The sequence below is a fragment of the Haliotis asinina genome, chromosome 10, assembly GCF_037392515.1.
Source record: "Haliotis asinina isolate JCU_RB_2024 chromosome 10, JCU_Hal_asi_v2, whole genome shotgun sequence".
Taxonomy (NCBI): Eukaryota; Metazoa; Mollusca; class Gastropoda; order Lepetellida; family Haliotidae; genus Haliotis; species Haliotis asinina.
In genome coordinates, this window is record NC_090289.1 from 51018031 (window position 1) to 51126949 (window position 108919).

The window sequence follows — 108919 nt, forward strand, 5'->3', positions numbered from 1 at the left end:
CCTGACAAAAATATATATACAAGGCACACACTATTTTTTTCAGATATTTAAAACGGACCGCGAGTGTCTAAGTGGCCAAGAAAAAGCCGAAATGGGCTGACAGTGTCGCATCGATTTACTCTCTCACAGTACCTGAACCGTATTAATTCACCTTCCACCCAGTCATTACTGTAATGCAAACGCCCTTGATGAAGCAAGTCTAGATTTACCTCAGACATTTCCGTCGCCGCTGGGGCTTCCTTACTCTTTAAATAAAGCACATTCCTTCCTGGAGTGGCATTTTAGAAGCTTGAAAGTACAAAATTGACAAACTTTATGGAAAAAACTTCATTATTATGAGAGTGTGACGTTTCGACACAGGTTCTTGTATCGTTGTCAAAGGATATTCCGTATAAGTCACATTGGGCTTTCTTTCCCCGTGATCCAACCACGTCGTGATGTAGCCTTCAATATTACTTACTAGGCATTCGTGCGGGAGGCAATTTGTCTATTTTCCTGCCTACTTCCAAGGCATGCGAATGTTCTTACAATAGCACATCTCTTCATTTCATTTCAAAATCTAAATTCCTTGATGATCTAACACCGCCTGTGCAAGATTATCTCTAATTGTCGCCAACTGGGGAAAGCAACGGAAGCGTATCAGGGCCACGGTGAAAATTGCTTTCAGTCTCATCATCTCCTACGTAGGACTTAGCATCTCGTACGTAGGAATTACTACTTAGTGTCTCCTACGTAGGACTTAATAACTCCTACATAATAATAACTCCTACAAAATAACTCCTACGTAGGGCATAGTATCTCCTTCGTAGGGTTTACTATCTCCTACGAAGGACTTAGTATCTCCTACGTAGGAATTACTACTTATTATCTCCTACTTAGAATCTCCTACGTAGGACTTGGTACTTAATAACTCCTACATAATAACTCCTACGTAGGGCATAGTATCTCCTTCGTAGGACTTACTATCTCCTCCGAAGGACTTAGTATCTCCTATGCGTAGGAGATAGTTATGAACTTGTGATAGGCGGTAATAAATTATTGGAAATGATGTTGTAAAGGTGTTTAAGATACGGGTGTCTAAGTTTTGTGTGGTTACCGCGATCACTCTTGGAGAGCTCATAAACGGGTCAAACTGACCTGCCTTCACTCATGATATGTTTTATATGCTTGCACATCGGCTGTTGAAACACGTTTTTATTTATTCTTCTGAAATGAATTATGCCCAAACCCTCTAGCATCTTTTGAATCATTCCCACCATTACTGACATCGTCCCCGATGATTATGCCAATCATCACCGATATGGCCACAAATATCATCACCGGCATCATCACCTATGTCATCACCAGCATCATTTCCACAAGTGTTTGTGTAATTCTACAACACTGTATATTATATACACATCTGAATACATTCCTCATGATATAGCAGCTCTGAGTCAAGTTATGATGAACTGTATGGTAATCACCAGCCTTACGGTAATATCTGGCTATAATGCATAGTATGGGATATGCTGCGCAACAGATGTTCATCCAATTAATGGCAAGTTCATCCCCATACCCTGTCATCGCTTATGTATATGCATGCACTCCCACGTGATCAAACATTTGGCAGGGACAGGTATCCCGGATACCTGGGTCGGGTGGGTAATGAGTTGGACCCGAGTACCGTCCCAGTACCCGAACCCGCTATGATCATGCAACTAACAGATAAAACTGTGTAATATGCTATTCTGTCGGTTTGTCTCTGAAGATTTAGACATAATTGTACGGTCACCTGGTTTGAGTATAACACATAATTAAGATAATGAGAAAAACGAAAGTGTACCCTCCGGGCTGAAGAATATATTGTCATTTCATGCAACTTTTTATGTAATGAATTAACATGACAGGTAATAGGTAGTGGGGTGGACCCGTCCCAGCCCTAGACATCCAACATAGAAACACGAGAACCCCCGTGTAATTAGATACCTAACTTATAGAGCGCATGCATGAAGATCAAGTGACTTTCACTGTAACTTAAACATAAGTGGTTATTCGACCTTGCTGTCATCAAACAGAATGCCAAACTCACACGAACGCGTCAATAAAGAAAATCATTACATGCTGATATTATTTCATGAACATTTTATACAAAACGCATTACCTCGATACTGAAAATACAACACAGGGACAAATATATAAATGCTCACAAATTTGCTTTCTAATCTCGTTAACATTTAATACATACATATATACTGGTTTTAGGCATTTTGACATTTCATAACATATTCATATAACAATATAACATTATGAGAAGAAGCATCCAAAATAGGTTTATACTCTAGCTGCGCGTATGCCAGGACCTCAGTAGCTGTAAGCCTGCCGTGTATTGGTTTCCATGGAAACTCACAACGTATACGTTTTTCCTCATTCTCGGAGTTGGGGCGGTGGGGTAGCCTAGTGGTTAAACCGTTCATTCGTCCCTCGTCATGTTCTGTGCGCATGCCAGGACCTCTGCAGACGTCTTTGTCTCTGAATAGATAGAAGTTTGTTAGTAGCAAACAAACCTATTATAAACTGACAACGGATCCCCAGGGAGACCAGAAATTCAGAACCTGGTGAAATCTAGACTTGCTTCAATTAGGGCTTTAGTAGTGCAAAGAGGGCTAAGGTGTATGGAAGGCAATGTAACTGAGGGACTGTGAGACAGACTAGGACCTCTGTGACTGCAAACTGGTGTATTTGTTTTCAAGGAAACTCACTACGTGCCTGTCATTCCTCATGCTCGGAGTTGGGGCGGTGGGGCAGCCTTGTGGTTAAACTGTTCACTCGATCGATCAAGCCGAAGCCCCGGGTTCGATTCCCCACACAGACACAATTGTTAGTGAAGCCCATTTCCGGTGTCCCCAACCGAGATATTGCCGGAATATTGCTAATGCTGCGTAAAACAATACCCACCCACTCACCCATTGTCTGGGAACGAGTTAAAATAGGCCCGCAGCAGTTGTTTTCTATTTCATCATCTAGAAGTAAACTGGATCGGTTAGTTAGGCTCAGTGACCTCACTCATCTCACATCGCTTTCTATAGGAATTTAAGAGACGATATATCTTCAGTATCGGTTGCTAAATAACACCAAGCAGGCGACGTTCATCAGACTGCCATTGAGTCCAGGAAACAGGAAACAGAGTGATCATATTTAAAACGTTTACTTACAAGCATAAATAAATGATGGATAGACGCACATATGCGTACACTTGCGTCAGGAAGAACCGTGTCAATGTGGAGGCTCGGATCTTAGTCGCATTGAGTCCAGGAAACTGGAAACAGAGTGATCATATTTAAAACGTTTACTTACAAACATAAATAAATGATGGATAGACGCACATATGCGTACACTTGCGTCAGGAAGAACCGTGTCAATGTGGAGGCTCGGATCTTAGTCGCATTGAGTTGATATTGAAAATACAGATATTGAAAGGCTGCCCGAGACTCCAGAAACAAAGCCCTTTCCGGTTTCCATGGAAACGCCAATGTAACTAAACTATTAAAAGTATACACCCGTATTTGACAGGAGCTAAAATGAAATCTGCATTAGATATCATTCGATAGTGAACACATGATATGGTTTCACAGTTCGTTTTACACCCAAGGTTTGTAGTATGTCTTCAGCCTTGTGCCGTTTTCGTATCGCGTTTTACTTTCTGCTCGGTACGTTTACACATAGCAAAATCATGTTTTCGAAAAAAAAATTCAGGTCGTTTGATACAACTTTCAGGAAATTAACTAGAATTACAGTCTCTTCTTAGTCTGAATACGATTTGATGAAGAAAAGATAACTGTAGACTTCCTCCAAGTATGACTGAATCGTGAATCCGTAGACCTACAGTTATTCTACCTTTAAACACAATAAAATGCACAGTACGTAACTCTTTTATAGAGACACTCTGCTTTTCGTGTGATCCTGGAATTATGATTTGCAGGCATAATAATTTCCTTTAAGACCTGTACAAGTTTAAGGCAAGTAGAGCCTCCGCAGATGAGGCCCGGGGTCATTATCACACTGACGCGTCACGTCTCTATGACAATGAAAGGCGATGAATGACGGGGCTACAAACACTGATAGTTCTGTTTGCTGATGGTGATATGCTTTGTGGTGTCACCTAACACCTGGGACCTTCACCTGGTGTCTTATCACATTGTTGTCTGTGGGAGATGGATGGATTATCGTAATCTAATCACGAGAGCAAAACGCTGTTGTGCATAGTAAGAAACTTTCCACACAAAGGTAGACTTATTTTGAACAGGTACTGGTTCTCGTCACCCTCTCGTCTTTACCGTCTTTAGGGGTAACATAAAAGCAAGAGTTCGAAATTGATAAAGAGGATGAGGGTGTTGGGGTGAGAGAGACAGCGAAAGGGGAGAGTGAGGGAAGGAGAGAGGGAGAGAAAGAAAAAAGGAGGGGGACGTAGGTGTGTGTGTGTGTGGTGGTGTGTGTGTGTGTGGGGGGGGGGGGGGGGGGGGGAGGTGGTTAGAAGAGGAAGGGCAGTAGTGGGTCAGTTCGTCCGGCGTCATGTCTTGGAACTTTTGACTAGGACAGACCAAGTTATTTTATCATGTTACAAAGTGGTAAATTACCGTTGCGTCTGAATAGCAGTACTTTGTAACATGCGATATATACGGGTTACAGTTTCTCGGTACAGGTTCTTGTACTTTCGTTGCTGGAGTCCCACTTGGTATTCAAACCCTTATTCTCAGACCAAGGCACCTCGTCGCCAGCTGAAAAATCAGCGATCTAGTCCACTCAGCCTCTGCGGCCTTGACCACTTTCAAAATGGAATTATATACATGTATTCAATAATACTTGTTAGATTATTGCTCAACCGAACGCCCCGCCTCATTGTTGCGTCCTTAAGCATGTAACCTTCACATGAAGACGCTCGCAACGCGTCGTCTCTTTCTTCCTTCTTGATGAAATGCTCCGCATACAGGAAGACCAGCAGGATATTCAAAGAATTAAAAACCGTGCAATTTACGCTCGTATAAAGCTCTTTGAAAATATAAACTTCTGTAAGAAATATAATTTATTTTTATCTTCTCAACATACTTTCTTCTACGGACATTGTATTTTATTAACAAATGCCTTTCTTCCACTTTTTGTAAAATTGTGCACAATCTGTAAAGCCCATTTCGTATATTCCTTGAATCCAACGTAAAGTCATGAACATCTAGCCCACTGTGATACCATGCGGCAAAGATACCCTACTACTTAACTCGGACACATACCGAAGGGTGGTCCTAATCGTCTGTCCCTAACCAGGATGGATCGCTTTCACGAAAGTGATTTCTAATATTTTTTTATCAACCCCTCTTAGGCCAGCACACACACTGAGCGCCTGGATTCCACAGATTCCACTGCTTCTCACTCGTCAGGTGTGGGTAGAGGTGGACGTCTGACGGTCGCACATCTAGAGAACAGGATGTTTACTGAAACAACGGCCATGGTCATGCTCTGCATCCATGGCAACAACAGGCTTGTGCAAGGTGTTTGCCCTTTCGGAACAACACGACCTAGCAGTTTTCCACGAGTTTTTATAGTATCTCTACCAAGAAAGCAGAAATCAGATAAACATAGTATTCATCATAGTAGCATGTTGTCTTTGAATGATCAGCCCGTCTGTAGGATTCCTCCATGAATCACCGAAAAACGAAACACACGTTAGATGTTTCCTTTGTGCTTACGGTTGTTTAATCTCTGGGTGATAGTTGTGAATCAAAGATTACCACTTGCTTAACATATAGTTGATCCTTCATCATCTCCAGTGCTGTCTGCACATGTGAACTCTTCTGTCCATCTCCTAGCAGTGGCCAGGGAAAGATCATCATTCCCCAAAGTTGACACCCTGTCTGTCCATAAGGCAAGTTCGACTCAAGCCAGCTAATCTTCATTAGTCTTCCCTAACATGAATGAAGTATGAATATACCCTTTACTATACCATTCAAATATAGAGGGGATATTCCATTTAGAGAGCATACCACTAACCAGCACCAATGTATTGGAGAAAAAGTAATACAAATCTTTACATAAGAAACATTTGCTATGGAATGGAATAAACTAGCACATTTCCCTTAATTTCTCTTCATCATCTGTTTCCTCCCAGGCTTCATCATTTGTATTTTATCAGTCTTGTAAATCCAACATTTCCTACTTTTTCTAAACGGTATAGAATGTTTACAAACAGTTTGAACAAGATTCTAAAACAAAAGTGTTTATTTACAAAAACAGACAAATTTCTTTTGATACAAACAAAACAGTACCATCAATTGATAAATAGCACATTTTCTAGTAAGAAAATTCCAATATTGCATAAAATATTGCGATGTGAAAAAAAGCCAAACAAAGGACATTGTATAAAGCAAACCAAACAATAGTATAACAACAGGATAACAACAAAATTAGGTCAAAACTGACCAAAATATTATTCATTGTAGTTTCAACTTCTTTTCATTAAAAGATCTAATGATCAAGCGAGTGAGTGACTGAGTATGGTGTAATGCAATTATTTCGGCATTTACCACACAGTGGACACAATCAATGAGGGCCACACACTGTACAAACATGGGAGATCTAAGCCAGGCCTATGATAATGAAAGACTACCAGACTACCCAACCAAACATCAAAGCTATTATATACCAATCAGTTATTATGGTCATTAACTTGTAAAAATTCTAAATCTCCAAGAATCTTAAAGAGCTAAGCCTTCTTTACATGTTGTCTCAGCACAAATAGAACAACTCTTAAACAGTTTTCTTGTTAATATCATGTTTGGAAAGTATACGCTTCAAGCAAAAAGAGCAAAAATTGCATGGTATAGTTATTAGATAAAAATGGTGAATCTAACAAAGTGAGAATCAAGAAAACTTAGATGACAGTATCTGAAGGTGTGAGGTAGAAGAGGAATCTAGAGGCAAAATAATGATCAGGTATAAGATGGCATTTGGAATAAGGCCTATATTGTTGGATCTCAATATAATTTCAGTGAATAATCACAACATCTTGTACCAGTATGAATAGCGGGGGGAAAAGAAAATAATTAAAACAAGGTGTGGCTTGGAGAGTTCTTTGGATGACAAGAGTTACTTCCCCTCCCATCTCAGTTCATACTGAACTTCATAAGTCTTCACTACCCACAAGATTCCATAGACAAGTAACTCCTCAAATTAGGTGCTCAGCATGTAAGCACTTGGCCCATGTTGTCTTGTGCTGTTCATAGGAATTGGTTCACACTACAGGCAGACATTACCTACAGAAATCAACTGATAGTGGTGTGTTTCGGTGGCCTTGGATATGTGTGTCTGTGAATCTGTGTCTGACTGTGTCCCTGTGGCTACGTGTTTGTCTTTGCATGTGTATGTGTATGTGTACGTGTCTGTCTGTACATGTGTGTTTATGTATGTCTGTGCATGTGCATTTATTAACCCCAAAATGTGCATTTGTGTATGTGTCAGTCTGTGTCCCTGTGTATGTCTGTGGATGTGTGTGCCTATGCATCTATGGGTATCTGTGCATATGTGTGTCAATGCATCTGTGTGTGAGTCTGTGCATGTGTCTTTCTGAGCATCTGTGTCTATGCATCTGCGTGTGTCTGTGCATCAGTGTGTGAGTCTGTGCATCTGTGTGTGAGTCTGCGCATCAGTGTGTGAGTCTGTGCATCAGTGTGTGAGTCTGTGCATCAGTGTGTGAGTCTGTGCATCTGTGTGTGAGTCTGTGCATTTGTGCTTTAAACCACTAGGGTATGCCTGTCTCATGTATGGCCATGAATCTGTGTGTGTGCTCAAGTGCTATCTTGCGTAAAGAGACACTGTGCAAACATTTCAGACACCTAATATAATCGTTAAAGTGAATCATCTCACGACTTAGTTGGCGACTTATTCCTGTTTTGGTATATCAAACAGTATACCTAAACAAGGCCTCTGAAGAAGCATAGCAACCTGCTGAGGATGTTAAAACACAAAATCATATGGCAAACAGTGCATCAACCATCAGTTAATTGTTCAGGTCTAGTGTAGCTAATCCCTGTAAACCAATCAGGAATGAATCTACTTGCTGGTACTACGTGTCAAAAACTACACATATCTTCATGAAACATCCATTCAGCACGAACACGAATATTCGATTTGACTAAAATCACAATAGAGCGCATTGTTACAATTAAAATTAAATATTTACAAGAATATCACTTTCATGTCTGACTGATAAACAGATTCTGAGAGGTAGAAATATAATAATGTTTTGTGTGGAAAAGTCCTGACAATCTGCAAAAATAGATCATTGTCAATCATTATAAAACCCTTTGCAATGCATCTCTGACAAACTGGTGTTAAGATGTAAAAGTAGAAACGTAGAGATCAACATTTCATTGAACATAAAACCCTGTTATCCTATGTATACAAGGTATACACTAGATTTAGTCCCTGTCAAAAATATATGTGCTACTAGCTATTTGCTGGTCATCAACTGATCAAGTAACTTGTTTACGTTTACCAGTAAACACAGCAAATTAACACATTTGGCATAGAATAATGAGACCATTATACAAGTATTCTATAACAGTGCTGAAGGTCATCCCATGTAATGATAAACCGCAACCAAGGTCTGACCACAGACCACACGTGTTTATACGATACACTTGAGCATACCCACTACCTGATGTGTACTGGTGTGGGTATGTCAATCATGAATCATCGGTAGTACATCTAATGTATTTTCAACAATCTTCAAACAGCTTCGTTGAGTCCCACATGACATTTAATAAGATTCCTGGAAGGTGGTTTAAACTGGTATTTTTTTTAACTGTTCTTTCAGTTGGGATTTTTCTTATGAAAACCAATCAAAATATTTTCATAATACTATGAATGTTGGGCTTAAAACTGGGCATAAAAAAGCCACCACCCACAAAACAGATATTTTCTAACATTTGGCAGTCTTAGTAAATTTAGTCTCAGTGTTATTTGTTACACTGAGTCAAACAAATCCTAATAGGAGATCGCAGACTGACCAATCACAACACAGCTTACCAAATTCAGAAAGACATTTGCACATACCTTTTGAACTTTTACCCTTGAAAAGGTTTGTATCAGAAGAATTCCAAACACTATTTTCCACTGAATCCCTTCTAGGCAATGCACATTGTAGCACGCCACAACAGTGAGTAAACAGGCATTTTTGGCAATATTCAAGGATGTCAGTTTGCAGAAATATTATCTATTGTAACTTTGGAAATAGAAAAAAATCAACTGCTTTTTAACATTTATCTCTATGATTTCTGAAGTTGATATGTGAAAGTGTGAAATATCTGATACAATAAGTTCTGCATAACTACAATTCCAGTGGTAGGGAGATAGGAAATGTGAAAAAAGAACTTTACTGAGGAGATATTAGTGAACGTAAACATTAAACATTTTCAAGCTGAAACTATTAAAGATGTAGAGTACCATGGAGTCTCACTATCACCATAAAAAGTAACAGGTAAGAGGGTCCCTCTCGAAAGCAAAACCAGGACGAATGAAGAAGTCGATGACTGCAGTTGGCTTGGGGATTGAGAGATCAGCTAAGATTAAAGTAGGGAAGTACGCGCCATGTCCTAACATATACCACTAACTGAAAAATCATGACAATATTTCTTGAAGACTCCACGACATTTATCTTCATAATATATTAGTCATCACTTTAAAGTAGCAAGTTGCATCATTTTACATATACATGTATCTGCAATAACAACCTGGATTGGAAAATCTGAAAAATGACACTTACCAATTTTCATGAATGATGAAAAGAAGCAATCAACAATTGTGAAATTTCAACCAATTCTTAACACTACAGTATGACACCCTGAAATCAGTTTTTTTACTATTTCTGACAGTACTTTAGCAGTAGATAAGTCAGAAATATGTGTGTTATATGCAGAATTTCATTTGTTGAGAGATTAGTGTCTGTGACCGGGGTATGTTGTAAGTCCCGCTGAACCCTAATTAGTAGCTGTTATCTGATTGGTTAAATCCATTTAGCCATCTTGCCTTTGATTGGACAGTCATATAGAATGCTCAAAGGTTACCTGATGTAACCATCTACTAGAGTGTTACAAGTAACACTGACTAGGTTTACTTCAGCTGCTATATTTAGCACCCTTTTGTTTAGCTTCTTGACCACTCTGTTAACATAGTTACTGTCCATCTTTATCTGATTTAGGTTAAAGACATAACAGCATAGCAGGATATATGACTGCCTGTAACTAATTAAAAACATAAAAGACAAACCTTCTAACAATAACGCAAGTATAAATTAATAAAGAAATAAGCAATGAATTGATACATAATTGTGTGTATCATGTATCATAATCACAGTGTATCAATACATCAGTACATCAGTGAATCATGACAAACACCAGTAACTCGCTATTCCACATGACCAACAGTCTGGAACAGTCTGGTACAGAGTATGACCTTGAACTTGACCTTGACCTTGAAGATGCTGTGTTAGATAACTTTTGTGCTTGTTTACATGCGAAGACTTAATGCAACATCAGCAATTTCACTTTGCCAGAGGCCATGTGTCTCAAAACATCAGCAACAAGATCTATCTCTTTCATACTCTCCACTGCAATACCATTGTTACAAATTACATATACTGAGTCATGCCAAACTCAGAACTGTACCTGATAAATGACTGTGATGAAACACTACGCAAATGACACATGGTTGAAATAATATATGATGTATGATAAAAAATCACTGTTAAAATATAACAAAACATTTCTTACAAAACATGTAGTAACTTAATTTGATCTTAAACGCCAACCCTGAATAATGAATTGTTTACAAGATTGTGAAACTTTCCTACATGACATATAGTTTATGGTGTCTAAAAATGGATCATAAATTGCTAGTGATTCTGAGGCTTCTCAGTGGCTCAACATGCAGTTATTTTCACATGAGTTATTTTTTCCAAGGGCTGAAAAAAAATCAGGCCACACCCACTACCAGTTAACAATGTTACGCTTTGTTTCATGTTGCAGTAAGTCTTCACATATTTTGTTAGTAAGTTGTTTCACAGATTTAAAAACATCAAATATATATACATGTATATTTTTATATAAACAACACTGAAATAAAATAGACTAAGGCAACCATATTTCATAACAAGCAAACAACAATTGAGTATTTCAAGGTTACAAAATGGCCACCACTTTATGTTGATGAGCTGTTTTTCTTTTGCATAGCCTGAGCTGCCTCCGTCTGCCGAAACCTGTCCTCCTTGCCTGGGATTTCACCTAGCTTGCCTGCACGGTAGTCCTCGATGGCCTGAACAAACATGTAAAGACTGAGTAAAGTAGTCCTCGATGGCCTGAACAAACATGTAAAGACTGAGTAAAGAAGGCAAAACATTGTTTGTTTGTTTGTTTGTTTGTTTGTTTGTTTGTTTGTTAGTGCCACACACAGCAGTATTCCAGCCATGCAGGAAGGGAGGCAACAGAGAAAGTCGGTAACACATAGACTCTGAATACAGATAATGCTGATAGTAACAAACAAATCCATATACACTCAAGAGGAGCCCCAGGGAGACCAGAGATTCAGAGTCTTGGGAAATCTAAGTTTGTTTTATTTGGGGCTTTACCGTTACAGAGTGGTCTTGACAATAGGGAAAATAATGTGGTTCAGAGACAGTGAGACTACAGAGGAACAAGTCCAATTCTATGCTGATACAGACAAGGGCAGATAACTCTGAGACCTGTGAGAGATCATTCATAAATATTGAAGGTTTTACTTATAAATAAGTTTCAGTACAACACTTTTCATTACAAAATAAATGTCTATACACTCCTTCATTTCCAGTTTTGCTTCCATCAAAAAGATATTACAGAAACAATATGAACAGAAGAGTCAGACAGGTAGAATGTTCCCTTTCAGTTCCTTCGTAACATCTAGTAACTTTGCTCTAGTACTTATAGGTAAACATACCTGGTCTATTTCTGCCTGTGTATTCATCACAAATGGCCCATACTGGACAACAGGTTCATTGATTGGCTGACCACACACGAGGAGCACATGGCAGTCTGAAACAAGGTACATTCTACCTAAACATGGTAAACACGAAACCAGATGATACGAAGAAAATTTTGACAACAGGTTCATTGATTGGCTGACCATACATGAGGAGCACTTGGCAGTCTGAAACAAGGTACATTCTACCTAAAAATGGTAGAGACGAAATTAGACCATAAGAACAAAATCTGGACAACAGATTCATTGATTGGCTGAAAACACAAAGAGGAGCACTTGGCAGTCTGAAACAAGGTACAAAATCATACTACACATACAAAATCTGTAGCATCTCTTCACAAAGACACATGTTCTTTCTCGAGACTACATCTAAATTATAATATTTATTTATTCCAACTGTAATGATGGTCCCTGATACAAGGACAGGGACTCACTTGTTGAGTTCAAGGTTAAGGCTGAACTGAAGCCACCTACCACAGCAACACCATGTGAAGGTCAGAAATGTGGTGGCATGTGGTCCTGTGCATAGAGTTCAGGTCACAACCAGGAGAAGTTAAGCAGCAATGGGCATGGAAAGTGCTTGGATGGGTGACCGACTGCTTGACTTCTGTGTGTTTCTAGGACTTCAGTCCTGCCCCACAGCGTAGCACATATAATACATGTGGTCTCACCTTAGGCATGTGAGTGTGTTCAAAATTGCCTCAGTTCACTCAGCAGAAAATGGGTACCTGGTGGGACCAATGGGATAAGTGAACATAGTCTTCTAGCCCCTAACAGGCAGCTTGGGTTATCCAGTGTAATGATATTCCTTGCTTTGACTGTTAGGGCTATGAGCATTCACCTTGCGAATGAAGTTTAGACAATATAGACACACATATAATTTATTATCATTATCCCATTAGTCTTCTTACCTTGTGTCCCTGCCTTTAACAGCACCTCAGACCCTGTCTCCCCTAGCACCCCGATCTGACCCATGTGGGCTGGGAGAAGGTTGTGCCCCACAAATCCTGCACAGAAAACCAGGTACATTCATTCAGTGTCCCATAATATACATATATCATTGAATATTGTCTTGTCTATATGACTCTAATTTTGCATAATCTCATAGTTTCCCTTTTGGTATTTTTATCAAATTTGGAAATTTTAACTATAACTTGTATATGTATATACTTATCCTATCTCACATTATGCATCTCTCTTCCTCACTTCGACCATGTGTGGAAACATGCTGTCAACTAAGTTGAATCAAATCTTCCTGGCCTCTGACCACCTGACCTCTGACCCCGCCATAGACACCTGTCAATCATCTTGCTTGTGCAGCCGTCTCAGCTGATCACATGACGACTTGTACTTGTCATTCTCGTCTTGGAGCTACTCGTAATCTGTGAAGTGGGGCAAGTTCCATCACGTGAGATAGGATAAGTATATAAATATACAATATATAGTTAAAATTTCCAAATTTTTAAACTTATCCTATCTCACGTTATGCATTATCCCACACTTGGCAGGAGGGCCGCAGATTCCCTTCTGACACACTCCACATGCGAGGATGCATTCCACAAGGAGGCCAGGAGAAGCACCAACTCCCGATATGCTTCTCCATACTTGTGATGGGTTGCTTCAATAAACCCCTTGCCTTACACGGCACAAAAACTCTAGGGAGTGGGTGTTCCCGAATTAATGTGTCTTTCACCCGCAACTTTTGCCAGAACCAAAGGAAGCAGTTTGGCAAGTAGGCCTCGCTGCCTCATGATTTAGCCAGTGATCTGGCACGTCTCTGCTTTGGTACTACCCCTACAGACACCCGCCCGGAGGGCCGTGAAAGAAGGAGTAGCCTGGCTGCTCAACTAGTTTAACGTTCAATACCAATCTCCCCTACTTACCAAAGGTGAGAAAAAACTTAGGAGCGGAACGCTTCGAAAACCATTACGTAATCAGAATTTCAATACTTCACTGATGTAATTGCTCAGAGAGTAGAGGTCAGTAACCGGAGTGTCGATCATCTCTGCCTGCTCACAAGACTGGCCGTTCAGTCTATCTAACCATCAGTATGACAGTGCAATAGGCCCTAGTTCCCTAAGTGAGAATGATCTCGTCCATATGAAAAAATAGATAAGATATGGATAACATCTATATCTTTATTATGTACACAGCAAAACCGAACACAAGGAATTGCTTTATCTGCGTAGACGGGTTGACGACACCTGCTGCGCCAAGACCAAAGGACCAAACTGATGGAGACCCTCCACATCCGTGAGTGATATATCCCAAAGGTGCAAACATGGTATCCTTCCATTATGGCTTGAAGCAGACAATTCCTATGGAGCGCCATGGTGGAAGAGAGCGCCCGTGTCTCACGAGGCCTTGGCAATGACGGTGGTGGAAGATTCGCAAAGCTATACACCCGTACGAGACACTTCTGCAGTCGAAGTGAAATAAACAGTCTCTTACGCAGCCTGCACCGGTTCTTAGAGGCAGCTAAATAGATCCTAAATTCCCACACTAGGCACAAGGGTAGATCTTCAGTGTCTTCTCGACCTAATATGGATGACAGCAGAAGAATATGGAAGGTGCCACACGACCACACTGGGGGTGGAAGTACCCAGTCTTCCTGTTGGAGGACTGCTTGGAAATGCCTGATGACCTCGGAGCGCCAGAGGAGCAACGCTGATGATTGGCACAGCCTCTACTTCCTCTCCCCCGAAACGAGGATCCAGTCCCTTGGCGCAAGTCTGGGTTAGTGGGCTCATAATGGGCCGGCACCTCATAATGGGCCGGCTCATAATGGGAGCTCAACCAAAACTTGTTGATGCGCATCTTGACTGACCTTGTTAGCAACTTCTCTAATAGTCCCATTGAAAAGTGAACTAAAAAACCAAGGTTGGCGAAATAAATCTGGAATCTGGAACCTATCCTCCCAGGAAGATAGCTGTAGAGGTCCCCTCTGATGTAGGAGAAAAAATGCGAAATCAAATCCAGGATGATGTTAAACTGTTCCTGCACCAAGGGGGAGAAATAGAACCGAAATCCCCCGTCTTTATAGAGAACGTTGATAACATGTCTGCTGGCAAAACGCTTCGCTGTAGTTGCAAATGTCAGCAATCCACACCAGTTAAGATGCTGTGTCTACCGCATCGATGCTGACATCTGAACTCGCCGAGCCATCAGATGAGGGAGACGGGGTTTTACAGACCGAAGAACGCCTACCGAGTTGTAAATCGGAGAGTAATGTAACAGAAGCGTCAGGCGCTTGCTGCCGTATCGCCGCAGCTACACACACCACAAATGCATCAAAATCCATGGGTTGCGATGTTACCGTCTCCAGTACCGGCACCCAAGATACCATCAAAAAAGCAGGTCTTGATAAAGGCATCGATGCAAACTGCGGAGCGCTATGTAACCCACCCTTCGCGCCTGAGTAACCCTTAGAGCAAGTTACTAACAGTGACAGCTGCAGTCAATACATGAGGAGTAGCCATTGACACAAGAGGCACACTCCTAATCACCACACTGCCAACTGTATGTGCACTAAGCGCTGCACTCGAACCAACATGGGAAATAACCACATCGAACCGAAGTCACCCTGAATAAGCGCCACATCAAACCCATAGTGCTGTCAAGAGAGAGGCGCTTCAGAATACAGCGCCGCACTGGAGCAATATGGTTGAGCAATATGGCTCTCAATAACAGCTTCGTTTGGATGCGACGCTCACTCAACCACTTGTCGGTGATTCGGCGATTCACTCTAAAGCGGTGCTTCCACTATGACAGGACAGTTTCGGTTCAGTGCTTCCTCAACCATATTGCTCCAACCATATTGCGCCAAGGGACTGTTTGTGGTTGTGATAAAACCATCATACGTGGTGGTGATGACGATTCGCCCACGTCCTGCGAGGCCTCCAAATTACTAGGACAAAACAATTGCCTCAAATTCTCAATAAGGTATGAGTCCGAGGCCTCATTAAAAAAAGCTTCATCTGCTGATTTCAAAGATGACCGTCTAGCAACTAATTTGTGTCATTCTTTCCTTAGCTTTTTAGGAGCAGATTGCCCATCTTCTACTCGCCGACGATCTCAATCACACGACTAGCTACCTCCTGATACAGAGAAAACTCCTCCTCGTCTAACCCTTCGCAATACATACATCTGTAAGACCTATCACAAATGCCTATGGAATCCTCACATAAGTTGTGAGGGTTTCTATTACACTGACCGCAACGTTTACGCTTCTTAGATACCTTAGATACAACACGCGTCCACACTGTAGTGCAACAAGTAAGAGAATGACAAGTACAAGTCGTCACGTAATCAGCTGAGACGGCTGCATGAGCAAGATGATTGACAGGTGTCAGTGGGGTCAGAGGTCGGGTGGTCAGAGGCCAGGAAGATTTGATTCAACTTGGTTGACAGCATGTTTCCACACATGGTCGAAGTGAGGAAGAGAGATGCATAACGTGAGATAGGATAAGTTTAAAAACTTACTCCATTAGGTCCTGTCTTGTGGGTAATATTATACATTTTAAAAAATGTTCTTGAATTGCTGCTTTAGGTAACTTCTGATCTGGATCTGTCCCCATTAACTCGAAACAATGAAGCATGTCAAATTAACATGCAGACATTCCCTAAAAGAAACATTAGTATGACTACTCAGTCATACACCTACAGAATATGGGACACCTGCCATCCATTCTTTAGTGCCACTTGCACTTCCTATCACAGGGAAACACGAGATATGAAATTCTAAAAATTAACCGGAGCATAAATATGTAAAAAATATACATAACCATAATCTTTGAAAAAATGGAGTCAGGGAATTTCTGTGAGTTTGAGCGAATGAGCATGAGAAAGTTACCTAACTCAAACTTAGCCCTAGCCCTAACCACATTTGTTAAACTAACCCTAACATAGTAACGGATATCCAAGAGCTGAAAATGTAAGTAGACTGAGAGAACAAAGTACCAAAAACTACAGTCATGTTGTGCACATATTTTGCATGGTTGTAAAGTTTTCAAAGATGAAGGAAGGCATCCGGTATTCAGTAGTCTTTCCCGCTGAGTTTCTTGACTAACAAGATTTCACTCGAAACACATGTGCAAGAATATAAGACTGATCCTTTGTTAATACCATCATGAACTTGTATGCAACATCATGTTACACTGATACATCTATTGTTAACTGATACATTTGCATTTAGACAACTGCCAGATATCTAACCGACTTACCAGCCCCTCTCCAGACATAGACAAAGCCATTGCAGGACTCTGGTATTGTCTGTGAAAACTGAGATTCTGCCTTCAGGTGGATGTCCAGAAACATAATCGGGATGAGTGTCTCGATGGCCGACTTGGCTCCTGCATAGATTATAGTAACTGTAACCATTACTGACTTTTCAGTGACAGAAAATGTCTACATCACATAACTCTCAGAGAGTTATCCGATATTCCACATTCAAATTTGATAAGAAAAATTGTTATTTCAGTCAATTTGGTCATTGAAATAGAAACCACTAGAGTTTGTAATTCCACTTTTGGTATTTCCTAATAACAGAAACAGACTTGGTGCCAGATATCTGCCTAGGTGCAGGTCAAGGTACATCACAAGAAACATCACTGGAAAAGACATAATCAAATATTTTGTAATTATGTACTTTCAAATACCCAGAACAGTGCGACATCCTTTTTAATGGCACATTCTACCAAATATTACAACATGAAAAGAATGTGAGTAAATATGGTTAAGTGACAGACAATATTTCATATGGTAAAGACCAACATCAGAGAAGCATGTGAAATCAAGGACTGATACACAAGCTAGACAGCTGAACTATTTAATATTTGGAATGCAGGTAAATTACTACTACTAATAATAATAGAAATAACTATAGATTTGTATAGTGCATTTACCAACTGAGCACAGCTGCTGAAAAGCGGAGCTAGACTCTGACAATGTATGAATATACACAATGCTAGGAATGTCTTGGAACAAGTGAGTCTTGATGACATTCTTGAAAGCATCCAGATACCAAATACATTGTTTGCTTTCTGGAAGTCAGTTCCACAGTGCTGGGCCTGCTGTTGCAAATCAACGGTTGCCATAGGTTGCTGATCATGAAGATGGAGGATCAAGCAGATTCAGGCTAGATGACTCTGGTTGGTTGATAAACTGTGATGGGATCCTGAAGATAAGGTGGAGCTTTGACTTAAACACAAGCATCAGTACTTTGTAATGCACCCTTTGCTCCACTTTCAACCAATGAAGGCACTTCAGAACATTTGTTATGCTGTCAGGATTCCGCGTTCTCGTCGCCACTCTGGCTGCTGAGTTCTGTACTCGCTGCATCTTGTTGATGTAGGTCTTGGGTAGTGCATACAACAGATCATTGCAATATTCCAGTGCGGGAGCACACATGACTGGATAAGTAAAACAGCAGCTTTGGTAGTGATAAACTTCCTCATTTGGCCGATATTGCAGATATTGGCATATGCTGTGAGACATATTTTGTTGATGTGTGATTCAGCTAACAGAGTCAATAGAGTTTACAAGTCTAAGATTCCTTGCCTCGTGCTGGTTTATAACATGGTCTCCAACGTGAAATGATTTAAGAATCAAAGAATCATGCAGATCTGGGAGCAAATATCATTAGTTCATTAGTTTTCTTGCTCTTCAGCCTTCAGAAGTGGCAATTCATCCACTGTTTAACGTCACAGTTAATAGCCCTTTTGGAAATTTCATAGTCCTTGACTGCTAGGTTTGTCTCCAGGACAGATACAAAGGAAGGACTTGCTTCTGGAGTGGACACATGTTAGGAACAGATACTATCTTATGTGAGCAGAATACTTACAATCCTTTCCCATTTGTCTGCCATGACACCAAGTCTGTCATACTGGCTTGTCACATCTGATGATAATGCCGTATACTAAAGACCAGCTTACAGATTCCCCTAAGATAACTGAAGTCCTACCTAGAGATTCCCCTGCAATGACTTTGACAACGACGTTGCCATCGGGTGTTTTCACGGACGGGATAGTTTCTGCTGGAACCTCTTGGTAACGTGGCTCCATCATCTTGTTCTATGAACAGACACAAAATACACTAGTTTCTTCATCACACAGAACCTTCTGATATTTCAACATGACAAATCCAAATGTGCAAGCATATCACAGAGTGTATGTTTCCAAATATAAAAGTGATTCCCTTTGTGTTAATGCATGTTACGTCCTCAGTTATTTTCTAGTATCCTTTAAAAACAGGGGTTTCCATTATCCAGACTTGTCACACTCAGTTTCTGACAATGTGGGAGGATCAAAGCAATGACAGGACAGACAAAGATAGCCATTTTCTTCATTTAAATAGAAAACTGATATCTCTTTATACTGAATGCTGTCTAGAAGAAAAGCAGTAGTCATACCTTGGATGGTAAATTAACCCAGAGTTGGAACCCTTCTTGTTTACCCCCATTCTTCAGCAAGTCATCTGTGGGCATCTCAGAGTGGACCACTCCACTGCCGGCTGTCATCCACTGCACCCAGCCAGCCTTCAGGACACCTACACACAACACAAAGACATCAGGTAGACATACCTGTCATGTGCAGAGATGGACTACATTGACAAACATTGACCTTTATAACCCATCACTGCCGCTGTTACAGGTCATTAGCTTCCTCCCCCTGCAAGCAGTCTGTGTTCTGCTGTTCATTTTGTTGACAGTTACATAGACAGACTCTTTCATACAAATGCATAAAATTGGTGATTTACAATGTGATTAGGTTGTCTGACAAAACATCCACTTGCAAAGATTGAGATCGACTGGATCATTGGATGAAGAGATGTTTACAAAAAACGGGTCCACATGTATTTCATGCCTAACTATAACTGTAATTCACTGTGTTGTTAATACACGTTCAGCCAATCTACAGAAGAGCCAAGATAGTGGATGTCGGTTTTGTGAGCATTAACTACTGTGCAAACAGTCAGTTGTGTGGTCTTTATTCTGCCAAAATATGGAGTAAGCTGACACTGGATTAGAGAGCATGCAAATGATCAGAAATTAACTACCTTTGGTCAGGACATATTTCTAATGTCGACACTGAGAGCATGCCGGATTGGAGGGATGCCAGTTTTGAGGTCTTCCACTACATCTATAACATCCTTAGAACTGACAGTGATGACAAGTCAACATGTCATACCTTTGTTGCCTACAGAATCTTGGTGCTTGACTCCGCCATCGATGACATATGTGACCGTCTCAAACCCCCTGTGTGGGTGGTCAGGGGCACCCAGAGCCTCGCCTGGTTTGTGCTCTGTTGGACCTGTGTCAAAGACATGACAACTAATGGTACCAAGGACAGCTTGCCCTGTCATGTAATCAACATAACAATTCACTGTGAACTTTCCATTGTTTTCATGTACAGGAAAGTCACAGTGAGCAACTAAAAATGAAAGGGATCATTTAGATGTAACAGGAAGTGATGTCAATTGAGACATACCAGATTTTATTGTTGTCAGGTGAAGGTGTTTCATGTAGTTATAAAATCATGCAAATAAAAAGTATAAACTGCTAAATTCCAAAAATATGTTTAAAAGTTTCTTTGGTGAAGGGTTATTTAATAAACACTGCGGTTATCTGAAATTTGATGTTCAAAACTTATAGGAGGTTTTGTTGAGGGTTTGGTAGAAAATTCTATGTGGTTGAGGTGCATTTAAATTATGCCCTTTTGAGGAATATTTATATCACTAAGGAAGTGAGGTGGTTCATTCTGGCCTCAGTTTCATATTGTGTGTAATGTGACCAAAGATTAAGTCTCTGATTGGGTAAAAGTTCTTTTGGGGGGGGATATTAATACACTGAGTGTCCAAGCACATTGCACTTAGTATTCAGCACTCAAACAGGACAGAACAGCACTGCAACAACATTGTTACTTGCCACAGGTAAGTCTTAATTTGATGTTCTTTTATTTAAATACACTTAAGATAGACATTGTCATTTACACTGTTTAAATAGAATTTAGGAAACATTACAAATAACTAGCAATTTATTTTCAACATAACAAGTACCTGAAGTATTTGCATTAGTGTATGCTTTACAGTGGGATGAATTTGGCAAATGTTATTTGCAGGTGCCAAAAAGGGTAAAATCCTAACTGCCATTCCTTTCCACAGATGGGCAAGGTTTATTTGTTTACTTTCTTAAATATACAATTTATTTTTCTCAGTGCACTGTGTGAATGTTGTAACCGAGTGTATTGCAATACATGACTATCTTAATACAATTTATGCAACCTGTAGTTTAACCCATGTTATGCAACATTTTCAAGAATGACATATTTTTTATGTTTACATGTATATTGATTATATCATATTATCAAATGTTACAGGATGGGTTTTGTTGGTGGAATCCATGTGGTTTCACAACTGAAAAGTCTACTGAGAAATAAACGTCCTAACCCTTGCCAGCGTTGGTTGTGATATAAAGAGCTGGTCACACAGACATGAGCTGTTGCTGTTCCTGATGTCACACATATATCATCCTCATCAACTTCAACAAATGGTCTTACCTATGACCTAAGCATGTAACACTTTGATTGTAACAGATAAACATAACTGGCAGATATTCGTACATGATATTCTATCAGTGAATGGGTGAGTAAGTTGAGTTTTACGCCGCACTCAAACAAACATAAGTGGCAGATACATGATATTCTATCAGTGAATGAGTGAGTGAGTTGAGTTTTACGCCACACTCAGCAATATTCCAGCTATATGGCGATGATTACACAATGCCATTTAGAAAGTGGTCAAAATGCAACATATGTCATATTTGGGATTACACTTTCTTAGTAAAGTCCAAATTCTAATACTATTTTGGTTGAGTCCCATTCGGGATTCGAACCCACACCCTCAGAGTCAGGCACCTAATCGCCAGCACACAAACTCTGCCACCTAGCCTATTAAACATGGCAGTGGTCTGTAAATAATCGAGTCTGGACCAGACAATCCAGTGATCAACAACATGAGCATTGATCTGCGCAACTGGGAACCGACGACATGTGCCAACTATGTTTGTAACATAGAACAAACATTCTCACCCCATAACCACCTAAACCCGTAATCCATGCACAAGTGAGTTAGTATGGTTTTAGGCTGCTTTTAGCAATATCACACCGGGGGAACACCAGAATTGAGCATCACACACTGTACCAGTGTGGTGAATAATCTGGGTCTTAAGAGTAACGAGTTGATACTTTAACCATTAGGCTACCTCACTGCCCCATATCTTGTTTCACTTATCTGGTTACACATGCACAGTACATCAGGAATAAAATCTTTCTTTTGTAATACATGTACATGTTAAATGATGAGTTCAAACAACTAAACATTCTTTCACAGACTGCCAACACTTGAAGTGATGAAATAAGTTAGATTCTTCACAGTATTAATTTCATTGTATTTAAGAGACTGAGTATCTTTTCATATTTCCAAATGTCAAAAAGTGGTAAGTGGACAGATTGATCATTATTATATTCATTTGCCATCTTATGCTCTGCTCACCAATGTGATCCAACATCAGGAATGGATCACATCTTGGCACTACTCCTCCAATCACACGTCGCACCAGGAAGCCGCCACCTTCTCTCTGAAGTTTGGGTGTGGCAATTTTCACAACCGTCCTTTGAGCCATGTAGAACAGGAGGAACAAACTTCAAATACAATAACCTAGAAGCAAAATTAAATTCCTTATTAGCTAACACAGTCACTGTAACTTAACTGCTGCCTAAAATAGATTATTACACCAAATAAATACCTTATCACACATCACAAAGATGTACATGGTACAATGGATCTACTCAACTTCTCTTTAAAAAATGTGTAGGTAAATATTAGTACTTGCACTTGTACTGTACTGTACTTAACAGTTTACCACCAATGAGCAGAAATCTGGAAAGAAGCCTATGTCTAATCATATGCTAGTCAATCAACATTTTTTTCATTGCCTTTACATATGTTATTTTTAACTTTTGAAAATATCAGGGTGAACACATCTGTAGTATGTTGAAGAGTTCTAAATTATGGCTGAAACTTGAAGTATCTTTGTCATACAAATCTAATGATAAGGATGTGGGAGTCTTGCACATTAAATCAATATATGGGAACAAACCTCAAGAAACATGACAGGACCATTAGAATAATGAATAAAAACATTTTGCCACGAGCTTAAATAGTTGTTTACTAAACTGTAGCAATATGACATTTTTACAACAAACACATACACAAATATATTAGTGTATACATATAACGGTTGGTGTATTACACAGAGAGAAAAGAATAATGCTGATACGATTATCACACGTTACATACTACAGAACTAAAATCACGCTTTTAATAAATAGATAATAAACATAACATTTGGTCAATAATAATGTGTGAGACACTACTAGGAATTATAATACCTACAGAAAATAATGTGTACAGGCACATGGGCATTACACAGACCATGTTTACATAGTAGATACACAATATACACTAAAACCTTCCTCTTTGACAAACTACTAAGTCACTTGCACAGACACGAGTCACTGCCACTATTGGAGGAACCATAATCATCTGTACTTCGAGTATCTCACACATACACACAGCCTAGAGAGACAGCTCTACTTGGTGATATTCCCATACAAACATCATAAACGGATTACCATAATCAAGTTATCAATCGTGGTGACAGTTACCCTTTCAGACTGACCATGAGACACTGATAACTAGGCCCAGAGATAGAACAAGCCAGCTTGACAAGACTGTTAGTCTTAGCACTGTGAGCCTACAAATGTATAGCCATCTTGTTTCTAATTTCATTGATGTATCATACGGCACGAGATCATATGGAAAGACAATTTCTTACCAATAGTAACAAACAACCGATCAACTGACAGAAGGGAGCAATGTCCTTGGACAATGTTTACATGATTAGAATAGCCTCCCTTTTCACAAGGACGCTACATCACGCACAATGCACAAAAATAGATTGATTACTGTTTTGAAGAAAAATTATAATAAAAAGATTAAAATATCCAAAATTTTTTTTGAGAAACCAATAAACTATTCTAAATAGGATCTGAGTTTGTAATAGCGATTATTTTTTTTGTCTAATGTTGTAAGTGGCGTTTTTAACTTTGACCCGGTGTTATATTGAACTATTCCCTACAAATAAATAATCCAGTTAACGACTCAAAGTCACGTTACAACAGGAAACATAATGACAAGAAGCAGAAAATACCGAGAAAAGAGAGAGCAATTAGTAGCAATATTAACTGTTACGCAGCCATCAAAAGAAACATTTATGGTCATGTGATAGCATTTTTAAAACATAGATAAATATTAGCGTAACACCGGTCGCGTCGTCTGCAGCTTGTTATCAGTTGGTGTCGAAGTTAGTTTGATCAGACAGGATATGACATTTGCTTTATGTCCAACCTAGACATAAAACAAAGTGGCAGTTATTCCTTTGTTCCAGGAAAACACAACGATGGATTCGATGTGGAAAGATCCTCTAATAAGTGGCTTTAGGCGAATGTTTTATTTCGTAACACCAAATGAAACCTCGTTTGAGAAAGCTGAAGATGTACCTCAGTACATTAAAGAAGTAAGTATACCAAAGAACGGGTCAAAGTATGGATATGTCTAGCTTTATTTCACCACTAAAAGTAAATCTGTTTTCTTCTGGTATGTCAACACGTACACTTACATGTCCAATAGTATGATCTGGGGCTGGATGAAAATTAATCAAGAATCAATCACAGGAAGTAAAATTTCATCAAACTTTAAATTCTGGTAGACTTATTATGGATTTTAGCATAATATCTTAAAGATATGGGTATTTTCATGTTATAGCAAGTAACATCCAATGTTTTTAATTGTGTAACATGTAATATGATAAAGCTTCACAGATATGTTGTTACTGCAGCACATCACTTGTATTTACAAAGTAAATATTTCAGACAAATAATTTTCTTCATTTGTATTTTGCAGAAACTAATAATTTTCATTTAAAGGCAATATAGTAACATTCAGGTAGCATATGATGTACAGTATTAGTCAGTAACATTTGTATTTTGTTAACTTTTGTTGTTAAAGACAGTAGTATAGGGAATGGGGGTTCTAAAACACTTTCAAAAAAAGTCTCTACAAAGCCTTATTTACTAAATAAGGCTTTGGTTGGGTCCTTAGCTCTTGCTACTATTACCCCTACTACTTAACGTGTGTTGGAGGTAACACTGTGCCTATGTCACGTTTATATCGATGAAACAGTTTAACGTGAACCGCCTATGATCTCTTTGGTGTTCATAATAAAGGCTTGTTGGGCTTTTTGTATCCCCTGTTCTATGTACTTTTTTTTCTCGTCCTCACTGATAGCAGACTTACGAGATTTGGACCGAATATCTTGTTTCATTCCGTTATATTTTGTGAGTTCAGAGAGGATTGAACGAAACTCCTCTTCTGAGATCTTACTATCAGAGAGTGCCGTGGAAATACGCCCACTTACTGTGTTGAGCTTTGCTTCGGCCAAAACCTTGATCTCGTCGTGTTTCAATGCCTTACGATGAAGTCTGCGTGATACTAACTTAAGCGCCAACCCTGCCAACCCTGCCACCCCAGCTGTTATTTCAATACCTAGCACTATAGGTGCGGCCACGATGGTAGCTAACAACCCAACGCCTGCCGCCCCTAGTCCCATGCTGGTTACCATAAGGGTAGTGTCAGCCCCGTCCACGATATTGAAAGCTCTATAGTACTTTTTACATAGTGCTTTCCGCGTGTCACGGTCTTGTTCTAGTTGGCGTTTCACATCACATAACTGCCTCAAGCGGAACCCATCTACGGTTTCCAGCGTCTTCGCTACTTCCTCTACGACTGGGTACAGACCCATCCTATAATATATATTATGAAAGATATTTTAATTGGGTTTCAGTTAAAAGTCTATTAATGAATTTGAAGTCTACAAGATCTAGATTATTAGTCAGGGTAATAGGTGAGAGTCTAATAGAATTTCCTGTTGTAATAAAAACCCCACTGAGGCTTATTAAGCGGTTTATAGGACCCGCGGGGGTATCCTGTTGTATAACAATACGACAATATTGGTCTCGGTGTTCGTCAAACCAGTGTATTGACACCCCGGGTAAAATTTGGTGTGCTCTTGAGGTGTTTTCATTGTCTAAATAGGAAAAGAAGACTTCTATGATGAGTGTGAAAGGGACTAATATTCTATCAAGATATATACTATAAGCATTATTGCTAAATGTTAATTTATTTTTTGCTACAGACTTTAACCTATGTTTTTCGGTATCAATAGTTATCATGCGTAATTCCCTCTCCGGAATGAAATCCCCGACCCAGATACCGTTGTTCCTAATCTTAGAGATCAATATATCTGCGCCTAATGTGATATAAGGTGAGGCGAATGTTAAGTTGATCAGCCATTTGGGCTCTTTAAAATCTGATAACGACACCCGTCTGTACACGTTGTCTTTGAAGTGCAGGATATATAAGGTGTCTTCCTCACCAGGCTGATCGAATCCCTCCGTATCTCCTAGGTCGTTAAGCGTAGTGTTGGGATGACTGGTCATTATTATACTATTACGATATAATTTCCAACTGGTTTTCTGATAATAGTTCAGGGGTGAACTTCATACCCATGAAGTGTATGTTGTCAGGCAGGAAGATCTTGGTTAGTGATATCTTGTTTTCCACGATCACGTTGACCCCCTGCAGACTGGTGTTGGAGCCGACACCCACCCGCACGTAAACGTTGCAAACTTGATACTGGTGTCGTTTCCCCCACCCGAGTTTGATTCCCTTCACGATCTCGACATCATTCCCCGATGGTTCCCCTAGGTAGACTTTGATGATCAGTGTTGAGTTTGCCGGTAGACTCTCTAGTATACTGACCACGCCTTCGAATTCAGACACCAACTGCAATGTCACGTTTTGTATGGCCGGTTTACTCGATAGCATGTGGGCTGCCATAGTGTCGAGTGGGCTGACGACTACGCTACGTCTCTGAGTTGGGACGTAAGCCACGAGCAGGGTTCCATTGTTCACGACTTTGTTTAGGTGGTTGTCTTTGTTATCCGTGAACACGTAGGGGGAGCCGAGCCTAATATTGAGAAACCAGTCGTTATCGGGTAACAACACCCACTTGTCATCTTCGGTGAAGACGAGCATATATGGCTTGTTTCGGGCGACGGTAGTGCTCTCAACATCGTCTAAGTCGAACAGTTTACCCCCGAACGATGGGTATATTATCCAGTTATTACCGGTGTTGACAAGGGCGTACTTAGTGTTGACTGTTGCTCTTGTGGTATCTACTATATCACTTAGGGTTCCACCAGAGGTGACTTCAACGCGTTTGTAAATGTTGTTTTTCAGTTGCAAGGCGTACGATTTACCATCTACTCCGGGAGCGTCGAAACCGCGCGTGTCTCCGAGGTCGGAGATCCCGATATTGACGCATTTTTTCACTCCGGGCCCTTGTGCGCTGGTCATTTTACGTGAAGCGTTAAGCTGAGGTATCCTATATTTACAGGATTATGATTTATATCTAACACCGATATTATCAGCTCAGGTATGTTGCCCTGGGTTAATCTCTTATACTGCCGTGGTGAAAACGACTCGGTTCTACCGTCGTTGTATTTCTCAGTTTTCACCGGCACTGCTCTCAGTATAGTGGAAGGGTGACCTCCTTGAATGTTGTACGTTGTGCTCACCTGACCGAGATGAATGTACAGCTCTCGGTACGGTACTAGATCGGATAACTTCGTGCCTGTGACGGTTGTTGTTGGTTTTATCTCGTCAGGAGACATACCGAGTATCCTCGCTAATGGTCGGCCGAGCCTCAAGGGGTTTCTTCCGTTGTTGATTAACACCACTGTACCGTTTGAGTCGTTCATCTTGAGTTCGGCTCCCAGGGGTTTGAAGACCTCGTCGTTTAGAGAGCACACGCTGTAGTAGCCGTCAGTTATCTGGCTGCGAGTTCCACTGACGAACAGCTTATTGTTGCTGGCGTTGATGTTAGTCCATTGCGGTAGGTAGGTGATATCGCAGAGTGCGACTTCTAGTTGGCCTGACGTATTATCGATCGTGTGCGTCAGCTGAACGGCCTCACCGCTCGTTATTCCTGGAAGTGTTATGTACATATTATAATATATAATTTATATATTATAATATGGACTTAGCACACTTGAAAATCGTGGTGGTAGGTAGTACGGGGTTTAAAACAACCTTTATTAATATCTTTGAAAACTATATCGTGACCGTTTATAACGCGCAGGCGGTGGTAAACTGGAATCAAAACCCAATGCAGTTTTGGCAGAACCAACTCAACTTTGCTGTGTGGTGTGCGACGACAGGGTCGGGTGTGACACTAGACTACGGTATAGACGAACTGAGTAAGGCAGTCATTTTGTTTCATATTTATTATCAAACGAGACGAATATTGAAGGAAATAAGTGCTCCTCTTCCCCAAGATAAAGCGTGGAGTATGACGAATAACCCCTATGATAAACGCGCTTATGAACGTGTTTGTGGGGAGTTTGAGATTCCAACGAATAAAGACTTTCGCCTTCCTGGTGTGAACCATGGTCTCGGTATAGTTTACGTGTACTTCTACAGGTCCGGAACATATATGGCCGGTTCTGCAGATGGTACATACAACCCAAACCGTCATACATTTACAGGTCCCACAACGAATGAAAAGATCCATGTCAGCTACATAAAGCAAACCAATCCTGATGCAGCCACAGCCTGGACTAAAATGATCTCAAAAACATCGAAAGAATTCACTCGTGCTGGTACAATACGCTTGAACGACTCAATTCGAACGTACGTGTGGGCGCTGTTGGGTGCGCAGTCGATGACGCGTTCCAACATCCTCGGTAAGGGAACTGCTTACGACGCTCAGAAACAGTTCGTTGCCAACGTTGAGGATGCTATCAATTCTCCAGTTGATCTCCCGCGGGCCATCGAACGCTACCAAAACGTGTTAGAATACGCCAGATCGAAAGTCAACTACGTGTTCGGCGTGGGGCTGTACATGGCTCCGAGTGATATGCAACTGAGAGTAAAAAAAGTGGTGGGTTATAACAACAAAATAGTCATAGCCACGGCGGATCAAAAGTTGGGTATCAACCCCGATATTAACACCCCCTATATCCCACACATCCCACCACGTGAAACGGGTATAGTGGCGCCACCCCCGGAGTCTAAAGTTCAACCAACACCACAGGAGGTGGCCCCTCATATTCAGGCCTCCAATCAGCAGCACATCGATAGTAAAACGGCCCTGGTGGTTGGTGGGGTAGCTTTGGGACTTATTTGGTTAAAAATTTCTTAGCCGCTACGTACACCAGACCCGCCACGGCGACGATGGCTGCCCACAGGTTTTGACTGAGCCACGTGGCAGTTTTAGCCAGAGCGCCCAACAACCACGAGACGATACTACCCAGGATGCCGGGAAGGGCTTCGGCGGCTTTACCAGCCAGTTTAGCTAGGCCTTCCCCGAGTTTTTTTATCCAGTCTTTAACACCACTTGAGGTTCCGCCACTTGGGGTTCCGCCGCCGGCAGGCCCCACAGTACCCCCTGTCAGTGACACCACCAGGGTTGATATGATGAAACCCAATGCAGTCAGAATGCTGGCGATGGTGATCCCTTGCTCCCGGAACAATATCCGAATCCTGTCTGCTAATGTGGTGTCTCGGTAGAGGACTTGATTGATGGTTTCCCGTATACGGCTGACCTTGGATCGAAGCTTTTCTTTGAAGGAGGATGCTGTCTCCAGCCAGGTCTGCCTTTCCTCTTCCAAATTACGTATTCGTTTCTTGATGGTGGCTTTCAGAGCCTCGTCCTCAGTTTCACCGAGTTTGTCCTTTTCATGGGCGATGTGGTCGTCTATCACGCTAATTTTGGCCGTGCTTTTCGCGAGATGTCCGCTATTGGTTTGCATCGTCAGATCCAACCCCCGCAGTTCCCGAAAGGTAAATTCGAGACCCGGGAAGGGCTTGTTCTCGTAGTCGGCCAACACCTTTTTAATATCATAAGTCATGTTTTGATCTGATGTGGCGTCCCTGATGTCTTGCAGACCTTGACGGACCTTCGGAGGAAGCTTAGGTCGCGCGCCACCGTAATCTATGAAACCTAGTTCATCGCGGATCAAGTCACTCCCATGTTTACTGCCCAATGTTGATAAAGCAAGCGGTTCTCTCGTGCGTTTATTCACGAGATCGATCTCCGGGCGAGCCTTCAAACGCAGCTTGCCATTGCTATCGATGGTAAACTTGGAATAGTCTCGCCACAGCGGCTTGAGTTTGGATTTATTTTCAACTGCGTTGTAATAATCGTCGACGGCCTGCCACGTGAGTGCGCCACCTTGCGAGAATGAGGTCTCCTGGTCATCATCGAATGCCTGGGCACTATCGCCCCGCATATCATCCATAGGTATGTCTTCATCCATTAGTATTAAAAATATATTTCCTTTATATAACAATGTACGGTAGAAAATTAGATCCTTTCAGAAGATTGAGAGAGCCATTAGGAGCCAGAGCCGTGCGCCAGTCGGTGACCATCACCAACAATCCCAGCAAGATAGACCAGAATCAAACTCTGCTGGTTAGATTTCCAAACCTTGGTGAGAATGACCTCATTGTACCAGGCACTGTTCGACTGGCGTTCAATATCACGTTGACCTCCGACAACGACAAACGCGAGCTAGTGCGGAACGTGGGTCGAGCTATCATCAAGAAAACGACCGTCAAGATCAGCGGTAACGAGGTGCTGAGTATCGACGACAGCGACGTGTTTCACTGCTACGGGGATCTCTGGAAAAGCGAGGGAGAACGAGTCAATGATGTGTACCAGGGTATCAGCAAATCAACCCGGTCGCGCATAGGGTATGCCTTCACGCCAGACAAGCTATCGGACGGTGAAAAGGCCATCGCTCGAGCATACGGGAATCGATTCTGCGTGCCGCTCGACTTCGAGTTGCTCACGGGACACGCGCCGTTTTACCAGGCCGCGCTGGGTGATAGGCTCGAATACGAGCTCACGTTTAACGACTATAGCAAAGTAGTGCGTACGCCGAACGGTGATGAGGCCAGTTATGCCATAGACATCTCTCTGGAGTTCGACATGGTCACTAGCCCGGAGCTGGCCAGGCAGGTTCGAAGCCAGTACTCTGGGAAGATGGCTATCCTGTACGATCGCGTACTGAGGCATAGATCAGTCGTGCGAGATAAGAGCGACACTGTGTGGAATATCAACCTGAACGTGCCGGCGCGATCGATGAAAGGTATCCTGGTCGTCCCTGTGGAGGATTACGAGCCATTCCAGAGGGACAGCGAGAAGTTTTTCAACCCCGAGATTGAAAAGGTGGAAGTGACCATCGAGGGCGTGCCCAACCAGCTGTTCAGTCATGGTATGAGACCACACCAGCAGTGGGATGAGATAAAAAAGCTACCAGTGGGGACCCCACATTATATAACAAAGGACCTGGACCTCGGCTCCGTGCAGATCGGTGAATACCTGACCACCAAGTACGCCCTATGGTTGGACATGCGATCCACGGATGATGATAAACTGCACGGTAGCGGGCGCCGTATAGATAACGGCAGCGAAGGGATAACCATCCAGATTACTAAGAAGGCTCAACCCGCTGGTAAGTTGAAATTATATCTGTACGTTATTATGGACGCGCAACTTAATATAGACAATGGGAGATTCGTGCAAGCCATCTACTGATGGGGGGTACCCCCCACTGCCCACTGACCCACACTGCGCCATAGTGTGCGGGCAGACTGGCTGTGGGAAGACCGTTTTCGTGTTGGATATGTTGGAGGGTTACTACAAGGATGTGTTCGATAACATCGTTATCATGTGCCCTACTCTGAGCATGAATAAAACGTACGCGCGACTTTGGGTGATGACGGACCCGGACGTACACAAAATCGACCCTGGAACACGCCTGCAGGACTGGTTGAAAGCTCTTCACGAGAAATTTAAAGGGGAACCGACGCTGTTTATACTGGACGACTGCAGCGCTAATCGCGAGATAACAAAAAAGAGAGACATGCTATCGTACCTGGCCTTCTCCGGCCGGCATGCAAATCACAGCGTCTGGGTGCTAACGCAGAAGTTCAACTCGGTGTTGAAAGACCTCAGGGAGCAGACGCGATGGGTGGCCTTATTCGAGGAGTGTTTGAGAGAGAACGATGTGATGAGCAAATTAGAATGGGAAAGGGTGAAGAAACAGCTCACTGAAACTAAACACGCTAAGCTCGTGCTCAAGACCGACCAACCAGTAGCATATAGAGTGTGCTAAAGCTTAGCAAAGCTAAGCAAAGCTAAGCTAAAGCTAAGCAAATGCTAAGTATAGCTATGATATTTGAAGTGTTTGTCGTGTGCAACTTAACCTTCATTTCTCTGTGTTTTGTCTGCATCGGGTATTATATAGTTAAAACTAAATCTTACTTGTTATATTATAAGATGGAGTGTGAGGAATTGCTCGAACAATTGTTGGTACCTGAGGGTGTGGGGGTCTCCCCCACTGATGACAAGCGAGAGAAACTGGTGGCGTTGGCTGTTGGCGGCAAAGCCAAACATTACTTTGGAGACTACACTCCGGATAAAATTCACAAAATGTCAGCCGAAGAAATCGATAAGCTGTACGCTAGATACGAGTCCCGGCTCGGAGCAGAAATGACAAAGACAATAGAATCGGCTATGACCCAGATATACACCGGTATTGTGTCATACTTCCTTCCCATTCCACCAGAGCGCCGACTTTACCTGTGGGAGGACCTCGAGAAACGCCGTGAGCTCTATCAGCTGCGAGCTGTACCACAAATATGGCATGTTGTTGGCTCCAGTGACGGCGGCGATTATCACGGCAAAGCATTGTCAATTTGAGAGAAAGAATAATAATAATAGTATAGATGGATGCTGCTCCCGAGGTGACGGTGGGGGTACCCCCCACAGTGAGGGAAACCCCTCCCGAGGTGACGGTGGAGACCAGGGAACCAGTGGGGGAAGTGACCCCTTCACAGGAACCCCCAACAGTAACCAGGCAGAAGAATCCTAAGAGAGTAGCTGCCGGTTAAAAACGGTGGTGTAACCAACATAAAATTATCAACCCCCGACTGTTGTTGGCCGTAGGTGCTGCCGTGGTTATAACATGGTTATACGTGGGGGTACCCCCCAACAGTGAGGTGGTACCCCCCAACAGTGAGGTAACCCCCACTGTCGACCCGCATATCATGTTATAATTTTAATATTTTTATATCATATACATAATGTCTGAGGGGAAAACGTTCGTCAACGACGCATACCACGCCACAGTGGTCGCCAGTCTAGCCGTAGGGTACGCTCGGTTGACTAAAATGGTGCTTAAACAACCAACTATCAAGCTAGATTTCAACCTGCAGGATATGGGTATGCTCATAATGAACCTTGGTATGGCGATGGCTACAAAAGACATCCTAGTAAAACAAGGGATAATACCTGAAAATATAATGAAATAAATATAGGATGGCCACGATAGCTATGATGGTCGGTGGGGCGTTAGTGAATGCCCTGGCATTTTCCGGGAGTAATTTCCTCTTCTCGAAACTACGAGATGACCACGCGGCTGAAATACAGGAAGAAAGGAAGCGGCACGATCTCGCTACTGAGAACTTACAAAAGGCACAGGCCGAGTACGCTAAAAAACGCCTCCAGAGGATCGATTTCATTAACGAACAACTCCAGCGTGAAAACCATGCCGTTCAAACATTCAACGATGTCGATGAAGCAATGAAAGAATACTACCTACTAACTGGTAAACGATTGGAACCGCTCAATAAACCCACACTCGCTCAGTACTACACACCATCCAAGGGACAAATGAATCGTGAACTGGGCTTCATAGTGTTGGGTATAGCAGCTACTGCGTTGGTTGCGAAGCAATTAAACTAAATACCCATATAAGTAAACATGAGACCCGCTCCATACCGATGCGAATACATACTTATGGGGAAGACCGAGGCCTGTGGTAGGAAATGCAGGAATCAGGGGTTCTGTTGTTTCCATATGGGAAGTCCTAACTACACGTGTTCTGTGTGTGGTATCGGGGTTAAAGGGCACTACTGTCTATGTAAAGCTCACGGAGCGAACGTAGTCAGACATCAACTCATCTACGAGAATAAAAAGGGCTACATAAAAGAACGTAGGCGACTGTTCAAGATAGACTCCAATTAGGTGTAAACTATGACTACTGTACGCGAGCTTAAGCATATCGCAAAACACCGGGTATTCTCGAATACGGAAGTTGAGATTACTAGGTTTAGAAGCTCAAGCGAACACGGGTACACATGATACCTCGCTGAAAGAAGACTTACGAGAATTGGTGACGAAAATCCTCACCTAGTTTTGATTGGCGGCTCTCTTAATACCAAATAAAATATTTACAATACTATATCCAACAGTGCGAGTACTGGATTCACTATATTTTTTATCAATGTGACCCAATTAGACATTGGTTCTCTTAGGTGTAAACACTATGACTACTGTACGCGAGCTTAAGCGGGTCGCAAAACAGAGAGGTGTGATCGGGTATTCTCGAATGCGCAAGTCAGCATTGTTGAGATTACTAGGTTTAGAAGCCCCTACGGTAAAACAATTAAAAGCTCAAGCAAAACAGCTTGGATACACGGGTTATTCAAACCTGGGGAGAGCCGGGTTAACCGCATTGTTATCACATGCCCCCGTAGCAAAACCTCCCACTGTAAAACAACTGAAAGCCGAGGCACACGATTTGGGTTTAGGCGGGTATTCCCGTATGAGGAAACCACAACTTTTAGAATTATTACGACAGAATAGAGCTATTGACCTACAGTTCGTGCGCACTGAGCGCGCTGTAGGCAACTATTTGAGAGGTTGGCACATGCACGTTGATAGAAACATAGACATTACAGATATCAAGCCTCTGATAGCTGATAAGGTCAACCAGGAACTAAATAACCTAGGAAGTATCAAGTTTCAGATCACAGTGAAAATGTCGCTCGATAAGCAGGTTGGGAGTACCACTGAGTATGTTCAGCCTTACTTCTGAGGTAAACAAGAGGTTGTCACACATACAGAGACCATTGACGCATCAATCGATACCAGTTTTCAGCAGATACGAGAATACCTAGAACGCTACACACACTTGGGGTCTGGGTGGGCTGTAGATAAAATCGATAATGTCTATCTAGACATAGCTAACTACATACCATTCAGAGGCGGATCATACCTAGCCTTGCCCCCCTACTATAGGAACAAAAATGCCATAGTAAACGTTAAGAATAGAGGAAACGATTGCCTGAGGTTAGCTATCAGGTCAGCCTTATTTCCAGCTGACACTAATCCGAACAGGTCTTCTAATTATCCTCAGGATGATGGGCTCAACTGGGATGGTATAGATGAACCCACCCCCATATCCCAGATCACTAAAGTAGAAAAACAGAATAATCTGGCTATAAATATCTTTGGACACGAAGGTAACACAACAATAGTACACAGGGTCAGCGAAGTGAAGGATCGCCAAGTTATCAATATATTCATGATCCAGCGAGGTGACAAGTATCACTACACATGGATAAAACACTTTAGCAGGCTGTTGTATGACCAGTCGGCACACAGAGAAAAGACCCACTTCTGTGAACGATGCCTACATGGCTGATTTATTAGAATCCCACCGGGAGGATTGCCAAGGTGTGGGGCAGACGGCCATACGAGTCGACATGCCTAAGGAAGGTGATAATATCCTAAAATTCGGTAACCACAAGAACCAAATGTCTGTGCCTTATATCATATACGCCGACTTCGAAGCCTTGGTGGTGAGGGATTCCCCCAGTGGTGCCGCCGGCGAGGTTCCCAGTGGTAGCTTTACCCACAAAACACAAGAGCATAAAGCCTGTGGGTTTGGATACATTGTCGTCCGTTGTGACGGGGAAACGAAAGCTCCGGTAGTGTATAGGGGCCCTGACGCGGCTGAAAGGTTTCTAAAGTGTTTGCAGGAGGAAGAAAAAATTATTAGGAATGCATTGTATAGAATCGCTCCCATGCGTATGACCCGAGTCGACAGGCTAGCTCACGCTAGTAGCACTAACTGTCACGTGTGTGACTCACCACTTAACGGTGATTCGGTGAGAGATCACTGCCACATAACTGGTAAGTATAGAGGCGCCGCTCACAGCGCGTGCAACCTCAAGCTTAAAATCAACCCTAAGACAATAAACATCCCCGTTGTCTTTCACAACTTGAGAGGGTACGACTCACACTTGATCATGCAGGCCATCGCGAAAATCGATGGTAATATAACGTGCATCCCCAACAACATGGAGAGATACATCTCCTTCAGCTTAAACGGACTTAGGTTCATTGACTCGTTTCAGTTCCTCCTGTCGTCACTCGACAGTCTGGTCAAGGCCAACAATACCTTCCCTATCACCGATCGATACACAGACGCCGAGACTAGACCCCTGCTTATGAGGAAGGGTGTGTACCCCTATGAGTACATGGATAGTTGAGTCAAGTTCACCGAGACCAGACTACCCCCTATTGACTGCTTTTATAGCAAGCTGAATGAGGCGTCCGTCTCACGAGATGATTACTCGCACGCGACTAACGTATGGAATAAACTGGGTTGTAAGAACCTGGGTGATTATCACGACCTGTACTTGAGGACAGATGTACTGCTGTTAGCCGACGTGTTTGAGACGTTTAGGCGAACGTGTTTCAAGCAGTATAAACTCGACCCCGCATGGTATTACACCAGCCCAGGTCTGTCGTGGGACGCCTTGCTTAAAAAGACCGGAGTTAATTTGGAATTGCTCACAGATTACGACATACACCTATTCATTGAGAAAGGCTTGCGAGGTGGGATTTCCATGGCATCCAAACGATACGCGAAAGCAAATAATCAATACGTGAAAGGTTACGATCCTAACAAGCCAACCAATCACATTCTCTACCTCGACGCATACAACCTGTATGGCTGGGCCATGAGCCAGTATCTACCTACAGGGGGATTCGAATGGGTACCCCACGTTGATGTTATGGAGGTTGCACCAGATTCGAACAAAGGTTATATCCTCGAGGTTGACTTAGGGTATACCAAGGAATTACACACATCGCACAACAGCTACCCCCTGGCCCCCGAACGTATGAGGGTTAACCCAGACTGGATGTCTGAGTACCAACATAACTTGTTAGGTGGGCGTGTGACAGACGTTGAAAAACTCGTGCCTAACTTAATGAATAAGACCAAGTACATCGTTCACTATCGCAACCTACAGCTGTACCTGTCATTGGGTATGAGGCTGACCAAAATACACAGGGTGCTCATGTTCGACCAGAGCCCATGGATGGAGCCCTACATCAGAATGAACACAGACCTACGAAAAAAAGCCACCAGTGATTTTGAGAAAAATCTCTACAAGCTCATGAACAACTCGGTGTTTGGTAAGACTATGGAGAACCTGAAGAAACGCGTGACCGTGAAGCTGGTTCGGTCGAGTGAGGAAGACAAGCTCAGGAGATTGATAGCCAGTCCGGCATTCAACCGTAGTAAGATATTCACAGACAACCTGGTTGCCCTACACATGAAGAAAAGCCACATAAAATTCAACCGGCCTGTTTACGTGGGGATGAGCATCCTCGATTTATCCAAACACCTGATGTACGACTTTTACTACAACGAGCTCAAGAAACAGTACGGTGACAGGTGTGAAGTGCTGTACACTGACACGGATTCCCTGCTGATGGAGATTCGAACCGAGGACGTGTACGAGGACATGAAAAAACACCTCGATTTATACGACACCAGCGACTACCCTAAGACCCATACCATACACAGTACGGTAAATAAAAAGGTCCTAGGTAAGATGAAGGACGAGTGTGCTGGCACGCCCATAGCCGAGTACATAGGTTTGAGACCTAAGATGTACTCCATACTGAAAGCCGACAATAGTGAGATCCGGAAGGCTAAGGGGGTTAAGAAGTATGTGGTGAAACAACACATCAAACACGCCAGATTCAAGGAAGCCCTGTTCAAGACCCGTACCTTTAGGCATAAAATGAACACACTTAGAAGTGATGGACATAAGATATACGGACTGACTATAAACAAGACGTCCCTGTCGCCTATGGACACGAAACGTTGGATAGCTATTGATGGGATAAACACATACGCGTATGGACATGAAAAAATTTGAGGCTATTTACTACAGCCCGCGTGGATACTGGAAAGGAGCTAGCGCAGTAGATAAGCTAGCTAAAATAGCGCGAGTACCCCCGGAGGAAGCCAAAGCATGGCTTGAAAAACAAGCCCTGTGGCAGATCTATTTGCCGGCACCACGCTACGTGCCTAGAAGGAGGTTCGGTATTAACATACCTAATAGCGTTCACCAGGCAGACCTACTGTTCCTACCCCATGACAAGAGGTACAAGTATGCCTTAACCGTAGTGGACGTAGCCAGTCGTTACAAGGAAGCCGAACCCTTGACCACGAAAGATTCGGCCCAGGTAGCCAGAGGATTCGAACGCATATACAAACGCAGTCCGCTGACGTGGCCAACAGAGCTGCAAGTTGACCCCGGACGGGAGTTCATGGGTGCCGTGTCACAACTGCTAGCCAAACACGATACAAAGGTCAGGCGTGGCACGGCCGGAGCCCATCGCAGCCAAGCCATAGTTGAGAGATTTAATAGGACTTTGGCTGAGCGCTTGTTCGGCCATCAGTATGCTAGGGAGATGGTCACCCCTGGAAAACGATCGACTGAATGGGTCACGAGGTTACCCAAGGTGGTGTCGGCAATCAACCATTAAGTCACCCGTCTCACCGGTAAGAAACCGGCAGACGCTATCAAACTAAAATCAATAGTTGCAGAGTCGGCCGCTCCATTGCGTGGGAAGGAGAAACAGATACCAGATAGGGCCCTAGTGAGGTATCTATACCAGCCGGGGGAACACGAGGGTGATAGCCGTAAGCGGGCCACCGATCCTATATGGTCAGTCAAAACTTACAACATAGATAAAGTGGATATGAAAGCCGACGAACCTAACTTATACTACTTGAGGGATGGGCCGGGTAGGGGGTTTGTAAGAGAAGAATTATTGATCATACCGTACGGCACAGTGTTACCTCCAACATGCGTTAAGTAGTAGGGGTAATAGTAGCAAGAGCTAAGGACCCAACCAAAGCCTTATTTAGTAAATAAGGCTTTGTAGAGACTTTTTTTGAAAGTGTTTTAGAACCCCCATTCCCTATACTACTAAGACTTAACATCAAAGATTAAAAATAAATAATATAGTTTACAGAATCACAGTGAATGAAATATAGTTTTATACCTTCTTAAAGCTGCATAGATTTCCTAGAATATGTGTTAATCAGATGATTAAAGGTCACACACACCCAAGCCACCCCTTTGACCTGAAAGTATAATAAATGACTATTGAAAACAGGTGAAAATGAAGTGTGCACTCCCTCTTACTCAAGAGTGTGCACAGACACCCATCTCCTTTCTCAGAAAGCTTTATAGTCTCTGTAGAGATAATCTGGTAATTGGCACTTTAGAAGTATGGTGAGTTAAAGGAAAGTAACATTCTTTAAACAACTCTTGAAACCAACATTTTTTATTGTATATGATGCGACACTTCAGTATGAATTCATATCCCAGTGTCAGGCAACAGTACAAGAATGAATACCAAAACGTTGCTTCATATACAACAGAAGAAGTTGTTATCCACAAAGAATATATATAGAGATGTTGACTTTTGTAAATACATACTCTCTGCATTTGCAGTCGATCCAGTCAACAAATACTGAGATGAATGAATATTCCTACTTTTTGTGAACACCAATACCCACAGTATGGACTGTGGTAATACGATTTATGCATAACCATTATATTATGTATGTAAAATCATTGTAATTTGTAGAATGACTGTACTTTTGTGAATAAAAATAATGGGATAAAAGCAAAAAAACAAATACTGAGATGGTGAACTACTATGTGACTGGAAACTGTTGTTCATCCAAGTACAAAGCAGGTTTTAAAACTGACAATCTGAGCTTTCATTTTTGATCATTTGTTTCTGTAAGTCCATATCAAAAGGTCTCAGAATCTGCAAAGTTGTGTTTTGCCTTGAGAAAACAATATGAATCAGCATCCATTGTGACTGCAACTTGTGCAAGAAAAGGACTGCAGTAAATTCCTCAGATGTCTTTATTTTTGTAAACTAGTGTTTATGAAATATCTTACTACTTTTTAAAAGTATGACGTTGTGTAAGTGAAATATATATTAGCTGTATAGATCTTTTATGTAGACATGATTTAGAGTTTGACAATGATTTGTATGAAATGTTTGAATATTTTTGCATTATCTGATCAACTGTGATATTTCTTAAATGATTCAAGGCATGGATGGCTTAGTCATATGAGGTACCTCAGTTTGCTGATTTGTTCGATGTGTGTTCTATCTATTAAGCACTCCAGAAGGCATAAAGTGTAGGTTTGATTCTCATTAGCCGAGGTAATGCGTCTACTGGCAAACAAGGATAAGTTGAGCACCTATCTGACAACAGACCTCCACTACGGTAATAACATGTATTAGTGCTGCCCAATGGCACTTGCCATTGAAAGCAAAGGTGCCCCTAAGGTTGTCCTCAATCAAGCATAGTGTGATGGGTGAAGCATGTGGCGTAATCAGTTTCATTATCATGCACTACCATGAATTCCATGAAAATCACCTCTGCTTAAATTCGAAAATGCACAGTATTTTTATTCAGAATTTTTTATAAATCTTTAGCAGGAAACTGGCCTATAAGTCCAAATTGACAAATCCAAAAATGTTTACTCGAGTGACAAAATGTGATCAAGAATGATAAAGTTGACAGTCTGATTATTGCAAAACGAGAACTTCAGATTCCAAGAAATATAACCATGTTTGTACATGCATGGTCATTATCAGCCCAATATGTCATTTCTTATATCTAGGACTCATGTTGGACTGAATTCACATATTTGTTTAACTAGTTAAAATGTACATTTGCTCTGTTTTTCAATCAGAATTTATCATCATCTTATTACAGGCAGCCCCTTTCTTTATGGGCTTTATAGTGGTTGAGTTCATTGTAATGCTTCTTCGAGGTGATGGCAAAAGAAGTCTCAATGATGGACTCACTTCAGTTGGAGCAGGAATGTTTTCAAGGCTTCCTTTGTGAGTATGTGCACATAGTATTATAAATTCATCACTAAATTACCTTGCCATTTCTTTTGTGGTGTAAGTTTTCCTGCCTAATAGCTGAAATGCTTATCTAGCTAACTCAGAATGTTGTGTTGTTTGTTTTCAGACTCCTCTTCCGATCAATCCATATTGCAGCATACATATGGGTACATGAGAACTTTCAAATTTATGTGTTACCATGGGACTCTCCATACACCTGGTGGTTGTGCTTCCTGGCCGTGGACCTAGGCTATTACTGGTTCCATCGTATGGCACATGGTTTGCAACTTTGTTTTACCTTGCATGCGTTTCTTTTTCTGATATATCCTTGTTTGAAAAATCTGTACATATTTATTTCGGCATTTATGGTATGGTCAAGATAGGTTTTTCTTCCTTGACTTAGAAATGATATGTTTTTATTCAAAATACCTTGGGCTAATGTTTATTAAAAGAACATGTACTCATGTGAAAAGAAATTTATTGAAGATAAACCTGGGGATTCAGGAATTGCAAAGTGTTAGGAGGCGGCATATCTGAGTAAGGATAAATTGTATGGAACGCAAACTTCTTATTTACAAAGAAGAGGTTTCATTTCTATAAAATATGTATCTGTAAATTGGTATAATGAATATAGGGGATAGTTCTCTAGGTGTGCTATGTCTTTGTAATGATAATTGTAATTTGTGGGTAAATGAGATGTATCAATGTAAATTCTAAGTCTAGGCAGGTGATATGACAGACCTATCTTTCTTGTTCACGGAAGAGGCAAACAAGGCGCATAGTGAAATGGCAGATTGGTTGAAACACACTTTTAGTCCATGTGTGTCCACTAAAAAGAAATTGTATTTCAGTATCTTTTAGTCTCAGTACAAGATGAACTGAGTGGATCGGGAGAAATTTTACAAGACTTGCTCATAGCAATAAAGAAGTTGTTCATCCATATACTGTCATCCTTCCAGTGGCTTCTTAGCAAGGGATAAATTCACAGATGACATGTAACTCCAAAGGATACACACAAACATCTTTCTCAGCATTGTGGCTCATTTGTATGCATCAACATCATGATATATTAATCAGTTCAGTACTGATTAATATCAGATTAATATTAATACCTGTATACCTGTAAACAGCTAAGAAATCTTTGTGTTTCAGAGGTGAATTTTATGTGGGCTGCTCACCAGGTCCATCACAGCTCAGAATACTACAATTTTACAACAGCTTTGAGGCAGTCGATATTACAAATATATACATCATGGGTGAGAGACACTAGTATAGTATTTATATACACTACATAAAAAAGTATGGGAACACCCTAAGATTTGATAGGCATACAGTGAAACAACTGATTCAAGATTTGTTGAGTCTGAGTGAAATGAATCATTGTCAATAACGAGGAAAAACAAGGGTATTGAAACACACTAGCACCATGTTTGATTCACACTCCCAACACAATATTTCACTCAAACTTGAATACTGAATCACTTACATTACATTTAGAGTATAAATGACCTCAAATGATTAAGTTTAAATATGACTATCAAATTTTAGGGCATTCCCATACTTTTTGTTTGTAGTATATATTTAGGTTTTTCTACACATCTGTTTCCAAGTGGAAGGATATGAAACCCTGTACTTAAAACATTTCAGTGTGAAAATAGGAAAAAAAACAAATATTGTACAATCAAAAATTGTATTCTAAAACTAACTAGGTTTACAAGTCAATACTTATATAAAAATACTGCAGAGTAATTACTAAATAGAGTGGTGTTTCAATATTCAGTGACACATTTAATAAGATAGCAGTGGAAATAACAGTTAAGTCATTGATGGAAAGAGACACATGGCAGCAACAGTGTTTTAGCCTCCAGTATACTCTGAGGCAGGATATCGAGGGTGACAGAATGATCTTCAGTCAGCTGCTGGTCTAGATGTAAAAATGGGATGATACAGCCCTGGGTGCCTTTTCTCGAAAGGGTCGCAGCTAAGACAGATCCTAACTAGTTAGGACAGGAGTTATGACATCCTACTGTTAAGATAAGACCCATTCTTGAAACGATCTCATCCTTGTCCTAAGTTGAGGAACAGATCCTAATTAGGATAGTGAGCTCTTCAGTAGGTGAGATAGAAAAAAACCTTTATCAAGTTCACCTAAATATTATCTACAATTCATTGCTTGAAAAACGCATGTGTAAGGGCAGCTACGATCTCGTTTACAAGACAAATGGTGAGACTAGAAACCTAAGTGAAAGGTTTGAAAGTGGTGAAATTAAGCTTTTGGTGGACTTACTTGATCTAGAAGAAATTGTAATTAATTATATTTATAATAAAAATTCATACCTTGTATCGAGAAAAATAGAGTGAACTTGTACTTGAATATATCTAACTATTTTATCAGATCTAAGTATTATTAACATATTCAATAATTTCATCACATCAAATTCATTTATTAAACTAGGACATAACATTTGTCATCAGATTTTGAAAGTCTGCCAAAAAGAGAATTAAGACATGCAAAAAATAGTTTCATTTGATTTTTTTAATGATTATTATGACTTGAACTTTCATTATGCATCATCTCACAAAGTGAAAATTCACTTAGGAAATAAACAGAAGTTACTTCCCTTATCGGGTTCGCCTTGACATTGACATTTCAGAGGAATGTGACAGAAAAGAGCGTTTGTGAATAAAAAAAGGGATAGAATAGGTAAGAATAAAAATACATATCGGTTGTAGATCTAAAGAATATGTGTATTGCAACATGTAAGTCTTATTCACAACTGATAAATTGATGATATAAACTCAAAAAATCTTCTTAACTCATAAAAACTGTGTGTTGTAAATTCAGCTGTAATTAAGTTTTCACAATGTCAAAATTGGTGAAGAAACAAGTATGTACACCACACCATGTTGATTTCCACTGAGATGGACTAAGGACAAGTTAGAACCTATCCTAGTATTTGTCCTAAGTTAGGATATCCTAGCGCTAGGATACTTTTCGAGTATAAGGTAGGACACCTATCCTAGACCCTAGGATCAAGTTAGGATATCTTAGGGCTAGGATCCTTTCGAGAATAGGGGCCCTGAACACTTGACCCATGTATAGTCTTAAAAATCGTCCTGATTTCTATATTATACCAGATTAATCTATGCTGTTCAGCGATATTCAAGACCACCTTTGCACCCAATCACACCACTGCATTGTAAAGAATCTTATCAGAAACCATGTAATACAACTACAACCTTGTTTCTAAATGAACATGATGACATCAGTGGTCAGGCTTGCTGGCTGGGTTGATGCATGTCATCATATCCCAACTGAATAGATCAACGCTTATGATGTCAGACACTGGATGGTCAGGTCCAGACTCAAATAGCTAAGGTCACCGTCATATAGACTAACAGCTAGTCTCTGAAATGAACATATTTTACTGAAAAAACGTTCTTAGTGAAAAAAAATAATATAATGAAATGGAGCCCTGAGACTTTCTTCATTTTCAGAAGCTATGGAAATCTAGACTTGCCACATTTTCCAGACTTGTGTGGGCTTTCTTGGATATTTATACTTCAGGGTCTGTACGACAGACTAACCGTCATATGCCTGGAATATGCTCAGATGATGGCATCATATAACAATCAGACAAAAGTGATATACTGTCAAGTCTTGTTAATCCGACCTCCGTTTATCCGAAAGTCGGCTTTATCTTACGGTTTTGTTGGTAACAAATTGGATATACATTACTTAGTCTCCATGCTAGCGTTGGGAATTCGTTGAAATGTCACTGTTGATGATTGCTTCATTACCAGTGAACAATCATCGAAAAAAATTGGTTGAAGACATTTTTCAGCTTTTCCTATTCAGGTTGTTATTGCGGATAAGTATACATGATGCAACTTGCTACTTTAAAGTTATGAGTAATAAAGCATGAACATAAACGTCCTGGAGTCTGTATGAAATGTTCAGTCATGACTTTCCTGTAAGTGAAGAATGTTTTCTAAAAATAAACTTGGCAACTTTGAAGAAATGTGCCTTGGTCAAATGTTCCAAAGACTAAATCAGTATTTGTAAAACCATATTTGTTCAATTATCAGAAAATAAGATTGATTGTTTGGTCATTTGGTCACTGCAACCAGTTTTAGATCATTTCAGTTAGTCAGACCACCACTAAAACCTGATGTTTTCCCCAGGTGTTCTACCTCCCATTGGCTCTCTTCATCCCTTCCCCGATGTTCATCCTTCATCATGAGCTCAACATCCTGTACCAGTTCTGGATCCATACAGAGGTCAGTAAGATCACGATCATCATGGTCAGTTAGGAAAGGCACAGGTAACCATGGTGACAGGTGTTTAGAGGTTAGGGCACAGGTTGTGTCTTGGAGGCTGGTATCACTGTCTGACATTCTGAATGCACACAATCTATTCTCTTAAAAAAACGTAGGGGATCTTCATTTTTTTTTAAGATTTAAAATGTTTAGGAGATTTCTCAGAGTCAATCAATGTTGATATGATATTATTGAATGTTTTGAGAGTGCATCACCATTTGCACTTCCTTACAACCATAGTTATTTGGAATGTAGTCGCTTTTGGAAGATGATTGGTGTATGGCATGTAATTTGCATGTGTACAATTTTCATTTTAAAACAAACAACTAGAAACAAACACTGACAAATGTGCGATGCAAGATGAGTGTCAAAATTAATGTTCTAAGTGATTTCTCGACCTTCTTGGAAAAACATCAAATTCAAGAATGGGTCATCATGCATGTGTATGGGGCTGCTGTGTTGTGCACGTGCATATCATGCATTGTGTTTAGTGGTTGAAATAGAGGGAAATGGTGGTGCATTCATAAGATGTCTGTCCTTGAAATGTTTGTTAATGTTTACACTTCCTATCCAAATTGAAAGTTCATTATCCCGTACTTTTTTTTAAGAGTATATATCTGTACAGCCATAAATAAGTTGATCATGTCCCACAGGTACTTATTGTGCAATTTTACTAGTCATCCTGATCTTGAAGTAAGCAACTAGACCTTGTAACCAAGAGAAGACCCTGGTTAGAATTGTTCTTCTGCAACACGTTTGTCATCAGTGAGACCTGTTGACAACAGGCTGTCATGTTCAAGGACCTGGTTGATACATGTCATTGTATCCTTGTTGTAGGGGTAAATCACTTGTTTGTCTGGTACAGACTTGTTTGTTTACAGACAGCAATCATGTGGCTGGAATATTTTTGACTGTGACATAGAGCAAGAAACTGTAGCAGTGGTTGATGCATTGTTCCAGTATGTGAGACCTCCGAATCATGTTTCATATGACAATTAATGTTCCCATCTATTAAACAAAACAGATTCTATCCTGCAGTACACCGAATAGCTGTTGATGCACTGTTTCCGTATGTGAGACCTCCGAATCATGTTTCATATGAAAATTAATGTTCCCATCAATTAAAAGGATTCTATCCTGTAGTACACTGAACAGCTGTTGATGCACTGTTTCAGTATGTGAGACCTCCGAATCATGTTTCATATGACAATTAATGTTCCCATCTATTAAACAAAACGGATTCTATCCTGCAGTACACCGAATAGCTGTTGATGCACTGTTTCCGTATGTGAGACCTCCGAATCATGTTTCATATGAAAATTAATGTTCCCATCAATTAAAAGGATTCTATCCTGTAGTACACTGAACAGCTGTTGATGCACTGTTTCAGTATGTGAGATCTCTAGGCCCACTGGAGTACATCCTGAACACTCCTAGCCACCACAGAGTGCATCATGGGAGGAACAGATACTGTATAGACAAGAACTATGCTGGAACTCTCATCATCTGGGACAGAATATTTGGTGAGTCATTATGACAGGTGGTTCTGGGGACATTACAGAAGCAAGATACAGTTGGACAAAACAACAAAGTACATAATAATTTATAGGGCACATTTTCACTTTTCTGCGATGTTTCAGATTAGGTGTAATCTTTCATGAAGAACCATTATGTTCAATTACATAGTATGGCTTTCTTTGAGGAGATAAGTTGAAATGTCTCATTTAGTTTCCTCCAGTAGAATTTTCTCTAATGTCTTCAGCAATGTTGCTTATAAGTGATGGCTAGTGGAATGGGGTGATCAGATTGGTGGCTGTTATCATATACCAGTTGTGTAGATTGATGGTGATGATGTCAGTCACTCGATTTTCTGGTCCAGACTTGATTACTTAGAGACAGAGTGAATGGACATATTATCAGTCATACACTCTTTTAATGTTAAATACAGCTGATATTTTGTGTTGATCATCATAAGACAGGTTATATTTTGTTCATATTTTTTTAAGGTACCTTCGAACCTGAGGCCGAAGAGGTTGTGTATGGCCTTACCCATCCAGTAAACACATTTGACCAGTTCTGGGTTCAGGTACGTGGTCACTTCCCTGTGAATGAACATTGAAACATTGACTTTCTTTCTGTTCAAAAATTTAGTATTTGCCATTTTTGCCTTCAGTGTGTGTCACTTGCTCGGTTTGGGATAGACTTTTGTAACATTGATGATCACACGTTACGCTTGCCTTTCGTGTTTTGCATGTAGGATATTAGTATTGTGGTGTGCCTGTTCGCACAGTTCAGTTGTCTCCCCTTTCTCTGAGTCATTGTCTTTGTGGCAAGTTTGTTACTCTGACCTGGTAGTAATCAGAACCTTTTCTTTATCTTTTGTCTGTATGCTTACAGAAAACACTTACCGAAAACTCAAATTGTTGAAAAGAATAGTAGTTATTGAAACAAGCATACATATGTGCCCTGTCATTTTCTGATGATGGCAGCAGAATGAACTACTCAAACTTTTCATCACTGTTGTAGAATGAATATGTTGTCAAGTCGGTCATCATTAAGTACTCATTATTCATGACACAGTAGTCGTCAATATCTCCAGGGTAAATGTTCCAATAAATCTCCACTATACCCCGGATGCATCTGCTTCTCTGCGTGATAATTTTATTTCCTCCCTTGGCTGGCTTTTTATCCAATCATGGGTTTGTGCTGGGAAGTTGACCATACAGGTCACTAACTCACTCTCACTATTTAAATTGTCTAACTGATTTCACTTGGCAACACAAATCATGCCAAGGTACTCTGAAAGAGGTAGCAGGAGTTCTTGCATATTTTTCATAAAGTTTCTGACCTGTCAATTTGTCTGTATTGATTTCCCCCAAATCTGAGTCGCGCTGCAAACAAACATTCAGAGTTACAATCGCTGTCTTTGTTGATACTAGCAAGCTTGATTATAAGCGCAGCTTAGCTGATTGGTTGCTGTGAAAATGCGGAGCCAGCAAAGTGAGGTAATAAAATTATCGGGGTGAGCTGTAGATGCATCCAGAGTATAGTGGAGATTTAGCAGAATGTATACCCTTGACGGGTATGTGGACATATGGCTTCGATGTTGTTTGTACCTATGTTCCAGTTTGGATTCCTTAAGTACATGCTTGAGAGGTTCAGTGAAATGGAAGGAGTAGCCAATAAAATGTGCACTTTGTTTTTTGGCCCCGGATGGGCACCTGGAAAACCAAGAACTGGAGAACTCTGTGATATTCCTGATGTAAGTGTAATGTTTATATGCTACTCATTGTTCATGCAGTACAATCCCCAAGTCACACTGTAATTAACCATGTGGGTTCATGCACTCTAAGTCCCCATGGTCCCAAGTATGGTGATCTACTCTCAGTTGCTGGCAACCCATTTTTACATTTTATTGTCCAAAATAGTTTTGTACTTTTAAAGATACAAGCTAGCAAGTGTTAAGTCTTTTTGTGATACTCTGGTTATTTTACTGTCGTTTGATGACTGGTATTTAACAACTTGTATCTGTTGTGTATTTGCAAACTTTCTCATCATTTTATAGCTGAAATATTGATAAAGTGACATTTAATTTTAACTCACTCACACATGTTACAGGTTCATGCCCCAGAGAAGCAATACAATCCCTCAGTCCCACTGTGGCTCAAAGTCTATGTTGTTGTGCACTTCATACTCACCTTATTGGGATATGAAATTCTGTTTGAAAAGAAAGAGGTAAGACAGAATGGCAAATCATTTTAGTCTGCAGTTTACCAGCATGATTCATATCCTTTGGTATTGCAGTCAGTAGTTTAATATTAATGTGTGTGCATAATATTTGCATCAAGTATGCCCTCTTCTGTGTAGATGACTCACGAAAGATGCTGATGTTAACTCTCAGGAACTGACAGTTTGGGCTCATTGTGATGGTATTACTCAAATATTTATCATGTTTCATAAGCATTACAGTGAACCTGGCATACCTGGCATCTGAAGATATTTTAAATATGGCTTGCAGGAAATTAATTTATGATGGTCGTGATATTATTCAGTGATACATTGTTAATACTGATGTCCTAACATTTTCTAGTGAATTTTCTTAAAGCTGATTAAACTTGGGTGAATTATCAGTGTGATACTGTAGATGAAAAAATAGGCTTAGATGTGTCAAGAACCTGAATCTGCTAACTTCTCTAAAGCTTTTCATCTTCTTATAGAAATGTGTATTTGCCTTGTATCTGGCGAATATAGCTGATTGTGTTATGATAGCATTTTAGTCAAAGGCTCTGACAATTTTAGAATTAATACATTATAACAAAAATTTCAAAGAAATACATGAAACGAATGACATTTTATTCTCCATGACATGTGAGATAATTGTCGGCTGTTTGTGTTCCAGATGTTCTGCCAGACCTACCTGTTGATGTTCGTTATGTTCATAGGCTACTCACTCTCAACATATGGACGGCTCTTCGATCGGAAGTAAGGAAACAATATATTGCACAGTCTTTACAATGTACAGTCTTCACAATTAGTGTCATCAGTTGGTACACATCTGAAACATTTACCTGTTTAATATCAAGTCTATGCATTACTGGAACAGATTCTCGGCACTCCCTGTCACATATTTATGCATTTGATGTGGCTACCGATCTTAGCATTACCTGAAATTTCTTGTTTGTCAATAAAAATGTGATAACATAAACACCAACATAAATGAGATTAGTCAGTGTACTTAAAAACATCAACGTTATGTATGTTGAGACATATTGTATATATGGTGCATGAGCACTAATTAAGCTCCTCAGAATCCCAGCACAATATAAAATATTTCTGCCCACAGAGGTGATCATACCTAGTATACTGAAATACACATGCAATCACATGCTTAACACAATATATCTAAAAATATATAGGCAGCATGTTTATGAGCTATGGCATTGGAGTGGATTCCATAATTGCTGTATGTACTCAACAGTTTTGTGAACTGATTTAAGACAAAAAAATTTGGCAAGATTTTACTGGAAGTTTTTGGCATGCATGATGCAGGGATTTCCTGTCAGAACACCAATGCCAACATGAACATTAGCCAGATGGGTATTAGTTGACTTGTGAGGAAGCATGTGGAAACTGGTGAATTAAAGGACTGTAAAGAACCTGGAAGAGCAAGGAGTACCAATGAACATGATGACTCAGTCCTAATTTGTCTGGCAATACTGAAGAGCTGCACCAGCAATGGAGAGTGAGAGTCAGATTCTCCTCCAGTACCATCATAAGGAGGCTAGGGACAGCAGGTGACTTGGTACATGGTACATGGTGTAGGGTACATAGTGTAGGGGTCTTTGAGTCTGATGAACGTTGCCATCTTCCGAGTTCAGCGTAAACCTAAACTCACTCACTGCTGTCTTCTACACATTACCAATGGCCACTGTTGCATTTATAAAGAGGCATATTACCAGGAGGTGATCCAAGCAGCTGAACCCTTTGGCTCAGTGATGGATTGGGGTTGTGTTTCATATGACCACGTGCTGGAGCTCATTGGAGTTCTCGAGCTGTCACCACCCACTTGCAGAACAGAGTCATCAAAACCCTATCATGGTATGCAAGGAGCCCTGATATAAAAATATCAGACATCTTTGGTATTATCTTACACGTCAAATTTGAATCTGAGATCCTCCTATTCAAAATCTGCAAGTATTGATGCAGGGCTCCAGGAGGAATGGCAGAGGATTCAGATGCTGAGAATTTGACAGATGATTGCCAGTACTAGGAGACCAGCAGATGTTTATCTGTGCAAAGGTGGAGCTACATACAATCACAACAATCAATATTTAAGAAGAGTGTGACTATCAAATTGGTCATGGTGACCTTACTTTGCAGCATCGTTGATATTCACACTTTTGTGTATTTCTCAAAGAGTGAATTGTTACCAAATTTCAGTTTCAGTTTTGTTTTTGTTTGAATCAAAGTAAAATATGTTAAAGTACCATTATTATTCACAGACTTTGGTTTTCAAAGCATGTTTCACAGTATGAAGTGTTCTTGTACTTATAAAAAATGTTGTTAGAGTTAAAGGTGAGATCTTGTGTGACTTATGTATTGCTACAGACAACATTAGTTTGCAGTCATGGCAGAATAGTTAGCAAGCAAGTTTAATTTTTTAATATTCCAGCTATATGGTGGCAGTGTGCAAATAATGGAGTCTGGATCAGGCAATCCAGTGATCAACAGCATGAAAACTCGATCCTGTTAGTCACATTTGGCAGAATAATGAAATAGTATAGTGATTTCTGTGGCAGGTACATATGTGAAAATGTGACAGTGTATTGAAACACAGATCATATCTTATACTAGCCACATAAAGAAACTGTGCATTGTCAAAATATTATCCCAGTTGACAAGTACGATAGCAATGTCAAAGGTCCACATAAACTTTAATGGAGGGATCATGAGAACAAAACAAGTCGGGAGAATTTCAATTGAAAAGTCAATCACAATGACATCACGAGTCCACAAGCGGGACAGGGGTCAAGCTATGTCTACCATCGGCATTGAGAACAGCAGTGTATTGATGATGCAAAGAGCTTAAGAAACATGCAAAGAAGGCTTGTGGGATGTCGCGCCAGATTCTCTGAAGTTCAGTTGCAAGGTCAAGGACATCTGGCAAATGAGGAAGATGGTGTAGACGTTGATCCATCTTGTCCCAAACTCTATCGGGGAGAGATCCGGTCAATTTGAAGGCCAAAGCAGTAAGTCAACGTTGTGGTGTTGCAAGAAATCCATAGCAACCCTTGCTGTATGAGGAGGCATTGTCCTGCTGGAATGTTAACCCAGGGCCATGACATTGCAGAAAAGTAATTGCCACAGGCTGAAGAAACTGATCACTAACTCACACCAGTTAAGTTGCCCTGAACAATCACCAAAGGAGTTCATTGGTGTGCTGGTATTCCACTACCAAAGTTGACATCCATCACTATGGGAAATGTTAAACCTGGAGTACAAACAAGACAAGGGTCTGCGAACATTATTTCGACACCACATTCGATGAGCTTGTCAGTGACTTTGTGTCGAGGTAGGTCAAATGGCGGGATGTTGTGGTCTGATCCACTGATGATGTAAACGTTATTGAACTGTGAATATGGCGAAGTCCTGGCAGTCATCACTGCAGTCTGAAACCTGTGGCGAAGATGCGTCACCCTTATCCATCTCTCCTGTCATGGCATCGTTACACACGGGGGTTGTTGAGACATTCCCCTCGGACCATCCCAATGGCCTTATGATGTGCAGGCATTAGCCTTGGCATGCATTTCAATAGCAATTTTATTTTTTGAACAATCACAAGGGCAGGGATTGAGATTTCCAATGTGACAGTTTTGTGTGGCATTCATTTGCTCTGTTTCTCCTTCCCAAAATGCATGTGAAAACCCAAGTTATCTCAATGAATTTTTTTCACAGGAGTGTTTTGCAGGAATTTGTGGCATATTTATCAAAGTAGCATATACAGAAAGTATATAATCATGTCAGGCAGGATAATTATCAGCTATATTAAGGCTTTCATCATGGTCAAAACATATTAAAGAATATATTTTGTTAGTTTCCCTGAATATAATAAAGTATACATCAACTGCTGACATGTTATTCATTTATTCATATTTGTGATGTGTGTGATATTCATCTCAAAGTGTATTTGTTGCAGCCCTACTCAATATACTACTTATGTCCAAAGCAGAGTCAGCAAGGATTCACTGTTTACATACTTGATAATAAAGATTGATCTCAGCAATACTGGCAAACAAGGATAAGCTGGGCACTGTTCTGACAATTGACCCATATTAGCATGTATGACTGCTGCCACTGAGGTTTGCCATTTTGAAAAAGGCCCCAGGTTGTCTACGGTCAAGTGCGATGGGTACAGGGTTGACAGAATCAATTTTATTGTCAAGTACTGCATGTGCACTAGCCTACATCTCCTCCCCCTTTCACAAGCCAAATGGGTTTGTTCTTTGCCATATACCATCTACTTCTCATAAACACGTTATCTATGCCAGACCAACTTAACCTTATTTGCCAGTCCACTGAAAGTAAGTGGCTGAAAATGTTATTTTTGTTTCAGTAACTTGGGCATTGTGATGGAAGTGTGCCGCTGTGTGGTTTTCCTTGTGGGGGACATCATGCTGGTAAAGCTGGACTTCTACACCCAACCTGTTGCATCAACAGTCATGCCCATCCTCCGTCTCCTCTATGTTGCATCTTTAGGACTATGGCTGATCCTGTATCAGAAAGTATTTCATGCCCAAGTCACTCCTATGAACAAGAAACAGTGACATTCCACTTGATAGACTTCGATATTTGACTCATCCATGCAACATTATCATGGAGAGATTCAGGTTAACATGTGCCTTCACCAACCAATGCTGGTGGTAAGACTGGACAAAAGGGATTTGGCATGAAGCTTGCTGACTTGATTATATGCAAGTCATCATATCCCACTGATTGATGCTCATGATGTTATTTACTGACAGGTAATCAGGTATGGTACAGACGTGATTAATTACAGGCTGCTGTCATGTATCTGATATTTCTGAATGTGATATTATCAAAGAAACAAAGGTTAATGTAGAAATATAATGTACATAATTATTTACCTATTTACCAAGAAGACTGTGATCTACTGTTGACTTCAGTTCAACCAGGCACTGTCAGTATCCTTTACATTCATGTATGTTAATGTAATGTGTAACCAGACATGCACAGGTATATGGAATTCATTCAACAAAATATGCTTTTCAAGGTTTTGTACTTGATATCTACAAATAGTACTTGATATTTCACATACACATGTGTAATTATGGGTCATTATGTCACTTAATCTTTACATCACATCTGAAAATAGTACTTGACATTTCACATACATGTGTTTAAGTATGAATCAATATGTCACTTAATCTTGCATCATATCTGAAAATAGTACTTGACATTTCACATACACATGTATAAATATGGATCATTATGTCAATTAATCTTGCATCATATCTGAAAATAGTACTTGACATTTCACATACATGTGTTTAAGTATGAATCAATATGTCACTTAATCTTGCATCATATCTGAAAATAGTACTTGACATTTCACATACATAAGTTTAAGTATGAATCAATATGTCACTTAATCTTGCATCATATCTGAAAATAGTACTTGACATTTCACATACACATGTATAAATATGGATCATTATGTCACTTAATCTTTACATGACATCTGAAAATAGTACTTGACATTTCACATACACATGTGTAAGTATGGATCAATATGGCACTTAATCTTACCTGAAAATAGTACTTGACATTTCACATACACATTACATTAATGCAGTATGGCACCAATATATTGCATTATCTTTGCTGGAAACTATCAGTAACAACAACAATAAAACTATCCTTTATTTTGGGAGAAGTGGTGAGCTGAATTATTCTGTAGGTATTCATCTTCAGAGAATATTCAGTTCAGGATGTTTTGTCTGTTGTTTACTTGAACAGCAGTACTTGATGTTAAGTGCCGCTGCCTCTTCGTATTAGCTGATCCGTTGTTTATTGACTTTATATCGTTATGTGTATATGGCTGACATTTATTTTCTATTTTTGATTTTGAAAATGAAAGTATTTTCTGAATAGTATTTTTTTTATATTTATTGATGAAATATGCTGAGAAATTTTAACCAAAATGATCACTTTTGCTTATGAAATTTTTCATTTAAAATCAAACATTCAGGCTGTTGAATCAAAGATCATCAGACACATCAGTGTGCACATGGCTGTTTTATCTGCCTTGTTATTGCAGAACTGTACATGTGATTACATTTATGTGAAATGAGATGTTTATCTGTCATCTAATACTCATTTTGTTGGATAATATACAAAGACATACTAGTATATCCACACTTTTGTTTGGAAACAATATACACAAGATGTAGCACATTCATGTGTTGCAAGAGAATTTTGCTATTTGCCAATCACTGTTTATGAAATATGGTATTATTGTATTGTTATTTTAGTGTGTAGATGTGTTTTCATGAAATTTTGAAGTTATTATGGATTCATACAAGTGTACGCTCTAGTTTGTTGATCATTCCTCGAAAGGTTTTCAATATGCTTTGTACATTGTGGAGCGTTGTTGTTTTGATATTTGGGGGGATTATGTTCTTGTGGCTGTGTCTGTACATAAGGCAACTAGTTTGATAGAACCATGCTGACCTGGAGGATAATTGATCATGTTATGGTGATGAATGCATTCGCCCATTTGTCATTCAAGAAAGCGTTGTCAGTAACTTTAGCTTTGATAAATTTTCATTCATTGGTGACTAAATTGACAATTAAATATTTCAAGAATTTATTTTGGGTTTGGGTGTAAATTAGAGAGGTATGATGCCTGTAGCATGTACAGCGTACAGTGAACATACACATGCAGATCCATCACACTGTGATGTCTATCATTCTTGGTGTGCATCACACTCAAGCATCCACAGAGGCACACCCAGGTTCATTTGCACAAATGGCATCAATGCGTCAAGCCTATTTCTGGTGTGACAAGCAGTGGTGGTGCTGGCATATTGCTGAAAGCTGCATAAAATCTCACTCACTCACTCACAAACATGTTTGCATCTTGGTCTCACCCTTGCCCCCGTTTTTCAAAGCTACCGTAGGGCTACGACTGTCTTAACCCTATAAGAGTTACTACAGCCATAACTCTAAGATAACATAAACTTTTTGTCCCGAAAGGGAAGTTTGTCTTGCATTCAAAGAGCTAGAACAAAGCACGTCACTCGTGCTTTATCGCAGATTTCTCTGTTACAAGTTTTTAGGAAGATTTAAAAGTTTAATACTGTATGGGACATATGATTTTGAAGTTCTATTAGTCTTGTAATATATTATTTTGAAACGGCGGTCAGAAGGTAGAACTTCATAACATTCATTTAAAAAGTGTAATGGATGCGTTTGAATGGCCAGAGCTTTCTTCTTAACTTTTCACTGATACTGAAGAGGTATAGAGGTTCGAAATTGAAGCCGCAAATTTTGCTGGATATCTTCACAATTTTTTCTAGTTTGTTTTTCGGCGTGAGAAGAAGATTGCCATACCAGGCATGAAAGCAGAAAGTTAAAATACTATTCATGAATGTTTGGTAGAATAATATCAGAATGATATCAGTGTCTATATTAAATGATCGCAATTTTCGCAGAAAGAAAAGCCTCTGTTCTACCAGGGATACTCAACAACAAGGATAGGTCACTCGCTTGCTTTCTTTACCATTTGTACTAATTAACGTTTGCCTCGTCATGCTCCAACGCACACAGTGACTAGGCTCGTTCCCAGTGCAACTTCAGTTGTGTTTAAAGGGGCACTGATGCGGAGCAATTTCCATGGACTGGTGTAAACTTTTGTTATTGTTTTTCTCCAGTGAGTACCCGGATGATATCCCAGAATTCGTGACTGGTTCGTGACCTCTGCTGCGCAGTCCGTATGCGCAACTGAGAGTTTAATTATAGACAGATCAACTAAGGTCAAGTAATTTTACTTCATTACAAAGGTATTATGAAAACAAATGAAACACTTTGAAGGTTAATCATCTGCCAGTGGTAGAAATGGTAAAAAAACTATTAGGACGGGAAAATAACGAAGCCAATTTACGTCTCTATATTTTGTCTCATAACCCTAATTAGTTTATTGTCATATTTGTATGATTTTGAAATTTAACGAAAGAACACACAGTCTGCTTATACAGACTTATATATAAATTTCTAACATGACAGCAACATTTATACGTTGTATAGAGTGCCAATGTGGATCCTATTTCACACACATACGCGATCTAGTGTGTGTTTTCTGTCAAATAGATTCTGCTGAATGCTACAACAAATAAACTAAAACAAAATGCAAATGACGAATGTAAAACAGACTAATTTTATGGAACAATGTCAGGCTACTACCTTGTTCAGGAATATATCCATCAATATCCACATAAAAGAACGATATTCCATTTATCTGCAGCTGGTAAAAAATCCTGCTCTGTGTCATGTGTCTTACAACAGTCTAATTTGCGAAAAAGTAACACATTGGTGAAAACCTGATAAACCTCTCATTGGTCACCCAAGATAGCACACCTGGCAACTAATTGTATGATGTCCGCCATTCTAAGTAATTTAGTTAACCAATAATGAGCAATCAGTCAACGCAATGGTGGTTAATTCTTTGAAGGGAGGATGTTGTTTTTACACTTGCACTTTACGACAGGGTGTAGTCAGTATAGATTTGTACATCTACACACACTGCCTTTTGACAAATCCGCTGTGGAAGATAAAAGTAATTAATCAGTCAGTGTGCTATCGGTTAATCCTTTGATCGATGTTTGTTTTTGTAACTCAGCTGATTAACCCTCTTACATCACTTACATGCACATATTACATAACATACAATACATTTTCCACTACAGACCTTAATTTATAATGTTGAGTATTTACTCCGGACAGGAGAAGTGCCAAATGGGAACCTTTGATGAGTAACCAAAGTGGTGTTACTACTAATTATACCTGCTATAAAGTCATTAACTGACCATCCAGTGAATGATGACAAATAACACATGTAGGTTTACACCATCAAACACGAGTTACAGCAAGGAAGATGTAATCTCTGTGTCGCATGCAGACTGAAAACACTTATGGGCCGAAACTGTTTTGAGGATACCAACGGAAATTCCTTATATAAGGAATACATACAGGCATTTGCTGTGTACTTGGGTAAATAGGTGTAATAAGTTTGGTTTTTTACGTAAGATAATTTTCAGATTTCTCTACCAAAGGCAAAGTCATCGTTTGTAGTTTACGAATTCATATAAATTAACTGTGTGTTTTTATTATCATAAATAATAAACCGGGGTAGCAACCACAGCTACCAAAATTTACGTATGATATTTACTATCACAGCTGAACCAACAAAAAAAACCCATCAAAACTATCTAAATGTAAAGCTTTGCAATCTTTTGGACTGAAACAAATGGCTTACTACGTGCATGTAGATATCATATTTTCACATAGCATGATTAAATATCGAGGTTAAAAACACAGAAATAGGATCAAATTGGATCAGTCACTATAGTATCCAAGCATCCGAAAAAAAACTACACTGCTGGGATATTTTGTTACGATCAGACAAGGAATACCATGGATATTTTTAAATAACGTCATGTGATGAGCATCCGGCCTCCTCACTTTTTAGGGTGAAGAAATTCTGCTAATGTGGACAGGAGCCCAGTCCCTTTGTCCGTCACGGTCGAGGGAGCGGGTGCTGACCAATTTGCAGCTTGGTTTCGTAATTAGACCGTTGGCGAGAAACATTATTCGCTCCGCATCAGTGCCCCTTTAACCACGGAGACTATAAAGAGTATATACGTTGTCGATTATCCCTGATTTTACAGAACTTCAGCCAGTTTATTGTATCAGTCGAATTTTACAATGAATGAATGAATTATAGTAAGAATTAAGAGCAGAATTATGTGAATGAATTTACGAAATTAAGAAAATGAATAAAAGAAAGTACATATGTGAATGAATGGAAGAATAAATGATACACCGCGGCCTTCCCTCCCAAAACATGTTAAAGAACGCAAAAGTATCACCAGAACACGTGTTAACATCAGCTGTCCTTTTAATAAATCTACTTTAAAAACTGTGTAAAACTATCACAAAGCGTTCTAGAACACCTTTCCAGTTTTGTCCAATAATAAGATCAACAAGAAAGAAAGAAGTTATGGAACTATAACCCTCAAGCAATCAATGGCGAATCAGATCAGATCGGCAATATGTCATATTTTTCACACACCTCAAATACACCCCACCATTTTGTTTTAGATTATGGAGCTATCACTATTACTTTCAAACACATTTCACCTGCTATTATATTCCCCTCATATGAATTAAAGGTGTATGTGAAAGATGTTTTTGAGGAAGTAACTAGGAATACTCAAACAACAGCGTATAGCATTTCAATGGCGAAATGTCATATTTTTCACACACCTCAATTACACCCTAACAATTTTTGAAGTTATAAAACTGTCACTACTACTTGCAAATACCTTTCAACTAAAGGTATGTTCTCCTTCTAAAAATTAAACGAATATGTGAAAGAAGTTTTTATCGGCACAATTTAGTCTATCTTCGCGGTGAATCGAGAACAGAAGCCAGTGAGCTGTAACTTACCGACTTGAAACTTTACTACAAACCTTCTGTCCTAATACGGACGCTAATACCAATTATTTGACTTAAACTGAAGTGACAAAATAGTTAACCTATCTTATACTTGTAGGATTTCAGTTATAACATTCAGCGAACTTAATCAGCTGTTGAAAATACACCGGGCTCAATCTTAAATACTACGCTGCCACCATATTGGCTACACTGGTTATACGTAACGACCCGAGACAGCGGCTTTTCGAGGAGTTTTTTCTCCGCCTCTATATAGGCTCCCTGGTTATACTTTCCCATGTACACGATGTGAATTTGATTTCCATGAACGTTTATTATCAATGATAGTACCTAAGTATTTATACTCTTCTACTGCTTGTCCATCAACACAAGAGGTTACAGTTTGTTTTGTTTTGCTTCGCTTCAGAAGTCAATTGTCATTTCCTTTGTATTGTTTAAATTATATCTGCACCATGATGTAAACGCATCAGTGTTTCTCCTATACTCGGAACGACTAATAAACCCAACCAAAGCGGCATCATCAGCAAATCTGAAATTCAAACAGGTGGATAAATGAGATATACAGACATTTGTATTAATGAAGACCGGGGACAGGACACAGTCTTATGGAGGACTGGTGCTCACGAGATTTGTCTGAAAGCGTTTAGGCTTTATGTCCCGAACACGTTGAGATCGAACAGTTAAGAAGGCCTCTACACATTTAATAATGTTACTATTTACGTTCATGTTGAATAATTTTCTTATCATGAAACGTGGCTGCATTTTGTTGAAAGCAGAAGAAAAGCCTGCAAAGAGGATCCTTACATAACATTTTGAATTCTCCAGATGAAAATAGATCTTCGGCAACAGTGAAATGAGAGCATCTTCATGCATAAAGATATCTTTGTGAAACGGAACCTGTATTGGAATCCCAGGCTTACCCAGACGGTATCCGGATTATATAAACACGATCGGTGGCGGTGAACAGTCTGGACACATAGCTGAAGACCTATAAAAATTCTGTTTCATTAATTTAACGAACGGCGGATTAATTTGGGAACTGATAAAACATGTCATAACTATTCGGAAGCCAGTACATAACGTTACATTCACTCATTTACCTGTGGTTTCATGTTATCCCTGTACCTAGTGTATATTCCCCAAATGGAAATCTGATTGCACCGTTATTTACTGTTAATAACATTTTGTTCGATCATAAAGGTAACGGGAACGCGAGCAGGTGTGGAAGCCAAGAATCAAACAATACATTTTGACTGAACAGTCATGACTATAGGAACATGTGTTTCCTCGTGCAGAGTCAGGCATTGATCAGGCCTACCTGAATGTGAACGCATATCGACGAGCCAACACAACACAAGCTGTGCAGACCGACATGTTTGTCTGCCCAGTGCATTGACGGGAGGCATGGCGTGCTGTAAGGTATGTTTTACTAACTCATTCTTATTATAAGAAAGGCATTGAGAAGAATCTCAATAACATATCTGAAGCAGTTAAGTCACGTGGTATAATCATGTGATGGCTGTGTACCCTTGATGACCCGGATGGAATTGGTCTTCAGCAAGCACTGGATGGTCAAACTCGGTTGATGTCTATCATTGTACCCAAGTAACGTAGATCGATGCTCATGAGATCAATCAATAGTTCGGTTTGACCAGCCTGCATTATATTCAGATCGGCGCCATATTGGGAACTGATCATATAAGAGCTAAGAGCGCATAGGGGGAGAGCCACCCAAATGTGTGACACTCTAGTTGGAGGATCCTGAAAACATAACATGTATACATAATTAGGATAGGGTCGGTAACGCGGACATTTCATATCTAAAATATGAAGTGCTTTTGCACATGCTTCTATTGGGAGGGTCATGAAAAAATGTACAAAGACATTGGTAGCGTCATCGTCATTAATAACCAGTCACATGTGTTAGCGCAAGTAGAATCAAAATGCGATTTTCTTTGAAGCATTATATAGTTCATGCAGTGCTGATCTGATTGTTCATGTAGACTTACACAAAGTGTTCATTCACTGAATTTCGCATGTCTGACACATGTATTCTCCATATATCGACTGCTGGCCATTGTTATACATAACAGATGGTACTCCATAAGCCTCAGTAACATTACACAGTAATATATAGAATATGCTGTCCGAAATGCACCATTATGAGCAATTTATATCAATAATTGGTACAAGTAAATGTCTGCTTAAAGTTGACAACGCGACATGTTTTATCAAATAATACATGGACAAGACAATTGTGTTTCTTTGTTACTCAAACCCTATTCTGAGATCAGGAGATAATCCCATCTGTATCAGATCGTGGTGGCGTTTGACTCCTGACTTCTAGGACTTCGGTCCTGCCCCACAACGAAGCACACGAGAGAATCACGTGGTCTCACTTTAGGCCAGTGAGTTAGGTCCAAATCTACCTCTGTTCACCCAGCAGAAAATGAGCACCCGGTAAGATAAACATTCTAGCAGCTTGGGTTATCCGGGGTAATGATAATCAGATTCTGATTACAGCGTCAGAGCAACTAGTTAGATGGATACTAGGCGCTATCTAACTGAATATTCTCTATCTAACTGAATATTATTATTTTATTATCAGTATTATCAGTATCAACCAGCGAATGATATCGTGAGCATCATTTCATGCTGTAGGATCATACGGTAGGACAATGACACGATCAACTCATTCACCAATCCAGCGGAATGTTACGACAAACCCAGTTTAGCATAACTAAGGCATTTTCTGTCTGCCATGTTAACGTGTTATTCACAGCAAATGTTTATCACATGCTACTCAAACGAACATAAAAATTCATTCACAGTACTATAGTTGATCTGTCATGCTAGGAATATGGCATCCATTAACTACTTTTGAGTTGTGTTAAAAGGAATTTAACTTCCGTTCCATGATGGTAGCTACGCCCCTGCGAGTATTGATACCAGTGATGTTATATGTCATACACGTATTCATACCAGTGATTTTGTATGTCATACGCGTATTCATATCAGTGATGGTATGTCATACATGTGTTCATATCAGTGATGTTATATGTCATACACGTATTGTTATGCCATACACGTATTGATATCAGTGGTGTTATACGCCATACACGTATTGATATCAGCGATGTTATGTCATACACGCATTGATATCAGTGGTGTTATGTCATACACGTATTGATATCAGTGGTGTTATACGTCATATAAGTATTTATATCAGTGAAGTTTTATGTTTTGATAATATATGTCTTGAACGGATTTGATAATAGCTGCCAGTGACCACCAGGTGTCACAGGTTGCACACCAGTGACTATATATGATAAGCTACATCATCATCAGACACAACATTATCCACAATGTATGTGGCATCTGTGGCATATCAACTCATTGATTGATATTAATATGCTGCGTATGACTGGATAATTCGATAAGGGCATGTAAGCGGACGAAATGTTACTCCTTGTAGGCAGGACGGAGAGGTCAGTTTACTATACTTCAAATCAGCTATACACAAGCACCAAGGTACTGTTTTTAAGTGAGTGGGTGGATATGTTTTTACGCCGCTTTTAGCAATATTCCAGCAATACTTCATGCCGGGGGCAGAAATGAGCTTCACACATTGTATACATGAGGGAATCGAACCGGGGTCTTCGGCGGGTTGAGTGAAGGCTTTAACCACTAAGGTTTAACGCACGCACGCACGCACGCACGCACGCACACACGCACGCACACACTCTCACACCCCACACACTCCACACATTCGTCACCCATTAAGTATAGCGGTCCTCTTTTGTGGTTACATTTCCCGCCTATTCTGAAGCACACACCTGTGTGTCCTGTAAGAAAATATCTTTACTCTTGCTTACGGAAATGATGTGCTAAATTCAATTATAATTGTTACAAAGAACAAATTCATATATATCTGCATATGCCTAAAACGATATCAGCATATACACGCCACTGGCCTAATATCAGACTTGACAGATACATGCCATGTTAGTAAACTGTTGCTCTACACACAATGCAGATGTGATAAATTCCCCCCATTCTGGCCCTCATGCCATAGCGTTTTCCCAGTATATGATAAAATATGTATGATACCCTCAAAAAAGAAATAAGGTGATAAAAAACAAACATTGAACACATCTCGATTTGATTTCGTCCTTCTAAACTATTTGATTTAGTTTAAATGGGTTTGATTATGCGTTGTAGTTTCTAAGACCGGTTTAAAATGAGATCCCCTTTCATTATCCAAACTCATCTACATAATACCAGGATGATATTTCTTTGCTAATCAAGCCAACTACGGGTTTTCCTTTCAAAATGCGACGTGGTGGTCGCACCATAGAGCTAACTGCCCTTTTCAATTCCAGTTTTCATCAGGTGACTCGATTAAAGGCATTTGATATAGGTGCATATACTTGATACGGCTCGTGATGCTATGACCTACCTATATGATAAATTCTAGAATCTGAGATCGATACCATGCGATGAACGTGAAACTGAAGAGGGGCTGCCCGGTCCCAACAAGACACTTTAAAAGAATGATTCGGGTCAACCATTGTTTGACGACATGGTTTTGATGCATATGTGTCAAACAGTGCTATATCAGCAAATGCCTCAGTTTAACACACGCCTAATGTCAGTGAAGAAATATAGGTCGCAAACCTTAGAGACGTTGACTTGAAACAGTAAAATAGACATAACACTGAAACGGTAATGTAGAGACATGGATCGGACACAGTAACATAGAGACAATGACCGGAGACTCTAAAGTAGGGACAGAGAGCGGAAACGGTAACGTAGAGACATAGACCGGAAATGGTAACGTAGAATCATGGACCGGAAACGGTAACGTAGAGACATAGACCGGAAATGGTAACGTGGAATCATGGACCGGAAACGTTAACGTAGAGACACAGACCGGAAACGGTAACGTAGAGGCAATATTGTAAATTGATATTTCCCCTTTTCCAGAATGGGAGAACACGCCGAAGATGCATACTGACCTGTCTCGCAGTTGCTGTGGTGGTCTATACCTGTCGGCATCTGATGATGATACGAGTGATCCTGCCGGATGGTTTCAATGGCGCGATGGATGAAACAGTCCTGGTCCTGAATCATTCCGACACTGACTCCCGTGATTCATGCTCTCGGGACAGTCTGACACCAGACCTGGACAAAGAAGCAGTGGAGAAATTCAAGATTCACGACTTGCTCAGAAAAGTATTAGCTACTTTCTCGTCAAGTTCACGTTAGTATTACAGGGACTATAGAATGAGTGATAGAAAAGAGAGGGAGCGAGTGAGGGAGGCATGATTGAATGAGTAAGTCTGTCTTTGTCTGCTTTCCTTTAGCTGCCCAACACACCCCGAAGAGGAGTACGTTTAGCAAGTTATATTTAGTACGTCAGTCATATATTAGTTATTCCTGTAGTTATTTAGTTTCTTTGTTTCGTTATTTCTAGAGATAGTAGGTTCATACGGCTAAAAGGCAGTGTTCTAGTTATTTTAGCAGATAGGGAGAGTGGGAATCTCGTTAGTCCATTCATACGCGTCACTTTAGAGGCATTCGCGACCTTAAGAGAGTCATTGCTACTTCCGCCATTTACTCGCTAGGTTACGACACGCGTGGAAAGTTGATAAACCTGCCACAGACATGACTTTAAGTAATGAAGCCGGAATACTTTTCACCATTACATCAACAACTACTCTGGTTTGTAACAACAAATAAATCACGTATGCAATCTGTATCTAATAGACAATATGACGTATAGGACATAGTAGTGGAACTGCTTACCTGTTTAACTGTATACAGGTTGTCTGTTTCCCAGGGAGCTGAGAACAACATCGAGTGCACACTTATAGCGCTTTTTTGGATTTGTTTTATTAGACATATCCCAGTATATGTATAAACGACAAACAGCCTCTGTCCTTTTTTTCAGAAAAAGCATGACTTCCTGCCGGATTATAAGAACCCATGTTGGCGGCTTAAAAGTACTGGCGAGTTGAACTGCCTGCCATATTTCTATATAGCGGGCTTTGCGAAATGTGGCACGACCTTTGCCTTTCAAACCATCTTCAGTCATCCTGATACAGCGGCGCCGGCAGTCAAGGAATCTCACTGGTTATCAAAGACAAGGTTTCGACGTAAGTCCTACCTCACTTTATCTGAGCATAGTGTAATTATGTAAGATCCAGTTTCCCTAGGACATCTGAGCAAACCCATCGTTTCCAGAACATCAGTGCAGATCCAGCTTCTCGAGGACATTGTAACAGGTCCAGTGTCTATAGGATATCAGTGCACATTCAGCTTCTCTAGGACCTTGGTGCAGATCCGGTGTTTTCATTTCATCAGTGCAGTTGCAGTTTCTCGAGGGTGTAGGTACAGATCCGACCTCTCCAAGACATTGCCACAGGTCCAGTTTTCCTGGGACGTTGCTATATATCCAGTTTCTCTAGGACATTACTACAGATCCAATTTCTCTACTGCTAGACACATATTAGATGATCCTGCGCACTAAACGCATTTGTGACAAGAGAGGCGGTACAACGAATTGGGCGAGTACACTTGGCTGCTACAGGTAGCTTGACGATTATGCACGTGCAATACATGCTAACCGTGACATGAAATCAACACCACATATTCCTTCGAATGATAAGACTGCAATTTCAGGTATAAGATACTGATATTCCGCGCTAACCTTTAGTTAAGACGAAGACAAATAGATGATTGGGGCATTGACAAGCATTTTAGATATTCAACAATTTTGTTTTAATAAAAAACATGTCATTTGCTTCGTGAAATGGTTCGGTGGTCCTAAACATATTTGCTCAGTATATTGTGTTGATTCAATTCGTTGGGATTGTACTTGTTCCCAAATCGAGTGTGCCATAACAATTCATGCGTGAAACGCACGGGGAAAATGAACTTCTCGATATTTATCTGACAACCTGTCTCCCTCTTGTTTCAAGTGGATCGTTCTGTGGGGCGTTCCCAAGTTTGCAAATTGTCGTCATTTGTCAGGTCGTGGATCATCTTATATGTGTTTACCACTAGGATACCAGTGCAGATCCAGCTTCTCTTAGACATTGGTACATATTCTGCTTCTGTGGGACATCAATATCAGTCATTCCATGGCATGCTTTATCTGTATTTCACAACATCAGCTGTCCCTTTGCTTGACATATGTCCGGACAGATTGTGAAATGGAGTTCTGCCCATTTGGCGAAACATACCGTGTCTTGCACCAACATGTCAGAAAACACCGTGCCATTTAGAAATGTATTTATAGCCTTTGACAGTGAGAGCCGTACCAAGGTACGTGGTCTGTTGTCATATTGTAGAAGCCACATACGCGGATTCAGGGCACACACCCTCTAAGGTCCCGAAAGTTATCAAATGACCATTGAAACTCCCCTTTCTCAAGACTGTTCCACGGTCGTTGAGTGAATAACATCGCTACGTTTGACTTTATAATGTGGATTTGGACTCAAACCAACACAGGTACTAGGATATGTACTTTACAGAGAAAGCGTAATTACAAACATAACATGCGTGTCAGACATTAGTAGCATTTTGCAAAATGAACATGATAATTACGGAACTGATAAAATAGGAACCGGGTGGTGCCTTACTGTGAATACATAGGATGCATTCAGTGTTTACTGGTCTACACGACTTCATCCTTCGATAGTGTTTTGCTGATACAGAAGTGTAATCAACATAATAGAATGCTTCATGGTGTACATAACGTCTGCCTTCCAGACCAGTCCAACCTTCTAGCCTACCTGGATGTGTTCGCCCCTGCTGCCCGAGAGATAGACGCGAAACAGTTCCACCACCAGATCACAGGTACACAGTGTTTGCACTAGTTTAATCTACTAGCTGGCCATCAGGGTCTGCTGCTACCTGCAGACTTTGAAATCTACAGGCTCTGAATGAAATCTGCAGGCCCATTTGGTTAAAGTCAAACTGTTGAAAACAATATAGGCTACACTGGTCACAGTTTCTACAAAGTCAAGCAAAGTCTGTGGCACACAGAGGAGATAATGTTTCTTAGACTGGTGTTGACATTCTAACCCCAAAGCGCTGAAATACCAGGAAATGAAACTGTAAGGTATCGTAACATGATAGATCATGGATGATTCCCGAACGTTAAAACAGGAGAAATAGAGGGAAATTCCAGTTGAAAAATAATTTAAAAGATAGAAATAATTTAAACTGATTTAAAAGAAATGAATGTTGGTAAAATGTTCCATGAAAGAATCTTGTTGACACTATCATCCACTGGTTTGTCTGGAACAGGTTCGATTATTTAAGGCGAATAAACATTCCCAGTATGAGCTCCGATATATTGCAGGGAGTCTATGTAGTGTGTAATTATTTGTACGTTGAGGAGAACCATTGTTTTCACCCTCATGGTTCACACGTCTATGTGCCCAAACGTTGTGGTTTAAACCGCGCTGTCCCTTACAGCTTGCATACCATGTTCATTATCGTGGATGCCGAAGACTCTAAACACAAGACCATGTCAGACGATTATCTGTCTGTACACATACCACTGGTCGTAAACGTTTAGCTGTCCAGTACATGAACTGATCCATGAAAATACGTTATGAAGCTAGAAGCGCACCTGTCCTGCTCTTCCGGTTGTGCCCATGTCTGAGACAATTCGTTTTGAGAATACATGCTGGTTGTCCAGCACTCAGTATAGCAGTAACTCTGCCACAGGACGGCGGTCTGTGAACAGAAGAGTCGTGACAGTTAAGTGTTGGACCAGTCCATCCCGTGCCATCCGCACTTACTGATTTTGTCTTTACGATTTAACAACGCCATTACCTTCATAACATTTACGGCCCAAGTCTTTGGGTAGAGATCGCCAAGCATGTAGCAAGCCATTTTCTTCGTGTAAGCCATACAGGTCTGTGTAAGCCCGGGCTTATAATAGTAGCTACACCCATAAACGTATAGCGACTTTCACGAGGTACATATACCGTAAACCTGGATCATTTACCATGAAATCATTAAGTAGTTATGTTACCAGGTAACCTGAAATAGGCTTCACACATTGTACTCATGGTGGAATTGAACCTAGGTCTTCGAAGAGAATTAACCATTAGTCTACTCTACCGTTTCTCAACAAAACAACATGTTGTTCCACGTGTTGTTCTATGCTCCGTGATCTTGTGTCAAGGTGACGGGTCGGCCTCAACAGTGTGGCGGAATCACTTCTGGACCAACCTGCCAGGGAACTATTACTGCACCGAACCACGTATCCTCATTCCTCATTATGTTCAACACCTCAACCCCTCGGCCAGAGTCATCATCATGTTCAGGGACCCAACAGAGAGGTGAGATAGACAGCACACCTCCCCTGGACTCGGTGACTAGTACCGTGTCCTACTATGTCCACTGATGTGTATCTTAGCTGGCGCAGCACAACCAAGACATGGGTGCTAGTCTACTGATCTCTAACTTACAACTTGTAGGTCATTTCTCTTTCCTCGTATGTGACATTATAGTAGTTGGACTGAATAGTCAGTTCAATATTTATAGGCTGCAGCCATACAGTTGTAACAGTACGTCTCGGAGTACGGTTTCAAAAACAAACATGTCACAAAACAGTTTTAGTAGTAAACCAGTTTTACCTTTTTAGTAAAAGAGTTACTTTTGATATTCTTTCATACAAATCGAACAAAATGGAGTGGGTTTTCAGTCTTGTGGTATGACTGTCTAGGTAGCTAATGGCGTACAATGATACGAATACTCATTACTGTCCGACCAATACTTGTTACAGTTGGAATACGTAAGACTCAATATCCACTCACTTATTTTGCATGTTTTGACCAGAATGATATCTGCTTACAACCACTTTGACCCGGGTACAGGGACGGCAGAACACTTCCACGAGTGTATGGAGAAGCAGACCCGGATGTACACTGACTGTTTTTCCAGGTTCTCATACAGAGCATGCGCATATAATGAAACTCTGAGGGTAATGTATTTCTCAACAGTAGCTTACTTATAATTACTTGATTTAAATCGACTTTCCTTTGAAACAAAACTTCATGTCGGCCTATTAAGCCAACCACCCTAGTATTTTGGATTAGCTGAAGTCCTCTTGAGACTGATTCCACGGTATGTAGTCATTACAACAAGTTGACCTCGATCTTAACTAGATCTCAGGAACATTCATATATCATGTGAGAAATAGTGTTCACACAAAGAAACAGCGCAAATCTAGTTCAGAAAACTTTCCCTGTTTCCATCGTATGATTGTCGTATACAATCACTTGTGCTGATTTATTATCCTTGTTTTCAGAAGAGCGCGTCTCGAGGGCATCACGTGAGTATGAGTATGAAGTTTACAGTGACACATATATTAGATTCTTGAGGAGTAGGTTCTCTAGTGTTTGTACAACACAGTGCTTTGTAGTCGGATATTTATTCTAGATATATCCAGTAAAAGATAACTAATACTGACAGCGTTAAATGTAGAGTTGTCTCCAAGTTACCGATTAGAATGAAAAGTTCCAATTTGGATGGTGTCTTTTTTCAGTGTCAGTTGGTGACCGGCATCTACCACGTGTTCATCAGGGATTGGCTAACTGTGTTCCCACGTGATCAAATCCTTATCATCAAAATGGAGGACATGCGTGATGATTTTTACAACGTTTTCGCAAAGATATTCAAATTTCTTGGTCTAAGTAAGATTTTGCAATTTGTCGATAAGTCCCAAATTTAAAATGATACACATTCTCGTTTATTGATTAGACAGTGCAATTATGGAACCCAATGGTTCTTATTTATAGTAAGTGAATTAGCTAGGTTTAATGCCACCTTGAACAGTATTCCACGTCCACAGGTATGCTGAGGACAAACCAAGAGACGCAATAGGAGCAGACCGGGAATCGATCCCAGGTTTCTGGTCCGCCAAAGGAACGCAACATTTCACAGCGATTTACGTCGCTCTGCCTTTGCAGTGGTTCTGGTGGCCAGTGAATTTTTTCTATCATAGTGAAGTAAATCTATACGTGTTATTTTGAACCAGTGAAGTACAGACATGATTAGTCCTGTGGTCTTGTGGAAAATTTTGAAAGGCTTCTTTCCCTGAAATTATAGGTCCTTTACCGAGATCAGTGATGGAGCAACGGGAGAGGGCGGCGAAGTCAAAGAAAAGATCAAAACGGGTACACATGCTGGACAAGACGCGCCAACTGTTGGACGACTTCTACAGAGCCCACAACATTCAGCTTACCAAACTCATCAATGAAAGCAAACACATGGGTATATGATGAGGATGGGAACATATGTCAACATCTACACCCAACAGACGGGTCGTGTACACATCTTCCGGTCAACTAGCGGTAGACGTTCCGGTGATGAGTTGACTTGAATAAATTAAAGTAAATGCAATAGGAACATTCTTTGAAGTGAACAGTCTCGGTATGGCATTAACTGTTCATATCACTAATGTGTGATCATCGTGGACTCCACATGCATGTGTTCTTCATGGAACGGGCATTAGCTGTTGGAACCACTTGGATGTGTTCTTCATGAATTCTGACACTAGCTGGGGAACCACTTGGATGTGTTCTTCGTGAATTCTGGCATTAGCTGTACATGTGTTATTCATAGACACGGGCATTAGCTACTCAAACATTATAATGTTTTCTTCATGGACTCTCTTAATAACTGTGGAAACCACTTGTGTGTGATCTTTACAGACACTGACAATTGCTGTGGAAACCACATACACGTACATGTGTTCTTCATCGACACGGGCACTAGCTATACAAACGTTTTTTCAGTGGGAACTCCGGTGGGATAGGGAATGGTGTTCATGTTGATATGAATCTGTGAAACTGGGGATTTGTTAGATTGTTAAGCTAGTCAAATGAAATAAGGATGAAGTATCATCGTCTGCAGGAAAGGAAAACTGTGTGATCTCTCTCTCTGTGTGTGTGTGTGTGTGTGTGTGTGTGTGTGCGTGCGTGTGTGAGTGTGTATGCTTTGTAACAGGTCAGCAGATCAGTAGCTGAAGGCATCAATACTCTTGATTCAAATACAGTAAGTATATGGTCTGGATCAGAGTCCTTATCACAGATATAGTTTGTTTGAATACGCTTATATTTTGTAAATTACTGAGAGGTACGAAAAGAGAACACGTGTGAAAGACAAAGACATTTTGTCTTGTTTCTTAATAAATGTCTGATGACCAACTGGTTTTGACTTGCTTCTCCTTGTCATTGCAAAATTTCCATTGGTGGGATAGTGATTCGAACAGATATTCCTGGAGAAGCACAAGTCGATCTCCGCAATGGATGTGTTAGGATATGTCCACGTACTCCATTTGAAATGGGAAATATTTACGGGATAGTCGCCATTGAATTGTCAGGCCCTTTTCTATAATACAATACGTGTTTTCCCCAGTTCAGCAATGACAAAATTCACTGGAAGTCACGTAAAAGTTGTTCTTCTACATTCAAGTTCCTATGATCACTTTCTGCAAGAAAACATTTTGTCTTATGTAATACAACAATATCTTTTCAAATATATAATTTTTTTTATCATTTTATGGAATTTCTTTAAGTATTTAAAATTGTACTTATAACATTTTATATAACTTGACAGGACAAATGCACCTGTGCGTACAAAAACATGTTAACAATCACCATCACCAAGGACATTGACTCGCTATATATGAATACATATATATAAACATTACAAAATGTTCAGAGTACATACAATGCAACAACGAAAACTCCTAATTTCAGCCCAAATAATGTTAAGCATTATCACCCAATTATCTCACTATCATACAGGCGGTATAGTTGCGTGTGCTCTTGTGTGACAAGGTGAGTGAGTGAGTTTTACACCTCATTCAGCAGTCAGTTCCAGTTATATGACGGCGGGCTGTAAATAATCGAGCCCGGACCAGGCAATCCAGTGATCAACAGCATGGGCATCGATCCGTGCAAATGGGAACCGATGACAAGTGTCCACCAAGTCAGCGAGCCTGACCACCTGATCCCATTAGTCGCCTCCTGCGACAAGCAGAGCTGCCTTTCATGGCAAGCAATGGTTGCTGAAGGCCTATTCTACCCCCGGGCCGCTTACGACAAGCATCGTCGCCCGTTATGGAAAGCATGGTTTGCTGAAAGCCATATTCTACACCGCATCTTCACCAGTTTGTGTGACACGGTGATACTATCGGCAGTAAAATAGTTTGTCCTACTTTCTCACTGTATTTTAGTAACGATTGTATTACAGGGAAGAAACCTGAAATATCGGTTCAGAACGTTCTGGAATCAGTGCAAACGATCAGCCACCCCGTTGGTCAAGGTTTCGGCTTTCCAGCAAGGCTACTTGCAAGGTTACTGGGCTAACACTGAGTCAGAATTACGGCGATTTCACTTAGAAATGTGTATATACAAAATACTTATTTCAGAAGAGCTTGGGCACTCCAGAGAGCTGTAAACTAGAATTAATTGTAAATTTGTTCTGTAGGCCTGTGATAATCTGCTGATGCTGGAAATTTGGATTATAACCAAGACTCCCACCCCTTTCTATGGGTATAAAGCTATCATTGTTGTTATTGTTAGCCATTAACGAGAGAATCCACTCGTAGAATTTATTAGAGATATAAGCATTATTGTATACGATTCGAAGAACGACCATCTGGTCATAAGTTCGTGGTGAAGATGTCATGTTATGCAAAAGAGGTCAGGGGACCTTGGTATAACGAGATAGAACTTCATTCCTCAGTAAAGCGATATAGAGCGTTAGTATCTCGACTATGTGAAAAGCACCCATTTACCGAAATCCAATATGTTCTGGATAGTTCAGTATATTCGTATCAGTGTTATTAGCGGTAAAGCCAAGAACGTACTTACATACAAAGTTAAACACACGCAAAACCAGGTCAATTAGTCGCCCAATACCAGGCGAAACAAGGGACAAATAAAATAAAACAGTGACACAAGACATTATTCCTCCCACTGAACCGTAGAAACAGTCGCGTCCTCTCTGCTGTAAGACTGCTTGGAGCTTGACTGGGTCGTTGAAGCTGTGATCCTAATTACAATGTTTTTAAGAGAGAGTTGTGTGAAGCTTCTTGACGTCTTCGAAGCAACAGCTTGCTTGGTTGTACTTGAAAAATTGTAAAATGTAGACATGATAGACTGGAGCGCATTGCTCGACATGAAGGTTAAGTTGACTACTGGCCAACTTGTTATATGTTAATTGTTATTTTACCATGAGAGAGTTTAGTTTTACGCCGCACTAAGCAATATTCCAGCTATATGGCGGCGGCCTGTAAGTAATCGAGTCTGGACCAGACACTCCTGTGATCAACAGCATGAACATCGATCTGCGCATTTGGGAAGCGATGAGGTGCCAAGTCTGTGGTGAGCCTGATCACCCGATCCCATTTGTTGCCTCTTACGACAAGCAGAGCCACATTTTATGGCAAACATGGGTTGCTGAAGGACTATTCTACCCCGGACCTTGACGGGTCTCCATATATATGAGTACAAACTTAGAATCATTACAGAACGTTCTGTGTCCATGAAATGCAACAACGAAAACACCTCATTTCAGTCCATATGTTCAGCATATTCTTCTCCATTGTATCACTAGTATAAATGTGGTGTTTTGATATCACAGTGAACCGTGACCCTCGGATAACTGACAATCTTAGTAACGTGCCGATTGCAAGAACTTTCAGAAAAAGGGGCCTTAACACTGAAAGCCATCCACGAAGAAACACTGAGGAATGAGGACTCTTCTCATGTTAAGCAACTCATATTCATGACAGGAAAGCCTTGTCGACGACCCCTGTTCTGGTGCTGATGAGCAAGTGGGTCGTTTTGATTTTACGGCGCTTGTAGCAATATTCCAGCAATATCACGACTGGGGACACCAGGACGTTCGTTTCGGGAATCTACAAAACTGGCGACGTCTATGGTTCAGTAACGAATCACGCTTTCTGTTTCAGTGCTGTGGTGGAAGAGTACGCGTCTATCGACCTCGAAATGAACTTTTTGCCCAAAATTGTGGTTGACCCATATGAGGTTGGGAGTGTCATTATGATGGGAACCATATCCTACACTCAGAAATGTAACTATGAGCGTCTTCAGGGCAATTTGACTGCTATACGTTACAAAGACGAAATGTTAAAGATTCACGTGGTTCCGCTCACTGACCACCAGAGGCAGTTGTACCAGCAAGATAATGCCTTGCCTCACACAACACATGCCACCACCCAGTATCTTTAGACTGGGGAACATTATAAAGCTCCCATAGCCTTCAACATCTCTCGACTTCAACGACATCGAGTAGTTGTGCACTGACGAGCCCGACGCTATACATGTTAACAGACACGCTGATCTCTGAGGCTGAAGACTTTCATGGATAGACAACTTCTTTCCTGCAATGGATGAGACGTTTCGGTGTACATTCTAAAACCGTCATCAAGCACAAAAGCACCGAAACGTCTCATCCAGTGCAAGAAAGGAGTTGTCTATCCATAAAAGTCTTCATCCTCATCATACCAACTTCTTAAATGCCACTTAAAGAAGAAATGCTGATCTCTTACTGTGAAATATGGCGTGCTATGTTACCTTAAAGTTTGCAGATTAAAATAGTAAAAATACATCCATGCCTAATGTGTTCATTAGAGCATTTCTAAAACGTGAAACCATGGTCCCCCAGTTATGCGGAAATTAATCAGGTCTTTTCTTAAAGTTCTAACAATCTCTTTGAACCTTTTTTTGCCTACGCTTTGCCTAAACTAAATTGTGTAGGAGTGGGTTATGTAGGAAAAAAATGTCACAAGCTTGTCAAGGCCCAGAACTTATCAGTCACCCCCGTGCAGCATCAATAGGTGCCCTGTACTATGTACTAGGCGCTGCCATAGCTTACATCCAATTCTTCCAAACCATTCTAACACAAGTGTGCTTAACTGATAACTAACCTACTTACAAGAATATAAGTACAACGTCAGCAGATTAATTTCATAAAATAGACCCAAGCGTTCCTTTGGGGAAGAATATAGGGGTCATTTAGAAAATATTATGGGTCATGTCGAATTGCCATGACTTTTTAACCATAACTAGTTACTAGTATGGTTTTCTGAACTTTCAGTCCAGGAGAGGTCAACAAGAGAAACCAAAGACGTACTTGAGTTTCTTAAGTTGCCCTGTACAGTGAGCCATGTTAAATATTAGTGCGCAAATGAAATAAATGAATGAAAGCTATATGTATTTTGAGATGAAAATAGAGGGTAAATATGCATGTTACTATAAGTGTCAAAAGTGCTCTGTTTTTCTTCTAGTTTTCACAAAAATTCGAAAATACTCTTCTGTGGATATTTAACGTTACACTATTCTAACCTGAGTATTGGCAGCTTGCTTAATATCATTGATCGCCTCAGGAGGCAAGCTGCCACCACTGGTCAAGCGGCGTTACACGTAATCAGATGTTTGGTCACTTTGCGTCCTAGTCGAAATACAGGGTTGTGTGGATGTAGGGGTCCTGCTAGTGTAGTCATAAATCAAAGTTATCCCATTTAGGCGAGTGTTAATCGGTGTAGCAACAGCTGACCAAGTCAAGTAAAATCTATCAAAGGAACCAGCAGAAAATAAATATTTGATTATCTAACTCTCATCACTCCAGCATTCAGCGTTAGAGTCTAACATCCAAAACTTACGTGACGCAACCAGCATGTGATATTCTATTGCATCGAAATTGTGAATGGAACATGCCCGTGCCGAATTGCTCTCAAGGCGTAAGGATCCGATGCTAATGCCCCGAAATAGTTCTAGGCTTTAAGATCAAACCTTCTCTTTAAATTGGTGGAGAATCCGGGTATCGTTCGTTTGCTGCGACTCACGCACGATTCCCCTATATTCAAACTCGCACCAAAGCAAACAGTTGTTCTGAATTGTAAACCAAAAGTCACTGTGTTCTGTAATCTGATTGGTTGAAAAACATGATCAAATGGTATTAGATTCCCGGAAACTGAAAGACTATTCACCGCGTATTGACACGTAAACAATTGTTTTGTTGTGTCATCAACAGTGGTGACGTCATTCAAATCATATTGTGACGTAAAGTTAGAATGACGTCACAAATGAGCAACTCCAGATGCTACCATGAGAACCAGCTGAAACGGCCAGCTGATGACACTTCACTGCTGTGTCCGTATTCGATGTAAACGAGTGCAGACACTAAAACCCCTTTGGTTTACTTTTGTGTTTACAATGTCGATAAACATCATGTGTTGGCCAATTTCCGGGTGTTATTGAGTATTTGAAGCACGGGAATATTTCATTTGAAACCTCCGGCGTCAGGAGTGTGTATACTTCGGATGGGAGCTTTGAAATATCGCGCAATGCGTTCTGGTGAATCCAGTGTATTCCTACGTACATTGGTAAGGGTGTATGCCCGAAATAAACCTGCATAACCTCGTTAAACAAACTCGGTACTGGAGCCCTAGTTACTCGGCGTATTTCAGAAATCGAGAGGTTTAACATGACGCTCTATGTGTGGTTTTCTGCTCGAGTGACCTCTCCTTTATGAGTTGTACTTACGGGTACATCTAGTATCCTAACCTACTTTAAGGGGTTACACTCACGTAAGTTACACCCTTCCGCCACAACCATGCATAACTGCAGTATATTCAATAGCTATCTTTACTCTTCAAGCATGATTAAAATTTACTGTCACAAAGAACTGTGTTTCAGGTGTGTGTAAAATTAGAACGGGTTGTTGCAACCGGCGTTCAAAGATGGCTACCTCCAATACAGAACGGGCGATAGACATTGCCCTGGTGCTGTTTTTTTTCAGTCCTCTCGTCATCTGCTACTGGAGCAGCACATGGACTATCCTTGACCTTTACCTGTTTCCTAGCAACCAGATCGTGTCAGGATGGGTTTCTGTGGGTGTCAGTGTTTCCATAATGGGAATGACTTTTCTTTTGCAGTCTCGGCTTAATGGTTGCATAAGACCAGAACAGCCGGTCAGGTATGTGATTGTGACTCGGATATACACGTACGTCACCGCGTTTGCTGTTGTGAATAACTGGCGAGGTCTATGGGTGTTAATGGATACGTATAGTGGCATTACGTTACCAGGCGCATGTTGGAATCTGGTTGGTGGCGTGACGGGTCTGGTGCTGTTGCGAGGCTACAGGAATATTCTCGCTCCACCGGGGGCTTGGAGTCTGGATGTGAATACAGAAACACACTTCACAGTCCTCACTCTATTCCGATCTAAGGTGGGTGTGTCAAGTTTTGTCTTCATTGTAACTGACGAGTTTCAAGCCGCTGTCAACAAGTTGACAGTTAGATGAAAGACGTGTAACAAAATAAATCAAAGTCGAGTCTACGATCTTCGGTGTCTGTCACGCCCAAGGGACGCAACTCGACTCAGAGAGACACTTATGGTCACTGCCCTAAGTACCCGTGAAGATCGGGGTTAGAATGGATCTTCAGCAACATATGGTCGTAAGAGGAGACCAAACGTATCGGGTTAGAGACTCGCTAACTTGGTTGACACACGTTCCAGCTGCGTAGACTGATGTTCATGCTGGTGATCGCTGGATTGTCTTGTGTAGATTATGCTCACACCGCCGTCATATAGCTGGAATATTGCTGAGTGCGTCCTTAAACGTCAAACAACCAAAACAAACACTTCATGAGAGATCCATACCAGATATGCCTCAATGGATCCGTTGGGTAGGGTGAAATGTTAGATAGTGTGTTTTCAAATCTGTTCAGCTGTTTGCTTAAGAGCAAGCATAATCATGTATTCTATCCAGATATCCAAACGTTGTCTTCTTACACCATGAAAAGACTGAAGATTTCTTGAATTGGTTGCCCAGTGGAATCATGTTTTGTGTGATCAGGTTTTCACTCTCAGTAACAACGGCTAAATGTAGCTCATAATTTGAGGACAAGAAGATTCGATTTGAAATTTTGACTTTTAGAAAAGTCTTAAGCCGATATCACTTTTGCTTCTTTGCAGGCTGAAGCTGACGCAAACTAGTCAGAGATGCGTTAAAACCAAACTTAATCATTCCGTCTTTCAGAGTGGCGGCATCTTGCACGTCATCGATGTTGTCTTTTGCGTGACGGTAGTGTCTACGTTGGTTTTGCTAGTGTGGCGGGGGAAGTGGCTACTTCTACAGCTATCCCTCGCTCTCGTTCTCAGCAACAAACTCCACCAAGCTGTACTGACAACAGTCGCTGCCCATGTGCTCCAGCTGGTTCTCTGTATCACACAGTTTCCCGCCAGAAAACTCTCTGCATATCTTCACAAAGAACGTCCAATCTTACAGGTTGTTTACGATAATGTTTGTGTTTTCATCATATGCTACACGTCTGTCATGTACTGGCAAGGAATGTGGAACTTAGCAAGGCTACTATTAGAGGACTCGCCACCGGATTTGACTCAGTGGTTGATCCACATAATTGGATTCGGCGGTCTGATGGTGCTCCGTTTGAGTACAACGATTCAGTTTCCCGGTTACTTCATCGACGGGGAGTTTCCTCAAGGTGTTGTTCTCACTCCAGCATATGTGTCAACCTTCTTCACGACGTCATCACACGGCCTGAAGGTAATAGTACTAAATAATCCAGATCGGAGCGAAGTATTAAGTTGTACTGATGGTTCATGGTCCGTGGTGCCCCTTACTGTGCCACGGGCCATGATCACGTTTCTTAATCTGGGTTTCACCACTCGCAACGTTACCTCTGACTTGCCTCCGTGGCGATGGGTAGCATAATGTTTCCTCCGTCGTGACCTTGCAATATTGCTCTAACGGCTTGAAACGGAATCTAAATGCCCCGACTCCTGATAGTATCGAACTTGTAGTGGATGACCGTGTCTGTCTCGCTTACCACTCAAAACGTTCCAGAGAATTTCAAACACTAGTCAAAACAAATTGTAATGAAATGAAATCGAGAAGACGAGACGATCTGGTAAAGTGTTTGACAACCCCAAAGAAGAGGTTCCCTGCTAATAATGCGTCTCTGGTTGCCTGACCCAGAAAGGATTAATTCCATGTCGTATAGGTTGCCATTAAATGGTTGGAATACGAGAGTGCGCAGTAAAACAGTAAACACACAAGCGTTAATGTTTTACTTGCACAAGCACTGACCGATATGCAACGTCATGTTCGGAATAAAGAACAAGCTGAAATCAAAATGATCTCGTGAAAGGAAAGGCGAGTTTAGACGTACGTCGCTTTTATCAATATTCCTGCTATAAGTTCTTGACATTAGAAATGAGCTTCATACAGTGTACCCATGTGGGGAATCGACCCCGGGTCTTTAGCGTGACGAGCGAACGCTTTTAATCACTAGGCTATACCCCACTCCGACCTTGAAAGGATGAACAAACTAAAAGAGCAGTTCATTTCAAGCAGGGTAAACTGATAAAATATGATAACGAACGCAATCTACCACCGTAATAAAAGGTCGGGGTCTTAGGATGAATTCGCTTCATTACATTGCAGACACAAATTCGTAGGCTATAAACAACAGTCAAATATTGTTTGATCCGCATTCTAGAGTCAAAAATGAAACGTACGACTTTATTGACGAAAACTTCTTGTTCATTACAGAGAGTGATTTTTCCATGTAGATTCGTGCGCCGTGATCATGCTAAAGGCTGTAGGTAAACTTGATAACGTGAGGATCTGAATAGAAAGGACGCTCTATGCAATAAACAAGACGTTAGATTTATAAACAAAATTTGATATGAAAGACGATTGATACTAGTCCAAACACGATAGGATATATGTTTTATATTTAATATCGATTATTTGATTACACATGCCATTTTGCCTTAAAAGACTGTTTTCTATGTGTAATTTTCAGAACTCTACCGAACCTTTCCATGGGATAAGTATGACGACGGTCACTTCCGATATACCATCACCTGACAACGCCATTGGAGATATTCTGGAATCAACTCATATGTAAACCTTTTTTACTCATCGGTATTTACGAAACTCATACCACAAGCGTGCGAATGTATCCCTTTTCTGTCTACCACAACCCGATATGCAATATGTATGTGGCAATATGAGCTGGTTGTTTGTTTTGTCATTGTATTATGCAAAATACAATTATTATATTTTCGACAAGATCGGATTTACATGATCGCCGCCATATGAGTGGAATATTGCTGAGAGCGGCAATAAACGACAAGGAAAGAAAGAAATACCTAAAGAATGTCGACGGATAACAATACTCAGTGGCCAGACAGGAGACAACATCAGACATGTCATTGTACATGGGCAATAACGGTCGGACAACTGTGAAATGTATGAAATTTTGTTACCTGAAATGGTTTTAGCAAATGTGGGAAATCGAACATGGTTCTTCCGACCTATCAGCAGGAAACAGGATTGTATGTTACTTGACCGACCCCGTTACAAACGTTCACTTTCTATTGTGTAAATTGTTATCGTCACGATACGGCTGAGATATTGTCGATGTGACGTTAAATCCTAACTCACTCACTCGCCGTTACAACTGGGACAGCGTCATTCGACTGTGTACAAATACCTCTTCTTAAACTGAAGCAGGTATGAACCGATGTGACCGATGTTCAGTTACGGGACAAAATTCACACTTTGTGGGTGAGTGTGGCCAGGTGTGTGGCCACAATAGGTTTTGATGCGAACATGTAAACCAAAAGTGTGCTTCTCATTTTATGTTAGGTCATCTCTCTTTTCCCAGAATAACCGCATTTCAGGTTTTAGTTTTAGAGGGACAGATTTTACTTTTCGCTGGAAAGACCTCTTCTCAGGTTTTACTTTTCGTTAGTAAGACCGAATCCCAGATGTTACTTTTCCTAACGTTATATGAACGTCAACATTCAAATGATACATGAGTGTTTGATTAAACTCAAGATTAAACTCGCATTACAAATGATTTCCGAAAGAAGGACTGGAACCGCAAATGTCTACCGCACGGCCACCAGTGGTTTGGTTACATTATCTACTATAGTTACTGTGAATATATTGATTTTACGAGCGCTTCGTGGTCGGGAAATCGCTCCCACTCCGGTTTTACACTGTCTGCCAAAACCTCGGAGGCGTGTTTTCTCCAATACATATACACGCTTTGAAACCAAGACACGGCATGGGTGATTATAAGAATATTGAACATTTTGTAGCTGCGGAAACCGCACGTGCAAGTAAGCGGAAATGCATACTATCTCGATCACTTTTAAAAGGCAAACTTTGTGTCCAATTTGGTCATTTGTCTTTGCCTGGAAAAGCGGAAATCGTCATGCCACGACTGTGTGCCCCTAATCGAAACGTCGCCATAGGCGACCTTGAAGCTGGGGAGTCGCAGTATGCAGTTTGCCAGGACATTTTTAACGTTCAACAGAACACCATATCTGTACTGCAAACCAGGGGCCCGTTTCACAAAACTCTCGTAAGCCTAAGATCTCGTAACTTTTTTCGTAGCATGTGTACCTGGCATACTGCTATGAGAAAAGTTACGAGACCTAAGGCTTACGAGAGTTTTGTGAAACGGGGCCCAGTCATGCCCAAAATCGTCCCAGAACTGGCCGTCCAAGAGTCACCATCCAAGCCCATTATCGCTACATGCGGGCTACTCACTTGCGTCATCCTCGTGCCACAGCCGTGGAGACTGCAGAGTGTATTTGTGGTTCAAGAAGAACGTCCGACCAAACTGCCAGGAATCGAATGCGTGACGAGGGAATTCGACCAAGAAGGCCAGTTGTCGCTCCTCGCTTGTGGTGGGTCGTGGAGTCAGGATATGGAACCTTAGAACCTGGAGGCGAGTCTGGCTCAGTGATGAATCACGTTTTCTTCTTCACTAACGACCGCCATATAGCTGGAATATCGCTGAGTAAGGCGCAAAACTAAACTCACGTATTCTTCACCACCACCGTCGTAGAAATAATCATTTTGCCACTAATTGCATTCGACATAGCGTCTTGGTGTGGGGTGCGATATCCATGCGACAAAGATCTGATGTAGTTTTGGTTTAAAGGAATTTGACAGCAAATCGGTACATCAGCGGAGTCCGTGCACGACCTGTTCTTCCGAATCTGAACCGACTGAGCATGACGGTTCCAGCGTGACAACGCTACTTCACTAACAACAAGCGCCGCGGTTCTCTTCCATGAAAATTCTAATGCCATTGTCTTGCCATGGCCTTTTCGGTCATCAGATCTAAACCCAGTAAAACACCTATCGGGTGAGCTCTATCGACGTGTGCGCAGTGTTCGAAATAACTGCCTGCCCGCAAGCAAAATTCTAGTTGACCTTTCCTCGGGCCTGTCAACAGGTACAGAAACTGGCCCGCATGGCTAGTGATAATTTAGGAGCTGATTATGTTTCCTGAATCCTGACTTGCTAATTTTAGTGACAACATCGTCCTCAAAAACAAACAAATAGTTAAATGCACATTACTACAAATAACTACCTAAATTGTAAGCAGTAATGTCATTGGTCAGCAACATCCAGGCGGCTAAGGAGGGTTCTAGAAAAGATGAAAGACAGAGATGCAGTCTAAGTAAACTTATCCTCAGCACTTTTCGTTACACTCCACTACTGACCTTATGGGAGGGGAGGTCGCGTCAGGTACCTTTGAGCCAGTCTAAGTAAACTTATCCTCAGTGCTTTTCATTACACTCTACCACCGAGTCTAACGAAACCTTATGAGAGGTCACGTTGGGTAACCTTTGAGATTGACCAATCAGAACACAGCTTACCAAATCGCGAAAGTATACATTCACACATACCCCTTGAACTTTTTATCTCGAAAAGGTTCGTACCCGAACAATTCCGAATGCTATTTAGCGTACGCTCGCTTCCGGGTGATGCCCACTGCGTACGTACAACTATAACGGTGAGTCAATAGTCGTTGCTGTGTTTTTGGCAATATTCAGGGATGTTATCTTGCCGAAGTATTAGCTAATGGAGACCATGTCAAAAGAAACCCCAAAGCGTATATACTACAGGTGAAATAAATGTGTTATATGCGGAGTTTTGTTTGTGGAGAGATCTGTGTCAGTGACCTGAATATTTTCAAAGTCCCTCCGATCCCTAAATCGTAGCGGTTGTCTGGTTGGTTAATCTACTTTTAACCGTCTCGCGTTTGATTGGACGGTCATTGGTCGCTCAAAGGTTACCTGACGCGACCTTCTTCTACGTTTTTGTTGAGTGTAACGAAATACACTGAGACTGTTTACTTAGACTGGACAGAGATGATGAGCAAATAGATTTACGAGTACATGCATATGAGGCAGAAGATGGTGTGGCCCAAAAAGCTCAAGATTCTGACTGTGTGACAGATGCAAAGATAGTGATAGCACCATCTCACTCAGACTAGTATTATGTGGAAGATACTTCCAGTGACGATGACCGAAGTCCTTAAGATAATTTAATAAGAAATCGATATGAAATGGACTCAGTCCGTGCTCATTTGTCTTTTCCAGGGAGATCTTTAAAACCGTTCAATATTTACTCACCAAACCTGGCACATAAACTGATCAGGTGGTGTACTGGTGCCTTTTGGTAGTTTTGTACTTCTGAAAGAAACTTTTTTGACGTTTCCATGGCAACAAGTTTGACTTTGACTCAGATTGGTGGTAGTGTTCTTTTCTGAGGCAGGACCTGTAAACCGTTCCGTTTCTTCAACAAACTGTGTACATACGCATATCCACTGGTGAACAGGTGCATTAAGAAAGTATTGGAATTCTGATTAAAATATATTTTGCGATTGCATGGCAACAAGTTTGGTTTCAGCTGAATTTGGTTGTAGTGCTCATTTCTGGGGCAGAACTTGAAAACCGTTTAATACTCTCCTTCCCCTTTATCGCGGTATCTTACGTTACGTGGTTGTATAAAACAATGTTGGACGAATATTGTAACCTGTATGATAGCGAAAACAAGCTGTATATGAAATGATAGAAACGTGGCAAAAGTGTTGAATACTTTCCAATATAGAGCTCAGTTCTGGTTTTAATCCATGAAAGAAAAGATACCCGTCTGCATTATTGCTGACAGTGACGAACGAGTTGTGTCCCCTTAACTATGGTTTCTTTGTAATTGGCAAGGTCATTTACATTGTGACTTTTATAGATTATTTCTTAGGAGACAGTTTCAGCAATACTGCAATACCGATGTAAAGTGCCATTTGTTAGGCACCGCCCACTAAAGATTCAACTGCACATGATAAATTAGGGAACAGGATTTTATGTCAACTTCATTCACTAAGGTAAGTTTACAGGACATGTAAAGATTTTATATTTCATAAATCAGCTGCGAAAATAAAATTAACAGAACCATTCTCTTTTTTCGCAAAATCGTTGATAAATGTCTGCCTCCCGAGTACCAATTATTTTAACTGTACACTCCTACATCTTTAATCTGCCATCCAGTTTCAGCTGCATGCTTCTAATAACATGCACACAAAATTGCACATCTCTGCCCATCAAACGTTTTTGACTTTAACATAAAACAAAATATAATTGTTTCACAGTTGCCTCAGTGTGCAACGAGTTTTGTTATTCAGATCATCAATGAACTAACATTCCATTCTTCAGTAACCTGACTGTACATGGTCAGATGGAATAACCCTTTCTAAATCTGATTTCTTTTTCATCTGGACACTGAACTATTTTTTCAAGGGTACAGTTTAATTAAGCCTTATGATGCCAACCATAAAATATGTTGTTTCAAGCGGTCTGTCTTTAAGTTTATCCTCGTCTTGCCACCAGCCTGAAAAGGATTAACATCTACTTTAAGAAAAGCCAGATTTGCTGATATCAACTTTATTGTCCATAACGTTTTGGAGCGTATGCTAGAAAGCATAAGCTCCAAAACATTGGCAGGGGCAAGCATACACCCCATAACGTTGTGTTATCCACAATATAGAAGTTGACATCCATAAATATGGCTTTTGTAATGCTTTCCACTTCTAAATGCCCTTCAAAGATTTAACAGCTACTGTGTTTATACAAGCACAGGCCGTAGAAATTACTAACAGCAGCATTTGAGTCAGTAAAGTGAACTCGGGCCTAATCATCATGATAATGTTAAGGTGTTCACTACGTCTATGGCTAATAATCAAGGCACTTGCTGTGATAAGTCAGCCCGAAATCAGCGAGATGGTGTATATAAGTATTGGGAGCACCAAAGAGCTTCACTGCAATGTTGGCAGTGGGGTAGTATATATGTCAATTCTTTATTATCATAAATAAACCACCTTTTTGGTACAATAGCATCTATTGTAAACACCTATACAACTACAAGTTCAAATTCAAGATGCCAGAAATTGTTCTGGCATTGAAGTCTGGCATCAATATAACATGTTCACTCATGAAGCTAAAGTAAAGAATTTTCAATGTGATTAAAATGTCTCATTTGTGAAACATTTTGAGTTTTCAGGGGGTTTATACATATTTATATCTACAATACTGATTCATAAAATTCTTCTGTAGTGACGGCCACATTTTTTGTACTTTTGTCTAAAAGCAACCCAACACCACCAGATTTCCTTGATGTCTGTTTTGGAGAAATAGCTTACAACCTGGGACATCAGTAATGTCTCAGGTATCAGTTTGTTACATGAAATACTACTTCATTGTTATTTCTTGCAATATTGGACTTGTTTGAATTGCACGAAAACATACCTGTCTCAGAATATAGTGGTTGAAGTGTTCACTTGTCACTTCGATTCCCCATGGGGCGGTGGAGTAGCCTAGTGGTTAAAGCGTTCGCTCGTCACACCGAAGACCTGGGTTCGATTCCCCACATGGGTACAATGTGTGAAGCCCAATTTCTGGTGTCCCACGCCGATATCGCTGGAATACTGCTAAAAGCGGCGTAAAACCAAAAGCTCACTCACTTCGATTCCCCATATAGGTACATTGTATGAAGCCCAAATGGCTGGTGTTACCTAACTTGATATCCCTGTAATATTGCTTAAAGCAGCGTAAAACTAAACTCACTCACTTTCCATTTCATTTTCAAACAGTCATGGTGGCGTTTGTTTCGTATTTCAATGTTTAAGTATACAGATAACAGAACGTGAGGTGCCAGCAATCAGTGGAAATGCTGTTTTACTACATGTGTAATTGCATTAAAACACTGTAATGTAAATATTTAACAAAGTTTAATCATACTGTATAGAATACAAAGAAAACCCCTGCCACCACTTATTCTTCCAATCAACACAGCATGGCTGCCTCACAACCCTTAATTGGATGGTGGCACAACGAGGAGACCCTGTCTTTTGGGAGGTTTATCTTCTGGGAAGATACTGATCATTCCCATGACAGTGAAAGCTACTACACATTTGTTTATCGCAAATCATAACCCCAGTGTCATATCAAATGGCAGATATTAAGAAAATAGAAAGTGCTTTGAAATAACTCACTTGTATTGATGTTTCTACATTTCAGTTAAGCAGAGTTTCTTAAGCAGCATAACTTTAAAGAGTTGAACACAGTATTGAGCATTACTCCTAAATGTGACGTCTACCGCAAAAGTAAATGTTGCTGATAATAATTTTCTTGGACACTCATTGTCATTAGTTATCCTTCAGATAGAGGGATGAGAGTAGGAAAAAATCTCATCCTTGAGATGTTTCACGCTTGGCAACAACATGTAAAATGTCTTCTCAAAGTCTTTGTACATTCTTCTGCAGAAAACTGCCACTGATCTTGAGAAACAATCAAAACCAACAAGTCAACAAGCATAATCACCTCATACACCTTGTAGCATTATATTAAAAAATATGGTTACATATATATTTCCTGGCTGCCAAAAATATATGCATCAATAAAAGCATTACTGACAATTGCCATGTCCCTTCCCCGGCAACTGAATTTAATGAGTAATAAATTACATGTGCATCCTTGAATTGTCTGTGCATAAGCTCTGCTCTGGCTTCATTACAATACATAACAAAACTTTTTAAATGTTAATACGTTTTATTTTGTCTTTCGAACTCTTTCTATAAAGAGTGGATAAGGTATCTGTACAGCAATCAAACTTAATGATTTTTCTTGTTTATATCTTACAACCTCACCTACAAAACTTTCATTTTTAATACAGTTCAGGCAGAACTGCTTTTCCTCATGTTGGTTGGGCCCTAGACGTGCAAACACACCAGCTTTTTATGAATATGATCCACGAACAGTTGAACAAACAAACGCGCCTGGTATTTCTTCTATCGTCTATAACATTAAAAGGCGAACAACAGGAGGAAAGCCATCATAAGACAGAAAAGACCCATAGCCTCAGACAAGGCAAATCCAAGAATGGCATAGGAGAAGAGTTGCTGCTTCAGAGATGGATTCCTGGCATAACCAATAACTAAGCTTCCGAAAACACTGCCAATTCCTGCACCTGAAATCAAATTGAAATCTGTCTTAGAAAATTACCTTCATACAGACTTACTTCTTGATTTAAGACTTAAATCATGATCAGTTCCAAAAAAATAAAAGACATTGTGTTATGCTAAGGATCACATTATGAAATATTCCTAGGCCAAGTCTAGGTTACATTTTTCGCACAGTGTTGTGCTTTCAAGAATGGGTCCATTCCAGGCAAAGCACAGAAAAAAACAAAGAATGATCCATGAACATGAGACTATTCTAATATATTAAAATTATTCTGAAACCTGGACAAAATTCCTTAGGACTCAATTCTGACAAAGTATGAGAAAGGCATCAGAAACATTCTTCCATACCTGATCCTGCTACACCTACTGTGGCAGCTCCAGCACCAATGTATTTGGCAGCCTGATCAATATCACGTTGTACAGCGCTTGTTTGAAATGTTCGGATCTGAAACATTGAATTGACATTTTGGTGAAAACATGTTTAGAATGTAAAGACGAAAAATACATATCAGTCAACTGAGGACAAATACTGAAACATTCTCTTATTCAACATTCCATTTGAGATCAGGAAACTAAACTCAGTCAAAGTCATGCTTAACAAAATGTCTTCTGCAACTTCTCCCAAGACGCAGCAGTGCCACAGCACTGCTGTTTAAGTAGATGTTCTTCACGGCTTTAAGAAAGGAGGAAAAAATAAAAAACTGCTACAGAAGATTGATATTTTGTCTCACATAAATTTAATGATTTGAACAAAATGCTGAGAAGCAGACAAGCTAAACTATAGATGATGTGGAAATAATAAGGAAAACATTCGCAGAGGCAAATGTGCATTTTAGAAATTAGAGACTTAATAACATGATCAGACTTCTTATTCAACAGTTCATTACATTTATGAAACAAATATATATCTATATACATAAAAACAGAAAATTTAGCTTTGGTCTGTTAATGATTTATGTTTATCTAAAACAAATATGAACTATATTGACATTCTGACGAACGCACCTTAGAGATGTCATTAACGGTAGTTACACAAATATTTGAGCTAAAATATGTGAGCATGTGAGCCAAAAATAGAAAGGTTACAGCATAGAAAAAATTACTAAAGGCAAGCAGAGAAACTTATTTTTACCCTGAAAATATTTTCTGAACATGAATTTTCATTAGAACTTCCAGTTACAGAAATGGCAGCATAGTTTAAAAACAGCTGTATCGTTGTAAGCAATGGTTCGAGACATTAGCTGACCGTTTAACACTTACACTGAGATTCAACACAATAGGCATTGTAGGTTGAAGAAAGAAAATGCTCATGAGATAAACATCAATAATATCGGACAGAATGCTAAAATGTTGCTTTAATACATAATTTTTGTCAAGATTATGAAAATGAAAATACTTTTATCAGGAGGTATTTCTTGCATCAAAACTGAAATCAGTAAAACCTAGTCTTTCTTCAAATACAAAGTGCTGACTTTAAATGTCACTATACATGGCGAAAAAACCCAAATACATTAGCTAACCTAAAGAATGATCCTAACTAAACATACAAACATGAGCGTTGAAAGTAACCTGTGTCCCAAAATTAGGTGTTTTGGGATTTTATAGTACCTGCTACATTTTCTGAAGAGTCAGAACAGTTAACACAGGGGAAAGTGTCCTGTTGGATCTGCAACATATGAACACTTCATAGCCCTATTAAATGTCAGGTATTCTTTAAGTCAGAGAAAGAACTTCGCCAGCAGTATTACATGTGCTTCTAAATTATCAACCTTGATCAGGCAGGCTGCAGATTGACAGAATGATCAATGCCCCAAATCAAAATCCTCACAACCGGCAAATCAGAGCAGCTAATCACCATTTCTACTTTTGTCCCATAGGGAGGTGAGAATATTCTGTTCAGATATACAACTGTTCAGTACCTGCGAGATGAATGATGACACATTGTTGTTGACAGGGGCTATGTTAAGAGCACTGAAACCTGTGTAGGATGAGAGGTTTGCTGTTGGAGCTGCTTGTGGGATCTGCTGAAAGAAAAAATGTTAAATTGATACTTTTTTTTCATCTCTAGAAACAAATCATAGCAAAAAGTCTAACGAGACATCTGTTGTACCTACAAGGATGGGTCAGTATGGTAGGAAGAAAATTTTCAATTTTAAACTTGTTTTGATGCATGTACCCAAACAGACAAAAATATTGTGACAGTGGTGGAACTATATAGTGTTTCATAATGTTCAGTACCTGCAGTGTATGAAACTACTGGAAAAAACAGGAGGCCCACTGGGCTGATAACTGAAAAAATGTTGCTGGCCCTGTTAACTTGTAACCAGCCTAATTAGGAAACTAATTAGGAAACTGAGGTAAGGTGTTAAAACACTCTTATCAAAGAATTCCTTTTTATAGTGAGGTAAACTTAAACATATGCAAAAGCAAATTTTACAAAGCACAACTTCGTGGTCCCTGTTGATTCATTTAGTGTCACTGCCACGTGAATGAGACAAACGGGCAAATTCAGACTGGTCAGTATCTTTGGCAAGAATGGTCTCTACATGTTATTCATGCTATTAGCACAGGGGATTTGTAACTTTCCTTGTGAAAAGTAAAAATGCGCAAAAACAAATTGAACAGAAACGACTTGGTCACTGAAAGCATTCTTTATACCAAGTACGTTTAGTGTTAGATAAAAGGGTAGGCTGATCTGTGGAAGGTATGGTTTGATTGATCATGACCTATACGTACAGACATTGTCTAGCTACCACAAATGTAAACTATTTTCAAAATATCACCCATGGGCAGTGGCATGGTAAAATATATGCTCATGAAAAATGGATTGGTCTACAGGGCTGGCTATACAATAAAGTCGTAAGCCTGCCATATAACTAGCAAGCAGTGAGTCACCGGGCAGACGCTATTTCATACACTGGTACCTGGGGATAGATTCTCAAAAGAAAATCTACCAAACACTGACTGATCTTATTAAGTCATTTGTGATAAGATCGCTACCTCGCCTTGTAATAAATGTTTCGAAGAGTGGGATCAATCAAGGACTCAACATGGGAAAATCTGTTCCTCACTGAAAATGTAATCAACCATAACAGTGCATTTGACCACTTTCTATATAAGGAAATACAGATCCATAAATTAACTGGAACATTACCTGCAAATCATGACCAATTAACATTTGCCAAAAAGCATTAATGACTAGTACGATGGCTACTACATTAAACAGTTTTAATCAGTCTAATTGTAAAACTTCAGGCTGTGCAATAAGGACCGCATGTTTCATTCTTCCAAGTTTTCACAATTTCTCATACAATTTTCTTCTCATTGCCAAAGTTATCTTGAACAGTTGTGAACTTACTTCATTATTTACTACTGTGCTGCCTAATGGCCTCAACACCGCTCTGCTTCCACTGGACACCTGCAACATTAAACAGTATTAAGTCCAATCTTAGATATTTTGTCAAATCCATTGAGTAACAGTAACAAAATTAAGTGCAATATTATCTAGGGTTGAACCACTTAGTTAATTGCCTCTGTTCATCTGCACAAGACAGGATACTGGGGAACAAAAGGAACTCTTTCCCAAGGTTCTTAAACAGAAATATTTATGTATGTTGCTTGTACTGTATCACATTCAAGCCAGTTCATAGTGACTCTCTCACTAATATATTATGCTGTTCTAGCCTGAGTTTAACTGTCTTAATGTCAATTAAGGTAACAAACAAGATCTTTTAAGGTTTTGTGGCATGGACATGAAGCGATTAGGTGTACAAGCAGATGGTCAGTCCACCCATTTGTCATCTTAAGAGTTAAGTCACTGTAAGTCAGGGCCAATGAACTAGGAGTTTGAGAATGAATACAGATCACTAGCTTCAATGTCTTGGACAATATCTGTATATTTCGTGCATAAGGTCCTCTTGTAATTGACAAGCATTTATAACCATAGGTTTTAATCAGCATAGACAATGCCATATCTGCAAAACGTTTACAGTCAAAGCTCATAACTAAGTTGACTTAACACCGGTGGTCCACCGGTAGTCCGAATATGTACAGGCATACTGAAGTAAACAGTTAAACAAGCCGAAAATAAAGTGATTCAACTGGTGTTACACGTAATACAAATAAAAGCTGAAATCGTCTCATAGCTGTCAAAACATGTCACATATCTTTATTATCAAATTTTACTTAAAAGTCTTTCGTCAAGGGCATCCGTGTGAGAAGCGAGCGTGACGTCAAGAACCTCACTTTGGATATGCCGGTCGAGGGACGAAGGTCAAATGGACAGCCTCAATAAAATCATGTTTACTTCAATGACAGGGTATTCACCTTAACGATGACAGCATATGTACATAGTAACTTCAATGCACTCGACTGTCATTTCACCGAATGCCAATTATCATGCTAACATGGGCGGTGATCGGACCGGTAAGTTGAAATCATGGCGACTGCAGAGAATGCAGACGAGTACGGGCACGAACTAATTGTGAACTTGTAACTATTACCATATATTCTTAACAAGTAAAGTAAAGGTAACTCGTACTGACCACGGACCGGGCAGCTGGGTGAAGGAACCTTGTGCAAGCAAACATTTTGACAGTTGACTCAGTCTCTTGTCGGGCCTGCAAAATGCCGGTTTCTCATTATTCGACATGTACACGAATCATAAAATTTCACTATTAAAAAACAATAACGCACCACAAATAGCTATCATAATAGATATCACACGAGAAAAGATTTAAATTTAAACAAAAAAGTATTCCGATGGCACAAAATAGTTAGCAATTCTGACCGATTCCTAGAAGATATGTTGTCCGTACAGTAACGCTTACCCAGAGGTGAATGAAGGAGACCGATAAAGCGCATGCGCATGGGTAGTTTCCCGTAACAACGATATAAGAATTTTTCTTATTTATTTCAATACAAATATATCAACATATTCAATTGAAACGAAAAACACAAGCCTCTAAATTAATGCAACATAAAATACATAAGATTTTTTTTGTTATGTTAATGAGGTTTTTCAAACGAGGCTGCAGGTACTCGGTGAGCTAATGGCGGTGTTCCTGGTAAATAACTGTGCATTTCCAGGTTGTGGACTGACATTTACATCCCTTGCAGATCTAATCCAACACATCGAGGATATACATATAGGTAAATCGACTAGACCTGAGCGCGATCCTTGTCAAGCATGCAACATTGATTCCAAACTTTACAAAAAAAACATTCCAACGACGCTTTGTTTACATTTTGACACAAGCATGGGTTACGCACGTGCAGCTTCCCGCGAGCTGTCAAACGTCACAGGTTTTATAGTTGCACCTGAGTGATAAGCTTTCTGGTTCTACTCGACAGATCGGTGTTGCAAATACGATCACATACTGATTACTGGTATATGTTAAAGGTTTCTGGAATTTACGACAAACAGACCCAAGACAATAGCGTTACAAAAGCTGACCTAAACATATTTGCACGTCGTATGATCAAGAAGTTCAAAAGAAGAATCGGGAATATTATCAACCCTTCGTTTTCAGGCGCTTTGCCGAAAATATGATGTTACTATCTATTAACCTCACGATGTGTAGCAGGATGGTTGTTATGTAATTGATGTTTGGTAATTGGTCTGTAACAAACCAGATCGTTTGGTCAGAATCTGTCATGTGTCTGTTGTGTACTGTCAGCAAAATTTAAAACGTATCTACGATCAGACTTTCCCTGGGCTTTTTCGAAGCCACCAGAGTGTGAAGAATGTCATAACTCACTAAATATGAGGGTTAAGACCTTGTAGTATTTGCTACAGTAGTAGTATAAGATCACTCAGGGCTAGTTCAGCTAGCTAAATGTTGTGTCAGTCATTACAAGTGAGTATGTATTTCATTCTGGTTTCTTGAATGTTTTTACCTTGGATATGGTCACGTTAAATTTAAGGTGGGGCAAGCTGGTGATGGTGTAACTGCAGTCATTGTGTCTGGTCACAACCAAGTATAGTGTGAAATATTTATAAGTTATATACAACATTTGTTAGAGACACTGGTAAGGGTTTATTTTTGAGCTCACTTTGACATTCTCAATGAGAGCTGATGTTATGTGTATGCATTTAAAATTTTTCAATATTTTGTCTGTATGCTGGAAATGTGTTTGTAAATGTGAGTGAGCCATATATTGCAGCTATATGGTGGTTGTCTGTAAATAACTGAGTCAGGACCAGACAATCCAGTGATCAACAGAATGAGCATCGATATGCACAGTTGGGAACCGATGACATGTGTCAACCAAGTCAGCGAGCCTGACCTCCCTAGTCACCTCTTACTGTGTAAATGTATAAAAGTCAATAGGTTCATACTGTGAGACTCCAAATCATACTCATAGTCAGTCTCTAACATCTACCTGGTATGTTTCTGGCAGATATGTATCCTGCCATTGTCATCAGATGTTTTATCTACATAAGAGTAATTGCATGTTTCTATGGTGTCACTGTAAGGAGGATGTCTTGATGACCATTAATGAGATGTCGTCTTAGAAGGCTTCCCAGAAAATCCCAAGTTCCTGTGTCACAACAACTAATTAGAATGAGAATTGTAGTGCTTTCAATCAGGATGATGTTATGTTTGCCGTTGAATGCCACACTTATTATGTGCAATGCAATGGAGGCTGTTTTTTGCAAATCCAGCTATGTATATAGAGATCATCAGTCAATGGTTTTTCGTGATGTAATAGCAGTCAAACAAGACACCTGCCTCGACCACCTGATCCATTTAGTCATTGCTTAGGATTAGTCCTATGCCAGAATCCTTATGTCAGTACATGATTTTAGTTTAATGGTGAGCAACAGTTATTTGCTGTTACAATAGTGTCAGAACATGTAACACATGAAGTTAAACTGCATGAGTGCATGCCTTGGTATAGGAATTGTAGCAATAATGATAAGATTGTTCATGTTTAATGTTAATGTTGATGGTTCATCGTTCCCTTTCTCTAGATACGGACCCTCGTGCATTAGAGAAACAGGAACTCCAACAGCCATCAGCTCTCGCCCTTAGTTACGTCTTGAGGTACATAGGACAACCTTTTATCAATGTTGTGTTCGTCATCAACCCTGTGTTTGTATTTATGATTCTTGGGTATGAATTGAAGCATGTAGTTAGAGAACATGTAGAGAGAATATTCGCCATTAGAAAAAGAATGGATGGAATAGTTATAAAAATGCCTGCATCTCATCAGAAATCAGCAGGTGTAGCTTTATAGTAGCTTGCATTTCCTGAAAAATGGGATTTTTTCTTTTCTGTTATGTGGTGTATTTGGGTTCACGTTTCATGCCTTTAATATCCTGTGATGTGAAGGTATGATACAACCTCTTAACTCATGCTGCTCTTTCCTTAAGCTGCGACGAAATGTTATGCATTTTAGTTAAAACATGGGTAACAATATCTTTCTTGGCTCTTCACTTTTTCTTAAGCCCTTGTTCTGTTAGTGACACAGTTAATGGCAGACTTTTGACTCCTGCAAAGGTAAATGTTATGCGAAAGAATGTTTTTCTCACAATATATATTGCAACGTGCATTAGATCTGAATGATATTTGCCCCCATTAGATATTTTTACACAATGGTCTGTTTCACTGAGATACACTTATTAGCAGTCATCACATAAAACCGTAATATTTCTGACAATATGATATATTTTTTACTCACAAAACCAGTGAATGCAGAAATAGACTTAAGTCTTAGGACTAAATGAAGCCATCATTATGCATGGTTAACGATGTGCATGCTGAACATTCACATGGTTTAAGCTTGGTAAATGAGGATGTTTTATGGACAGGTCCTAATGTAAATGCCTGGCAAGGCTTTTTGACCATATTGTGCTTAGGCATAACAGTGATATCAAATACAAAGTTTATCTACATGGAAATGTCATCCTAAGAGCAGAGCTGAGATTTAGTAGGTATATTACTCTTGTGTACAGCTAGTGATGACTGGCTTATGTCAGTGGTGACCATAATATGTTGTTATACATGAGCCGCACACAAAGACACCATTTTGGGTTACTCTACCTGAAAGCCCATGAAAGCATTCTTAGGAGCTAACAGGTGATATAGAAGACCCAATTCGCTGTTTAGGTCTATGCCATTGTTGAATTGAAGGCATGTTAGAAAGGGCCATTGCATCTGTAATTTCTCAGTAACCTTCAATGCAGGTTAAGGTCACTGATGTGTACTCGGGCAATCCAGAGAACCAGCACCCACCCTTTCTCATAAAAAAGCAATAAATATACAGTTGTCATGTTCAGGAACATTTGCACTGAAAGTGCATATGACTTTCTTATCAAGTTAATCAGAGGGATAGAACTTAGGCTGCATAGAAAGTATAAATGTCTACAGGGCGTATTTTTTTCAAAAAGGATAAAGGTAATAGGACATTTTATTAGAAAATCTTTGATTGAATAAAAACATGATGAGGGAGGAACACAATTTAATTTTTTGTTTTTTTCAGAAATGCAGCTCGGAATGTTTAGCATGTGTTAATGAGTTGTAGATTCAGTCACACTCGTTCCTTTAGACACTCATTCTTATAGTGGACAAACGAATGATCCTGGCGTGGCTAATAAAAATAAATTGTTACGCACACAGATAAAACTGATGTGCTGATGCCCGAGAAACATTTCACTCTATTTATTTAGTATTAGTGTTCTGAAATTGTTCTTATTGAGATGTGTGTTTCAGAAGCCTTGAAATGCATGTAATTGCCTTATTAAATTGCTTGATTAAGTTAAAGGCATGGAACTATTTGGTTCTTACATAGACCTGCGTATCCTCAGTCTGGAGGTACAAAATGTACCTGGTAAGATCACTAAACTGGAAGTGCATGCAACATTCTTATTAATCATTTCAACAGAGCCTTCCCAGCTAACATTGTCACAGTGTTATGCATTTGTTTTTAAAACATTTTTGTGGATTCCCATATGAGTCATCACAACATTGTCATCTGAAGTAATGCATTATTTTTACGTGGCCACAAGTAAAGTTATTTGATACAAACATATTTTGTGTTGTCTTAGCATTAAACATGTATTTAACGTTAATAGTTCAAAACGTTTCTCAGTAGTGAACAGTTCTTATGAAACAAAGGAGAAATTCACTGCAGTGTTTATTTGTCAATTTGCGCGTTGTTTTGTTCGTGTGATTTCTTAAGCTGTAGTGGAATAGTGAAGAAAGGATCTCAAGAGTGAAAATGTTTACAAAAAACTATCATGACACCAAATTATAAGAAACATTGTTATAATATAATAGTGAGGAGCCCAAAGCATAATGTTTCCTCAACGTAAATTTGTAACTTCGTTATTACATTGTGAAGTAAAGTTTTTTAAAAGATGACTTAATATAGTTAATGTAGTTGTGTCAGGATGTTGCCAATTTTCAACCTTCCCACAACACTGAGAAAATGTGGTGTGTTAGCTGGGATGGTAGCTACAGGCATGGATTTGTCTGGTTTATTGTCATTGTATATTAGTGTTTTCTGAATCTACAAAGCATATTCTTTAAGTGGAGGTGCATGCAGTTTTACTGTTGCTCATTGTTAAAGGAGCCATTCATAGAGAAGCATGCGACTTTCAATGTAAGGCCATCTTACATTGGATGTGAACTTACAAAAACAGGAAAGTAATGCCATGAAATGAGATGTTCAAATAACGTTCTCATTACTGTGGTTATAAATTAGCCCTGAAGATGGAGGTCACAACAGTGGGTCCACACTAGTATGATGTCTGGTAAATTCTCTTCGTTTCTGGTAAGATAAGCTCATGTAGTCAGGGTACTGAGACTAGGACCGCTGAAAGCAATGCTAAAATAAAACCTGAGCTATGTTCATGCAGAACTTTTTGGACATGACACATTTGTCGACCGTTTGGAAGTATTATTCAAAAGGAAGTTCAAAAGACTTATTCATATTTGTACTGCCTTCATCATGTGTTTCCAGTTTGGAAGCAGTTCTCATAATGGAGAAAATTCATTTATGGCCGACATAGTGTTAGCTTGAAACCAGGGTTTTTAACTGGTTTGAGATTCAGAATGTAGTACATTTGCATGCATTTCCCCAAGATGAACTGTGTTATGGTGCTTTCCAGAAATGGCGATGAAGGTAGTTAAATCTAACTAACATGTTACCTAAAAAGTTAAGATGTCTGATAGCATAGCGTACATGCCTATTACCATGAATGATTCATCACCTTCAGATTCTCTTGTCTGCTTCTGTCTGTTTAGATTCTTCACAGAGGCAGCCAAGAAAGAGAATGCTGACCCCTTCAGGAAAAGAGTTCGTCCCCAGTCACCAGCCATGTCCCTCCCCAGCAGCACTCCAACCGGTATGTAGCACCACTAATGTTACCTTGCAACACTGTATCACGGTACATGTAACATATCCCTCCCCAGCAGCACTCCAACCAGTACGTTGCACCACTAGCATTACCTGGCAACACTGTGTCACGGTACATGTAACATATCCCTCCCCAGCAGCACTCCAACCAGTACGTTGCACCACTAGCATTACCTGGCAACACTGTATCACAGAACATGTAACATATCCCTCCCCATCAGCACTCCAACCAGTACATGGCACCACTAGCATTACCTGGCAACACTGTATCACGGTACATGTAACATATCCCTCCCCAGCAGCACTCCAACCAGTACGTTGCACCACTAGCATTACCTGGCAACACTGTGTCACGGTACATGTAACATATCCCTCCCCAGCAGCACTCCAACCAGTACGTTGCACCACTAGCATTACCTGGCAACACTGTGTCACGGTACATGTAACATATCCCTCCCCAGCAGCACTCCAACCAGTACGTTGCACCACTAGCATTACCTGGCAACACTGTATCACAGAACATGTAACATATCCCTCCCCATCAGCACTCCAACCAGTACATGGCACCACTAGCATTACCTGGCAACACTGTATCACGGTACATGTAACATATCCCTCCCCAGCAGCACTCCAACCAGTACGTTGCACCACTAGCATTACCTGGCAACACTGTGTCACGGTACATGTAACATATCCCTCCCCAGCAGCACTCCAACCAGTACGTTGCACCACTAGCATTACCTGGCAACACTGCGTCACGGTACATGTAACATATCCCTCCCCAGCAGCACTCCAACCAGTACGTTGCACCACTAGCATTACCTGGCAACACTGTGTCACGGTACATGTAACATATCCCTCCCCAGCAGCACTCCAACCAGTACGTTGCACCACTAGCATTACCTGGCAACACTGTGTCACGGTACATGTAACATATCCCTCCCCAGCAGCACTCCAACCAGTACGTGGCACCACTAGCATTACCTGGCAACACTGTGTCACGGTACATGTAACATATCCCTCCCCAGCAGCACTCCAACCAGTACGTGGCACCACTAGCATTACCTGGCAACACTGTGTCACGGTACATGTAACATATCCCTCCCCAGCAGCACTCCAACCAGTACGTTGCACCACTAGCATTACCTGGCAACACTGTGTCACGGTACATGTAACATATCCCTCCCCAGCAGCACTCCAACCAGTACGTGGCACCACTAGCATTACCTGGCAACACTGTGTCACGGTACATGTAACATATCCCTCCCCAGCAGCACTCCAACCAGTACGTGGCACCACTAGCATTACCTGGCAACACTGTGTCACGGTACATGTAACATATCCCTCCCCAGCAGCACTCCAACCAGTACGTGGCACCACTAGCATTACCTGGCTCTCTGAGTGATGTGTAGTGATGAACAATGTTACTAGAGGACACTGTGTTGTGATGATAAGTCCCTTCTCAAGATATCCGTTAGCTTAGTTACATCCATTAGTGTATTCCTTGTGTCTAATAATTGTGTTTTATCCTACACTGTTAATATAAATACAGCAGGGTGCCATTAATTATTAGCAAACATAGCTGACACCACTGGCAAGACACAGGGCGGTGGCAAATTCAGAATCTTGTAATAACCAAATTATTCTCCAGACATACACATGGTTGTTTTCTACAGTAACTATTTCATATTCATCACTGAAGATGATTCTCAGGCATTCAAAGTTTGTTTTGAAAGCCACTTGCCACCAAATTTAATTGCAGTTTGAAACTGTAAGCAGAAATTATCAAGTAGTCCACAGACTAGTAGGATACCATTATTTGATAGCCCGAAATGAAAACTGACTTGTCCCAGGTGTCGGGCAATGGGATTTTTGAACCCCTGACTTTGCTCAATTCTTCATTAATTCTTCACCATTGGAGTTTTTGTCGGTCCCAAGTGAGGCGATTTCTCACATTCATATCTCTAATATCAATTTTCTTTCAACATTCAAACGGCACATCCATGATAATTATTTTTGAATAAATTTTCCCTTACCTGTATGCTTGGAGACAGTTCTGATCCTATTCTGATTAAATCTTTAGGTGATTTCCAACAAAGGAGAAATCCATCTATGTTTTACTAGCTTTAAGTGTTGACGAGTATCACATACAGTCAGTGATCAATGGCGTCCAGTTCTTGAGTGATTTTCTCTGCTTACACATTCCATAATTTGCTTTTCCACACTGTAAACTGTGTTCGAGGTAATTCAAGATCCCTGGCAATTTCTCTGTGTTTTTTGTGCTGTTGGAAATTCACAGTAATCAAATCTTTAACACACTTTGACAGTTCAAGCAGACGTCAAAAAACGTAACATGTCAGTCACATGCTGAATGAGCAGGCTTAAATTTTGTATCCTGTTAAATTTCACGACTACATGCCACCTGTATTAATGGGAATTGTTCATATACTGTTGGTACACCACTGATCGTTATTATCCCAAGATGCACATTTAGCACGAAGCTGGGGATATAGTATTAGGCTCTGTCCGTCTGTCCGTATGTCTGTACTCACATATGGATTGGAATATATTAAGAACCATTGACTAGGTTCTTTTTATGCTTGGTATCTAGGTTAATCACAGTAAAAGAAAGGTCTGTCAGGTTTGGGGACCTTTACCTTCATCTCAAGGTCACATTTTACCTTGTCAGCGAAGTATATCTCAAGAACTGGATCTCTCTGGACATATTCAACACCAAGCTTTATCTAGGGAAGGTACAGGCCCCAGTTGATTTTGGTGACCTTCAGTTAATTTTCAAGGTCATTGCAACACTTTGAAGATTTGAGCATGTAAGCTGCATGTTAAGCTTCTAACACAGTCTAAGTAAACTTAGTCTCAGTGTATTTCGTTACACTCCACCACTGAGTCTAACGAAACCTGGTAGAAGGTAGAAGATAACCTTTGAGTGACCTATGACAGTCCAATCAAACGCGAGACAGTTAAATAGATTTAACCAATCAAACAACGGCTACTATTTCGGGATCGGAGGGACTTTCAAAATATTCAGGTTACCGACACAGATCTCTCCACAAACAAAAAACTGTATATAACACAGTTATTTGACCAGCTGTATATACACTTTGGGGGTTCTGCTGACATGGTTACCATTTGCTAATATTTCCGCAAGATGACATCCTTGAATATTGCCCTAAACACTATTTCTGTGACTGTTTACTCACCATTGTCATGGTTGTACCATGCACCATGTGCATCACCCGGAAGGGATCATACACTAAATAGCATTCGGAATTGTTTGGGTACGAACCTTTTCGAGATAAAAAGTTCAAGGGGTATGTGTGAATGTCCACTTTTGCGATTTGGTAAGCTGTGTTCTGATTGGTCAATCTCAGAGGTTACCTGACGTGACCTCTCATAAGGTTTCGTTAGACTGGGTGGTGGAGTGTAATGAAAAGCACTGAGGATAAGTTTACTTAGACTGGCTTGTAACATATAGTTTTCAGCACCTGACTCCAATGAAGAATACTTTGAACAACTACAATGCAAAATATCAAGGGAGTTTGAGAGTAATGTTTTTGTTGACATTTTGCTTCGTCTTAAACTATGACCTTCACTTTCATTTCTTTTTAAATTTGATTTGATAATATGCAGCGCGGATTATGTCACCTTAGTGACAATGCTTGTTTCATTTTTGATACAGTTCTTTTTGTATGCATACACTTTCTGTTATGATGTATTTTTTAAATGTTATACTTACGTAATTTTTGTGTACAGCTGCTATCCTATGCCTTTAGTGTACAGTTGTTGTATGCATGTACTTATGCTATATGCCATGGTTTATAACTGATGTCGTATACCTCCAAATGAGAGATGGTATTCTGGGCCCTATTTCACAAAGCTATAACAGCACCATGACTGTCGTAAGTCTCTGTTACAGTATTGGAGGTATCAGAGTCATAGCAGTATGATAGCTTTGTGAAGTTATTACAGTTAAGAAGTTGCCATGACAAAAGGTGTAAGAAATTCCCTGTGAACCATTAAAACAGAACAAAGACAAGTCTAAAAAATTCAAATATTATTATTAGCAAAGAGAGCAAGTTATACAATGACTCCCTAGGCCACTTGAGATTTTCAGTAACTTTCTCAAAATGTAGAAAATATTTGTCTACTTCTTTCTCATTAAAAGGGGGTTCAAGCCTAGCATACCTTGCAGTGTCAAATGAATAAGAATCTGAGGGTTGAGAAGGGCTTTCAATTTTTTTTCAACTTAATTTCTTTGTCAATTGCCAATTTTTTCATTTCCAATTCCTTTCTGTCTCTTTCCCTTTCTCTTTCTATCTCCATCTCAAACTTTTTCATTTCCCTTTCTTCTTTTTCTTTTTCTATTTCCATCCTTTTCATTTTTCTTGTTTTCTATTTTCTTCTTTTTGAATTTGTAATTGAATTTCAAGTTTCTTTAGTTGCAATTGCACTGAACATTACTCTAGCACTATTTCCAAAACATCGTCTTCAAAAACTCCCTCATCAATATAGTGATTCAACACAATTTTCAAAATCTGAAATTTCCTCATTGCAGGTTTTGTATCAAGTTTGAGATGTTTGTGAAATTTGCAGTAAATCTGATTTCCTCAACCAACTAATTGTCTCAGAGTTAGAGGCCAATACAAACTTCTCAAGTTCAAACACCATTTTGCTGGTTCAACAATTAACTTGTTGCAAAATTGCAGAAATTTGAAATAAAGTTCACAAATGGTCTCAAATGTCAAATGAATTCGATCCTGAATGAGCCCGCAATTTTTGTTACGGTTAAGAATTTGCCGTGACAAAAGGTGTAAGAAATCCCCCGTGAACCAGCAAAACAGAACAAAGACGACAAGTCTAAAACATTCAAATATTATTATTAGCAAAGAGTGCAAGTTATACGAAGTCACAAGAATATTTCACAATACCGATTTCAAATACAATACAAGTGAGACAATATCTAAGGCAATGGGTCACAAAATATAATATAGCACACTCACCAAAGTCTTAGTGTGAGAGAGAAACAGTCATGCAGAATGTAATAAAGTCTTGACTGTACTGTTGGTATGTATAAATACGTGTACATGTTGTGTACTGAACTGTAAGTTATTCCACTGCAGGGAGTGAGATAGACGAGGAGGAGGTACGGAGTGATGACGAAGAGGACAGTAACGACTCATGGACTACACAGGAGGAGTTCTCCTCAGACACAATACTCAGGTGAAGATCTTGTGTGTCGAACAGAGGGAGAAGGGGTTTACTTCTTATAAACAAAATATATCACTCTGAAACTGAAGCCTATTGCAAAGCCTGAAACTGACATACACAGGAATGATTTTCCATAAACACTAGATAAAGGTGGAATAAGCTGCAGTGTTGAAATGTTGTATTGGTGCAACTTGTGAAGTTGTTTCTAAGGGTATCACATCATCAGCCCTTAGATACCAAGCATGGCACCTTGATCAGCTTGACTCAACATTGAAATCTTTTAAATAAATCCATAAATTGATTGACCAGATTTTGGGAAACCTACGTAACCATAGATACCAACTTGAATAACAGCATAAAAAGCATGTGGCATGAACTTGGCAAGGTGACATCATAGACTGATTCAAGCACAGGATTTTGTGATCTGTTCATTCCATTTCTGTTTCCAGTCTTCACAACTGGAAAACTGGTAATTATCAACATGAGGCCACCTACAAGAAAAACACTTAATCAATTTTCTCCCCTTTTAGATTAAACCAAAATATCTTCAGATAGAATTGATCCATGAAGATCATCTTTAACCCATGCTTGTTGTTGAGGCTTCTAACGGGATCGGATGGTCAGACTCGCTAACTTAGTTGACACATATCGTCATATCCCAGTTATGTAGATCGATGCTCATGCTGTTACTCACAGGAGTGTCTGGTTCAGACAATCATATACAGACAGTCACCATACAGCTGTAATATTACTAAGTGCGTTTTAAGGCTAAACTCACTCTTTCAGGAGCCGGTTTAGAATCAAATGATGGACTTAATTAGGCAGTAGGAATGGAATGGTTTGATAGTGTACTCTGTTGTATTGCAGCATGATGGGCAGTAAGGACCAGGAGGGAGACAAGCCGTTCGCCTGCCCTGTCCCGGGCTGTAAGAAACGCTACAAGAACATCAATGGGATCAAGTATCACGCAAGACACGGCCACAAGAGGGAGGCCAAGATAGTGTATGTATTATTTGTTACAAAGTCAGCATTCATTCCATATGATCAATTTCTACGTGGTATATGACATGACTAATAGAATTGAGTGGCTGACCTTGCTAACTTGGTTGATGCAGATGTATTCAAATAGCATGGATCAATGCACATGATAATTTGAGTTTTTGTTTCAACTTTCAGTGTGAAAAAGTCATACAAATGTTTTTGTGGGAAAAGTTACAAGACGGTCCAAGGCCTTCGGAACCACAGCACTCAGCAGCACCAGACAGTAGACATGGGCAGCAGTCAGACAGCCACCATTGCTCAGTCTCTGAGCCTCAAGACTCAGTACACCCCCACAAGTGTTCTCAAGACAATTGCCAACAACACCACCATTGACGCTCTCCTTCTGTCAACATCTACACAGTCAGCAGTCAAACTTCCTCAAAATGTCCTCCAATCTGCAGTGTCCACAGCTCAGACAGTTCGCAGTCCCTTGACAACTGTTGCTATGACAATTGTACAAGCAGCTAATGAAAATACTCCCACATTGTCTTCAGTAACCCCTATGCAACTTGTCAGCCAGTCATCCCCAGCATTATCTGTTGCCATAGCAACCCCATCAGCTACAGCTAAAATTGAATAACCAAAGAGCAGACAATTCTAATGCATTCACTCACATGTTGGCCAAAACATTCACTCAACTGTGTTAACTAATCCTCTAAAAAAGAATGTTAATTCTTTGCCAGAACAGTTTTACAGCTTTTTGGTGTTTTTTTGTCAATACACTGAGGCTAAATATGGCTGTAAGTATATTTCCTTTTCTTTATTATTTTTGATAGGCCAGCATTCACCAACACAAGGAAAGCAAAAACATTATTATAACCTAGGAACAAGTCTTTTCCAAAGTTTTGGTGGACATGCTAAGGTTATGTTCCATACCAACTGAGGTATATGAAGTATTTGAAGAGGTTTGTGCAGATATTCTTATGCCATGTCTTCTGTTAAATTTTGGCGTTAGATAGAACAAATACAAAAATTCTAACCTTTACAAAGACCATTGTAAAGTATTTTGTCCTGAGATGTTGTATTGCAGTTAAGATACATCTTTTATAGATTTTCAAGGAGTTAAACAGGCTTGCCATAGACATGAAGATGTGAATATTTTATTCATGGCTATTGTAGTCCTTTCAGAATATCCTTGATGACTGGATGTAACAGCGCCAAACTGCTTCATAGTAACAGCTCACAGTATGTATGCATACCATCATGAATGCTGTAGCACTGTATCCCACTGTCGGACATGAAGATGGAATAGAATCTGGCTGGTTTTCAGCACACTGTATGTGGATTATTGTATTTGCAGAGAAAGAAATGCTGAATTGTTTGTTTCATTCATGATCTATTGGACCTGCAATATCATCTTGCTGTTTGTGCATTATTTGTGTTTTGCTCATTTTATGAGTGCATGATGCTTTTGAGAGCAGTATCATGTGTATTATCACCTTTCTGTATTCAGTGTATTTTATCTCCATTGTATGATGAATACTCATTTTGACAGTTTTGGAAGTGATGTTACAACCTTTCTTGCCTCTTTTTCTGGGTTAGCACAGGTGGTCTTCTGCTTATGAGAGCAATTTGAATGCTGTAACTTCACATCAGTGAAGTAGCTTCACATATATGGTGACCCTTGTATGAACCTTTAAAACTGATCTAATACATAAACTCCTCTATAGTAGGGCCAAGAAGGGAGCACATAGTCAGCGCATACATCATCCCTAATTTTGCAATGAAAACATCTTTGTCTTCAGTTGTTTCTTATACAGTAGTGGAGATCTGTACCCCACCATTGGTTGTGTAGATTTCCAGCTTATAGTGCCATGCATTGTGCCATCCCTTCAAGCTTAGAATGAAGCAGGTATAGCAACAGAAATGAGTCCAGAGAGTCATGAGATGAAGTAGAATGTAGATATTATACACTTGGTAAAGCATAGAATCACTGACCAAACTTCAGCAATGTTCAAATTCCATATCATCATTTGTCAGAATATGTTCAGCAAGTTTTATATTTACATTGTTTTTGTGAAGTCAAGAATCTCATAGCATGGTGTGTTCATGTGTTACTGTGAAATCCATCTTTTGTTTTCATGACGACATCCATTATATTCCTGTTGCTGCTTGTGATATTTGAAGCTCAGTGTGTTGTTACGGTTTGAGATTCAGGAGCTATCAAACAAGTAAAGGTTAAAGTACTTGTCTATAAACATGTCTGTCTGTCTGTACATCCCACCAATCAAGAGATCTGTACCCCCACCATTATTGTCATCTGTATTGTAACAGGTTTATAGATTAGTGTTTGTCAACAGATAGTAGAAGACATTGATCAGGAGATGACTGTGAGTGTACTCACTGAATATTTTAGATAATTTTGACATTTTTTTTTTCACTCCACTTCTCCATTTTCTGCGACTGCATAACTATACCCAAATGTAATAACCAAGTGTCGAACTGTTCGACACCACAACAGCAGTGAGTGGTGAAGGGAGTGGTTAAGGCAACAGTGTATAAAGTGATTAGGAATCTAGATGCTCACATTTTATAGTGTGAGTTGTGATAAGGGATTTACTGCATCATTATGTTTTGAATATTTTCATTGGCAACGAAAATAACAACCACATTTTATGCAACAAAGGAAAATATCTTCACAAGAAGGAAAACGGGGAACTACAAATGACATTTTTTGGTGATAGTCTCACTGTCTGGTTACAGTTGGAGAATACACCCAACTCACTCACTATTTGTTGAATGTAGTGTTGGAGGTTTACATACTACTCAAAATAATTTAATGAGTACTAAATACTTTTTCTTGTTACCATTGTTAAACCATCATGCATTGACAACATTATTTATCAATAGTAATGTGAAAGAACTGGTAGTCCTTAATGTCATTTGAGTAGTAAAACATGAGGAGATGGTGTCATTTCATGTATAAAGATTTTTTTATAAAATATCTTCCATTGCATTGTGGGATGTACCAGTATTCTGCATCCAAGGATGTGTGTTGTAGTCTGCTCTAGTCAGCCAGTGTTCTTCTATATGTGTGCTTGTTCGTGGAGAATCACAATAATTACATGCCATGACATCTATTTATTGAGTGGTGCTTCATCTTGTTTACTTTTGTGACAAAGTTCAAACGGTAACTTCATATGTCAAAACATATTTGAATGTCTCTTGTTTTTAATTTATTATGTATTATACCAAAAAAAGTACTAGTCTGAAAGGCATCTTAATAGAAGTTATGAAGACTCAATACTTTTATATGATCATTGTTTACATGGCACAACATGTTGACTTAAGTTATATGAAAAAATCAGGTGCTCTTTCACTTCTTGTGAGCAGTATATTTTATTGTTTGTAAGTCATGTCTTGAATGGTTATATGGCCACTAAAAGGAAATGGTGAAATAGCCATAGTTAAGGAAACTTTTCATGCAGTTTCAAAGAGTTATGACTGAACATTATGAGTTGAATATGTTATGATTGGCTTGTTGCTTAATCTGTCAAAATTTAAGATTTTTTAAGTTTGTGAGCGAAAACCAAAGACCCGTGAAGTAGATATACTTTTTCAGTGGAAAAATACCACAAGCACTCTTAGCTACATCCGCAATATCTCCAGGGTGTATGTTCCAGTAAGTCTCCACTGTACCCTGGATGGATCTAGGTGTTGGCTAGATATTTTTATTACCTCCCTTTGCTGACTCCACATTCTCAAAGTAGCCAGTCAACTAAGCTGATGTTACATTGAGCTTGCCAGTGTCAACAAAGATAGAGGTTGCAGCTGCGAAGGTTTGTTCGCAGTGTGACTCAGATTTTTTTTGGAAATCATACAGACCAATTGATAGGATCGAAAATTTACAAAAATATATGCAAGAACTCCTACTTCTTTCAGAGAACCTCTGCATGGTTTATGTTGCCAAGTGTAATCGGCCAGATAATTTAGAAGGTGAAAGTGAGTCATGATTGGTATGCTCAACTACCCA

The 108919-nt window shown here is 40.1% G+C and overlaps 6 protein-coding genes across 9 annotated transcripts; 4 read left to right on the forward strand and 2 right to left on the reverse strand.

Annotated features, from left to right (window-relative positions):
• Window positions 1-6231: 6231 nt before the first annotated feature.
• On the reverse strand, window positions 6232-24019 carry LOC137298262 (uncharacterized). Its single transcript, XM_067830439.1, has 9 exons — window positions 23933-24019; window positions 22588-22752; window positions 20226-20348; window positions 19448-19584; window positions 19001-19109; window positions 17262-17390; window positions 12951-13046; window positions 11998-12092; window positions 6232-11340 (listed from the first exon to the last, which is right to left on the reverse strand). The coding sequence occupies exons 2-9, from the start codon at window positions 22715-22717 to the stop codon at window positions 11227-11229; spliced, it is 933 nt and encodes a 310-aa protein (XP_067686540.1). The 5' UTR covers window positions 22718-22752; window positions 23933-24019; the 3' UTR covers window positions 6232-11226.
• Window positions 24020-24430: 411 nt separating this feature from the next.
• LOC137298151 (alkylglycerol monooxygenase-like) lies at window positions 24431-56033 on the forward strand. Its single transcript, XM_067830263.1, has 11 exons — window positions 24431-24673; window positions 41190-41317; window positions 41451-41602; window positions 42476-42579; window positions 45509-45604; window positions 47034-47166; window positions 47650-47729; window positions 48771-48905; window positions 49262-49378; window positions 50043-50125; window positions 53757-56033. Exons 1-11 carry the CDS (start codon window positions 24557-24559, stop codon window positions 53965-53967), a joined length of 1356 nt encoding a protein of 451 aa, XP_067686364.1. The 5' UTR covers window positions 24431-24556; the 3' UTR covers window positions 53968-56033.
• Window positions 56034-61262: 5229 nt separating this feature from the next.
• Window positions 61263-72130, forward strand: LOC137298427 (carbohydrate sulfotransferase 15-like). The gene is made up of 9 exons (XM_067830692.1): window positions 61263-61315; window positions 64883-65131; window positions 65850-66054; window positions 67673-67759; window positions 69102-69258; window positions 69758-69902; window positions 70230-70253; window positions 70467-70614; window positions 71030-72130. Exons 1-9 carry the CDS (start codon window positions 61301-61303, stop codon window positions 71200-71202), a joined length of 1203 nt encoding a protein of 400 aa, XP_067686793.1. The 5' UTR covers window positions 61263-61300; the 3' UTR covers window positions 71203-72130.
• A 5383-nt stretch (window positions 72131-77513) lies between these two features.
• LOC137298509 (uncharacterized) lies at window positions 77514-81004 on the forward strand. The gene is made up of 4 exons (XM_067830802.1): window positions 77514-77546; window positions 77656-78188; window positions 79002-79529; window positions 80794-81004. Exons 2-4 carry the CDS (start codon window positions 77700-77702, stop codon window positions 80896-80898), a joined length of 1122 nt encoding a protein of 373 aa, XP_067686903.1. The 5' UTR covers window positions 77514-77546; window positions 77656-77699; the 3' UTR covers window positions 80899-81004.
• Window positions 81005-87881: 6877 nt separating this feature from the next.
• LOC137297634 (ATP synthase lipid-binding protein, mitochondrial-like) lies at window positions 87882-93186 on the reverse strand. Of its 4 annotated transcripts, none has more exons than XM_067829521.1 (6): window positions 93144-93186; window positions 92859-92933; window positions 91673-91732; window positions 90234-90338; window positions 88663-88759; window positions 87882-88319 (listed from the first exon to the last, which is right to left on the reverse strand). In XM_067829521.1, exons 2-6 carry the CDS (start codon window positions 92901-92903, stop codon window positions 88156-88158), a joined length of 471 nt encoding a protein of 156 aa, XP_067685622.1. In that variant the 5' UTR covers window positions 92904-92933; window positions 93144-93186; the 3' UTR covers window positions 87882-88155. The 4 variants fall into 4 exon arrangements, with proteins under 4 accessions (XP_067685622.1, XP_067685623.1, XP_067685624.1 ...); XM_067829522.1 differs by having other exon boundaries at window positions 93104-93181; XM_067829523.1 differs by having other exon boundaries at window positions 90234-90335; window positions 93144-93179.
• Window positions 93187-93335: 149 nt separating this feature from the next.
• LOC137298332 (juxtaposed with another zinc finger protein 1-like) lies at window positions 93336-107588 on the forward strand. Its single transcript, XM_067830543.1, has 6 exons — window positions 93336-93465; window positions 95291-95363; window positions 98568-98668; window positions 103818-103917; window positions 104773-104907; window positions 105082-107588. Exons 1-6 carry the CDS (start codon window positions 93366-93368, stop codon window positions 105524-105526), a joined length of 954 nt encoding a protein of 317 aa, XP_067686644.1. The 5' UTR covers window positions 93336-93365; the 3' UTR covers window positions 105527-107588.
• Window positions 107589-108919: the final 1331 nt, after the last annotated feature.

Excerpts from the sequence above, each read along its gene's own strand:
- LOC137298262 (XM_067830439.1), bottom strand. The coding sequence starts at position 22,717 with ATGGCTCAAAGGACGGTTGTGAAAATTGCCACACCCAAACTTCAGAGA. Across the intron at positions 17,391-19,000 it reads CATTGCAGGGGAATCTCTAG|GAGCCAAGTCGGCCATCGAG; the intron begins GTAGGACTTCAG and ends TAATCTATGCAG. Across the intron at positions 13,047-17,261 it reads CTATGTCTGGAGAGGGGCTG|GATTTGTGGGGCACAACCTT; the intron begins GTAAGTCGGTTA and ends TTTTCTGTGCAG.
- LOC137298151 (XM_067830263.1), top strand. The coding sequence starts at position 24,557 with ATGGATTCGATGTGGAAAGATCCTCTAATAAGTGGCTTTAGGCGAATG. Across the intron at positions 47,730-48,770 it reads TTGACCAGTTCTGGGTTCAG|TTTGGATTCCTTAAGTACAT; the intron begins GTACGTGGTCAC and ends CCTATGTTCCAG. Across the intron at positions 50,126-53,756 it reads GGACGGCTCTTCGATCGGAA|TAACTTGGGCATTGTGATGG; the intron begins GTAAGGAAACAA and ends TTTTTGTTTCAG.
- LOC137298427 (XM_067830692.1), top strand. Across the intron at positions 67,760-69,101 it reads GTTCCACCACCAGATCACAG|GTGACGGGTCGGCCTCAACA; the intron begins GTACACAGTGTT and ends TCTTGTGTCAAG. Across the intron at positions 69,259-69,757 it reads TTCAGGGACCCAACAGAGAG|AATGATATCTGCTTACAACC; the intron begins GTGAGATAGACA and ends TGTTTTGACCAG.
- LOC137298509 (XM_067830802.1), top strand. The coding sequence starts at position 77,700 with ATGGCTACCTCCAATACAGAACGGGCGATAGACATTGCCCTGGTGCTG. Across the intron at positions 78,189-79,001 it reads TCACTCTATTCCGATCTAAG|AGTGGCGGCATCTTGCACGT; the intron begins GTGGGTGTGTCA and ends TCCGTCTTTCAG. Across the intron at positions 79,530-80,793 it reads CGTCATCACACGGCCTGAAG|AACTCTACCGAACCTTTCCA; the intron begins GTAATAGTACTA and ends TGTAATTTTCAG.
- LOC137297634 (XM_067829521.1), bottom strand. The coding sequence starts at position 92,903 with ATGTTTGCTTGCACAAGGTTCCTTCACCCAGCTGCCCGGTCCGTG. Across the intron at positions 91,733-92,858 it reads ACCCAGCTGCCCGGTCCGTG|GTGTCCAGTGGAAGCAGAGC; the intron begins GTCAGTACGAGT and ends TTAATGTTGCAG. Across the intron at positions 90,339-91,672 it reads GCACAGTAGTAAATAATGAA|CAGATCCCACAAGCAGCTCC; the intron begins GTAAGTTCACAA and ends TTTTTCTTTCAG.
- LOC137298332 (XM_067830543.1), top strand. The coding sequence starts at position 93,366 with ATGGCGGTGTTCCTGGTAAATAACTGTGCATTTCCAGGTTGTGGACTG. Across the intron at positions 95,364-98,567 it reads GCCCTTAGTTACGTCTTGAG|ATTCTTCACAGAGGCAGCCA; the intron begins GTACATAGGACA and ends CTGTCTGTTTAG. Across the intron at positions 104,908-105,081 it reads AAGAGGGAGGCCAAGATAGT|TGTGAAAAAGTCATACAAAT; the intron begins GTATGTATTATT and ends TTCAACTTTCAG.